At 41.7% G+C, this 127,598-nt stretch overlaps 3 protein-coding genes across 4 annotated transcripts in view; 1 reads left to right on the top strand and 2 right to left on the bottom strand.

Moving 5' to 3' along the window:
• The window catches only part of MTURN (maturin, neural progenitor differentiation regulator homolog), a 26,991-nt gene extending 10,452 nt beyond the window's left edge, over positions 1–16,539 (bottom strand). Inside the window, exons 1-2 of the mRNA XM_021689699.1 lie at positions 16,305–16,539; positions 6,990–7,112 (exon numbers count right to left, since the gene is read on the bottom strand). Coding sequence (XP_021545374.1) covers positions 6,990–7,112; positions 16,305–16,466 — 285 coding nt within the window. The 5' untranslated portion in view covers positions 16,467–16,539. The remainder of the gene's footprint in view (positions 1–6,989; positions 7,113–16,304) is intronic.
• Positions 16,540–53,835: 37,296 nt separating this feature from the next.
• Positions 53,836–104,917, bottom strand: PLEKHA8 (pleckstrin homology domain containing A8). 2 transcript variants are annotated; one of them, XM_044919997.1, is made up of 15 exons: positions 104,492–104,629; positions 87,029–87,145; positions 85,885–86,040; positions 84,377–84,501; positions 82,008–82,028; positions 80,750–80,908; positions 79,681–79,721; positions 78,027–78,184; positions 76,021–76,180; positions 75,556–75,641; positions 70,286–70,344; positions 69,775–69,905; positions 69,083–69,153; positions 59,248–59,309; positions 53,836–54,201 (listed from the first exon to the last, which is right to left on the bottom strand). In XM_044919997.1, exons 1-15 carry the CDS (start codon positions 104,529–104,531, stop codon positions 54,004–54,006), a joined length of 1,584 nt encoding a protein of 527 aa, XP_044775932.1. In that variant the 5' UTR covers positions 104,532–104,629; the 3' UTR covers positions 53,836–54,003. The 2 variants fall into 2 exon arrangements, with proteins under 2 accessions (XP_044775932.1, XP_021545320.1); XM_021689645.2 differs by lacking the exon at positions 82,008–82,028 and having other exon boundaries at positions 104,492–104,917.
• A 1,938-nt stretch (positions 104,918–106,855) lies between these two features.
• FKBP14 (FKBP prolyl isomerase 14) lies at positions 106,856–116,616 on the top strand. Its single transcript, XM_021689770.2, is given in 5 exon segments — positions 106,856–106,992; positions 106,994–107,064; positions 110,058–110,209; positions 113,553–113,680; positions 116,119–116,616. Coding segments are annotated over 5 exon segments (636 nt in total). The 5' UTR covers positions 106,856–106,866; the 3' UTR covers positions 116,278–116,616.
• Positions 116,617–127,598: the final 10,982 nt, after the last annotated feature.

Below are 127,598 nucleotides of genomic sequence, written 5' to 3'. Positions count from 1 at the left end.
AAATAAAATAAAATAAATAAAATAAAATAAAATAAAATAAAATAAAATAAAGCTTTGAGAGAAACTGAAAGGGCAACGATAAGGTTCGATTCTGCAGCTCAATTGGAAACAGTGAGCTCTCTCTTCTCTTGTGAACTGTTTTTTAACGAGGGGAAGCCTTTCAGTTGTCAGTAAATAAAAGATATGAAAACACTGAGGAAAAAAATAAATGGCACAATCACCATTATTTAGATCCATAACCGCTATTTTATTACCTAGCTCAATCATGTGATGACCAGCAATTGTCAACCAAGGGCCACTTAAACAAGAAAAATGTAAGACTCCAGTGATTCTCCAATTCGCATTTATCAAGGCTCTTGATGGGTGTCTCTGAGGCCTTTACTGGTTGCATGACAGGGAGAAACCTGCCCGCTCGCAGATGCCAGTGACAGCCTGCTCGGTGCTGTCATTTACATACAGGTACGTTTGGATAGGACGTTCCAGCAGGAACGAGGTCCAAGCTGGGAGGCCCCTGGAGGAGGAGCCAAAGGTGTGTCCCTCTGGGAGGGAAGCTGCCCGGCTGCATCCAGAGTCATGAATTCACTCAGGGAACCAGAAATTGAGACGAACCTCAGCAGTGTGAACGGGCTCTGACAGTCCTTTGCACTCTTAGTCTGCTTTTGAAGCTCCACAAGAATCCACAAGACAGCAAGACAGGCATGACCCCCGTTTTAAAGATGGGGACACTGAGGTCAAGTGACCTGCTGCAGGCCGCAAGGGCAGGGGAGCCCGACAGGCCAGGGCAGGGCTGAGCCACCTTCCCCCACCCAGGGGGCATCTCTGAGGACTCTGAGCTGCGGGGCCATGATGCGCCCTTCTGGACTTCCTTCTTGGCCAGTTCTCCTCCCCTCTGAGCCCGTCTGGATCCTGCCATGTCTCCAGGTCTCAGCTTCTCAGGAAGCCACTGCCCGGCACTTTGCTCCTCAGTGAGCCCACTCACATCGGATATTCCTAGCCCTTCTTTTTTTTTTTTTTTTAAAGATTTTATTTATTATTTATTTGACAGAGAGAGACAGGCAGAGAGGGAACACAAGCAGGGGGAGTGGGAGAGGGAGAAGCAGGCTTCCCGCGGAGCAGAGAGCCCGATGCGGGGCTCGATCCCAGGACCCCGGGACCATGACCTGAGCCGAAGGCAGACGCTTAATGACTGAGCCACCCAGGCGCCCCCCTAGCCCTTCTTACACACTGTAGACAATATAGGTTTGAAAAAAAACACAACATAGTTTCTGATACTGTTTTCTGTGACAGCACTGAACATTTAGGAAATACAGAAAAGAAAAAAAGTATCAGCCGTAAGCCCGTCGCCCAGAGGCTCTTTGCTCATATGCCCCTCTAGGGGATGGTTGCTTCTGTCCTCCCTGCAGCACCAGCCTCTAACCAGTGAGGTGCATGGATGAGGTACTGAATGTGGATGTTTATTATTTTGCCAAAACCAGTGTTGATAAACTTCTGCCTATAATACCCCAATAATACTTCCCTAAAAATCCCTTACCTTAGCTGGATGCTTCTGTTGAAATCATGTGTTGAAATCACATGTTGAAAGCGTGTGTGGAAATCACTTAGCAATTGTTTTCTCTCTCCAACAAAAATCTAAGAGTCCTGCAAAAGGTTTCACTAAGGCCTACTCACTTCCCAACAGTATTTTGCCTCGTGTGCTCATCCCGTCCAGATCACTGCCAGCATTCATTCAGTGCTGAGCCTGTGTAGTGTACTAAGTACTTGACAAGAACCACATCACCTGATCTTCATAGATCCCTGAGGGAACGATCATCATTTGTCTCCTAATTATACAAGTGAAGAAAATGAGAAACAGAGAGGTTAAGTAACTTGGCTAAGGTCACACAGCCAGCAAGTGCCAGAGCGGCCTGCCCACCAAGCTTGGGTTCCTCAACATGTAATATCCTGAGCCTCCACAACTAGGTAAAGAGACTACCAACAACACCCTGCGGTACAAGGTCACTAACGTCCTCTTAGGAAATATTTCCCCAAAGTGGAGTAAGCACAGCGGGGAATGGAACTCCTTTGCTAATTCTGCACAGTATCTAGGAGAGTGTCTGGACTCTGCCTTGTAACACGTACGTTTTCATGGCTGTCTCTCCTACCAGAAAGTCAGCTCCTCGAGGGCAAGAACTGGGCACTGCATCCTGCTCCTCACTCTCCAAAGTGGTGTTTGGCAAAGAGCAAATGATCAATATATTTTGTTGAAAATGGGATGAAGAAATAGTGAAAAAAGAGGAGGAGTGAGATGGAGAAAAAGGAAAAGAAAAACCTTTTTTGCTTTTCAAATCCAACAACAGATTTCTTTACGTGTCGGGGGAGGACTCTGACTGTGATACTGCTCGTTTCGGTGGGGGGAAGGCACACACGAGAGGAGAAGGGGGGAAGCACAGTGTGCAAAGTTGGGCAAGCCCTTGTGCTGGGTCTTCTTCTTTTTTTTTTTTTTTTAAGATTTTATTTATTTATTTGAGAGAGAGAGAGCACAAGCGGGGTGAGGGGTGAGGGAGAAGCAGGCTCCCCGCTGAGCAGGGAGCCGGATGCGGGGCTCGATCCCAGGACCCTGGGATCATGACATGAGCTGATGGCAGACGCTTAATGACTGAGCCACCCAGGTGCCCCTCTGGGTCTTATTTCTAAACACAAAGCTCCCTTACATGAAACCAACAGACAAATAGCAGCAGTGGGAGGAACCACACCCGTGAATGGAGGAGAGCGGGGAAAGTTTCCTGTGGACCTCCAGCAGAAGGTCCTTGTTGTGGGCTGTCATGCTCCTCGAATCATCCAACCTGGGGCACATCCTGGCTGAGGGAAACCCAAAGCCCTGCCTGCACTTCACCTTGCCCGGCCCTCCCACCCGCCTCTCCCTGAGGGGCAAAATAGCCCAGCCAGAGGGCGCCTGGCACATTATCAACTCCCCCACCAGAGGGGCGCTGTACCGGGGAGCCTCCTCTCCTGGGGAGCACAGCCTTGCCTAGAATGTCAGGCTCTGCTCTAGAAGGGGACCCTGGAAGTCCGACATCAGATCAAGTCTGTGTGTCTCCAGGGCACGCGGCAGCAGAATCTGAAAGAAAATGTTCAAACAACCCACTTGCGTTCAGCTATGCACCTGGATTTTCTTGGACTGCATTCATTTCTTTCCCTCTCCGTGTGGCTGCCTAGTTGCCGAAACGCGGCCAGGTCTTCTTGGTAAAGAAAAACAGCAAAACGAGTTCTGGCGGGAGCTCGCCTTCTCCAGTGAGGCCAATTCTGTAGGAATTTTGCTCGCCATCCAGGAGAAGGGGCGCAGGAAGAAAACCAGGTGGTGGGGCCATGAATGCAACCCCCATGAGGACACCAGCTGCAAAGTGGATCTCATTGGCGAATAGATTTTTTTTCTGGTTAAGACTTGAGGGGTTCAATTTTTCTTTTAAGATTTTATTTATTTATTTGAGAGAGAGAGAGTGAGCAGGAGAGAGAATCTGAAGCTGACTCCCCGCTGAGCACAGAGCCTTGCGGGGGGGGCGGGGGGGCTACATCCCAGGACCACAAGATCATGACCTGAGCCAAAATCAAGTGGGATGCTTAACCGACTGAGCCACGAGGTGCTCCTGGGGGGGTTCAATTTTTTAAAAATTTTGCCTACTTTGGGGGCTCCTGGGTGGCTCAGTCGTTAAGCATCTGCCTTCGGCTCAGGTCATGATCCCAGGGTCCTGGGATCGAGCCTGATGTTGGGCTCCCTGCTCGGCCGGAAGCCTGCTTCTCCCTCTCCCACGCCCCCTGCTTGTGTTCCCTCTCTCGCTGTGTCTCTCTCTGTGAAGGAACTAAATAAAATCTTTAAAAAAAAATTTGCCTACTTTGATATCTCTGCTTGGATGTCTAATAGGCATTTCTGACAGTGACGTGCCCCAAACCAAGCTCCTGGTAGTATGGGCGCCCAACTATTCCTTTTGCAGCCTCCCCCATCTTAGTAAAGGACAGCGCCATTCCCTTCTTTGCGCAGGCAAGGAACTCTGGATCATCCTTGCCTTCTTTTTCTCACTCCCCACTTGTGGCCCCGCCAGCAAGTCCAGAGTCTGACCCCTTCATTCCACCTTCACTGTGACCCTCATCCTCTCACCTGTGCGACCCAACGGCCTCCGCACTGGTCCCCTGCTCCCACCCGCCCCTTGCTGCCTATTCTCAACTGGTCACGGGGGAGCTTTTCAAAATGTGAAGTCAGATACCTCTGGCTTTTTTTTTTTTTTTTTTTAGATTTTATTTATTTGGGAGAGAGCAGGAGCGGAGGAAGGGGCAGAGGGAGAGAGAGAAGCAGACTCCCTGCCAAGCAGGGAGCCCACCACGGGGCTTGATCTCAGGACCATGAGATCATGACATGAGCCAAAGGCAGATGCTTAACCAACTGAGTTACCCAGGCACCCCAAGTCGGATCCCTCTTGCACTCAAACTCCTCCGATGGCTCCCGTCACACCAGAGTAAAACCTAAATCCTTCTGTGACCTGCAAACCTGTGAAATACCTCAGGCTCCTCTCTTGCTCTTCCCCACCACCCTTCCACTCGGGCCACATAAGCCCTTCCTTGTTCCCTGAACACTGATTTCTTCTCCCCACCCACCTCCGCCCCCCTCCCAGCCTTTGTATTTGCTGTTCTCTCTACCTGGAAAGCTCTCCCCTAGATTTCCTCATGATTCACACTTCAAGTCATACTCAAATGTGAACTTCATAGTGAAGCTTCCTCTGGTCTCCTAATAAAAAAATCCAGTACCTCTGACACTCCTTACTGCCTTACCCCGACTTACCCATTTTTTCTCCTTGGCACTTATCACTAATACTTTATGTGCTGGACTTATTTACCTTGTCCCCCCACCGCCACTAGAATATAAGGATAAGATTTTCATCTGTTTGAATTAAGTGCTGGAACAGAGTAGTTGGGTACACATATATATATATGGAATGCATTAAGGATAGATCAGTACTTTTCAGTCACGAGTCTGTTCTGAATGAGCCAAGCAGGCTTAGAAAATTAAGAAAGAAAAAACAAATTGGGTAGACAAATGATACAGATCACAGAGAGTGAGAAAAGCCACTGAAATTCTATTTCTTGTAATGGTGGATTGAGTGATTGGGACGAACTCTTGCTCAGAGAACTAAAAAAGCTGGATTAAATGTGAAAAATGCCTTCTTAAATATATTGAAGAATTAGAACCTAGAGAGGTAAACATAAAAAGCTGCTTTTGTCCTGAGGGCATCTGTTGACCTAGAAAGAAACAGCTCGAAACTTTACTGCATTCCTGGCCTACTCTAAGAGCTAGGGGGACCAAAGTCAAACCCAGGGTCTTCCAAAGGAGCACACCGTGATAAGCCATCCCCACTTTAAGCTGAGATCCCAAAGACCTCTTATTGTCTGAATGTTTGTGTCCCTGCAAAATTCACATGTTAAAATCCTAACCCTTGAGGGGACAGTATTAGGAGGTGGGATCTTTGGGAGGTGATTAGGTCATGAATGTGGAGCCCACATGAACGGGATTAGTGTTCTTATAAAACAGGCCCTAGAGACATCTCCCTCTCCTTCCACCATGTGAGGTTACAGCGAACAGACAGCTGTCTGTCTATGAAGTGGGCCCTTACTGGACACCAAATCTACTGGCACCTTGATCTTGGACTTCCCAGCCTCTGCACCTGTGAGAAATAAATGGCTGTTGTTTATAAGCCACTCAGTCTCTGATAGTTTGTTACAGCAGCCTAAATGGACTAATAAGACAGCTCTCAGGACAAGGATGGACTAGAAAGCAGACGTGCAGCCTGGTTTTTCATCACCTGGAGAGTTCTAAGAACCACATGTCTTAAATCGTTTTAAGGTGATCTCAGGCTGATAGGGCCTCCCAAGCCCCAGCAGAAACAGATCAAGATCCCCTCTGGAGGAAGGTACCATCATCTCAGACTTCGATTTACTCCTAAATACACATTTTCAAATACTATAACTAGTACACAGAGATAATCCAAGACGCAAAGAGACCAGATACCAAGAGTGAGAGCCAGTTGAAACAAAAGGCAACGAAACAGACTTACAAACCTTAAAATACTGGAACGTCAGACAGTCTCTCACACGACCATGCAATCATGCCCACTATGTTCAGAGCACTGAAAGGCAAGCTTGAAAATTGCAACAGAGAAGTAGATACTCTTTTAAAAGATCTGAAAAAAAATTCTAGAGCGAGTATCATTGAAGGTGTAGAGAATTTATGGTGGGCAGGGAACTGAACTTGGAGGGGGGGCGAGGAGGAGTATCATGACACCAGTAATGTGACTTTACCTCCCAGTAAAGATAAAGGGAAAGAGGTCATCTTCAAAATAGGGGTGAGAATTCACTTTACACGTTTTTCAGCTAGAATGAAAACAAACTGTCAGCTAGCCCCGGATATACAGATTCTTAAATCCTACACTGGGGGGGGGGGGGGGGGTGGTTGGGGGGTGGCGGGCAGAAAGCAAGCTCTCTACTAGAGAGTTTATAAAAAGAGAGAAGAACACAACCAGTATCCACTTTCATCCTTCTCCGTACCCACAGACATGGAAGCACATCCTGTATATAGCCTTCCGGCAGCTCCCCAAATATAGGCCTCACTATGGTAAGAGAACCTCCACGGCGCTTCCAAACATTCTGGCCTTAAGTCTACTGGACAAGAGCAGGAATACTCAGAAGTCTCATCAAGGCTGTCTGCTTCCCACCCTATCAGAGATTCTCAAGTGATGCTAGAAATAACCATCATTCCTGCAACAAACAGCTGTGTCACATCCCGTTCCCCCCTCCCTCCCCGCCCTCTCCCTCCTTCCCCTCGCTGCTATCTTTAAGCCACAAAGCAGACAAGAGAAAAACAATTAGTCATCCCAGGTTTTGCCCACTTTCCCCACCGTCCCTGTAATTCTGAGCACAATCACTGTAGAAAACAAGATGGCTTTGGAAGCCAAGCAGGCACCTACAGGTCTGAAAGACTTGAAGACTTTTTCCAAGACTTCGTGGAGCGTCTTCTTGCCGCAGGAGGAGATGTAATCCTGTGCTAGCTGCAAGAAAGGCAGGCAGTCCTCGCTCTCGCTCCACACGTGCTATGTGCCCACAGCCAGGGGCGGGGGGAGGGGAGGAAAAAAAAAAAGACACACAGTCATTACCCTTAGTGTGAAATTCGAAAAGCCCAAAAGATTTTTTTTTTTTGAATGACAGAAATTTGAAGGCCTCTGTTCCCAAGTAAAATTCTGATGCTCATTCTTGATTCGCTTGCATTGAAGGGGATGAGAAAATGCCTACCCCGTAGAAAATCCCTGTGCTTTCCGTCCATAATCTCACCTGCTCAATTCTCCAGCAGATCTGCTCAGCAGTAGCAAAAAAGGCGGGGGGTGATCAACAGTCCCCCACCCACAATTTCCACAGTCCTTCTTCTTGAGCTGGGTAAGGGGGGTTTTAAAGCAGCAGGGAGGAAGAACCAAGAGCCTGCAGGATCTCTAACCTCGCTTTCAACTATAGCTGAGGGGTTAATTAAGCATAGTTTGTAACCACTAACTTGCAATGAGACATTCTTTACTCAGATGAGCCTGTGAGTGCGGGTGATGGTATATTTACTTTAAGATGAAATGAATTAAAACAAAACAAAAATGAAATGAATTTACAAGAACACCCAGAAAAGCCATTGCCGGGGTCACAGAGAAGCAAAGGCTCTCTGAAAGCTCACGTTCTTTACAAATGCTCCAAGAGGGCTTGCTTCCCAATGGTAACATGCACCAAGAGGAGACCGGTTTTAGGGTTTATTTTTTCTTAAGGCTAGACAAGGTTTGGTTTTTTTGTTTGTTTGTTTTCCCGCATGAGGATATCTGTTTTAGCACCTCCTGAAGACCAGACAAGTCTCTCCCAGAATGTTCAAAGATCTGGAATAAGCCCAAGAAACAGGCTTGAGGGATCCCAAGTGCAGAACCCCCCGCTCGGCATCTCTGAGCTAGGGAGAGGCGCTGGGCTACCAGGGTAACGTCAGGGTATCTGACCAAGAGTCACTGTTTAGAGGGGACCAATCCATGACAGCTCCACCATTGGTGGAAAAGTGTAGTGGCGTGGGAGGGAGGAAGACAGCTGGCAAATTAAAGCAAGGAGCAGAAACGAGGCAGCAGGAGACGAGATCTATTTGGAGAAATAGTCTATGCCAAGCACGCCCTTGCTCCCTTCCATTAATACAATGATTAGGGCATCACCCCAGAAAGTTCTATGTCAGTCACTCGAGAAACACATTTCCCCTCCTTCCTTCTCCTTGGCAGCATTTCTAAGAACGGGACCTACAGACTTAAAATACTGCTCAGGTCCAAGAGACTACCTAGGTGCTAATGTGCCATTTCCCCCCCCAAATTATCTGTGTTTTGTAGAAGTAAAGTTCCATTTCTGACACACGCACTGCTCTAATTCCAGCAGACTTCTGGAGGAACTTCTGCCCCGACCTAACAAAGATAACTTCTAGATTCCCTAACTTTAGACAATAGCTCAAACACAATTCCCTATTAATTAGAGACCCTTACAGTTGTCGAGCCACCCAAATGCCACTTATGTAATAGTCTCTTACATTGTACAAAAGTGTAATAGCACAAAGTGCTTTTAGATCCATCACCACACTTCATTCTCAAGCGGCAGGGATTCAGCAAGAACAATAAAGTCCTGCTTTCATATAAGCTCTGCTCAGCACCCATTTTCATGCTCACATTTTTTAAAGGTCCAGCATGTTTCAAATTCTTAACCAAGTGAAAGATGGGATTAATATCCAGCACCGCACAACAGAAAACTATAATCCTACCTTTCCTAGGCTTGTAACAATTAGAGAAAAAGGAAAAAGTTCATTAAGTGCCTGGCACTGTGCCTGGCTGGCATGCAGTGGATGTTCAATAAATGGTGGGCGGTGGGCGTAAGCACCCTCTCACCTCTTTTGTGTGGGCAGGAGAAGGGAGAGGAAGGGCATGGGCTGGCTTTCCACCTGTCCCAAGCCGAAGGGCACGCAGTGAGCAAATGAGACACCTACTGTGATTTCACGGAGAACAGTACCCAAGGCAACCTGAGTTCTAGTTCATTCACCAGTCGGTGTAGCTATGAGAACCTTGGATATCTACTTTTGAAAGTATATTTGGGCTTTAAATTACAAAGTAAACTAAGGAAAGTATATCACTCAGGCAACAGACTTGCCTCATATCCACTACTGCTTGGAAATCAGACAGGTTCTCTAAGTGTCTCTAGGGCATTTCTAACCTCGTGAGGAGAGTGTTCAGGCCACAATTTTCATTGCTCCGCTTCTGGAGTTGCTGACTTATGAATATATTTTGGAGCAGGAAGACTTACCACCTGCTAAAGAACCTTCTGTCTAGTCTGCCTAAATCTCCTTGATTTGGCTGTCTAACTCTCAGTTGTGTTGGTTTTGTGGGTTTAACAAAGTTTTAAGCAAATCCCTGCCCCTATGATAACATGAGGGTGCATGGGGTTTGGAGTCAGACCAACTCAGGTGCTCGTGGCCGCTTAAAGGACATCCCTTAGTTAATGCTAATTGTTTCATACCCACAGGAGCTCATCACAGAAAGTATTCAGGTTTATTTATTGAAACTGTTTCCTTCCGAAATGAATCAAGGCAGTCATTAAAGACCCATAAAAGACAAGGTAGTTGGGAAAATAAGGACAGAGAGAAAACAATGGAAGGAGAAGAATATAAAACCAAGTGAGATTAGGACCAACAGTGCCAGGGAAACAGGCCTGGCCCTTTGCTGTGGATGGGACACAGACTGCCTCTACGGCTTTCTACAGGCCTATGCAGAGAAGGAGGTTCCATCAGTGGCCCGAGGCAGTGCCCCCAGAAAAAACAGATGATCTCTTCAGAACAGGTGATGGACTGAGGGTCATTTCTTAGGAAAAAGAGAGGGGCCCATTCTAAAACCCGGAGAGGGCAAACAGAATGTCTGGTGGCTGGGCTGATGCTCCTGAAAGCAGATCCTGGGGTCTAGTCTTAAACAAAGATAAATGGGTGATTGAAGACCCAGAACCCTGCACCACCGGGTGTGTCCACAATGACTCCGACTTGGAAATTCAACCAAACAGCCACTTTGGCCATGAAAAAACTATAGCAGAGGTCAGAGAACCTGTGGCTTTGAACAAATGTAACTCTGGCAAATATAAATCTAGGTACAGAATGTATTGACTTTCCAACCATGCAGTGAGAGCTAAGGCACCTTATAATAGGAGGAATACCAAGGGAAGGCTTCTGAAGGAGAGGACAGCAGTGGTCCTCCAGCTACAGCAAGCACCACAACACCCCCCCTTCCCCATCCCTCAACTTATTAAGACACAACTGCCAGGGGCAGGGCTAAGAATCTGCATTGCCAACCGGTTTCCGGGTGCTGCTCATGCTGCTGGTTTGGGGCCCACACTGTGAGAACCAGAACCAGAGCAGAACTTCGACGAATCATATTTGGGGGCGGGGATGAAAATCCCTGATGAGAACTTTGATTTTAAAACAGGCCATCTGTGGCCCTTCTGTCATTAAGTTGGACCAGAGTTTAGCATCAAAGTTTGTCCAGCTTAAGACATTAGAACCGTGGCATCTGCACACAGGAAAATGAACACCTTTCTGTTTTCTATAGTATAGATGAGAACACCCAGCTCATCCAAAAATGGTCTTAGACCACTATGGTAATTCAATCCTGCAAATATCTTTCTGAGCACAGTCTGTGTGCTCCTACTGTTCTAACACTTGCAGGCATGGCGCTTGGCTTCCTGGTGCTTAGGCAGAGTGGGGGGTGGCTGGGGGGCAAAGAACACACCTGTTTCTCCTCCCTGGACTCAGTCATCGGAGTGAAAATTCATTGCCAGGGGCCTCACTCTCACTGTAGGACTGCCATGTGGGGTTTCTGCCATCATTAGTACCGGGGAGTCGATTTTGAGTAATGTGGCTTAACCCAAAACTGACTGCTGTCCACTGAAGAGATGCTAAAAGAGAAAAGCTACACGCCATCTCATCCCCCCCAAAATACTTCTGCACAGGGTAAGAAGAGTGTGGCTGGCCATACCTATGACCTGCTCTTTGTGCCGGCCACTGGTATGTTTTACCAAGGAGGAAACTGAAGCTCAGAGAGGTTAAGCAACTTGTCTGTGGTCACACAGAGAGCAAGGGGCAAAGCCAAGATATCAACAGAGGTGAGCACACATTCAACCTGAGCCTCAGTTCCTTCATTTGTAAGTCACAGAAAATAATAATACAGTGTGGTTAGCAAGATGATAGGGGATAGCCTACAGACTGCCTCTCATTTAGCAGGAGCCCAGAGTGCTTCTTCCCATCTGTTGAAATTCATATTAGCATAACTTCACTCTCCTCAGGATGACCACTTTATGAATATACTAAAGACATATGCTTTCCCCTAAAGAATCTCTATATGAATAATGCACAGCCATTGTGGTAAGCTTTACAGTTACCACGACCTCTCATTCAATCCCCACAATAATACCGTAATATAGGTATGATTATCCCCATTTGACATAGGAGGAAACTGAGGGTGAGTTTAAATTGGACAAGAAGGTGCTTTTTCTCCACTGTCCCACCACATGAGGTGATGCAATCTCATTTAGACAAGTTCTGTTTTCTTCTCCAAAATGAAAACGTTGTTATTTGGTCACATAGTTAAGAATAGAGACATGCCTAGAACAAAAATGGGGGAATATATATACAAATATATGTATACATGCACTTAAAATTAAATCACATGGTCCTTCTATAAATAGAGCCTTTTTTCTTCAATAGAGTGACAACTGCTATCTTTGTTTTCACATTGAGGAGGGATAAACTGTACCAAATTTTAGATCCAAACATGTTTTTGATGGGTTGGCAGAAAAAATAGGACAATAAGGCAGCCCTCCCCTTCTCCAGTCATGAGCACCCAGGCGCCAGGGAGCCGCAGGGCAGCGTTCTTGGTTTAGAACTCCTTTCTCCTGGCCTACGACAAGGACGGAAAGCAGCTGGTGCTGCCATGCCCAGGAGAGCATGCACACGTGCCCGTCTGTCCGGCTGGTACCTTAGTGGATGCCAACACCCCACTCCTGCAGCCTGACGAAACCCTCCGGACCTTCTGTGTTGGCAGAAGGGAGCATGCCACCTGTCTGTGAGCTCTCGGCCCCTCCCTGTCGCACCTGTAGAGCAAGCCAGGGCTGGCTCTGTCCCCGACTGCCCAACATAGAGGGCAAAGGCAGCTTCGTTTTATCCCAGGAGCTGACCTTGTGCACTGTCCATAGAGACAGGCCTGAATCAGGGCAGCAGTGCGGAAAGGGATGGTGTGAACAGGGTGGCCTGCGAGATGAGAAGAGGAAACAGTGCACAAGGGACTGAGGAGCTGCCAAAGTGGAAGGAAAATAAAAGGAAGCCCTTGTTCCCCAGGCCCCCTGGAGCTCCTGGCTTGACACTCTGCATGGTGCAAATGACAGGCCTCTGGGCTTGAGCTCAAGTCCTGGCTGTCATTTCTTAGAGGCATAGTCCTGGATAGATTCCCTTCAATGGAGCCTGTTTCCTCACCTACAAAATGGGGTTCATACCTAACTCACAGACTTTTTGTGAGGCCCAATAAGAAGCTGCCCTTGCAGCTGTCATTCCTGGGACGCTATGTTTTCAGTATAGGACTATGGTTCAAGTTGCTCTACTATTTATTAGCTATGGAAAAGTTAGTACACCTTGTTATGTGTCAGTTTCCTCATCTGTAAAATGGAGAAAATCACAGAGAGGACCTTGTAGGATTACTAAGATTAAACAAGCACATATACACAAAGTACCTACTGTATACACAAAGAACAGTGTCTGATACATAGTCAATTGCACATAAGTGGTAGTTACTGTTCTTTGAAGCTGGCATTCTTGAAATTTAACATCTGCCTTCTTCACTATCGTGGTGAAGGCATGGTGGTATGATAGTGACTTACACACATGGGCTGAGCACCTATCACGGGTCTGATACTACTCCAAGTTCTGGGATCCAGTGATAAATCAGACAGATAAGGCCATAGCTCTTATGAAGCTTACAGCCTCATGGGGAAGGCAGAAAACAAACAAGAGAGTATAAAGTACTAATGAGTGCTGTGATTGGAATAAAAGAGGGTGAGATGAGGGAATATGTAGTCAGGAAGTTTTCTCCCAGGCCTGAATGGCATAAAGGAGCTAGCCATGCGAAGATGTGGGGGAAGAATGTTCTAGGCACAGGGGACAGCAAATGCAAAGGCCCTGAGGCAGGAATGAGCTTGGCATGTCTGAGGACGAGAAAAATCAGCATGGCACAAACACAGTAAGCAAGGAGGAAGACTGGTCTAATATGAGGTCAGAGAGGTGGCAGGAGACAGACTGTGTGGGGGTTTGAAGCCAGGGCAAGGGCTCAGGTTTTAGGGTCAAAAGTTATAGGAAGTCAGTTTAGGTGAGGTGGAGAATCATAGGTCATGACCTGGATTATATTTTAAATAGATCCAGAGTGATTGCTATATGGAGACTGCCAGAGAGTCACTAATAACACCACCCCTATTTTAGGCACTGTCCTAAACAAGCCTGCTGGAAAGGTACTAATGTTATCATTTCCCTGTTTACAGATGTGGAAATCATGGCACAGAGGGATTAAAGAATTTTCCCCAGTGCACACAGTTAGACATGGGGGCTGGGGTGCAAGCCCACGTAGTCTGACCACTGTGCCACACTGCCCCTTAGATGGGGAGAATGGCCCCAGGAAAGTGAGGGCAGAGATCCTATTTATATTCTAGGTGGCCCTGGCCTGGTGCAAAGCAAGCCCTCAATAAATGTTTGATGAATAAATGAATGAATGAATGAGTCACGTGAAAACATTTTGTAAATTGAGAAAAGCTATGTAAATATTCTTATTGTTAATAAATCCTTCGGATTACGGGAGTTCCATTCATCTCAGATTTCTTCTAATACTTAACAGGATTTTCCTGGGAAAAGGAAAAGGACGGAGGCAGGACACTTACTTCATGCCTGAGTCCCTTTAACTAGGGGCAAATGGCAGCTTGACAAACCTGGCCTGGGACAGATCTGAGGAGAGATTTGGGCTAAGAAATCTCTGGTGGTTGGCATGCTGTCCATTATGGCCTCCAGAAACTTTAAGAATGTTCCAATCTACCCAAGGAATTACTTTTTCCTTGCATCCACTTTCTTCCTTATCTATTTCATTTAATTGTTAGAGAGTGAATATGTTCAAGCATTTTACTCACACAGGTGGGAAAACATTTAAAATATATTTTGTATGGCCTTGAAAAAAGTTGTGATATACATAATGTTTCTCAACAATGGTTCTCCAAGGAGTAATTTTTTTGGGTATGTCTCCAGCAGTTCCAGCAAGAAGGCTGTGTGGAACTCTCCCCCATAAAATCCAGAACCTTGGGTGATTCTTGCTCTATCTCACACAGTAAGGAGTGGGAAAGGCCACTTGGCAGACTAGGGTTAGGAGGGACTCCTAATCAAACCCTAATGTGGCAGTTAGTTGGACACTGGTGCCCTTTCCAGTATAACCCTGGGGTTTTCTCACATGTTTGCAGTGGAGTAAATCCCTTTTTAACGATCTCCCATTTCCCCCCAATAACAAATAACACTTATTTTAACTACAGGTAACAGTGTTCTTACATATATTTATAGTTTACTTGCTCTTCACAAGTCCCTGTGATGGAGGTGTTCTGATTAACCTCACTTTACAGGCGAGAAAATTGAGGCTCTTAAGAAAGACAGACAAGCTCTAAACTCTGGGGAAGCCCAGGTCTCTGAGGAGCCTTTGCTGTTTTGCCCAGAGGTTAGGTGTTTTATCTATGGATCACCTGGGTGCTGGTATTATGCCCATTTTTTTGATGTGTAAACTGAGCTGCCGGAAGGCATCTGACCAGAGTCACACAGGCAGAACTCAAATCTGGCTGGCACCCAAGGCATCTCTCTTCTAGTGCCCCATTCTGGGGCCCAGGTGTGTTCTTCTCGTCCGCGGGGCTAGGGTGCCGGTGGTGGGACGGGCATGCCTTCCCGGCAAGTCACACACAAGCCTTCGTCTCTCGGGGGCCAAGGAAGGCGATCCTGCTGTCTCTCTAACTCCTCTGCGAACTTCCCGCGGCGGGCAGGGTTGCGCGGCGGCCGGGACCTGGGCCCGGCTTTGTCTCCCCCACCTGAGGGGCCAGCGCCAGGCCGCGCCTCGGCGCCGCCCCACCTCGGTCCGCAGGGGCGGCAGCAGCGCCAGATCCAGGCTCCAGCCGGCGACCACACAGTAACCCGAGCCCACAGCCGCCTCCATCTTACATTTGGGGACCATTATTTTTTCCCCCGGCCTTACAAACACTTCATGGAGCGCCATCCTCGCCCATTCTGCGCACCTCCCACCCCAACTCCCCTGCCCGCCGCATCCCCTTCCTAAACTGTCAGCGCCAAGATCCCAAGTGGGCGCAGGATACAAAGTGGAAGAGGTGGACCCCGCAGTTCCTGGTCCCGGTCCCTCCCAGCTCGGGCCGGGAGTGGGGTGGGGGAGGGGGGTTCCCCTCATCTGGAAAAACCCAGGGGCTTCGCCAGGGCCTCGGCCGCCGCCTCCGCCGGACGGAACGTGCTTGGGCCCCGCACACCTCGCTGGAAGCTCCCAGAGGAGCAATGGAAGCATAGGAAAGGGAGGATAGGCGTGCCTGTGTGTGTGTGTGTGTGTGCACGCGCGCGCACGCGCGTGTGCGTTTTTAAGATCCGGGGTGTAATTCCGCAAAGAAGGTCCAGGAGATGGGGCATCGCTAGTGTGGACCGAGGCTTTGTGTCCAAACCGGCAGCGCAGGGGATCACACGGGGGCGGGGGCGGGGGCTCTCCCGGGCGGGGCAACTCGAGGAGTTGTGTCTGCGCATGGGGAGGGGAACGGGATTCCTCACCCCGACGGGACGCCTGGGTGTAGGAAGCGCGAGACTCCGGGCCCTACGGGATGGTCCGTGCGCCCCGGCCCGGGCTGGTGAGCGGCGGGGACGCTCGGCAGAAGCTCCCTGCCGAGCACCAAGCACGGGCCGCAGGGTTGCGTCCCCGAAACAGCCCGCCCCAGTCCGGCTCCCGGGTTCTAAGGGCGCCCCTGCCCACCACCCCCCGCGCCCCCCCCCCCCCACGCAGCGCTGACACCGCCACGCCGGGCCGGTTACGCCTCCACCCCGCGCCCACAGCCTCCCCGGCGTGCGGCAGCTCGGGCGCAGGGAGGCGGCCGCGCGTCCACTCCCGCCCGCTGCAGCCGTCCCTCCCCCCGGCACTCACAAAATTGTCCCCGCAGCCGTTGTCCGGACACAGCACGTAGAAGGAGACGCCGGGGTCGGCGTAGAAATCCATCCTGCGCTCGGTCTCCTCGGTGGCGATGAGCTCGAAGGGCGTGTTGGAGCACCATTTCTCCGCAACGTCAGCCAGCTGCTGGAAATCCATCCTGGCCCGCCGCGCCCGCCGCTCGCTCAGCCTCCTCGCGCGCCGCCCGCCTCCCGCTCCCTCCGCCGCCCGCCCGCCCTCCTCTCTCCTCGGGCGCCCTCCTCCCGGGCGGGCAGCGCGCGGCTCTGCGGGCTCTCGGGCAGGCGGCGGGGCCGGACGGCGCGGCTCCCTCCGGTCCCGGGGCTCCTCCCGGCGGGGACTGTTTACATGCTGTGTGCACCGGGTGGGCGGTGGCCTGGACGGCGCGGCGCCGCGCCCGGCTCCGCCCCGTCCCGCCTCCCTGCCCGCCCCTCTCGGGCGGCGCGGTTTGCGGCGGGCGGGGCGGGGCAGACTCCTCGGTTCGCCCCCACCACCCTTTTTCTTTCTTTCTTTTTTTTCTTTCTTTCTCTCTTTTTTAAAATAAGCGAACCCGGAGCATCGGAGCATCCCGGAGTCCTCCCGAGCCCGGCACCGCCTCGTCCCGTGACGTCATGCGCCCCAGCCAATCACAGGAGGCTGAGACGGGCGCCGCGGTCCACCAGCCCGGTGACGTCACAGCTCGGACCCGAAATCCGCGGCTTTCCAGTTTACAGTGAAGCGGGGAATGCTCGTAGTCCTGGCTAGCGTTTATTTGTTGTTAGAAGGCCTTGTCGGCAAAAGTGTTTTCCCGAATGCGATTTAAGTGCCGGGGACGCCCACAGAATTGCTGATAACTTGTATCTTGTCTGAGGCTAGCAATGGAGGAGCTGAGAAAATCTAAGGGAAACGGAGCTTTTCTTTTTCAGAAATCAAAGCTCTGTCCTCTGATTGATGTAAAAAAAAATGTCTCTCCTAAATACATTTACTAGACACTGATATGAGTATCCATTTGAAAGGAAGATGAAAGATTTGGGGGGGGGGGTGACCATAAAGCTGAATATTTCTTAGAAATAAGCCTAGTAAGACTACTAGCTTGAATATTATTCACCTTCAATTCATATTGCATAACTTAAAATGACCAACTACTAGTTTGGAGAGGAGAAAGTACGTAAGTGTACAAGTGTACACAGCCCCATGATTGCACCTGTTGAATGCTCACTGGTTGCCAGGAATGGGACAGGCATTGCCGGATTGCAAAAAATGCATTGGAAGAGCCCTCACCCACAGGAATTGAATGACTACTAGCAGAGACACGTTAAATAGCACTCATTCTACAAGCGTTCAATCAGCTTTTGTCTTTAAAGTTGGTCTTTTGAACCGGGCACCGTGCTAGCCCTAGGGATATAAATATGAATAATGTGTAGTTCCACCCTGAAAATGCTGGCAGACTAGCCTAGGTAAGCTCATGACACCATCAACCCTCTGAACACACCCTTTACTCAATAGAATGGGTGTGATTCTGGAAAATTGTTCTATTGTACATTTCTGGGATAGGAATTCTTTTTCCCTTGATTTCCCTTACTAAATCGCAGCTGCATTCCCATACTGAAAGTAGAAACTCCATTTAATCTTTTGGTAGAGGCAGACTGGGTCAGGATAGTGATCAGCCCAAAGGCAGTCTGAGCACTGCCTATTATATTTTTCCTGATGGGAGTTGTCCTCACCTGGAAGTTAATGCTCCCATGTAACAATTTCCTGACTTCAGAATTTCCCAATTCCTTTAAAACAGTTTAGTTCAGTGAACATTTATGGAGCATCCATTGGGTACCAGACATACAAGGCCCAATTTTTGCCACCAAGGAATTTACAGACTATAAACTAGGCAGGATTCTAAGTTGATCCCCAAGCTCCACGCCTGCTTGATATAGACGCACCTTCTCCCAATTATTCAGACACTAATCAAGGTATTGCTGTGAGGGATTTTACAGATGTAATTAAGATTTCAAATCAATTGACCTTAAGATATGGAGATCGTCCTCGTGGGCCTGGCCTAATCAGGTGAGACGTTAAAAAGGACTGGGCTTTTCCTGGAGAGAGACTCAAAGCATGAGATAGATTCATCATCAGGGAGATTCTCCACTAATGATGCTGGAGATGGAAGGGGCCATCTGGCAAGGACCACGCAGCCGAGTCGAGGAGCTGAGAGCAACCCCTGGCCAACAGTCAGCAAAGAAATGAGACTTCCTTCAGTTTTACAACTTCAAGGAACTGAATTCTGCCAATAACCTCAATGGGTTTGAAAGTGGGTTTTCTGCAGTCTCCAGATGAGAAGTCAGCCTGAGTGACACCATGATGTAAGCCTTGAGAGACCCTGAGCAGAGAACACAGTTCCATAGTGGCTGTGCAGGAACTCCTGACTTACAGACCTGTGAACTAATAAATGGCTGCTTTTTAAGTTGCTAAGTTTGTTTTAATTTGTTATGTAGCATTCGAAAACCTGTACACAAGACAAGGGAGGAGACAGGCAGGTGAATAAAAAAAATTTCAATATGCTCTCGTAAATGTTACAAAATTTGCTTTTTTCCCTTTCTGTTTTTTTAATACAGGCATCTCAGGATAGAGCAAGCTTCTGGTTCTGCCATTGAAAGCATTATATGCATTAGTCTGAAAGTTCCAAAAATGAAAAGATTCCTTAAATTTGAGACTAAAATATACAAAATATAGGGCGCATGGGTTGCTCAATTGGTTAAGCGTCTGCCTTTGGCTCAGGTCATTATCCCAGGGTCCCGGGATCGAGCCCCGTCTGGAGTTGCCTGCTCAGCAGAGAGTCTGATTCTCCCTCTGCCTCTCCCCCTGCTCATGCTCTCGTGTGGTGTTTCTCTCTCGCTCGCTCGCAAAAATAAATAAATAAAATCTTTTTTTTTTAAGATTTTATTTATTTATTTGACAGAGAGAGACAGAGAGGGAACACAAGCAGGGGCAGAGGGGGAGGGAGAAGCAGGCTCCCCACAGTGCAAGGAGCCCGATGCGGAGCTCAATCCCAGGACCCTGGGATCATGACCTGAGCCGAAGGCAGATGCTTAACAAATGAGCCACCCAGGTGTCCCTAAATAAATAAAATCTTAAAAAATATATAAAATACATAAATTTTCTTGGAAAGGAGGGAGTTTAAAAAATACCTGTGCTTTTAAATCTATCTATGAAGTTTGTTCTAAATGATGGATGACCATAATTACGAAGTCATATTTATGTAACAAATACTTTTTGTCAGAAGAAGAAAAATTCTCATGATGAAAAATAGAATTCTGCATATAAAGCAATTGCTTAATGAATTGAATACTGCTGGTTTCCTTAGAAAGGCATTGAGTGAGGGGGCCTGGCTGGCTCAGTTGGTGGAGCATGTGACTCGATCATGCCATCATGAGTTCGAGCCCCACATTGGGCTTAGAGCTTATTAAAAAAAAAAAAAAAAGAAAAAGAAAAGAAAGAAAGAAAGAAAGGCATTGAGTTAAAGAGCAGAAACTTTGGAATTCTGGATTGATTTCCCCTGAGATTTTCAGTTTTATAGACATTTGCAACTTACTCAATTGCCTGGAGCCTCAATCTTCTCTTCTGAAAAATGGGGACAATAGTGACATAAAGTATGTAAACTCCTTGTTCCAGAACCTGGCACACAGTAAGAACTCAGTAAATGCCATTATCACTCTTTTTTTTTATTTTATTTTTTATTTTTATTTATTTATTTATTTGAGACAGAGAGAATGAGAGACAGAGAGCACGAGAGGGAGGAGGGTCAGAGGGAGAAGCAGACTCCCCGCCGAGCAGGGAGCCCGATGCGGGACTCGATCCAGGGACTCCAGGATCATGACCTGAGCCGAAGGCAGTCGCTTAACCAACTGAGCCACCCAGGTGCCCACCATTATCACTCTTAATCTGCTTCTGGAAGATGATTTGTAGGAAGACTGGTTGAAGAATTTTTTAAAGAATTTATTTATTTGAGAGAGATAGAGCATGAGCAGAGGGGGAGGGGTAGAAGGAGAGGAAGAAGCAGACTCCCTGCTGAACAGGGAGCCCGACACAGAACTTGAACTCACAACCCTGAGATCATGCTGAGCCAAAATAAAGAGTCTGACTTTTAACCGACTAAGCCACCCAGGTGCCCCTGGCTGATGAATTTTAAAAGTAAAATTCAGGAGTGACATGAGGGTGAGTAGCTAGTGAATAGTGGTCACAGATGAAGGGAAAACCTCGTTTTTTCCAAGCACTTAGAGCAGAGTTTCTCAACTCTGCACTTTGGATATTTGGAGCTGGGTAATTCTTTCTTGTGGGGAGTTGCCTGTGTGTCGTAGGGTATTCAGCAGCATCCCTGGCCTCTACCCAGAGAGGCCAGCAGCCTCTCCCCCAAGCCCCCCCCAGCTCATGACAACTGAAAATGTCTCCAAACATCACCAAACGTTTCCTAGAGGGCAAAACTGCCCCTTTTTGAGAACTACAGATTTAGAGAGAAAAGTCTTGCACAAGGCTGAAGCAAGCCTTATTATTATTAACGGAAGGGATGTGCACATAAAGCAGTGCAAATAGTCCTGGAAAGTGCATCCACACAAGTCGCTTGAACCTTAGTTTCCCTAATGCAACTTGGAAAATCAGTTGCTTGGACCACAAGATGAAAAATCACTCTGCCTCCCACCCATTTGGATAGCGTCCTGGGAGGCCTCCCATGTAGGGATGTATTCAGGCTCCAGGTACAGGACAGTGGTCGTTCCAGAACCTCAGCCAGGTCTTTCATGTAGCCTGAGGGTGAAGAAACATTAGCGTCTCCTGAAGCCCCCTTCTTGTTCTGCCTCTGGAAGCAGAGGGAAGGTGAAAACATATCCCCATCGGTGGGTGGAGAGCTGTGTAGCGCTCATTGCATGCAGAGAAATGTTTCTTTTCTTTATACGAAGCTCGAAGCCCAACTTCGATCTCTGAACCGCTGTTTGTCTTTGGGAGATGTGTGTTGGTAAGACGAGAAGGCATATGCAAACCCCATGCTGGCTGGGAGGTCTCAGGAGCCCAATTTGGAATTGCCAAGAACACCCTAGATTCTCCTGCTCAAGCCGACTCTTCCACTCACCCCTGTTCGAAGTCCTCTGTGGCTTTTATTCTAGTGTGCGTATGGCTGACTTTACCGTATAATTTTACCTTTTATTTACTCCCACAGTGTAAGTCCATTTAATGAGCCCTCCCCTCTAGCCAATCTGCTTCATCCACACAGCTTTGTGGTTCTATGCTATGTGGAATCAGGCAGAGAGGGGAGTGGGGCTGGTTCCACATTCATCCTCTGAGACCATGGCAGTCACACGGTATCAAGAGGGACAGTTGACTCCAAGGTTCAGGAGGTGGTGGACAGTAGAGAAGTGTGTGATTTGTCACCATGGTGATGGGGGAGGTCAGTGGAGCCCAGGATCTGGAGAGGGTAACCCAGGAGGGATGAGAGCTGTCCCCTCTCCTTCCTTAAACACTCAGGAGAAGGGACGCCCGGGCAGCGGGCTGGGGAGGATGGAGGGTAGACACACGTGTGCCAAAGTTTGTTTCATTGCAACTAGAGTTTGAAAAAAAAAAAGTTAAATTGGAAGATCAGCAAAAATTAAAAAATCTACATAAGTGTGTCACTGTGACCCAAATATCCCATCAGGCTCAGGAGAAAGATTTGCTCCAGCATTCCTGCCCTCTGGCCAGGAAAATTCATTCCAAATTTTGTTTCTGATTCTGTCAATCTTAAATTTTTCCAAAATCACTTCTTTTTTGTTACCCTCTAAAAAGTGTGCATCTAAAATTCGAGGAAGCTCTGGGCTACACAATTTGGCTACATTTGCCTTCAAAACATGTCTATCTGATCAAACTCACCTGGTAGATATTTTCCTTTTATATATGTCAAAGAAACAAACAGTTTGAGGTTATTTTTTAAGTTTTTTTCCCAAGACATTTCAATATTCTATGTTGTTCAATCATTCCCCCTCCCTGCCCTTACTTTCAACTAAAATGGTTTCTCACACTCCCTATTTCTTTTTTTTTTTTTAATGTTTTTTATTTATTTATTCATGAGAGTCAGAGAGAGAGAGAGAGGCAGAGGCAGAGGGAGAAGCAGGCTCCCCGCCTAGCAGGGAGCCCGATGCGGGACTCGATCCCGGGACTCCAGGATCATGACCTGAGCTGAAGGCAGTCGCTTAACCAACTGAGCCACCCAGGCGCCCTCACACTCCCTATTTCTAAGCAGTTGTGTTGCCTTCCTTCAGTAAAACACACAAAACTTCCTTTTCAGCAATATCTCACTGGTGCTGCTGAGAGAGAAACACAGACTCTAAGGTGGCAAAACAGTTGTTTTAACATTTTTCTCTTTTCCATTTCTGATCAAGATTATAGTTCTGCTTCTATTTAATTTGTCTGTTGAGGCTTGTTAGGACCCGATTAGATAGCTCATCTTCTAGAAAGGGGTCCCAACAGCATTACTCCAGAACTCCTATGAGGGTGTAGATTTCCGCTGGGAAAAGGCATGTATCCAGGTAATTTGCTAAACCAGAAGCTGCTGTCATCATATTACAGACTGATCTCTTATGAGATATGATGATCCAGATGACAGCACAGTGAGCTTTGCCTGAGCCTGGCCTGGGAGCATGTGTGTATCCTCAGCTATGATGCAGGGAAAGTAGCTGTTAAACAGAGTGCAGTTGAGATTCATGATGCAGTGGAAAGGTCTGGGTGATTTCACTTCCTCACACGCCACTATTTCATCTATAAAATAAATGGTTTGGGGTAGATGATTCCAGATCTGAATGTCTATAACTGCATTTCATTAATTCAGAAAGAGTCAAGGTCTATTCTTTTGTTTTGGGGCTCAAAACAATATAGAGAAGTAGATTCCAGCAGTCTTAGGCAATGGTCTTCTGTTCATCAATAACAGAAACTCATTCATGTTAGTTTAGGCAACAGAATAAAATGCCAAGAGAACTTTGATAAAAATCCAGAGAATTTCATAGAACCCAAGGGCAGGACACTCACTCACTCCCTCTCGCTCTTAAATAAATAAATAAATAAATAAATAAATAAATAAATAAATAAATAAAATCTTAAAAAAAAAAAAAAGAAGTACAAACTTCCAGTTATAAGATAAGTAAGTTCTGGGGATATAAGTACAACATGGTGACTATAGTTAATAATACTGTATTGTACATTTGAAAGTTGCTAAGACAGTAGATTTTAGAAGTTCTCATCACAAGAAAAAAATCTGTAACTGTGTGTGGCAACAGATATTAACTAGACATACTGTGGTGATCATTTTGCAATATATCCAGATACCAAATCATTATGTTGTGTACCTGAAACTAACATAAGATTATCTATCAATTATACCTTAATAATAAAAAAAGGAAAAAAAAGAACTTCCCAACTATAAGGCTTGAAGACAGATGAACATGATTAAACAATCTTCTTGGAAGTGGGTGGATTCATAGAGTATAGGAAACTGCATATGAGTCATAATAACAGTATTTAAAAAAACACAGTGGGAAGTGTAACCCAAAGTATAAAACATAAATAGTTTTAGGGTCTTGTAAGATTTATGTATATATTTGGCAATGAGGTTACTGATATATCAACATATGGATCTGGTGGTATTTCTTTTCTGAACCCAATTAGAATAAGCAGGTGCACCAATTTCTAACAGTAGCTCCCAGGCTCACGTGTTCTGATTCCACCTCCTAGAAGAAAGGCCACCTGATGGAATGCCCAGGCAGAACCACAGGGCGTTTGACATTGACATTCTCATGTCTGGTCATAGCTTTTACATTTCTCGGTACAGAAATATAAATGTATATATTGTGCATATAAAGAAATAAATCTGGACATTTCATGGAAACAGAATCATAGAACATGTGGTTTTTTGTAGATAGCTTTTCTCAATTAGCACAGCGTTTTTGTCTGTGTTGGAGCGTGTATCCGGACTACATGACTTTTTAGGCTGAATAATATTCTGTAGTATATATAAATAAAACCACGTTTTGTTTATCCATTCATCAGCCGATGGACATTTGGGTTGTTTCCAGCTCTTGGCTGTTGTGAATAGTGCTGCTCTGAGTATCTGTGTGTGAGCTCTTATTTGAACCCTGCTTTCATTTCTTTTGGGTGTATACCCGGGTGGGAGTAGAATTGCTGGGTCACATGGTAATGCTATGTTTAACTTACTAAGGAACTGTCAAATTGTTTTCCACCACGGCTGTACCATTTTACACTCTCACCAGCAATGTATGAGGGTTCCAATTTCTCTACATCCTTGCCAACACTTATTACCCATTTGGTTTTTTTTTTTTTTTTGGAGTATAGTTATCCTAGTGAGTATGAAGAGGTATCCATTGTGGTTTTGATTTGCAGTTCCCTACGACTTAGGTTCTTAGGTTTTTTTATTGCACAGAGAAAATTGTTTGTTCCCAGAGGCATGGACTGTTATCTTAGAGGTTTCACATTCTCAGGGCTGAGAATACAGTAGGTGATTAATCATTACCGGTTGACAAACCTTTCATTCAGCAAACATTTACAAAGAGAGCCTGAGCTCTGTGTATCTGCTCAGCACCAATCAAAAAGAGTTCTATTTAGCTTCAGGAGGTCAGCAGATCAGAGCACATTCTAAAGGCTGTGAAAACAGGCCCCGGAAGCTGGGACATTCACACCTCAACAAGGAGCAGCAATGGAAGCTTTAGAACCTCTCTGATCCATTGCACCAAATGGCGGCTGAACATCAATTATAGTTAAAACAGGTATCTGCTGCTGTTTGCATCTCTCTTTTCATTTTTAATCAAATGTGTCTTGGCAGAAGCCTCTTTTTTTTTTTTTTTTAAGATTTTATTTATTTATTTGACAGAGACACAGCGAGAGAGAGAACACAAGCAGGGGGAGCAGCAGAGGGAGAGGGAGAAGCAGGTTTCCCGCAGAGCAGGGAGTCCGAAACGGGGCTCGATCCCAGGACCCCGGGATCATGACCTGAGCCGAAGGCAGATGCTTAGACTGAGCCACCCAGGCGCCCCAATGGCAGAAGCCTCTTCAGGCAGATGGGTGCCCACTTCCCAGAAGTGTCTGGTAAATAAATGTGAGCCGAACACTCCATGATGATAAGACTTCTGCTGTAATTGGAGGGTCGGGTGCTCTCATTAATGAGACTTTTAATTCTGAGCAGTTACTACGTGTAAGATACTGTCCCATGCCATTTACTAATAGCTGGGAGTGTAATGCACAGCTTCCAGATGTCCTCTCAGTCTTACTAACAGCCCTTTCCCCTGCAGCTGCCCTGGTGGTGTCTCTGTTCACAGCTGAGCTCTGCAACTGACCAGCTAGGAGATTTAAACTCAGTGAGCATCAATTCCCTTATCTATTAAAAAGAAATAAAACTGCCCACCTCCTAGGGTTGTTTCCAGGAGCAGCTAAGATAACCCGGTTAACTTACTACAGTGGCTGGTACGTGAAGAGAAGTCAGTACATGAGTTCCCTTTGCCTTCACTAGAAGTAGGGATGTTATAGATATTCTTCCTCTTACTTTGTAGGTGGGGAACGTGAGGCATAAGCCTCACAGTGAATGAGAAGTCATCATCTTTTGGGGTGTCTTCCCAGCTCACAACCATCTCCGGCTCCCTGGGGACTGAGGTCTGAATCAGAGTGATGGACCCCCTGCAGTCATCCCTGTACCCCTCGCCACTGCCCCTTGAGTCACTGTGGATTGAACTGAGGGAGACAGACATGGGGCTAAAGTGGGCCATTTAGATTCTTGTGTAAGAATTTGGAATTGAGACCAAGAGACACAAAGTTAGAATCTGTATATGGCTAGAACTGCCACATAACTTAAGGTCTAGATGCCACTATATTCTGGCGTATGGATGGGGGTATTGGAGAAAGCTGATGCTCAAAGAGAGAAGAGGGAAGTAGATATGCAGAGAGAAGCAGAATGGGAGCTAAGGACCTCGATGACTTGCCAGTTCCCATTTCTAGTCCTTTCTGAGTCCAGCTCACACTTTTCCCCTTGTATTCCACGAGACACCCACCTGCATGCTTATAATCAGCTCCCTTATTTTGCTCCTCAGCGTTTGGTGGGCAAGACTTTCATAGGCCACGAATGCAAATGCACAAGCCGTTGAACTTTATTTTCCTGTAGCACAATTGAATTTTGAGCCCTCGTTCCACCTGCTGGCAGAAAAGCAGTCAGGTAGCTCCAGGTAAACTCAGGCATTTTGGCATTTTCCAGGCCTTTTAGGTTTCACTCAATTCAGGATATTCTCACACATTTCCAGCTCTCCATATTGTTACACCCTGGCTTCAGGGGAAGCATTTAGTCTGTGCCCATCCCCCTGAAGAGAGGTGTGACTGAGACGTGATGAATTCCAGCCATCCCAGCTCCCCAGCTCGCCAAGTCCTGGCAGGCCGCCCTCCACCCACCTTCTTCTGCATGGCTGCCCTCCACAGCTCTTTGGCCACTGACAGACATTTCTGTGCCCCTCTTAGGAACTCACCAGCATCTGAGTCTTTTGTATCTTTTTTTTTTTAATAAAAAGATATTTTTGACTAAAGTCTGGGCAATCTTTAATCTGCAGGAAATAGAGCTGTCCAATTATTATTATTTTTTAAAGATTTTATTTATTTGACAGAGATAGACACAGCAAGAGAGGGAACACAAGCAGGGGGAGTGGGAGAGGGAGAAGCAGGCTTCCCGCTGAGCAGGGAGCCCGATGTGGGGCTCGATCCCAGGACCCTGGGATCATGACCTGAGCCGAAGGCAGACGCTTAATGACTGAGCCACCCAGGCGCCCCAAGCTGTCCAATTATTATTCTAATTTATCTCTTTTTTAAAAAAATATTTTATTTATTTATTTGACAGAGAGAGAAAGAGATAGTGAGAGCAGAAACACAAGCAGAGGGAGTGGGAGAGGGAGGAGCAGGCCTCTGGCCAAGCAGGGAGCCCGATGTGGGACTCGATCCCAGGACCCTGGGATCATGACCTGAGCTAAAAGCAGACGCTTAACGACTGGGCCACCCAGGCGCCCCTCTAATTTATTTCTAATATCCTGTTTACCACAAAGACTTTGTGCACTGGTCTTTTTAGGGGACAGCCTTTTGAAACTTAAAATGCTGTTTTCCCTCATAAATCCTGGCTGATGGAAATCAAAAGTGTTGGGTTCTAAGACTATTGTTTCTACTGTAAATACAACGAATCTAACTTGGAACTAATTTGAGTTTCAAGAACCTAATTTGGAACTGAAATTCATTTGGCGGAGACATGTCATAGCAGTGACTTAACTGGGGAGGGCCCAGGAAATGTGTATTTCTTCTTGCTGCATGAGTGTGAGTTGATTTCTTGATTGCCGTGAGGTGAAAACCCTGGTCTCCCAAGAATGCTTTCCATCCTTTGACCCCGCTGCCCCTTACAGTTTCCAGGATTGTCTCCTCTGTAATGTGCAGCCTGCCTTCCACAATCATGTCAGCTGGGGCATGGATGCTGGGAGGGCAGTTGGAAAGGCTATGCCAAAGTTAGACCTACATTTGCAAGGCCAAGTGGAACACAATGCCCGTTCTCCCGAAGCCAGCCTACTTTTAGAAGGCGAGGAGGGGAATGGCATTCCATCAAGCATACTTGTCATTCCCCAACTTTGGTTTCGGATCATCGTTATACCCCGGCAGGGAGAGTCTTGCTAGTAATATATAGCAACTATGTTGGGGGGGCCGCTTCAGACATTCCAACCTTCACTGAGAGAGCAATTTCAATAAGAAACCTAGAAGGGGGAGCGTCTAAGATTGGATTGCAGCAAATATATTCAAATATAACTAGTTATTCAGAACAGTCAATGAAAATCAGTTCTGTAGGAAAGTTACATTACCTTGGTTTAAATGCAAATCATTTGTCAGTGGCAAAAAGTGAATTAGGATTATAGGGCTCTTAAAGTAGGTATTCTAGTTTTCATTTCTAGGTTGAAGGATATCAAAAAGTAAGTTTAATGAATTTAAATGATATAATGAAAATCTAATGCAATATCAGGTGAAAAAAGCAATAAACAGGTGGACACATACGAATACAGCTGTGTAATACGAACATACATACATACACATATATGTGTGTTTGTATCTAAGCACATATATTATACAGTGGTCACTTTTAGGTAGTGGTATCACAAGTAGCTTACATTTTCCTGCTAACACTTTTTTTTAAAGATTTTATTTATTTATTTGAGAGAGAGAGAAAAAACATGAGTGGGGTGGGTGAGGGGCAGAGGGAGAAGCAGACCCCCTGCTGAGCAGGAAGCCTGATGCAGGACTTGGTCCCAGGACCCTGAGATCATGACCTGAGCTCAAGGCAGACACTTAACTGACTCAGCCACCCAGGCGCCCCTCCTCCTAACACTTGTATACACGTCATCGATTTTTTATTATTCTTACAAAGAGAAAATGATTAACATCATATTTTTTAAAAGGGTGGAATGAGACTTCCAATTCTCGTAAGGTGAGAGGAAAAAAGAATCTAAAAACTCTCCTGCCACATTGCCTAGAAATGCTTGCTACAATACAGCAAACATTCTTTTAAATGTGTGAATGAACTGGCAAGAGAGAAAGGAAGGCCTAAGCATGTCAGCAACAAAGAGGGAAGTTAGGGGTAGGGTGTGAGATGCTGCTGCAAGTGATGTTAGGTCTGGGATCCCCAAATAAAGCAGTTTTCAAAGGGCTGTGCTTTCCCAGAAGAGTAGATTAGGAAAAACACCAATCCACCAGCATAGAGAGACAAAAAGGTATTTGTGTGCTTCTGCTTCGGTGGGAAAAATGTCCATCTGAGAAAGAAAATCTCCAGATCTGTTTTACCCCAAACTTGGAGGTTCAAATTTGCAGATGATCCAGGAACATGATGATCAATGACCAAAAAGGCAGTACAGGTATGCCCCCTCTCTGGGGGCAAATGCAAAACAGCTCTTGAGGGATACACCCAAAACTCGGGCCACAGGGGCTTCTCACGGAGAAAACAGACTCCTGTGAAGATGAGCTCACAAGCAACAATGGTGAGTGCAGAAGGAAATATTCTCCATGACAGTCAGCAGAAACAATAAATAACACACACCCACACACACGTATGTATGTATCTATGTTCTAAATCCATTAATTTAAAGATAGGCTCTCAAATATCAGACACAAAACCCCAACCACATGCTGTTCACAGTAGGCACACTTAAAATCTAATGACTCAGAAAGACTGAAAATAATGGAATGGCAAAAAAATTATACCATATAAATACACATTTTTATAAACTGGCAGCACATTATTCAGTAGCCACAGCAGAAGCCAGAAGACAGTGTAATTATGTTGATATTTGAGAAAAAAAGATGACAGTTTTAAAATTTTTTAGGGGTAAGAAGGTGCAAAATGAAAACGCAAGGAATTTCCCAGAAATACTCAACCGTTCCCCTGTTCTAGGCACCAAATCACATAGCATAATTGCAAGACTGAGGTAGTAAAACAGACGAAGTCACGCTCAGAATGTGGCAGACAAAAATAGAATAAGGAAGATTTGAACAACATAATTTACCTCACTCGGTGTGCACCAGAAAAGCCAAGGTGTTCTGATTACAATGTACTACCATTTGAAATTAGTTAATGAAAAGATTACCCCTCAAAAAACATAAAAATTCATTTCTAAAGAGTTCATGCATCAAAAAAGAACCCTTACCAGAAGTATGTATTTAGCACCAAAAGACAATGACAACAATACAGAGTCAAGCATATGGGATGGAGCCAAAGTAGGACTTGAGTCATTCATGGCTTTAACTGTATATGTTAGAACAGAAGAAAGCCTGAAAAATAGTAAATGTCCATTTTCCAATTATAAAACAAATATGACAAACACAGGAAAAGTAGAAGCTGGGAAATAATAAATAAATACATATAGAAATAAATACAGACATCAGTAAAATAGAAAACCAAGAAGTAAGAAGCAATAGAGAAAAACCACAAGACCAAAAAAAAAAAAAAAAGTGAAAATAAGATGACACAGAATAGCCAGAACCATCTTGAAAATGAGTGAAATTGGAGGACTTAGATTTTCCAACTTCAAAATTTACTACAAAGTGACAGAAATCAAGACAGTGTGGCATTAATAAACTGTGACATTAATGGTCAACTGAAGTTTGGCAAACATGCCAAGAAAACTCAATGGGGAATGAATAATCTTTTCTACAAATGGTGCCAGGGCAACTAGACATCCACAGGCAAAAGGATGAAATTGGACCCCTGTCTTACATCATATATAAAAATTAACTCAAAATGGATTATAAATCTAAAACGATAAGACTCTTAGAAGAAAACACAGGAGTAAATCTTCATGATCTTAGATACAATAACAAAAGCCCAAGCAATAAAATAAAAAATTTGATCAACTGGACTTCATCAAAATTAAAAAAAATTTTGTGCTTCAAATTATATCATCAAAAAAGTGAAAAGACAACCCACAGACTGTGAGAAAATATTTAAAAGTCATATATATACCTGAAAAGGGACTTGTATCCAGAATAAAGAACTCTTACAACTCAATAATATGAAAATAAATAACTAAAAAAACTGGGCAAAGGATTAGAATAGACATTTCTCTTTTGAAGATACACAAGTGGCCAATAAGCACTGGATTAGGTACTCAACATCATTAGTCATTACGGAAATGCACATCAAAACCACAAGATACCACTTCACACCCACGAAAATATCTATAATAATTAAAAATAAAACCACCCAGGTAATAACAATTGCTGGTGAGAATGTGGAGAAATTGGAACCCTCATACGTTGGTGGATTTAAAAAATGGTGTGACCACTTTAGAAAACAGTTTGACAGTTCCTCAAAATGTTAAACATGGAGTTACCAGGGGACCAAACAGCTCTGCTCCTAGGTATACATCCAAGAGAAATGAAAAAATATGTGCCACACTAAGACTGGTACATGAATACTCATAGCGGAATTATTCATAATAGCCAAAAAATGGAAACAACCCAAATGCCCAACCACTGATGAATGGGTAAACAAAATGTATATCCATACAACAGAGTACTTTTTAGCAATAAAGCAGAATGAAGTATTGATATACACTACAATATGGATGAACCTCAAAAACATGCTAAATGAAAGAAGCCAGTCATAAAAGACCACATAGCATATGATTCCATTTATATGAAAGGCCCAATATAGGAAAATTCATAAAGACAGAAAGCAGATCAGTGGTTGCCTAGGGTTGGAGGAGGGAGTAATGGGGAGTGACTGCTTAATGAGTACAGGGCTTCTTTTGGGGGTGATGCAAATGTTCTAAAGTTAGACTATGGTGGGGATTGTATAACTTTGTAAATATAAATAAAAACCATTGAACTGTACACTTCAAATGGGTAAATTTTATGGTGTATAAATTTTACCCAATACAATTGCATTTTGAAAAATAAAGTCAGATGACATTAAATGCAATGTGGTATTCCAGATTGGATCCTGGAACAGGAAAGAGGCATTAGTGAAAAAACTCATAAAAATCTGAATAATGTTTGTACTGTACTTAATAGTGCTGTACTAAGGTAACCGTACTAAAGTTAACTTCTTAACAAATGTTCATGGTTAGGTGAGTTGCTAACATTAGGGAAGATGAGTTGAAGGTTACACAGGAACTCTGGATTATCTTTGCAACTTTTCTGTAAATATGAAATTACTCTAAAAGATAAGTAAAAAACCACCATGGCAAACCTTTAGTGTACTTGATGCAGTGGATCAGAGAGAAAGAGGAAAGGAGTGAGGAGGCACAGATAAATAATTAGAACTGACACATGGAATATAAACTACAAAACAGTGGAGATGTAATCATAATACTAAGGATAATTATGTACTAGTGCTGTGCAAGGTAGGTTCCTTCACCGTCACCACCTGTCAGGTGTCTGGGCTCAGGATGAATTCCACAATGTGACACAGTTTGAGATAAGGACCAGGCTCTGCTGGGGGAAAAACGACAACACAAGGGCCAGCAAGACGAGACAAGATATGTGGGTCACTGTCCTCCTATCACGGTAAGGAGTCATGTCAGGACCTGGGTGACGAGCTTGTCAATGGGAGGCAAACAGACTGCTTGACAGAGTGACATTTATAGCAGTTGCTGAGAAAAGCAGGTGTCCAGCACCTGGAGACCTGGGGGCGGGTGCTGTGGGGAGCCAAAGGAAGGGGGCTCCTGGTCCTGTGGGAAGCTGAATTTGGGCACAGCCTCTCCCTCGAGGAGAAGGCAGGGCCAGGACTAGCCAGCTCGTTGTCCAGCCTACCCAGAGTAAGCTCTCAGGGTCACTTGTGCACAATTCTACTTGACATTCATAATCAGTAACTTGAAAACATACACACAATGCAGTTTTTAAGGAAAATATAACAATAAAACTATTCAAGAAGAAATAGAATTTTGGTTACATTTATAAATTGAATCAGAAGTTTTAAAATCCACCCTCCTCCCTCAAAAAAAAAAAAAAAAAAAGATAAAATAAAACAACCCATTAAGCTCAGAAGATTTTACCAGTCAGACCCAAACTTCAAAGAACATATCATCGTTATCTTAAACAAACTGTTCCAGTGAATATAAAATGAGGGAACACTGCCCACTTCATTCTATGAAGTAAAAATAATCCTGATGGCAAAATTAGATAAGGACAGGATGAGAAACTAATTATTAAAGGCTAATCTCACTTCTAAACAGAGATGCAAAAATCCTAAGTAAAGCATTAGTCAACTGAATTCAGAAATGCCTATTAAAAATACATCATTACCAAGTTGGATTCATCCTAGGAATGCACAGATGGTTCAAATTAAAAAGTCTATTAGTGAGATTTACCGTATTAACTGGTTAAAGGAGAAAACCATATGATTATCTCAATAAATGTAGAAAACCTTTTAATATATGCAACATTGTTTCATAATTAATATTCATAGCAAACTAGAAAAGAAAAGCAGCTTCCTTAGCCTGGTTAATGGTAGCTACCAAAATTATAGCAATTTTCAAAATTATATAGCAAAAATCATATATAATTGTGAAATGTTGAAAGCACTCCCTTGGAGATCAGGAACACAATGATTTATTCTACCACAACTTCTACTCAACACTGTACTGGAACATTTCACTAGTGTGATAAGACAAGAAAAAGGAAATAAAAGTTACAAAGATTGGAAAGGAAAAAAATTTAAAAATAAAAAGAATCTACAAACTACTAGAAATAAGAGTTTATCAAAGTTGTTGAGTGTAAAGCAGGTATGTAAAATCAGTTACATTGTTATTCACCAGCAACAAAAATTATAAAATGTGATTTTTAAAAGAGATATATTTTTCAATGGCAAAAAAAAAGTAAAACGTACCTAGGAATAAATATAACAAGAGATGTATACAAGACTTTTATAAATAAAAATACAAAACTTTATTGAAGAACATAGTAGAATAGCTAAATAGATGAAAATATAAACTATTGATGGGAAGATGTAATTTTATAATAACAGTAACAATTTGTAACCCTCCAAATCAGTCTAATAAATTTAGTATAATTATAATAAAAATTTTAACAGGGTATGTTTCAGAACTTGATAAGATGATCCATAAATTCATACAGAAAATTAAAGGGTGAAGAATAATCAAAACACTTTTTAAGAGAACAAACACACAAGAGGTATGTGAATAGAATGGAGGGAACAGATTCCAAACAGATACCAATTTCTTTAAATAATAGTGTGGTATTGGCCCAGACAGAGACAATTAGGCAAATGGAATGGAACAGAGCCTAGAATTAAACTCATTTACATATGGCAGCAGTGGCATTTAACTTATAGGAAAAGGAGAGCCCCAATGGTGCTGTGACAAGTGGTTGTCCATAAAGAGAAGATAAAATTAACCCAGGGGTGCCTGGGTGGCTCAGTCGTTAAGCGTCTGCCTTCAGCTCAGGTCATGATCCCAGGGTCCTGGGATCAAGCCCCGCATCGGGCTCCCTGCTCCGCGGGAGGCCTCCTTCTCCCTCTCCCCCTGCTTGAGTTCCCTCTCTCGCTGTGTCTCTCTCTGTCAAATAAATAAATAAAATCTTAAAAAAAAAATTAATCCAAACCACACTCCATATACAAATAATTTCCAGATGGTTTAAAGACCTAAAGGTGAAAATTTACAAAATTATTGGGAAGAATATCCCATGATGTTTTAGTGATATTTGCATACAGAATTATTTTCTAAGCCAAACCAAATGTCCAAACCAAACCAAACCAAATTAGAGCAACAAGCCCTAATCATAAAGGAAACACTGATACATTTGATTATATTAAAATTAAAAACTTGTTTTATAACAAAAGTCATGAGATACAAAGTGAAAAGACAAGCTACTATCCAAGAGAAGATATTTGCTACTCATATAAACAATATAATTAGAATTCAAGAGAAAAGCAACAATCCAAGAGAAAAATGATGAACAGTATCAATATCAGCAATACCCAGAGGGAGAACCCCAAATGGCCAGTGAACATAAGAAACCGTGCTCACCAGCCCCCCTTTTTACAGATTTATTTATTTATTTATTTATTCGAGAGCTGGGGGAGGGGCAAAAGGAGAAGGCGAGAATCCTCAAACCGACTTGGTGTGGAGGATGGAGCCCACTATGGGGCTCCATCCCAGGACCATGAGATCATGACCTGAGCTAAAATCAAGAGTCAGATGCTCAACTGACTGAGCCACCCAGGCGCCGAGCCACCTCCCTTTATTAATCCAATTTGTATTTTCTCAACTGTGAGTTAACTGGTCATATCCTTTGTAACTTTCCCTAAGGTGTTTGTGTAATTTCCTAACTGATGTGTGGGAATACCTTGTTTTGAACTCGCTGCTTGCAATATTGGCCCTGCTGTTTTTAACCTCGTTGTTCCTGAGAACATGATTGTTACTTAATTTTTTAAATCTGAATATGATTTACATACATTTATAATTAGTGCTTTTGTGTCCTAAGAAATCTTGTGTACCCCAAATTCACAAAGATATTGCCCTATGTTTCCTTGTAGAACCTTTAGACTTTTTACTTTTACACTTGGTTATATGATCTATTTTGAATTATTTTTTGTGTGATGTGGGATATGGGTCGAGGTTCATTTTTTCCCCATATAGACAGGCATTTGTTCCTTTCAACATTTTGTTGAAAAGATCTTCCTTTCACCACTGAATTACTTTGGTATTTTGACCAAAAATTATTTGACTGTATAAGTCTGGCTTTATTTCTGAACTCTCTCTTGTTCCACGGATCTTTATACCATACCATCTTGATTACCACGCCTTTATAGAAGATCCTGTAATTAAGCTAATGTAAGTCCTCCAACGTGTTAACTTCCAAGATTGTTCAGTTATTCTAGGTCCTCTACATTTCCACATAAACATTAGGATTAGTCCATCACTTTCTACAAAATCCTACTAGTGTTTTTTTCTCCCAAAACACAATTTACCCATTTAAAGTGTGCAAGTGTAAAATTCAAGTATATAATTCAAATTATACAATTCACAAGTGATTTTTGGCATATTACTTTATTAATTTTTAAAGATTGCGGTAAAATACATGTAACATAAATTTGCCGTTTTAATAGTTTTTAAGTAAACAATTCAGTGGCATTAAGTACATCCATAATGTAGTATGAACATCATCAATATCTAGTTCTGGAGCATTTTCATCATCCCGAACAGAAACTCTGTAGCCAGTATGCAGTAACTCTCCATTTTCCCTCCTCCCAGACCATGGATGGTAATTTCTAATCGACTGTCTCTATGAATTTGCTTAATCTAGATATTTCATATAACTGTAATCATACAGTATACATCCTTTGTATCTGGCTTCTTTCTTAAGATTTTATTTATTTATTTGACAGAGAGGGTGAGAAAGCACAAGCAGGGGGAGCAATAGAAGGAGAGGGAGAAGCAGGTTCCCTGCCGAGCAGGGAGCCCGATGCGGGGCTCGATCCCAGGACCCTGGGCTCATGATCTGAGCCAAAGGCAGACGCTTAACGACTGAGCCACCGAGGGGCCCTGTATCTGGCTTATTTCATCTGGTATAATGTTTTCAAGATTCATCCCTGTGATAGGCTGTATCAGAACATCATTCCTTTTTTATAGCTGAATAATCTATTCTTTTTATAGACACACATTTTGTTTATCAATGTATCTGTTGATAGGCACTTGGGTTATTTCTACTTTCGGCTATTGTGAATAACCTGCGATAAATATTGACATACAAGTGTCTCTACAAGCCCCTGCTTTCAACTCCTTTGGGTCTATGCCTGAGAGCAGAACTGCTGGGTCTATGGTAGTTCTATGTTTAATTTTGAGAAACTGCCAAACTGTTTCCATAGCAGTGGGGCCAGTTTACATTTCCACCAGCAATGTACAGGTTCCATTGTCTCCATATTCTCGCCAACACTTGTTATTTTCTGTTTTCTGTTTTGTTTTTCATGATAGTCATTCTAGTAGGTGTGAAGGGGGATCTCACTGTTGCTTTGATTTGCATTTCTCTAATGACTAATGATGTTGGGCATCTTTTCATGTGCTTAATGGCCATTGTGTATCTTCTTTGGAGAATTTCCTCTTTTGTCCATTTTTTAATTGGATTGTTAGTCTTGTGAGTTACATGTTCTTTGCATATCCTGGATATGAGTCCCTTGTCAGATATATGATTTATAAATATTTTCTCCCATTCTTAGGTTTATTTTTTCATTTTCTCGACAATGTCTTTGATGCACTAAAGTTTTAAATTTTGATGAAGTCCAATTTATCTCTTTGTTCTTTTGTTGTTCATGCCTTTGGGGTCATATCCACATGCTGGTATATTTACTGGGATTGCACTGAATCTTTAGATGAATTTTGGAATAAATGATATTGTGGTACTACAATTTAGAATAAATTTACATTTGGTCTTCTGTTTCTGGCACAGAGATAATAAAGCCCATGGAATTTCCTAAATTGTAAGAGTGATTAAGGCATTTTAATATTAATAACAAATCTCTTTCAACCACACCTGATTTTATGTTAATGAGATGACTTTTGGAAAGCACTTACAGCAGGGGCTGGTTGCTAGGGGGCCAACCATGTGATTAGAGGGTTGGAACTTTCAGTACCTGCCCCTGACCTCCAGAGAGGCAAGAGGGGCTGGAGATGGAGTCCAATCACCAATGGCCAATGATTTAATCAGTAACAAAGCCTCCATAAAAGACCCAAAAGGATGAGGTTCAGAGACCTTTTGCGCTGAACACAGGGAAATGCTGGGAGAGGATACACTTGGAGAGGACATGGATGATCCTTGCACCTTCTCGGGTACCTTGCCCTATGCATCACTTCCATCTGGCTCTTCCTGAGTTATATCCTTTTATAATAAGCTGTTCAGTGTCAGAAGATGTTTCTCAGAGTTCTGTGAATCACTCTAGCAAATTAATCAAACTCAAGAAGGAGGCTGTGGGAACCTCTGAGCTATAGCTGGACCTGTAACACAACCTGGACTTGTGAGTGGCATCTGAAGGGGGGTTGGCAATCCTGTAGGACTGAGCCCTTAACTGGTGGAATCTGATGCTTTCTGTGGGTAGATAGTAGCAGCACTGAATAGAGTTGAATTGTAGGACACCCCGCTGCTGTTGGAGAATTGCTTGGTGGAGTGAAAAAAACAACCAACCAACATATCAGAGACATCCTATTGTTATCAGATGTTCTAACCTAGGAACGTGGCATACCTTTAAAAATCTATTTGAGGTCTTAGATACGTTATATAGTTTTCAGTGTAGAGGTTTGGTACATATTTTATTAAATTTATTCCTGATTACTTTATAGATTTTATAATATTTTAAGTGGCATTATTTTTTACATTTCATTTTCTGTTTTTTGCTAGTATGTAGAAATACAATTTATTTTTATATACTGATCTTGTGTCCTTCAAGCATCCTAAGTTCGGCTATTAACTCTATTAGTCTTTGTAGAGTCCTTAGGGTTTTCTACATATATCACATGCAGATAAAAGGTATTATTTCTTTCTTTTCAATCTGTATATGTTTTCTTTTCTTTTCTTGCCCTACTGCATTGCTTCATGAATAGGAGTGGTGTGCTGAGAGCAAACATCCCTACCTTGTTCCTGATCTTGCAGGAAAGCCTTCCTTGCCATATTCTTAGGTATATTGCCACCTAGTGTTATAGGTTGAATTGTGTCCCTCCAAAAGATACAGTTAAATTCTAATTCCTGGTACCTGTGAATGTGATCTCATTTGGAAATAGAGTCTTTGCAGATATATAAGCAAGTTAAGATGAGGTCATACAGAGTAAGGATGGACCCTAAATCCAATGACTGGTATTCTTATACGGAGAGGGATTTGGAGACACAGGAAAAAGCCATGTGAAGACAGAGGCAGACATCGGAGTTTCGCTGCCACAAGCCAAGGCACACTAAGGGTTGCTGACAACCATCAGAAGCCGGCACGAGGTAAAGAACGATTCTTCCCTTAGAGCCTAGGGAACATGGCCCACCTAACACCTTGATTTTGAACATCTAGCCTCCAGAACGGAGAGAATAAGTGACTGTTGTTTTAAGCCACCATGTTTGTGGCGACTTGCTATTGCCCTAGGGAATGAATACACCTCATTTTGTAGCTGTACATGAACTCTTGGTTTTGCTGTCTAGTTGTTCTGTTCTCACGTGAGAGTTCAGAGACTGCACTATTACACTCTCATCTTCCCAGAATCTTTCTTCACATCAGGGATTTTAAATGGTTTATGGTCCACCATATGGCTTAACTTGGTGGATGTCCCACGTGTACTTGAAAAGAATGTGTATTTTGCAAACAGATGCCATGTTCTACCCATGTCAGTGAGGTGAGTTGGCTGATAGTGTTTGTCTGGTCTCCAGTCACTTGCAACCAAAAGAATGCTCACTGGCACACCATTCCTAGTCCTCAACTTCACTGCCACCCTCTCTAGGAAGCCTTTGTCCTATGCCCTCATCTAAAAAGACGTACTCCTTGCTCTGGGCTCTTAAGGCATTTTACTTATGCTTTTTTTTTCTTTCTTTTTAGTAGGCTCTATGCCCAACATGGGGCTTGAACTCACAACCCCTAGATCAAGAGTCACATGCTCTACCTACTGAGCCAGCCAGGCGCCCTGTTTATATTTCTTATAGAGCGTGTATTACATTCTGTTTTACGGCACAGTTATTCAAGAACATATCTTATCTCCATTCCTAGATTACAAATTCCTGGAGATCAGGAAGTGTATCTGAGTCATTTCTGCGTCGGCGAGGCACCTATCACAATGCCTGAATACCATGGGTATACAGCGTTTTGTTTCTTGCCCGGGCGTGGAAACACAGAGTCAGTCTTACAATGTGGGCACTGGCAAGAAGCTGTATTATTAGAGACCTCTGTTTTGATGTCTGATTAAATATCTTATTTTCTAAAATGTGAGATTTTTAAATAATATTCTTTTACTAGAAACTTCCTCTCCTGCCAATCCTGAGTAAGATTAAATCCAATCAACTAAAAGGAACTTAAAAAGCCTGAAGTATAATATAAGTGATGGCGTTTATCAACAGTCTAAAGATGTCCCTCCCGAGGATGTAAGTTCCTTGGTGTTGAGGTGCAGCTGGTGTGAGCTGAGAAGGAAATAGGGACCTTCTCTAACCACTCCACCATCATCTCTGATATGCCAGCACAGTGCCACGTGCTAGAAACACGTTCACCTCACTCAACGCTCATGACGACACCATCTCAGTCTTACAGATGGGGAAACAAAGACTCCAGAGGATAAATGGTTCACTCAAGGTGGCCCAGACTGCAAACTGCAAGGGCAGGACCAGAATCCAGATCTGTCCAGTCCAAGTCCCGTGCAGCTTCCACCCTCACATCCAGGAGGATGAGAAGGGTGCAGAAGGACCTGTACAAAGGGGAAGCACCCCCCCACGTGCAGAGGAGCTTTGAACGTGGGCCACAACGAAAACACCACCGAGCCTGTCCAGGTGGGTGAGACAACATGCCAAGTGATTTTCACACGCGGCCTCATTCAGTTCTTGCAAGGATCTTCTGAGCAGGGCGTGCAGTCTCCTCATTTATAGGGCAGAAAGTGAAGCTCAAGGAAGGTAAGGAGCACACTTAGAGCGCGGCAGGTGGGGTGTGCCACGACTGGGAAGTGACCCCAGCTCTGGCCGGTCCCAGAGTCTCGGTGGCCACATCACACATGCAGCGGTCAGAGGGGGGCCCCGGGGGCAGCCCGCGTGGCCTCATGTCTCCGTTGCACCTCGCACACACATGCTGCTGGGCCAGTCGGAGCCACATCGCCAAGTCTCAGTTCGTTATGTATTAATGGTGTTAGTGGCAGCCTCTCTAGTGTCCTGGTGCTGCAGCGGTACCAAATCCTTCGGACGGAATTGGACCCCCAGGCGGCTCCCGTTTCGGCATGATGCTCACTTTTCTTCTGTTAACCACAAAAGAACACGTCCATATATTCTGTGGAGGCGGAAAGCATCGAGAGAGAAATACGAAAATCCGGCCAAAGGCAAATGTCTCAGATTTATTTAAAAGTTTCTCAAGGCGGGGCACCTGGGTGGCTCAGTCGGTTAAGCGACTGTCTTCGGCTCAGGTCACAATCCCAGGGTCCCGGGATCGAGCCCCGCATCGGGCTCCCTGCTCCGCGGGAAGCCTGCTTCTCCCTCTCCCACTCCCCCTGCTCGCATTCCCTCTCTCACTGTGTCTCTCTCTGTCAAATAAATAAAATCTTAAAAAAAAAAAGTTTCTCAAGCTTCTCTCAGATACAAGTGACAGGTTAATTCCAATTAGATCTAAATAAAGGGGGAGGTATTACTTGTGGAGCTGGCCCCAGGCAGGGTCTGATCCAGCACCCCACATTCTCTCTTGCTCTTGCTCTCTGCCCCTCGGTGCTGCCATCTCTCAGCTCCTCTGTTGCCCTCATCACCTCCCAGTGCAGACGAGGGAGGGCAGGCTGCGGATGAGTCATTCTCGTGCCATCCCAGTTTGTAACCCGAGAGAAAAGAGACTGTCTTCATCAGCTCGGGCAGCTCTAACAAAATGCCACAGTCCGCGTGGCTTAAACAGCAGACGTTTATTTCTCCCAGGGCTGGAGGCCCGAGGTCAGGGTGCCACATGGCACCCCGACTGGCATGGCATAGCTCTACTGGCCAGCACTTCACTTGGGTGGGGGAGGGGTTGACATTTTATTTCCAAACTCACAGAGGCACAGAGATAGAAACCTCTCAGCTCCTCTGATGGACTGCAGCCAATGCATGTGCAAAATTCCTATGTTGCTGAGTCTTTCTGGCTTCCTCTCGTGAGATTTACTGTCAGCCGCTCCAAATGGCCTCTTTTTCCATCTTCTCATTTGTTTCAGATGTACTGGGCCAGTCACTAGGTATCATCCTGGTGGTTGATTTTTCTGGTTAGCCTCAAAAGAATACAACATTTATGAGTTGCATAAAATGGGAGTTTTAGATGAGTAATATCTTTGTGTGCCTAAAGGGAGAGTGGCTCATGAGTGAAAAATAACCAGTGCAAAAAAAAAAAAAAAACAGTGGTGAGATTAAGTTAAAAACTTAAAGTATCTTGCTATCTCCTATCAAAAGGTTTCCTTAAGAAGGGCTTGCGGGGGCGCCTGGGTGGCTCAGTTGGTTGCTTAACTTCGGCTCAGGTCACGATCCCAGGCCTGGGATCGAATCCCGCAAGACTCCATGCTCAGTGTGGAGCCTGCTTCTCTCTCTCCCTCTGCCTCTCCCCCTGCTCGTGCTTGCTTGTGTTCCCTCTCTCAAATAAGGAAAAAAAAAAAAAAGGGCTTGCGGATGTTGTATTCCCTGACCTCTTGCATGCCCGAGTACTTGACATTATATTTGACAACTTGGCTGGTGACCATATACTTAGTCACTCTTTCCTACTTAGAATTTTGGAGACATTTCTCTATTACCTCCTGGCACTGAATCTTGTGGTAAAGAAGCTTAAGACCTTTTGATGACTTGCTTTCTCTGCCTCAATTTTTTCATTCTTGAAGTTCATTAACTCCATCAGGTTATGTTTTGGTGTCAAGGGCTTTCTGTCAGATTTCTTAGAATATAGGACACTTTTTCAATTGGAAGACTCATTCCTTCATTTCAGGAGAACTTTCCTGAATTCTATCTTTTAATACTTTCTTCGTGTCTTTTCTTGGTCACCAATTATGCATATACATGTTAGATTAGCTTTGTCTTCCTACAATTATTCTCTCAAGAATTATTTTGGTCTCTGCAGCCCTCTCAAGCCTTTTCTCCCTTGTTATCCCGTTTTCAACCACGTTTCTTGCTATTTCTAACTCACTTATTTGTTCTAGAATAGTGTTATTTTGGCCAAGTTGTTTTCTGAGCTCTGCAATCTGCCTTTTTATTTCATTCTGTTGTTTAATCAGCTCATATATCAGGTCTCGTCTTATTGAATTCACGTTCTTTTGAGAACACAGTATACCTGTTTTTTAGGTTAGCTTTTCTTCCCAGTTGCTTTCATCTGTTCCCCCTGCCGCTCCTTTTGCTGGCTGTGCATTTGTGTAGTCACCGGGTCGTTTTATTTAAACTTGGCTCACATGTAAGGTGGAGGCTCTGTGCAGACCGTTCGTTTGCTTTGGTATACTGTTGGTGCATTTCCCTTGGCACACTTCCCATCTTATCTGACAATGATTCTTGTCTGTGGGCTTCTGTTCTGTGTACTTTCTGGCATGAATGATATCAGAGTCCTTAACAGCCGGCATGACACAGACAGTGAGCAAGCATAAGAGAGATCAGCCACAGCTCTGGGGCAGGGGCCCCCCGAAGGCTCCGTGGTGGGCCAACGTGTTACTTCATTAGTTGCCAGACTGCTGGGGAGGGGTCTGGAGTTGGGGGGTATCTTGTGAGAGGGGCTGGGGTGGCCAGAGCAGTGGAAGATACTTCAGCTAGTGGTCATTTACCTCCTGGTATGAAAGTATTTTGATATTTTAATGACCAGTACAGCCTACCAGGGCGGACCAGTCAAACCAACCTGCTTGTCTGTGTCTGCATACAGAAGAAAGGACGAGCTGTGGGTACACATTTTTGTTGGCGGGATTGGACTTCGCTCTGTCTTCTGATACTTGCATCAAGTCCTGTACCACAGTGAATTCCAAATGGTGAGGAGACACAGCTACTGTACCATGGGGAAGGAGACCTTTGGGATGCGTTTTTTTGTCTTAATTCAGGGATGGGCTGGTTGTTCCTGTCCCTTGTTTCACCCATCTCTCTCCAGCAACAACCCCCTCCTCCCGACACACACACACACACACACAAACACACACACACACACACGCCAGCCCCACTCAGAGGAAGGAAGAGATGTCTACTCATCTTGACCCAACTCTCCTATCAGTTTCTTTCTAAAACCTGAGATTTTAATGAGAATTCTGGATTTTGCAAATTCCACCAATGGGGTGGCAGGATTAGGATTTCTTTTCATTCTTGCCAGAAAATCTGGTCTTTTTCTTTGGTGATCATCTTCTGATGTTTAGGGCTTAATGACAAGGTCGGGTTCCTTCTCTTGCTTCATTGCAAGCACTTGTGAAATTTTTTTACTGATTTTCACCTTTAAAATTTTTACTTATTTTGGTAGTTCATTTTGTCAGGTTTTAGGGGATGGAGATTCTGTGATGTGGTCTTATTTATCCTTAAAAAAAAAAAACCCAAAGCACAATTTTATTAATTAAAAATTTTTTAAAAAAATTGGTCACCAATTATGGGTATAGCTCAGTTGGTTAAGCATCTGACTTGATTTTGGCTCAGGTCATGATCTTGGGGTCATGTGATTCAGCTCCGCGTCAGGCTCTCCGTTCAGCAGGGAGTCTGCTCCAGATTCTCTCTCTCCCTCTTACTCTGCCCATTCCGCCCACCCAACACTCTCTAAAATAAATAAATAAATCTTTAAATTTTCTTTATCTAGGCTCCATGCCCAATGTGGGGCTTAAACTCAGGATTCTGAGATTAAGAGTCACATGATCTACCGAGTGAGCCAGCCATGTGCTCCCCAAAGCATAATTTTAAACATCTAAACCAGAAGCTCTGGGTTCTCAATCTGGGCTGCATATCAGAATCACCGGGGAGATTTTACTAATACTAGTGACAGGCTGCATTTCAGAGCCTGATTTAAGTGATCAGGAGGGGCTTAGACATCAGTGTTTTTATTTGCTTGTTTGTTTAAGTCTTTCTAGTGATTTATTTAAACGTACAAGCAGAGCTGAAAACCATGAGCTGGACTTTGTCTTCTAATTGTTCATAATTTGATACACATAAGCACCATTTAGAAAACATTTTATACCTGTATTAACAAAGGCAAAATATAAAAAACAAATTATTTATACTCTGAGTGGTCAGGTACTCAGAGTATTTCTTGAGTAGCAAAGGAAAGAAGAGATGTGTATGGTTTTGCTTCAAGTATTTTTATCTAGCTGGATAATGGAACTAAGACATCTGGAGGAACCAGGTGAGCACTGTGTGAGGTAATGCCCAACTTCAAAGACAGTTCTAGAATCCTCCCATGGGCAAGGAAGGCACTGTCGGGTGCTGGCATTCTGACTTGGACAAGGTGAAGTTCAGGATTTAGTGAGGAAGGTGCTACAACCAATAAACAAAAACAGACACCAAAGAATTAGTCTAACTCCCCTGGAGTCACGCTTTCCATCCCTAAGTTCTAACTTATGCAGTATTATTTAAAAATGCAGGAGGTGTTGAGGTGAAATTGATGGCTGGGATTTATTGTTGGGGGCAGTTTTTGAGGAGAGGTTCAATCTGGGCTTTGAGGAAGGGGCCATCCGGGGAAAGGCATTCCAAGTTTGTGAAGGAACTTGAACCACGGCATGGAGTCATAGTAAAATGTTTTCAGATTTGGAAGGCAGTAGCAGACACGCTGAAAGATCACCGAACTCAGAGGTCGAGGCTATAGCCATTGGAGTTTGGAGGCTGAGGCAGGTCTTCATAACCAACTGGGTGGAGAGAGAGGACGTGAGGCAGGAGCTCAGGGCGTCTGAATTTCCTGCCCGAGAGACTGGCATCATGGTGATGCTACTGACTTAAATGGCAAAGCTTAAGTGGCAACCAAGTTTGACCTGGGCTTTCAGAGGAAGGTAGGACATCCAAGGGTGGAAGATCAGGTCTGGCTGGAGCTCAAGACCACAGCCCAGGTGAGCGACCTGCACCTGAAGTATAATTTAAGGAGGCTGCTATCTGGAGATGAACGCATTTAGCATGTTTGCAAGAAAGGGAGTAGAGAGCCAGGTCTCAATCAGGAAGAACCAGGCAGAAAGTCACCCCCTGTGCCCCTGTGATTCACAAACCCCAGGGGAAGGTTTGGTCAGTGACATGTAACAGTCAAGGGAAAGGTGAAGGGGACTGTCGAAAGTGATCTCGTGCAGAACCCTGAAGCAAGATTTTAAAACATCTAAAAACTTTTCGACAACTTAGACTGTCAAGCCAAAGCAAAAAGCCCTAAAATTGGCCACACACTCAGTGTTAGCAATGATGTGACAGTTCTGTTCTCTGAAAAAGGAGATGTGATTACCCAGCAAACCGCCCAAATGTGGTTTGTGTCCCCAGTGCTGATGTCAGACCATCCACACTCATCAATTCTCTATCAACTTGAACCACCCTGCTCCAAAGGCGGCATCTCCATTTCTCCATTTTGTGCCTCTGGATAGAAGGGTGGTGATGATGAGTGTCACTGTGTGTGTGTGTGTGTGTGTGTGTGTGAAAATGCAAATGCACATATGACGTGTGCTTGTATAAAAGGTCTCAGGCATCTGATTGACACATACGAATGTAAGAACAAATAAAAATATCAACTCTAGGATGGTACCAGTCCTAATTCCTCTTTTGGTTTCTTCATCATGGCCACTAAGCACAGATTTTCCAGGTGAACCCATGTTATTGTAGAATATTAGAACAGACAGAAAATGTACCGGTATTCAGATTCTGGAATAGCAAACAGCAGATGCAGCCTCTCTGTAGCTGGTTCCTCATGATCGAGGCTGCTCTACTCTCCTACCCATTGGAACTCAGGACAGATACTCAAACATGGTCTCTTTTTGAACACACCTTTGTTCATCCTCCAGGAAGCTTAACTTTTCATGGCTCCCAAGTACTCCAGAGGGTGGAGCTGAGTGCACTGCTCCTGGTAGGTATGGTGGAGACAGAAGAGAGATAGCTGGTCCTCACACAGCCATCTCTGGCAGTACGGACATTTAAGATTTCTAAGAACAGAGCCATTACAAGAAAGCTCCTAGGGTTCTGTGGGGGATGTGCCTATAACTATAAGCAGAGCTCGTACAGACTGACTTCAGGTATGGACAGGTACTCCCATTTTATACAGCAAGGAGGACAGTGGTGGTGGTTCTTCAACGAATGTCACTTTGTTTTTTCTTTAAGATTTGCCCATATTCGGTGTGGAACAAAGACACACATGCTCATCATAGTGATTGTTTCAAGGGACAGAAGCCCACCAGAGGTGGTGTAAGCAAAAGGGTTGGGGCTGTGTGGTAAAGGTCCAGGTTTCTCCAGGGGAGGAATCCCAGGGCAGGAAAGTAGGCCTCCAGAAAGGGAAAGGCGGCCTTCAGAGAAAGTTTGTGGGTGCCCTGGCGACTACACAGTTCCTCAGTGGGACTTGCTTCTCTTGCGTGTGGCTCAACATGGCCACTCCAGCTGACTCCTTGCACTCAAGTACCCACCACACTTCACTTCTTCACTTTCTTCTCTTCCTTCCGTCCTGCTTCCTCCACTTCTAATTGGCTTGGCTCATGTATTTAAAGAGGTGGCTGGAGAGGAGGCCTCATGTGGGCAATACATGGGAAGCTTCTCTCCGTGGACAAGGCAGCACCCCATCACCAGCCATGCAGATCTATCTATATCTGCAGGTATCTTAACATCCACCAACAAGTGTATGAGACAGAAAACCCAACAGGTTCAACCCTACTTTGGCATCGAATGACTTAGGCCAAGAAGTATTGACTATGGAATGTAAACTTATTAATCACAAAGCCACTCAAATATTATGCATAGCAAACTCATCTTTCTCTTCTGCATTTGTGGTTTCTCTGAAAACAGAATTAAACCAGGCCAAAGAACACAGCCACCGTGAAAGGAGCTAGTCTTTCTAGAATGCTAGGAACACCCAGGGCAATGCCATTACAGAGGTCTTTTGGTGCTTCAAAAATTAATTTTTGTTTAGGTTTTAACCAGTTTTTTTTTTTTAATATTTATTTATTTGCATTAGAGAGAAAGAGAGAGAGCACGAGTGTGGGGAGGAGGGGCAGAGGGAGAGAATATCCAAGCAAACTCCTGCTGCACGGAACCTGACACGGGGCTTGATCCACAATCCTGAGATCAAGACCTGAGCCGAAGCCAAGAGTTGGGACGCTTAACCGACTGAGCCAGCCAGGCGCCCGGTTTTAACCAGTTTTATATAGATTTTGGAGCTAGGCTGCTTGAGTTTGTAGCCTGGCTCTCCTCCCTAACAGCTGTGGGATCTTAGGTCAGGGGCTTCCCTCAGTCTGCACCTCAGTGTTCTCATCTGTGATTTGAAGATAAAACAGTACTGGCCTTAGAGAGAGAGTAGGATGATTAAATGTGTTAATATATTGTAAAGGGCTTAAAATGATGCCTGGCAAACAGTATGTGTTCCACAAATGATACTTATAATTGGCTTATTCAATTAAGCAGAAATGCACACAAACATCTTTAAGAGAAGCACTTAATAAAATACTTTAAAAATAAGTTTATTATAACTAACGAATATAAAATCTGACAGATGTTTTCAAACATTTTTGCAAAAAAAGTAAAACCCTCCCCACAAGATATAGAGTAAGAACTTGGACAGAGTTTTACATGAACACTAAACATGAAATTCTCATTCACTGGTTGGTCCCCAGTGGCTCCAACACATTATATTCTAAGTAAAGGCCCATTAAAGTTAACAAACCAACAAACTACTTGACACTTGCTTTCTACTGTCATTATGCTGCTCATTCAAAATGTTTCAGGACAAGGACAGTTAACACAAGACTGCATGTGACAGGTATTCAAAGTGCACGGATCTATGAGACCACAAACACTCGAGATAAGAATACTGGGGCTGGAATTCAACACTGACTTACAAAATTAATCCGAGGAAATCTATGTACATTGTAGCCTTTGGCATCTGGTCTAATGTTTTTCTTCTTTATAGAGACATCATTTTGTTCAATCTACTAACCAGACTAAGTCAACCTTAAATGCATGTCTCATCTGACACAGATTGTCCACAGCCAATTTCACGTGAGGTAGTTGGGCTGTTTACTGACATTCTAGTGGAACTGTCATGACACTGGGGACTCAGACATCAAACATGCCATGACACTGGCTCATTAGCCTTCTGGGAAGCAACAGAATACTTCTATCACCCTTCCTGTCATCCCTGACTCCACACACACCTATGGAGAGACACGTACACAGGAGTCTGTGACGTCATCCATTTCCCAAGGAGTGCCAGCCATCCCAGGGTGGTTGCTGTTTATAAAGTACAGGGAGGAAATACTGACCACACTTCAAAATCCATGTAATAGAAAGAATGGTGCTCAAAACAAGCAGGATTTCTTTCTTGTGTTCTCACATAGCTTAGCTGAAAACATCTGTTCACTCTGGAGGAGAAGTGATTAAAAAGGGAAACCAAAAAATCTCGCAAACTTCTGCATTACAGAGTAGTGGTAGGTTTTTTTCCTTTTAATGAAAGGCTATATCAAGACAGTGGAGGAGAAAGACCCATGCATGCGTCAACTGTACCACCACTGACCACTGAATCATGCCCTGGAGTCCCTCAGTGCAGCAGGGCAGCGAGAAATCACGCGAATGGCTTCGGCACACACGACTACTGGCTGCGACAGGGCGGGGACCGGAGCGTTTACAGAGAGGGTCTAGTGAACAGTATGTTCGTGGAGTTATTGAATGGATCCCTAACAACCTTATAATTGATAAGCAGTCTTAAAATACCATGAGACAGCTACTGAGTATCTTTTTCTGTCATTACTATGAAAGCCCTGAGTAAGCAACCGCAGGTTACAAAGGGACATCCAGAAGTAGAACGTAGTTCTAAATAAAGCCCTCGATAGACGCTTCCCAGGGACACACATTTACCGTACACACCGACGCTGCCGTACAGCCTGTACCAGATCCCAGAGAGCATCTGAAGTCAGGCCCTCTAAGACCAAACACTTCAGCTCAGCTAACAGAACGATGGCTTAAAAAATACTTCACTTACAAATTCTAAATCTAAAAATGTAAAAAAGGTTGGTAGGTTACCTTAAAAAAAAAAAAAAAAAAAAAAAAAACACCACAAAGCATCAGAAGAGGGAAGCTGAAGAGTTGTAAAACTTAGGACTAAAACCAGAACAACTGATTTTAATCAATGATTCAGAAATGCACCATTAAGTAAACAACTTCTCGTGGGATGTAGTCATTTAAATAGGAAAAAAACCCATAAAAATCGTTTTCTTTCAGAAAGTTGCCTCACATCATCTTATATTGCTCATGACCTTCCGACTCTTTCTACTGCCTTAGATGTTTCTTCACATGTATGACTTTCTTTTTTTTTTTTTTTTTTTTTTTTTTTTTTTTTAAAAATTTTTTTTTTTTTTTTATTAGAGAAAGAGAGAGGCAGAGGGAGAAGCAGGCTCCCAAGGAGCAGGGAGCCCGATGCGGGACTCGATCCCAGGACCCTGAGATCATGACCTGAGCCGAAGGCAGACGCTTAACCATCTGAGCCACCCAGGCGCCCCACATGTATGACTTTCATCATCAGATTAAATCTCCTTAATATGATGCCTCTTACTTCAGCGCCCTTATCTCAAATTTAATAAAGAAAGGTGTAGTCTATTTACTGGCTCCTACCATGTATTTTTCTTAATTAAAAACACTGTTCCGAAAATATAAAGTTGAAAGCATTAACTTTTGGGAAATACACATATATCCAATTAAGAATCAAAAAGAGAAGCCTGCACACTTTTCCAGCAGCGCTCATCAGAGAGGTCACTTTCCGCACACGGCGGCCACCTGCTTTACAGCTACAAATGGGAACGGAGGGTCTTTAAAGAAGCTCCGGAAGTCCAAGAGGGGAACAGAATCCGCACTGACTGGACACCTCACCCGGGGCTAGGTCTGTACCAGGTGCTCCCCAAACGCATTAGGGGATGCTGCCGAGGAATGGGGCAGAACAGCTAAGATGGGCGATGGATTTGGTGCTCAGAGGGGGCTCTGCTGGCAATCTTTCGTAAAAGAAAACAGGAGAGGGAAGCGGTGAGGCTCAGCTATCCCTTTTCGTGCAAACCGACATTTGAGGAAGCTTTATGTTCGGAATGACATGCATATAGTGATGACAAGGTGCCTCAAGCCACTACTTATACATCCTAATGAACACCACCTTTCAAAGTCCATTCCCCAGGGACTGAGATGTTCCACATCCTGAGAGCCCTGCTTCTAGAACTCCCTGCAGGGCCGGATCAAGAGGGGACAAGAAAATCATCTCCATCTCACAGTCATAAGTTGGTTTTGCCCCCAAAGGGTATCCCTCCAACTTAACATTTTTCACTAGGATTAGCTATAATGAATCAAATTTACTTTCAAAGGACAAAAAAATTGCCATCACAGAAAGGATTTTGTTCCGTTGGACAAATATACATTGATCCCTCCTATGTGTCAAGTCTGGCCTCTCCTGTGGGGAGAGGTGCACACATGATGAGATGCTGTGTTTGCAAGCACTTTGTAAGGGATTATCCAAATGTTACTTCTTAGCTTCTACTGATACCTAGAAGACAAATTACCTTTTTCTTCAGGATCTCTCTAAAGGTTACTCTAAAAAATGACTCCTAAAAATGTTTTGAGCAATGAGAGCAAGGTGATTCCTCTGTCCACAAGCATACTAGTATTTTCATCTCCTCTCACTGTCTGGGGGGAAAGAAAGCTGAGATGTCCCAGAAATCTTGGAGGAGCACAGAGAAAAGGTCTTACCTATCTTTTCTCTTTGTTCCCATCTTAGGCAGTACCTGCATAGTAGTACTTGAACTAGAAGCTACCGCCGTAGATCCAGGAGGAAGGTCAGACTGTGCCAAACTTCCGGCCAAGTTGCATTTATCACCTAGTATATCACCTAATCTAAGCTTTTATTTAGGACCCTCCGAGCTTTATACATCTCAGGCAAACTGAACATGCTCCAGTGAGGAGAATACCTGTCAAAAACCTTACTCCCTTTCTACAGGAGTGCGAAAAGGTGGAGTACAAAATACAAGCTACTCAAGTTATTCAAGCTATCCTGATCTGGGTTCCCAAGGATCCTAGAGAATATTAAACCCTTCTTCCCCAGAAAACGGAGTTCTATAAACCAAGGCAGTACCTAATAAATGTGAAAGGGCCATGCCGAGCAGCTTTCTGTGTGTATCGGGAGCCTCGGTGGCCAATCTGTGGTGTTTTCAGTGTGGCAGCCCCTTCTCCAGGAGCCCACGCGAGGTCACCTGAGGTGACAGGGGGCAGCAGCAGTTGCTCAGGACAGATACTTACAGTCTCCCAGGGGCATCCCCTCCCAACCGCACAATGCCTAAAGTGTCCCCATCCAAGGATCAAGCAAGAACTGGCTGTTTTTTTCTTTTTCCCTTTTAGAAGGCTAAGTCAGGGGCAGGAAGTCGGAATTATCCTCTAGTTCTGCCATCATACTCACGCTAACCAGAGGAGATCCATGCTAACTACTCATGGGGGCGAGGGGGAATGACACCAACAGCAGTGCTAAAATACAAAAGAATCAATATTATTTTAGCACCTTTTTCCCCAGCCTTAAAACATTTGTTTTTCTAAGTTTAAGCATTTTCCGGAAGTCCTTAGTGACTGGAGTACCTGTTTCATTAACCTAAGCTAAATAAATACTAATTTGTTTAAAGACAAACAAAAGACAAAATCAAAACCCCTCTCTACATCAACCTCTGCCTAAAGAGAGGGTTCTCTTTGACCTACGAAAAGTATCACCTGAAGCTGTTCAGGTAGCATTCACCTGTGCCCTTCGAAGGAGCTCCCCTTCTACTCTGGGGCACTACCTCCTGCTGGAACTTCTCTTCTAGAAGGAAGCAGCCCCAGGTGGGACAGCCACCATGACTTCCCGCCCACACCCACTCACGGCAGCTTGGCCTACTAGAGTCTCCTGGCATCACACACTCTTCAGGAGAATGCCTACCCAGCACTGCTGGATGCAAGTTTAAATCCCACCTTTCAATTCAGACACAGTCCCAAAGCTTTTGAGCTTGATAAGCAGCTGTAGCTGGCTTGCCCTGCACGACTGGCAATCATCCCGAGATTGGTCAGACGGCACATTCAAAACCATGGTCCCTGAGTGCAACGTCCAAGCCTGCTGGTTGGGTGCTGCGGCCCATGCAATCAAGAAAACTGTGAGTAAACTTGCTCCACTTCTCGCTCTCCCTTTAACTATTTCAATGAAAGCCTCTTCCTCTCTGGGAAAAGAAGAACCTATCATTTAGTTCATGCAGAAGATGGGGAGTCCTGTAAATTAGAATTTAAACTAGAATTCAATCTTGTGGTTCTTCAACCCTGGGTGCAGGAGAATCACCCGTAAAGTTTATTCAAATGCAGATTCCTAAGTCCCACCCCCACTATTCTGGTTCTCCAGGTCGAGGTAAGGCCAGGGAATTTGCTTTTTGAAGAAGCACTCCGTGTGATTTTGATGCAGAAGTGGTCCAGATCACACTCTGCAATGACCTGCATCCTCTAATTAGAAGCTGTGTGACTGTGAGCAAATCCCTCAACCTCTCAACCTTACTTTTGAAATGGGTAACAAGCCTGGATGTCACAGTTTCACTGTAATGTCCAATTCAGATGACACATGGGAAAGCATGCTGGCAAAGTGTGGGCACTAGATAGGGGTCATCACAGATGACATGTCGCTTCGCTGCCTTGGGGTTAGGGCACCACTCATCCCTTAGGAGCCAGAGTCTCCCCTCACATAAACAGGGATGGCACTCCTTGTGTCTTCCTCCTCCCACACTGACAGGCCCACACCAGTGCCCCGAACACCTGCACGACACAGGCTCTTCTTGCCTACAAAGCCATGGAGAAGAGTATTCTCTGAATGCCTAGGAATACCAGACTCTACATTTCAATAGCTTCAACAAGGGGACTTAGCTTCCCCCCAGTTTTTAGTCTAAGTTGACTGAAACACTGGCTATGTGTTATATTCCTTGGTACAGAATTTGCTCATCTTCAGCTTGGGTTTGGGAGGCTCATTAAAAGTAAAAGGTAAAAACAAAACACAATACCGATAAATTCATTTGTTAAATCTGCTCTTACAACTTGCTGTTCAATTCTAATAGAACAGCTATGATTTGGTTTCCAGGAGGCCCTTTGAACTGAAATATATAGCACCTTGATTTTTAAACACACAAAAGACATACGCATTTAAAAAAATTATATATAAAAGCACTAGGCTTTGCCTCCTTCTCTCCATCCCCCCAGGGAAGGGGTTGGAGAGGGCTGAAGCTGCTGCTGGAAATTAAGCAGGGCAACAAAACACTTTAGCAGACTTTATTCCCTGAAGTTAGGAGGCGGCGCGGTCCTGCAGGCATCATACCACCTCGTCAGACTCCAGTCCGTGGACCTCGTATAAAGTGTCCAGGATCGCCAGCTGCTTTTCCATGGCAGGGAGGTAAAGGCTGAGGTCCCTCTGCATCCCAACACTGAAAGCTGCTTTCTGGTGGTCGCCTTCCTTTATGGTTAATGCGGCGACAAAATCTTCATAGGATGGAGCTGCCCTCAGAGCTAACTGCAAAAGAACTGCCCGTGAGAATCCGCAGCACATCTCCTGCTGTTGCCCGCCGTCCTCTTATGCACAAGTGCACATGTGCACACACACTCACACACATACACAGCGATGAGGAGAGCAAGGAATATACCCTTCCAATCCATGCACGCTAAAATTATATTTCAAACACCAACACAACAAATGCTAAGGCTGGAAGAAGCAAGTGTGTATTGGGCCATCCTGGGGATGAACGATGCCAACAAATCAGGGAGTGCTGAGAGAAACGAGTTTGAGGAAATCTCCCTCCTCATGCCCAGTGTGATCCAGACTATTCCCTCTGCATCCTCAGAATCCACCACATGCATGTTGCTCCCACAGTCATGTTCCCACGTGGCCAGCCTTCCAGGACCCCTCACTCATTTGTGTCCCATCTCCATAGAGGTTTCTTTGCCTATCTCTCTTTTTCCCCACATGGATATTTCCTCTGCACCCTTGAGTATTTTCTAAAAGGGAAGGGAGCTCACACTTGTTGTTTGTTTGTGCACTGATGCTGTAACATATTTTATCCCAGTTAATGTGTATAAGGACGGTGTGCAGTAGATATCCCTATTTTACAGATGAACATTATATAGCTAGTGAGTGTCAGGGCCAGGGTCTGAACTTAGGAGCGACTCTGTGTGTTTTTCAACCATGTTGCCACACCGTACCACTTTCCTGGTGGAATAGTTCCTAGGCTCTGGATAGCTCTCTTCCCTTTGTAGGCCAGCTCTTCCCTAAGCTTGCCAAAATCTGCTGTCTGGGATCCACTGGCTTGGCTCTGCTGACAGCTCTGGAGACTTTGGAATCTTGAATTACTTACTCTACATTCTTCTTGAGCTTCCTTATTCTTTAAAAGTCTTTGAGAATCAAGCCACTGCCCTTTTGCAATTGGAGAGTGACTGGCATGATCATGCAGTGGTTAAAGCACAGGCTTGGGTGAAGGAGACCTAGACATGAATCCCAAATCTTTCACATGTTAGCTTGAGGAATTTAAGCAAGCTGCTTAACCTCTTAGAACCTCCATTTCCTCATCTGTAGAAGAGGACTGGTGCCACTTTCCTTATTTGAAAGATTAATGGAATACATATGACATATTTAGCCCACTTTCTAACATGTACCAAATACTCAAATAATGGTAGAAGTATATGGGAGAGTGCAGAGAATGAAGGGAAGGTGATTATTTAAAAAATGTGAGAAAATCTCCTAGAACTGAAGGATATGACTCTTCAGATTTAAAGACCTACCCAGTACTCAGCATAATGAATGATAAAGACTAAAAGGAGAATATCATGAAATTTTAGATTGTGGGGATAAAGATCCTGGAAGCATCAAGGGGGTGAGGGGCAGTTTATATACAATGGAACAGGAACTAGAATGTCATTAGATTCTACAGCAGTAACAGTGGAAGCTAAAGAATAACAGAGGACTGCCTTCAAAATTCTAAGAGAAAATTGTTATTAACCTAGAATTCTATATAAACCAACGCATCGCTCTAGAAAAGAAGGGCAGAATAAAGACATTTTCAGGCATGCAGGAACTCAGTTTAGCTCCCTTGTACCATTTTTAGGAAGCTACTAGAAGACACCACTAAAACAAGGGATTAGATCAACAAATAGGAAGTAAAAAAACCTGGGAAGTTAGTGTGAGATGGGGATTCAGCACAGGAAAACTTGTAAAGAAGAGTCCTAGGTCATAGCAATACAACAGGCCTGAATAGCTAATTAAGATTGGCATTGAGTTTAGAAAGTTCTGGAAGGGAAGTCTCCAAGAAAACAAAACAAAAACCAATAGAGATAACATGATACATCTATGGGTTCACAATGATGGTGAATTTTGGCTCATCTTCATCATGTTAACTTGTGATATAATTATATTGGGAAGGTAGAGGCAGGGGAAGGGAGGTAGTGACAGTGAGGTCTAAAGAAAGCTAAATTCTAATCATAACAGAAAGTCAACATTATTGACTAAAATTGATGAGGCCAAAAAGAACAGCAAACATTGTTAGGATTATGGAGGTACTGGAAGAAGTAGTCACAGTAGTTGAAAGTGGCAGCTTCTTTGAAGTGAGTCTGGGAAGGTGTGGCCAGAAGGCAGGGACTATTTTTTGTTATAACCTTTTTGGACTTTTTGATAGAACAACAAAATCAAGCCCTCTGCACGTGTATTTAGGTACAATATAATTTGTGAAAAGTTTTCTCGAGAATGTATTTCTCAAAGGTTCCCAGAGGACTGTGATGCCAGTCAAGTCTACCTGGGAACCAGTGATTGAACTCAACTGAAGAGGAAACCAAAAGGTCGAATAACAAATGGCTAGGATGCATGCTGGAGGTACAGCCTGGACTGGGCTTCTGTCCTGTGAATTACAACCGCCTGAAGATAAAAGTTCACTATTTGGCTGGTAAATGACTCAAATTCCTGGAGTGTAGAAGATGATTCCTGGAGCAACTGAGAGCAGCTAAAGACTCTGCCCCCTGCTGATCACTTAGCACACTGGGCAACAGTCTACTTTCTACAGTAGGGATGACTCGCAGAGTAACAGAAGAGAGGCTGGAAGGGCCAAGCTAGCTCTTCTATGCATATGGCTGTTGGCAAATGATCAACATAATCTATTTTCTTAAAAACCAACAACTATTAAAAACTATTGGCAATAATATCAAGAGCCTTCAGAATGTTCTTCCTCTCTAACTTTGAGTGTATTACTTCACCTCCTGTATCTCAGGTTTCTTTGTCTATGACAGGGTAGGTAAGAGAACATACTTTGCAATTATGAGATTACTAACTGTATATAAAGCACTTAACAGCTGGTGCATGGCAAGTGCTCAAGATTCTAAGTTCTAATAGTTCTTGGTATTAGACATAATAATTCCACTTCTAGGAACCTATTTTTAGGAAATAAAAGAGTTTTAGTAAAAAATGTATGTAAATGAATGCTGCTGTATTTGTAACAACAGACTCGGAAACAGCTTAAATTTCTAACACAGAAGACTGGCAAATAAATCATGGCACCTCCATACTAGGGAAATATTATGCAGTCACTAAAAATAATTATTTTCAAAGACCCTTATGGCATTTAAAAATGGTCATGATAGAATCTGTGGTGGGAGGAAAATAATACAAAATTATACTACAAGCTAATATCAAAAAATTTACATACATATACAGAGTATACAAAATAATTTTACAAATGTAACATGTAGATATAAAACTATAAACACCTATAGAGATATATACTTAGATAAATATAAAATTAAATAGAACAATATTAAAAGAATACATAAATATACATAAAAATAAAAGCTAAGAAGGTAAAACACAAAAATGTTAAAAATGGTTATTATGGAGTGGTGAGAATATGGACATTTTAATTTTTTCCCTTTCTATTCTTCCATGATTTCTATATTTTTTTGAGTCTAGATTACTATATACTGGGGAAAACGCTATGAATTAAGAAGTCCTCTTAAAGACTCTTGCTTAGGTTAAATTTTCTGCTACACTTGCATTCTTGTCGGCAACATCTCTTGGATCATTACTATTTCAGGATTAAACTCTGACTTCTAGACCACAGCAACTACAACAAGACATTTATGTTTCTTGCAAATAGGGCAATTCAGTGTTTTTATGCTTTGTCATCTCACCAGGGAAGCTGGGTTTCAGGCACCTACCAGCAATCGGTTTACTCGGGGAGATCACTGAATGTACCCCCTGCACTGCCTAACTCCTCGGCAGCAGCCTCTCCATCACGGCCTGCAGTGCAGAGCGTGGCGATGCAGGTGATGCGGGCGACGCGCACTAGCCCTGCCCACAGCGGAGCTGGGTGTAGACCCTGGCTCTGCCACAGCTTCACTCTAGGACTTGAGTGAACAGTTCTGAACTTGCAGAACAGTGAGAGTACATCCTGAGGATTACCTAAGATAATGAATGTGGAAGTACCTCGCACTGTGCCTGGTCCACGAAGCTGTCCACCAGCCACGTGGCAGCTCTCGTGACGATCATGCCACACGTACTGAAGGTAAGCGTGGGCACTCTGCAGCTGCAACGGCGCTGGCTCCTACTGCAATGAGCGCCAGGGTATGGAGCTGGTCATCTCCACATGTTCAAAACGCATTTCATTTCCCTGAACTTTACTTCTTCCACTGTCAATTCTTCCCACTTTCTTTACCTACCCCCTAATAAATCATGACCTAAACAGTTCTTACCTCAGGCAAATAATGTCTCCTATCCTTTAAATTAGTGAAAGACATGTGCCAGGCTATTTCTACCCTAAGACCTTCCACGGAACACTCACTCTGTGGCGTTTGCTAGTGTGCCTACACAAGACTCTACCTTTTCACAGTTGGACCTCAGGCTGACCTCTCCTCAGATGACGGGAGAATCACCGAGGACTGCTGACATAAAGAGGCCTCTACTCCTGCTATTTTACAAAGCAGGCTACTTGATTTGTGCGGGGGACTAGGATTCCCAGGTATGTGTTCTTCTTAGGCCAACAAGCTGGGAAGGAAGGAGTAGCGGGGTAACAGGAGCCAAAACACATGAAGACAAACACCTCCAACAATGAAAAAAACTGACTAACGAGGTTTCTCAGGAGCCCTAGCTGCTGGCGCAGCCAACTGAGTTAATATTCAAAGATAAAATCTGACTAAGCGGAAGAAAAAATCAACTAAAACCTGAGAATTAACAGGACCGAATACAATGGGCAGTAGAGGAAGCTATGAGCTTGAAGGCACCACTGGTCTCTCATCACTGCTGAATTTTAGGCAGCTTCCTGCCTATCTCTGCACTGATCAGAAAGGCAACCAAAACCTCCACACGGTCACTGGAGCTGGACAGGGAAAAGCATGCTAACAGACTTTTCTAGTCTAGACATTTTTTATTGCCAACATTTCCATACAACAAAGACCTACAGACTTAAATAGACAACACTGTGTTCTTATTCTTGAGAACAAAGCAAACAGAAATGCCATGCACACGAAACAAACAAAACATACTGCTGTGACCATCAGAACATTAGAAAGCAGGAGGATTACTTACCGCAAAAACCCCTCGAACCACCCAGCCGTGGTGCTGCCGTAATGTTTTACCATATGCGTTATCTTGAAAAGAAGAAGAACTCCATGAACCACGATTTCACCAGAATCTGATGTGCTATTTGTAGCATCTCCTTTCTCAAGTACATGGTAGCATGATCCTATTGGTATTACGAGCTGACAAGAAAAGTCTAATTACAAGATTATGTGCCCCTAAAAGTCCTGAGTAGGGAAAAAGCCTACACAGATTTTTTTTTTTTAAGAAAAACAGATAATTCCATTCTTACCTTTTGTAAATGTATCTGAAATTCAGTTTATTACCATGGTGGGAAAAGTCCCATCCATATCAGGAAATAAGGGCGGGGGGGAGAATATTGGAAAAAAATACACTATAAGAATATAAAAATGCAGTTCTCTGAATGCTGTGTGACCCTAAGTCAGTCCCTTAGATGTCCTCTCGGTTTCCCTCTTTGTAACCTGATCTCTGAGTGTCTTTTCAATTCTAACATTCTATTCTGGGATGTCAAATGTTTGTCCTAGGTGTCCCTATGACCCTGGATATACAGTATTAAACCAAGAAACCTTTAAAACTACTATGGAAAGAATGCCTTGAAGTTACTAAGCTACTTATAAAGGACTTTGTGAGACCTATTAATGAAAATCATTCATATTCTAGACTTTATTTTTATTTTTATTTTTAAATTTTATTATGTTATGTTAGTCACCATACAATACATCATTAGTTTTTGATGTAGTGATCCACGATCCATTGTTTTCGTGTAACACCCAGTGCTCCATGCAAAACGTGCCCTCCTTAAGACCCATCACCGGGCTAACCAGTCCCCCCTCCCCTCTAAAACCCTGTTTGTTTCTCAGAGTCCATAGTCTCTCATGGTTCATCTCTCCCTCCAATTCCCCCCCCATTTTTCCCTTCCTTCTCCTAATGTCCTCCATGCTATTCCTTATGTTCCACAAATAAGTGAAACCATATGATAATTGACTTTCTCTGTTTGACCATATTCTGGACTTTAAAGATAAAAACCTATGATTTTTGTTCCAATGTGTTTTAAAATGAGATTCAAACACTGGCATATGATAATTTTAATTACAAAAAAATCTCAAGAACAAAATAATTGCATTTTATGCAAGGGATGTGTTCCTGAAGGATCTGAATAACACAATTCAAAATTCAAAACTGTTTTTTCCACAGGAAGAAATGCATTCTCCGGAGGCACAGATCTATATCACCACAGTGCATGTGTATCAATGCTCCATTTCATTTCTAAGCGGCATCTTCAGTGTTTACAGAGTGCTCATTCCTAAATAATAGCACAGGGAATCACAGGGATTGTCTGACCTTCTTCATCATGCTTTATCACATCTAAACTTTATTCCAGGGGCGCCTGGGTGGCTCAGTAGGTTAAGCATCTGCCTTTGGCTCAGGTCATGATCTCAGGGTCCTGGGATCAAGCCCCGCATCGGGCTCCCTGCTCAGCGGACAGCCTGCTTCTTCCTCTCCGTCTGCCTGCTCCCCCTGCTTATGCTTCCCCCCCCCGGCAAATAAATAAAATCTTTAAAAAAAAAAAAACCCGAAAACTTTATTCCAAACTTAAGTATTTTCATGTGCTCGTTTCAGCACCAGTATAAGTGCCACCATTTAATCAATGCTTAAGTGACATTATAATAGGATATAGAAGTATTTTAAATTATAAGAGCAGATGTTAAGATAACAGAAAAGCAGACACCAGAACCACAGCCACAAGTTTATGCAGTTAGCAACAATGTGGCTCACAGAATACTGCCAAAGGATGTCAGATATCTGCATTTTACTGGCCACGTGGCTGTAGCTTAAACACATTTTACAATTTACTCAAGCCCTCTAGCTTTGAAATCATGTACTTCTTGTCAACTTTTCTTTTTAAAATTTGGATGAGGCTTTATTAATACTTTTAGCACACCCCACTATCAATTGTACATAACTCAACTTTGCACAAAATACAATTTGTATTTTATATAAAAGAAGACTATACATTTGAAATGCAACATTTCTCTGGTTATCTAAGGTTTTAGGAACAGGTGGAAATGGCAGCACCCACGAAGTATGAAGAAGACTCTTACAAACAGCCTAAAGGAGAACTCAAGATTCAATTTAATTTTTTTCTTAGAACAGTCTGAATAGACTTAGGGCGTGCTCATAGATATAAGTCTTCCATGTGAGCCACACTTACAGTCTATCTGATTCTCCAAGGGGATAGATGGTATCAGGGGCACTGCAGGCGGTATAAGACCTTAGCAAAGAAAGGGTTGCTGGCCCACTAAGTGGATAGTGCAGATGGGCAGAAAATAGTAGGCACCGCCTCTGAGGTAAATCTGGAAGACAATCAAGTTTCCACCCATCCTTCCCAAGAAGCCATTTGGGCTGGCAAGATATTGTACAGGTCCATGGGTGCGCACTCCTGAAGTGAGTCACAGAGATAAGACAGTGGGAATACTTTATTTCTTGTGATCTTAATCTAGGCGAAGTATTAAATGACATTATAAATAAATAGATGGAATTCAATGACATTAAAATCTGGCAGACATCCACGATGGAAGGAGGCTCTACCATGCACCCCATACTGTGCAAGGTGGGGGAGATCCTTGGGTGACTTTAAAATCAGTCAGTCCATTGCCCTCAGGAAGTCCTGGGCTTATGAGAGCCAGCCATTTAACAAAGTGATATTATGTAAACTGACAACTGCTAAAGATGCGTATACAGTGCTTTCTGTAGGAATAAAAAGAAGACAGAAAGGAACCCAGCCTGAAGACATGTGGACAAAGAAGTCTCAAAGGCTGGGTAGGGCAGAGAGAAGGGTGGTGGCTGGGGCTGCAGCCTGCAAGCACCAAGGAGCTGTGAGAGATGGGGGCATGCTGTGCCATGGGGAGTAGTTCACTGAGGCTGAAGATCACTGGGGCTGGGGCCAAATGGTGAGGACCTTTATATGCCATGCCAAGGATTCTGAAATTCCCACTGGAGGCCCAGTGGCACTTCTAAAAAATATAACACTTAACTGTTTTTTTCTAATTTCACAAGTAATGCATTCTCATTGTTCAAAGTAAGGAAAACACAAAAAGGAGGGAACTAAAGAAACCTATAATCATGCCTCCTAGAGATAACCACAGTGGGCATTCTGGGGGTGTATTCTCTTAGTCTTTTTTCCTACATAGTCTGTACTATGATCTAACAATCATGATCATTTGGTTGGGAACTGTTATAGAGAAGTAACAAGGTGAGATTTACATTTCTTGATGGTATGCAGCAAATGCAGCTGTCTTGGTCCTTCAGTCTTCAGCTCCAAAGCGCTCCTGCTGAACAATCTACCTGTTTACAGAGGTTCTGGATCCAATGCTACTCCAACCTCAGGGGCTCTGTACTTTTCCTACATGTTGCTATTTAAGTTAACCTTTCAAAAAAGCCCAGAAACCTTTCTCCATGCCATCTTCTTTAGGAGAGCAGGAAAAGAAGGGTGCTGTGAGTCCCAACAATGTGGGCAGTCTGGTCTAAGGAAGGGCGAGTGTTTGTACAGCAGCATGATCTGTGTACTCCTGCCTGGCCCTCCTAGACGAGGCAGCCATTCCTTGCTGGGCCTGCACGTTGCCAAGTTTGCCACAGTGCAAAATGTGCTCCAGCAAGTCTAACAGAAGAAGGAATCAATCAGAAAATTTGGGCTAGGTCCTGACTCAGGTCCAGGAAGACCACTCTTACAATTTAAAACCAACAAATGAGAGAAAACTCGTTAACACACACACACACACACGCACGCGCAACTTGCCAAAAGTCCTTAGCTGACTTCTAGGGCTGCAAATATCCCTGCCACATGAGGCTACATTAAAATAAAATGAAGTCTAAGCATGACCTATTTTGGTTACCTAGAGAAGATTAGATAATGAAATACATTAATCTTCACTGTAATATCCATTCATTATCATAATGGGTGTTCTATAATTTCTAGGTATTTTTGGCCTCTGAAAGACATAAATTATCCCATCCCCTTCTCCCAGATCTTTGAGATGTGTCAGTTCCTCAGAGACTGAATCCAAATTTCTGAGTAGGAAGCCTTGACAATCACCTTGCCCAATTCTTTTCCTTTTACAAAACAAGAAACCGAAGACCCAGAGAGATGGTGACTTGGCCAAGGTCACAAAGCTAAAAACAATGAGAACTTGGGGTATTCTTGTCACATTAAACCATTCTAAAAAACTAATGTGCACTCTTTGTGAGACAAAATAATGAAAATGAAAAATGTCCATTTTCCAGCAAGAATTAGAACCTTATTCTATTTATGGGAACAAAATAAATGTGATTTCTTTACTGGTAACTCAGAAATGTGCTGAGGTATGTAGGTATGTATACATGTATTAAAAGATTTTATTTTTAAGTAATCTTTACACCCAATGTGGGGCTTGAACCTATAACCCTGAGATCAAGAGTCACCTGCTCCACGGACTGAGCCAGCCAGGCACCCCAGAAATTTGCTGAGGTATTTAGAGATTGATTATGCCTAAACCTGTTGTAGCACGTGAGAGAGAACAACTTTTCAACTACTGTTGGTAGATAACTGTTCCTTCCAGGAACTGCATATATGACAGTGTTTCTCTATTGCCAATCTGTAATTGCTAAGAATTTGTCAAGTTACTTCGGGCTGTAGAGAAGACAAAGGAGAAATGCCAATCTAAGTTTTAAGAGTGAGCTTAGCAGATAAGCAAAGCGGGGAAAGGTGGAGTCAATCATTCACGGAGTTTAGGAGATGACAATCACCCCAGCTCTGTAATGAACTATGCAGCCAGTCCTTGGCAAGAATTAGGAACCAGGAGAGGTTGGAAAGTGAATAAATCTGAAAAATAATAACTGAGTGAAAAATAATGTATACAATGGGACACCATGTATATGAGTTTAAAATATGCAGTACAATTCTAGATGCTATTTACAGATACATAAATATATAGTAAAAGTATAAAATCATGTATTATACAATAATAAATACCAAATTCAGGATGAAGATCTTCTCTGGAGAACAGAAGGAATAACAGGATTAAGGGGTGGTACATGGGTACAGTATTGAACTGTTTTATATATTTGGTCAAGTGGTAGATATTTGCTAAATATCTGAAATATTTATAATAAAACAAAAAAATAAACAACAACAAAAAAAACTGAGCTAGCTAGGAAAGTACTGAATTCTTTAATAGGGACTAAGCTTCAAGCAAAATGAATTGTATGAAGAAAAGCCAAATCAATAACCGAGGGACAGAAGTGAAACAAGTATCCAGAGACACCCTTTGTTAACTTTAGGCGTCATCAAGACAAAAACATTTGTTATAAGCCGAGTCTGCCATTCGAGAAAGGTGCATGTGGTGAGTAGTTTGGGAGAGGGCCTGACTTGATTCCTCTTCCACAGTATTTTCAGAATAACTAGTCAAGTTACGATTTGATTGTCAGTATCAGGTCATGAGTTCTGACTTTAGCTCTTTCACACAGCCCTCCTTGTCTGGGAAAGCTTTTTATATTAAATACATAACTGAGCATCTTATTACCAATTTTCCCATTCTGTGGTAGAGATCTTGGTTGGATGAGTGTTTACCTGACGTTTATGGGATCATTCTGAGGTGAGGGATGCGGCAATATGCTGTCCCGCTGAGGGGACCGTGCAGAGCACGTAACACTTAGTACTATGGTGCATGAAATGCCAGAACAACCTTTCTGCCTTCTACTTACAAGGAGGCTTTCCAAAAGCTCTTTTTGATGTGGCGTCTGCGAGTGGAGGGGCTCAGCTAGAGGGTAGGCCATTCAACATATCTGCCTTGTGGACCTAACTCTTCCCTTAGAATGAACTCTAGAGAATGCCATAGGACATTTAAGGGTTCAGAGCAGCTCTTGACACAAGACCACCCAAACAGTCCACTCTGACCATCATGACAGGAAATCCAAGTGGTGGTTCAAATGCAAGAGGGGGCAGTATAAAGCCTAAGCCCTCTTTCCAGATGCTGGGAACTCATTCTAGGTCACAGAACTTCAGCAATACAATGACTATACATATATTCTCCAGAGATTTAATAGATGTCAAGGTTTCCATTGTGTCATTTCGGATTTTTTACATTATCACCTCTCATTTTCAAGGCCACTAAGATTACACAAGTTTTATCAACATTTATGAACATTTACCTTTTAAGCAGTGTTTTCAAATTTGGGAATGCCAGTCAAGGTTTATCCTTAATTTATCCCTACTACCTTGCTGTTTCTAAGTTAGGAAAAATGTTGTCACTGGAGAACTAGCTAATTATCCTGAAAAGGAGGCAAAATTAACTGATGCTGTGGCACTAATCTCAGTGCTTTTATTCCAGTTTATTCATTAATCACTCAGAAGCAATCAAAATTCCCAAATAATCAAAATGTAGCCTAGTACAGGTTAGCCTCAACGTCCTAGCTCTACTGAGTGCATCCCAGACTTTGACCTGGATTAGAATCACCCAAAGGATTTGCTAACATGGATTGCTGTGCCCCATCCCTGGTGAGCTTTTATCAGCAGGTGCTGGGTGGGGCCTGGCAGCCTCCATTTCTAATAAGTTTGCAGGTAATGAAGATGCTCTCCTTGGACCATTCTGAGAACCACTGTTCTAGATTTGAGACCCCTGGGAAGGTATTTATCCTCTCTAGACCTCAGTTTACTCACTGTCAAAAAGGAGTATTTGTAAGATTAAATGAAATGTTCCTCAAGAACCTAGTGTCATTTCTACACTGGGTGCTCTATAAACAGTAGTTGCTATTACAATAACTCAAATTCAATTTTAGAATCTAAAACATGCAAGCTAATTTGCCTATATAAATACAGGCATAAACCCTTTCTTTTACCTACATTCCTAAACTCCCTCATTTCAGACGAGGTATCGGTTCTACTTATAAAGGCTATGATTTCAAAACGAGAAGAGAAGCTGTTGACCCAGAGAAATCCACATCAAGGAGCCTATGGGCTCTACGTAGTTAATGTGCAAACACTTCTTTAAAGCTGTATTTGTTTGCACAGAGTTTGTTGTGTCTACAACTGGAAGGGAGGGTGGGTGGTTAGGAGAACTTTTCTTTACACTGAACAATGGCAGGAACCTAGGGACCCCTAGAAGTAAAACTATGATTTAAATCATGAAAATTTCTGAAATAATCCTGAACATCAGGATGAAAATCTCAAGTTTATAGCCCTCGTTCCCTTCCCACTGAAAATAGTGCTGAAAGGGGAAGAGAGGAAAAGAAAAGCTGAGACTGACTGTGCTTATTTTGATTTCGAAGCAGCATTTCCCCTTCTAGTCTCCTCTCTCTTCAGAAGGGTCCAGACTCCAAATCAAGTAAAAAGAAGGTGAGAAAAAGGACAGAATTAGGGGCAGAGGTACAGCAGAAAGGGGATATCCTCAATTTCCTCCGTACCTCCAGGGGCTAAGCTTTTCTTTTTCACTTGTGTGTCCAGTAAGCAGCTGGGTTCTACTCTGCCTCCACTCCAGCAGAGGGGTGAATGAGGTCAGCACTCACAGACAGCCTGGTCCCTCACACAGACAGCCATAACAAAGCAACAGCATCATGTGACCCGTGGAGCCCACCAGGCACACTGCTGAATCCCGCAGCTTCTGTATTTCCTGCAGTAGAGGAGTCTTCATCCCCGTGTAAAATTTCCACGCTAAGAAGTTTATGGAGAGAAATTTCTGACTTGGCATCAGAGCTTTGTAAACTTCTCATTTCTGATTTGGAACAAATAAGCTCCATTTTCTGACAGGTTATCAACTTCTTATGTCATAATGATGAAATATAAACAAGAGAAACTAGTCTCTATTAAGTATTTATTATGTACCACTTTACTAATCTTTTTATGTGCATGAACTATTTAATCTTTACAAAAACCGTTTTTTAGGGAAATGGTATCATCATTCCCATTTTATAGATGAGGAAACCGGGAAACAGAAAGGGTAAGTAGATTGCCTAAGGACACAATGCTATATCAAGTGGTGGAATCCAGAGCGCCCAAGATCTTCATCAGTCCACATGTCATAAAGTTCCATGATACTGATTAGGGGGCATGAATAGTTACAGTGAAAATACTTTTAGTACTGAAATCAGGACACATGGGGAGAATACAACAGACTGTCCTAGAAATTCAGGGATGTATGAGAAGCCCAAAAAATACAGGTAGCCCAGGAATGGTGGAGAAGACCTTTTGTGGGAGAAATGAGGACTTTTTTTTTTTTTTTAAGATTCTGTTTATTTGACAGAGAGAGACAGCGCATGCGTGTGAGAGCGTAAGCAGGCAGGCAGGGGGAGCAGCAGAGAGAGAGGGAGAAGCAGGCTCCCCGCCGAGCAGAGAGCCTGCCGCGGGGCTCCATCCCAGGATCCTGGGATCATGACCTGAGCTGAAGGCAGACACTTAACCGACTGAGCCACCCAGGTGCCCTGAAATGAGGAGTTTTGAGACAGAGGGCTCAAAGTGACTCTGCTTCAGATCTTTTGTGGCCTTAGCGTGTATTTTAATCTCTCTAAATTTTGGATACCTAACCTGCAAAAATGGATTGATGTAAGGGTTAAGTTGTCTAAATTCTTCATAAAGTGTTACAGAAAAACCAGTTTTTATTGTTTCACGGCACATCAGCAAGTTTCTAGAGAGGAAGGCCTGAGAAAGTCACACTGGGGTAGAATCCCTCAGGACTCATGGCCCAGAGGGAAGAGCTCGGTCCTGACACCAACAAAACACTGCAGTGAATACTGGCTCCCCTTCCACAGCAGAAGCATCTAATTCATTCATTTCATTATTTTTAACTATGGCTACTTAGAGCTTGACCATGTGCTTCTCTACATCACAATAATAGAGGGCTTCAAAGTAATATGGAATTTCAATACCCACTCCCTACCCCTCATGCCTCAAGGCCCATGCTGGGAGAATTTCTTTTAGGTGAAGAGTGAGAGTTCAGGCACTCTGTCAAGAGCACTATGAGGATGCTCCCAAGTTAATGTTTTCCAAAACTCATCTATCTACCCACCCACCCAGTGTTTACTAAAAACCTTACGAGGTTCCAGTCCCTGCTAAAAGATGCTGGAGATACAGGATGACCTTTGACCAAGGCCTTCATCCTGGTCTCAGCTCTACCACTACAAACACGAGGCATTTAAGGAGTACAAGATGATGACGATGATGACCCACCCTTTCTCTCACTCCAGAGCAAATTCCTAGGGTTCCCCAAACCCTCCCTGTTATGGTCTCTAAAACTAGCTTCTCTTGGGATATTGATTTTGGAGAACTGCACTGTATTTGAAGATTAATTTAGGAAGAATTCACTTCTTAAAAATATTAGGCTTTCCTATTAAGAGATGGCTCTCCATTAATTTAGCTCTTCTTTTTTTTTTAAAGATTTTATTTATTTATTTGAGAGAGAGAGAATGAGAGACAGAGAGCATGAGAGGGAGGAGGGTCAGAGGGAGAAGCAGACTCCCCGCTGAGCAGGGAGCCCGATATGGGACTCGATCCCAGGACTCCAGGATCATGACCTGAGCCGAAGGCAGTCGCTTAACCAACTGAGCCACCCAGGCGCCCCAATTTAGCTCTTCTTTAAGATATACTGATTTTTAATAAGTTAGATCTACATTACGAGGTCGTTATCTCATGGGTTCTTTTTTTTAACAGAGCATATAAGAAACAAACAATAATAATGAAATAGAAAAGAAACAAAATCAACTTCAGAAAAGCAGAAATTTTCCCCATATGCTGCCTCTAGGGGTCTCCATTCCATATCCTATTCAATGGAATGATCAAAATGTAAAGGATACTTACTCAAGGCTGTCTGGATATCCTTTTCTCCATTTTTCACTTCTGTCAAAAATCCCTTCAAAAATTTGAGACCTCTAAAACAAAAAAGAGGAAGAAATATTATTTTCAAAGTTCACTTATGTTGAATGGGTATAAAGAAATGGCAGATATCAGCGTCTTTTTCAATAATATCTTGAATATTGCAGCAAACAGGTCAAGTCACATGGCAGTCCCTTCTGACTTTCTTCCCTGTCATTTCCTTTTAGTTTACTCTAGACTCTTCTCATCTGATCTACCTAAACAGTGGTTTCCAAAAAGTGGTCCTGGGACCAGTGGGAACTTGGAAATGCTAGTTCTGGGCTCCCACTCCAGACTTAATGAGTCAGAAAGTCTGAGTCTGGAGTGGAGTAATCTGTGTTCTTAAGAAAGCCCTTCAGGTGATTTGGACGCTACCAAAGTTTGTGATCTACCGACTTACAGAAAACCAGTCAACTCTATTATCCTTTACGATTCCTATCTTACATATACTGTTAATATTAACAATGTTCATCAGAAGGGAGAAAAAAAAAGAGTTGGTGTTCTATTCATCAGGCCTTCTAGAAAAGGCTATTGTGTTAGATCCTCCACTCAGAAGTAGTCTTTGCATAATACTTTTTTTGCTGGTAGCATTTCAACTGAGCTGGATTTCAACTGCTGCCCCATCCCAGCTGCCTCACCTCTTCAGCCACAAGAGGGCTTCTGTAGCTGAGTTCCTAACCTGGGCTACGTCGGCCTCCACTTCATGCAGCACTATCTTCTGGAGGGTGGTGAACTCTTCCTTGTTGGTTATATACTTCTGATTTACTTTCTGCAGGAAAGGCAGGGAAACTAAGTTAAAAATGCTAAAGCTATCAAGTAAATCAGTATAGTATTGAGACTGATAAGCTTGTCAAGCAGGCTTTTAAGAAATCAAAATAAATTAAGCCTCTATTATCTTTTTTCTTTTGTTTTCAAGGTAATGTGTTCTTGTTTGAGAATTTTTATGAGGCTTAAGCTAGAATTAAATAGTCTCAAGGCTTTAAAATACTGTTTTTAAAGTATTTTTTTCTGCCTCAGAACCTTTCTCACAGCTGGCCTATACTTTTCATCTTGAGTATAAAACTCAACAATTACGTGTTTCTGAATGAGATTTCATGCACTACTCCCTCCAAATGTATGGTCTCCAGAGAGATATGCTAGTATATTCACCTTAATATTTCCAACAAGATCCATTTTAACAGGAGCAAACACCGTAGGGCCAAGTTTGTCTAGAGGAAAAGATTGAAAACATCTTTGAAAAAGCAATTTTCTTAAATGGCAAATATTTTTATAGTAACAAAAAATTTAGCATGTTTTTCTCCCCAAAACTTTTATTTTCTGTTTTTAAATCATTTTCCAAACATAAGTTTTTCAAAGGCTTCTAGGATACAGTCATCACAAAATACATACTAGATTTCAAAGACTCAATATCAAAAAAATAATGCAAAATATCTTATTGATGATTTCTTTATATTGATTACATATTGAAATAATATTTTGGATATACTAGGTTATGTAAAATATATTATTGAAATTAGTTTAAAAAATAGTTTTATCTGTTTTGTTTTACTATTTATTGTGCCTGCTAGAAAATTTAAAATCATATATATGGTTCAAATATTTCTGTTGGACAAGAACAACTAAAAAAATAACAAAGGGGTACAGCTAAAAAGCCAGAAGAGAAAAAATAATGGAATTCTAAAAAATACTTGATTGATTGGGAAAAAAAAGGGGGGGGGGGAACCGAGGCAGGAACAAATATAAAGGAACAAATAAAAGGCTAAGACAGGAAATAAAACAGAATAAAAAATAATTGAGTATTGGCTAGAATTTAAGAAAGAAATAAAAAAGGAGGGCGCCTGGGTGGCTCAGTCGGTTAAGCGACTGCCTTCGGTTCAGGTCATGATCCTGGAGTCCCAGGATCGAGTCCCACATCGGGCTCCCTGCTCTGCGGGGAGCCTGCTTCTCCCTCTCCCCCTCCCCCTGCTTGTGTTCCCTCTCTCGCTGTGTCTCTCTCTGTCAAATAAATAAATAAAATCTTTAAAAGAAAAAAAAAAAAGAAATAAAAAAGGAACAAAGAACAGATAGGACAAATAGAAAATAAATAGTAAGATGGTAGAAACAAATAGTAAGATAATACATGTAAATTCAGTCAAACAATGTAATTCACTATATACAAAAATACAGGAAAAAAACCCACAATTTCAATAAATGCTGAAAATGTATTTTATAAAATTAACTCACTCATGATTATAAAAAACTACTCAAACACAAAAGTCAGTTGTATCTGTATGCTACCAACAAACAACTGGAAAAATAAAGAGTATTTATTTATTTATTACAATAGCATCAAGAATCAAAATTCTGGGGGGCGCCTGGGTGGCTCAGTCATTAAGCGACTGCCTTCAGCTCAGGTCATGGTCCCAGGTCCTGATATCAAGCCCCGCATCAGGCTCCCTGCTCGGCGGAAGCCTGCTTCTCCCTCTCCCACTTTCCCTACTTGTGTTCCCTCTCTTGCTTTGTCTCTGTCAAATAAATAAAATCTTAAAAAAAAAAAAAAAAAGAATCAAAATCCTGTGGTGCCTGGCTGGCTCAGTAATTAAGCGTCTGTCTTCGGCTCAGGTCATGATCCTGGAGTCCCAGGATCAGAGTCCTGCATAGGGCTCCCTGCTCAGTGGGAAGCTTGCTTCTCCCTCTCGCACTTCCCCTGCTTGTGTTCCCTCTCTCACTGTCTCTCTGTCAAATAAATAAATAAAATCTTAAAAAAAAAAAAAGAATCATAAAATTCTAAAATGTATCCCTAACAAAACTGTGTAAGACCTCTGGTGTGGGAAACAAAGGCAGAAGAAAAATTATTAAATTTCCTTACTAACCTAGAGCCCACTGACAAGTCCTTGAAACAGGCAGAGGGACATACTTCTAGGGACTCAACTGCCTTGATGTTAATACCTTGCTAAGGGCAAAAGGCAATCCTAGCCTGAACCCACCCCCCAAGATCCTGTAAGTCTACTTTAACATATAAAAATTCCTTTGGAAACTTCCTTTATCTCTAACCCCCCAAGATATGTGTTGGCAATCATCCCCAAGCATATGGCCCACCGATATACATGATTAATAAAACCTTAGTCATGAGACCCTTCAGATGTAAATGACCTTTTCCCAACAATAGCTAGCCCCCTCAAGGTCCTGGAAACCTTGCTTCCAAAATTCCTTAGAGACTTACGCTATCCCTACCCCCTCCCAACTTGAAAGTATATAATGGGCCACTCCTCATGACCCCAGTGCCGCTCTTTCTGCCCACGGGTCCTGTCCCCGTGCTTTATAAAACCACCTTTTTGTGCCAAAGATGTCTCAAGAATTCTTAGCCATCGGCTTCGAACCCTAACATCTTTCTTACATCAACCTCTACACTAAGAACTATACAAAACATTGTGAAAATAAAGAAGACCTAAGTAAATGGAGAGATATAGCAAGCTCTGGGATTAGAAGACTCAACATGGTTTAAGATGTAAACTTCCTCCTAATTGGTTTTCCAATTCAATATAATCTTAATCAAAATCCCAATAGGTTTTTAAACAGAAACTGGAAAGCTAAAATTTATATGGACATGCAAAAGACCTACAATTGCCAAAATCTTGAAAAAGAACAAAATTGGAAGACTTACATTATCTGATTTCAAGCTTTATTATAAAGGCACAGTAATTAAGACAATATTAAGTATTAGCATAAAAAAAAATAAACAGACCACTGGGACAGAAGACAGAGTCCAGAAACAGACCCACACCTAAAAGTTCCACTGATTTTCAACACAGCTGCCAAAACAGTATAAAAAGGAAAATAATGTTTTTTTCAAGAAATGGTCTTTGAACAGCCAGATATCATAAGGAAAAAAAAAAAACTCAACCCTTACCTCACACCATATACAAAAATTAATTCCAAGATGTATAAATGTAAACATAAAATCAAGACTAAAGGGGCGTCTTGGTGGCTCAGTCGTTAAGCGTCTGCCTTCCGCTCAGGTCATGATCCCCCTGGGATCGAGCCCGCGTTGAGCCCCGCATCAGGCTCCCCGCTCGGCGGGAAGCCTGCTTCTCCCCCTCCCACTCCCCCTGCTTGTATTCCCTCTCTCGCTGTGTCTCTGTCAAATAAGTAAATAAATAAAATCTTTTAAAATAAAATCAAGACTAAAGGGAATAGAAAACACATGAGAATATCTTCATGACTGGGGGTGTAAACAAAGATTTCTTAGGGCATTAGATGTGCTAACTTTATAGTCAGTATATAAAAGAAAGAAAATAGATACACTGGATTTCATGAAAATGAAAAACTGCTCTTCAAAGACATCAAGAAAAGAAAGCCATAGTTGGGGGAAAATATTCATAATGATGTCTACAATGGAATGCTTTTGAGAATATATAGTGAATGCTTACAACTCAATACAAAGAACATTAACCAACTTTTAAAAATGGATTAAAGACTTGAAAAGACCTCACAATGAAGGAGACAGCAATGGCCAATAATTATATAAAAAAGTGCTCAACATCATTAGTCATCGGGGAAGTGTAAAGGGCAAGGGCACCCCAAGGTGGGCCACTTGAATGTGAAGATTATTTTGAGTTAAAAGCAACCAAAACCCAGCAGATTCAGGAAAAATTCTTTACCTTCCCCTTGACTGCTTAAATTTACATTGGAAAGGAAAGCCTGTCCCAGGAAGAATGCAATTAACAGATTCCTCTTTACTTAAGAGACTTATGTGCATTAACAGGGCAGCCTTGGTTTTCCAACCATCTCATCTTCCTACTAATGGTTTTCCTCCCCTTTGTATCCCCACCTCCAGGCCCCTAACCCCTTTCCTTAGGTCAGGATGTCATATAAGCCTCGTGTTCCCTGTCTTTGGAATTTCACATCTGTGTGGATTCTCTGTATGTACAGAATTACATTTGATTTTCTCCTGTTATTCTATCTCATGTCAATTTGATTCTTGGTCCAGCCAGAAGGACCTTGGGGGCAGAGTAAATTTCTTCCTCCCCAACACAAGTTAAAGCCACAATGATACCATTAAACATTTAGAGGAATAGCCAGACAAAAAAACCTCAATACCAACCAAGTGTTAGTGAAGATGTGAAGCAACCAGAATACTCATACATTGTTGTTGGAACTGTATGACTGTGTAATCACTTTTTATAAAGTTAAACAGATGAACCCAGTGAATTGGCAATTCTATTCCTAGGTATTTTTTCAAGATATGAAAAAATATGCCTACAGACACAAAAATATTCAGAGCAATTTCATTTATAATAGCCCCAAATAAGAAACTACCCAAATGTCCATCCATCAATAGAAGAATGAATAAACAAATTGTATATTCATTTAATAGAATACTATCTGCAATAAAAAGGAATGAACTACTGCTACATTTAACAATAAGGATGAAAACATTATACTGAGAGAAAAAAACAGATGTGAAAGAGTAGATAGTATGATTCTCTTATATGAGACTTTAGAAGAGGCAAAACTAATCTATGGTGACAGAAATCAGTAAAATAGTTGCCTTGGGCTGGGTGATAGTTGTGGGTTGACTGGCACAGGGAACATTTTGGGGTGATGAAAACATTTCACATCTTAATAGGGATATATATGGATTACAGAGGGGTACATGTGTTTGTCAAAACTTACTGAATCAGAATACTTAAGTTCTATGTAAGTTATATCTCAATTTCAAAAAAGATATGTAAAATTTTTAAAACATGAATTAAAAAAAGATGCATAGCTAAATAGGTCATAAAACAAATCTCAACACATTAGTGATGTCTGGTTCTACTGACTCTATATAAAAAGTAAATGTAATTTGAACTTAAATTTATACATATAATTTTTAAATCTTTGCAAAAAAAAATTTTTTTTTTTAAAGATTTTTATTTATTTATTTGACAGAGAGAGACACAGCGAGAGAAGGAAAATAGGCAGGCGGAGTGGGAGAGAGAAAAGCAGGCTCCCCGCCAAGCAGGGAGCCCGATGCGGGGCTCGATCCCAAGACCCTGGGATCATGACCCGAGCCAAAGGCAGATGCCCAATGACTGAGGCCCCCAGGTGCCCCTGCAAAAAATGTTTTAACTGGTATCATTATACCAATGGATTTGAAGGTCTGTTCCTCAACTACTTTTACTCTTGCTTTTAAGTATGATTTCTTGAAAATAAAATTCCCTTTGTTCCTTATACTACTCTGTGGTCAATACTTAATTCTAGGTAGGAATAAAAAGCAAATATGCAATAATGCTCAAGGCCATACAGTTTTAACTGCATGTGGCTGGTGATATGGAGAGGTAGCCAAGAAGGGTCATTTCACTGTACATATAGTTCAGGATATTTCTACTACAAAGTGACAGCAGTGAGACAGATTCTAGAGACTAATGAATTTAAGACAAATGCAGTAATCTTACCTAATACCGGAACCACAGCATAACATGATGCCAAGAATGCTTCTGTGGGAATGCCACTGTCTTCCAGAAGTTCAATGTCACTAAAGCTAAACAATTTGGTGATACAGAAGGGGAAAGATTGAAAATACAACATTAACACTCTCTGCAGTTCAGAGGTAGTCATGAAAACAGTTGCCCCTCTATAGAGCAAGTCACTTGGCCTGATTTCAGTGATTGTTCTTCTATTATAATATGGTCCAATAAAATCATTTTCCGAAGATAATCTACCAAAGCAAGCTAAAATGTGTTCAGGGTATAGTCTCACAATCCAATTCCTCACTGCTTCAGAAAGGTAAAGCAGATACTTAGTATACCATATCTTCTGTTCTGTTAAAATATGCCATCACCTGAAAGGAACACCATGATTGATTTTCCAGAAGGGAAGCTGGTATCCAACTGTCACTGATTTTAGAAAGTACAGAATACCTGGTATTCATGGTACTAAAGAAAGTTGGGATGATTTCCTGGCCTTCTTCCCAGTGGGATTCCGGAGAGCTATTTGAGGAGTTTGATGCAGGCTGTGCTAAGCTGCTGTCATGATTTCCCAGGTTGTCCTCTCCTTCTTCCTTCATGATCTCACCTTGGACTACACATAGAAAATACCTATTACTAAACTATTATTTACATACTACAAAAATTAATATATATTCATTTCCAAAACAGAGAAGTTTACAGAAATAAAAATCAGTGAAATACTATATACACAAACAAAATCAGGTTTAAATATATGCAGGTTTGTATCCTGCTTGTTTTCACTCAACAGTTTATCAGGAATATTCTCATTATCATTCAATACTCTTTAAAATGTGATTTTAATGACCATATATATTGCATCAAGCTCATGTGGAGGGAATTTAGGTGGTTTCTAAAATTTTAGTGTTATAAATACAGTCGATCCTCATTATCAGCATATTCTGTATTTGTGAATTTGCCTTCTCATGATAGTTTATTTGCAATCCTAAAAATCAATGCTTGTGGCACGTCTGCAGTCATTTCTAGACACATGTAGATGTGAAAAATTTGAGTCGCCTGACATACATGTTCCCAGCTAAGGTCAAACAAGGTAACAATTTGCCTTCTTGCTTCGGTTCTTATACCATACACAAGTGTGTTTATGTAGGGTCATGCTTTGTGCATTTTGTTATTGATTTTGCTGTTTACAGATGCCTCCAAGTGTAGTGCTGTCTACTGGTCCTAAGTGTAAGAAGGCTGTGATGTGCCTTATGGAGAAAATACATGTGTCAGGTAAGCTTCATTCAGGCACGAGTGATAGTACTTTTGGCCGTGGGATCAATGTTAATGAATCAACAATACATATTAAATAAGGTGTCTTTAAACAGAAACACACATAAAACAAGTCTATATACTGATCAGCTGACCAAAATGTGAACAGAGGTTTGTAGGAACCAAACTCTGTATTTCCCCTAGAAGCAATGGTTCAGTATTTGCTAGTTCAGTGTCTGCAGTAACTTCATAGAACACAACCATGAATAATGAGAATCAACTGTAATGTCATAAAGAATATCCCTGTCCACATGTATTTGTCCTTAAACTTGACTATTCCCTGGAGACAAATTCCTAGAAGTAAAACAACAGTCTGTTTCCACAGAAATTCTCCTATCTTTATTATTTACTCAAGGGATAAAACTTCAGTGATTCAGTGAATTGCTTGCCTCAGATTAACAGCTATGAAATGCATCTTCTTTCTCCCCAACTCATCTGGAAAAAACAGGGTCTTATTTCAGGGGAGAGGAGCAAGAAACTTGTTTAAAATTTTATTTTCAAAAATATTTATTAAACAGTTGCAACACAAATAAAAGCTCTAATACGGTTGTCTTAGACTGATCTGAAGCTGGTTTTAGTGGTTAGAGCCAATGGAATTAGCAAATTTGAAAGGGTGGCATTTTCAACTACAAGCTACTACCTGAAATGTGGGACTCTGGCTTGATGGACACAGGGAAGGCTGGGTGAAAACCTGATGGGTGGGTTGGTGAATTCTGCCATTCTCTGGCCTTGCCAGAAACGAGGAGGAGAGCAACCTGAACTGCCACACCTTTATGCTCTGTTAAGTCTGACATCACAGTTTAAGTTCAAAGGATTTTGAGACTTAGAGTAGAAGGCCAATGAAACACTCATATTTTCTACAAAGTCAGCACAGACAGCTGCTGCTCACCACAGCCCACAGACATTACAGATAAAACAGTGAGTGGGAAAAATCCTCTCCATTCTGCCTTTTCAACACTGGGTCGGATGGGATGGCACAATGTGGTCAAGTGACCTGTGTTACCAAGCTAATGTCTGCCTTACTAGCTACTAGTATACCATCTTGAGGCCAACTCCTGTCAAGTATCACTTCATGGATATACAATCAAACTCCCAAGATCAATGGTTTGGGCTCAATGGTTTGCTTCATACTTTACTTTTGTTTTCACCTGTTACATTATCAGCTGTATTTTCTTCACTTGATACGCTGCAATCTATCTCTGCAGGTTTCAAATACAAGGAGCTCTTATTTTTCATTAGGATTTCTTCATCAGCATTTACTTCCATATGTAAAGATCCATTTTCACAACTGTTCAACTCCATTTGCCTGAAAATTTTTTATAAAGAGAAAAGCCAAAAGGTCCAGTTATTTGGTCTTAAATAGATTGCTCAGGTAGATCTTATTCTGAGAAAGGAGGGAGGGGTTCACAAGCACCAACTCCTTTTAACAGTGATTAAAAACCAGTATTGTTGAATCAGCCAAACCTCTCAGCCTCCTGCCTCCTAGACAGGTATCCGCCTGTGATGGGAGCAGGCCTGTCTCCCAACTGAGGTTCTGAAATCAAAGAGCCATTCCTGGCTTCTCAAGGACCCTCAGGTGACTTAAACTTCCTGCTCCCCACCAGCAACAGGAAATACTCATTGACAGCTCTTTGGTTTTCAATCGGCTTTCTACCAGTACACATTTAACACTTTTCTCACTTTCCTCAGCTCCTCCCTGGGAAGTTTTTCTCTCTCTTCAGCAATCAAAATCACTGGTCACTCCTATGTGTTTGCCTATCAGTTAACTGTCTAGAAGCTACATGCTGTGGTCAGGGGAGAATACTCCCTGCAAAGTATGTCTGACAGAAAAAACCCAGGAGGACACAGGATACCTCCTGAGGATCTGTTGCTCTTCAGGGCTTTTAACATGCAAGTGGAACAGCTAATTCTGTTGAAGGGACAATCATAATATCTTGTAAGTGATTAGATCCAACCGAGTTAGAACAAAAATATTTTCTCCTAATAAAAACAAAGGGAAAGGGTCCAAGCTATATGGTGACTCCAGGAAAAGCATTTTTTTTTTTTTTCTAAAGAAATGCCATATTTCAACTTAGCAATTAAAAATGTAGGTGTTTATTAAGGAAATGTCATGAGAAAAAAGTCTATTTTTTTTGTAGAAATATTCAGAACAAGATAAAAATGTTAACCAAACTGGAACAATCCTTGTACTAAAGCAAACAATAGTATACAAAGAGATGAAATGTTAAATAACAATTTGAAAGGACAAATATATGGAGTATGTCAAAATACGGGAATGCTTATAAAAAATAATAACTGAATAAAGACCCCAAATAATAGGAACACAACTATGTAAATGTGTACTTTTTCTAAAACTGAAGGAGCAATTAGAGGAAGAAATAGTTTAGATTTTGATATTAAGTTGTTGTTTTTTTATAACCTGTAAGGCTACCTAACATTTTTATTTTTAAATAAAACAAAATAGTACTGTCTTTTCTGGATAAAAGCACATTTAGGTTAATGCCAGGCTCCTCCACAAGAGAGGAGGTTCCAACCTCTCAGTACACTAGAGCAATTAAAAGTTACCACATGTGGTGGGCAGGCCCATCCATACCTGAGGGAAAATGCAAACATCTTCCCAGGTAGTCAGTCTAAGTGAAAGGTCTGCATTGCTTCAAGCTCACCCCAAAGAGGAAAATCAGATACTGTTTCCTTCTGGTATTATCTCAAATTATGATCAAAATATTCTCTTTTTTTTTTTAAACAAACAATAAAAACGTATTTATTTTTAGAAAGAAGAAAAAACCAAAAGAGTTACTGTACCTTTCCAATGAATTATGAATCGGTATAATAGGATGTTTCATCTTTAAAAGAAGCAAAAAAAAAAATGAAAGCTTCATGTTAAACTTCCAACAGAGCATATTTAGAGTTTCATCACATATAAAAGTGGTAAATATGACCATAACATAACTGCCCCACTCAACAGGAACAATTTTAGATCCTCCCAAAAGAAGGGAGTCATTGATCTTAACCGGTCCTTTGTATGTTTTCAAATAAGTGTACCCATATTTCTAGGGAAAAGGAAGATGGCTCTTTTGAAGGATCTAATTACCATAGCCAAACCCTTGGTGGTTGGCTTTCTCATAATTTTAGTTATGTTCATTAAAGATTATGATGCAGCATTGTTTCAAACACTAAAACTATAAAGATAAACAGTGTGAGGTTCCTACCCTTAAGGTAATTTCAATAAAGAGTAACCCTAAAAAATAGGGGTATGCATAGAGGAGGAGCTCCTAGCCCAACTTAGGGATTCAGGGAAGGAGAGATTATATACTGAAGGATGGAGAAGTGCTAACTAGGGGAAGATAAGTGAGAACAGCATTCTTGGCATTGGGAAATGGTGTGAAGATGTCAGGGGAGCTCTATGCAGTTAGTATGTTCAGCCAGGTAATGACAGAGCATGAGGCTGGGGGCGTGGGAATGGGTTAAGAAGTTTTGACATTAACCTTTGGCAATGAGGGAGGCACTGAGAAGTTTAGGTAAAGTGGTCCAGTTTATACTTCACGAATAGAAATACCGTCAGCTGCCTGGAAGGGTTAGGCTGAAAGTAACTAGTTAGAAGGTCACCACAAATCTTGGCAAGATTTGCTGGATAAGGAGGCTGAAAAGAGCCTAGTTACATCAGACACAGGTTTAGGTGGTAAAATTGCTAAAAATAAATGGATACAGAGGACTGACGGCAGAAATATGTAAGTGGACATAAAGGGAGGGCCACTAAAAAAATGTCTTTCTCAGTCACCAAAGGGTGATGGATAACATGGTTCACTACATCACTTTTTAACTTTTCATCTTTTCATATGCCCTGCTGCTGCCAAGCCGAGCTGGCTTTTACCTTGTTGGACTTGAGCATGGCCAGCTGTGGTGAACCTGGGGGAGTGCGATAGAGTAGCTCAGAGGTGAAGGCTGTGTTTGCGATCTGCATGCATTCTTCCAAAGTCTTCAGAAAAGTATTGCAGGTGGATTTCAGCAGAGTTCCCACATCAATTCCTTCCTACAAAACAACAAGAGTGGAAGATTCCTTTACCTTGCCAAAAAAGAAAGAGCCCAATGGTGGAATGTCCTTAGAGGTTTTTATCCACAATGTAGTAATAATGTACCCACCTATTTTGAAGGACAAATATGTACATCATTTACAAAAGGAAAATACTGAGTCCACTTTATCTACTAGCCCTATAAAGCCTCCATCTGACCCTTCACACTCTCCCCCCACCGTTCCAGCTGAAGGCAACAACTTCTTTCAATTCAAAAGTATTGTATACTAGCACTGTGCCAGGTGCTGGGCACAGAGCCCTCAGGGAGTTTCCGGTCTATAAGGGGTGGCAGGCATGAATCAGGGAATCACACAGATTGAAGATCAGTGGAATCAATAGAAAAATGTCTCCCATTGCCTGAGTAAAAATGAGGTTCTAGAATAGAGAATTAGAAACCATAAATCATTATTTACTTTCAGAATGGGGTTTTTGGCTTTCGGTACAGATGAGTTTAAGAGCTTTTAGCAACTGGAATTCTTTTGAATAGCTAATCACCTGTTCTCCCAGTTATTTTACCTGTTCAGGATGTTTTCCCCCTGAATACTGATATTAATAAGTTGTTCAGGAAACTGAGGCCACACCCTGAATAGAGAGTACAGTAAACACATCTTAATGGTATAAAAGAAACCAGACCGGGCCCAAGATGGAGTCGCTCATGCTAAGCCTCACATCAGCAAACCAAAAACTTCAGTTCCTATGCCTGGTTGTCCCAAAAAAGGCAGGCCTAGGTCAACCAATCAGCACAAGTTACCTGACCCAGCTCCAAGATTTCCTTTTGCTCCACATGAAGGAAGTAACCCTGCTTTAACCCTTTAATTAATCAGTAAAGGCCCAGCAGAACTTCCTTGTTCCTGCTCACTTTGTCTGTAACAATCCCTAGCCTCATAAGGCTTTTCAGAGTTCCTTTTTATCTGTTAGATGAGATGTTGCTTGATTCATGAGTTGTTGAATAAAGCCAGTAAGATTTTAAAAATTTACCCAGTTGAATTTTTCTCCTTAAGAGTGGCCTCTATATTTTCTTCAATTTTGTATTTCTAACAAGCTAGTCGATGATGTTACTGGTTGTGGACCACTATGATTCTGACATCAATTATGTGTGGGTTTTCCCATACCACGAAACAATTCTCTGACACCAGCTGGGTGTTCTATAACTCAACTCAATTCTGACACTATCTCCCTGAAGACAGTGTCAGCTCTCACAGGGCTGCTCCCCACCCCTCACTTCAGATACCAATGGCAAGTCCAGGTGGTCACTTGTGCTTCTGACTGATCTGCTACTACAGATTGGAGGTTCTAACCCCCTCCTCCTTTCAGTTGATTAATCTGCTAGAGCTGCTCACAGATCTGAGAAACATTTTACTAGTTACCAGATGGCCAGTTTACTACAGTTTATTATAAAAGGATACAACCCAGAAACAGATGCAAAGGGCAAGGCAGCTGGGAACGGCTCAGAACTTCTATGCTCTCTGACCACCACTTTGCCTGAATCTCCATGTGTTCGCCAACTCAGGAACTCTCCGAACCCCGTTCTTTGGGTTATGGAAGCTACAATGCACAGACATGACTGATGAAATCATTAGCCACTGAGATTAAACTCAATCTTCAGCCTCTCTTCTTTCCCAGGAGATGAGAGTGGGGTGGATCTGAGAGTTCTAACCCTCTAATCACTTGGTTGGGTTCTGGGTCAACCAGCCCCCATCCTTAGGCACTTTCCAAAAGTCGTCTCCCTACCATAACAAAAGACAATTTTATCATTCTCATCACAGGAAATTCTAAGAGTTTTAGGAGCTCTGCCAAATATATCTCTCTTATAAAGACCAAATATACATATTTCTTATTATAAATCAGAGTATCACAGCCACAGTTTCATTAGCAAGTTCCCAGGGCACTCTAAACATCTCCTTGGATTAAAAATTGCTCTGTTCACATTTTCCCTTCCCTGTTAGGCCAGGGTTTCCCTACCTGTGGCAAGACTGACATGGGGGGCTGACGAATTTTTGGAGTGGGGGAAGTCAGTGAGGGCGCTCTCCTACCCACTGCAGGATGTGAAGCAGCATCCTAGCCTCCATACAGTAGAGGCCAATAGCACTCCTTCGACCCTGACGACCAAAAATGTCTCCAAACACTGCAAATGTCTTCTAAGGGGCAAAACTGCTCTGGGCTGAGAATCACGGCTATGAACGGTAAGCATCCCAAGAGCAGGACTGAGATGTTTTTTCGGTATCCCTCCCTCCCGCCCTGTCCCAGCACAGTGTCTTGTACACAACAGGCAGTTGCTGAATGAATAAGAGAGGCCAAAAGGAAGTGAATGAAATCACCCTTATAAGAAAAACTGAAAGCACCACTAGTAGCATAATCTTCTTTTACTAAAACCATTAATTAGAATCTATAGATTCTTCATTTTGTAGGCATTGTTGTTCAGATTATAACTACTCTGAGAGGAGAGACCCTCCCTGGGTGGTATGAGCCATTCAACACACAGCCTAACACCAGACAGATCTTTTAATACATGTTTTAGGATGAGTAAATGACAATTTCATTAATAAACATTAAAAATTTCAATCCTGGTGGCGCCTGGGTGGCTCAGTCATTAAGCGTCTGCCTTCGGCTCAGGTCATGGTCCCAGGGTCCTGGGATCGAGCCCCGCATCGGGCTCCCTGCTCTGCGGGGAGCCTGCTTCTCCCTCTCCCAATCCCCCTGCTTGTGTTCCCTCTCTCGCTGTGTCTCTCCCTGTCAAATAAATAAATAAAATCTTCAAAAAATAAAAAAAAGATAAAAAAATAAATAAAAATTGCAATCCTTACTGACAATGGGCAGAAAAAAAAAGCTGTGTCTCCATCTTTGAAAGCATTAGTCTGTAGTAAAGCACAATTATTATGTCACCAATAAAATCCTGTTACAGGGGTGCCTGGCTGGCTTAGTCCATAGAGCATGCAACTCTTGATCTCTGGGTGGTGAGTTCAAGCCCCATGCCGGGTGTAGAGCTTACTTAAAAAATAAATAGATAGATAAATAAAATAAAATCTTGTTATAGTCTCATCAAAGATGACAGGTACACATTATTAATAGACATGATGCTGGCATGTTAGTAGTCATACCTATAGAAGCAGCTAGACAGGTAAGGCTGTATTTATAAAGTGATGCAAAGTGGGGAAAAACGTATTTTAGTACATCAGCTAGGCTAATGGCGCCAATGTTAAAGGTTCCAAATGTTATCAACTAATTAATCCTGAATTCATTCCATGAAGGAAAACAAATGCTTCCATATGCTGAAACGCACACATTTCTTCTCTTTGTTGAATTTTGTTACTTTTTTCCTCCGAAAAATAGTAAATTCCAAAATAGTCAAGGACTGTGTGAGAGTAATCATTACCTGCAAGCAATATCTGGTGCTACTTTTCCTGTCACTAAGACAAATAATATTTTACCTCAGAATTGGACACACCAGTTGTGGTCACTTCTTTTGTTTTATTTACTTGCTGAACAAGGAGGTCACAGTAGAGTCTTAGTTCCGACATTTTGGTTTTCAAGTTTTCAGTGTTTTCAGCAAACTCTAAATAACAAAATGATGATAATGTAATTACCAGGATGAATAAGGAATTTACTAGTTAGCATACCACAGAGTGGAATATATAACCTATACCTAAAGTCAAATGTTTATGGTATGGGTTATAGATAAGATATATATGAAGATAATGGGAGCAAGAAAAACAGAAAAAGGAGATTTCTAGTTTTTTGTAATCTATATTATTTCTTGGGCCAACATACTGAATGATCACCAGTATAGGAAGAAGGATACAGCATACTTTTCAAACCCAGAGTCAAGGGTTCAGAGTTTTGGTTTCATCTGCTGCACAGTTTTCCCTATCTGTAAAATGGGGTCATTAGCTATCTACCTGCCAACAGTACCCCAAACTGGGAAACTGTTCCATAACGTGCAATTATCACTAATAAGATGGCTCGTTAATTCACAGAACTGGTCCAGCATGCCACCCATCAAGGCTAACAGCACCCTCAGTGCACATGCTGCTCCCTCATTAGCACAGTGCTCCAGCTACTCTGGCGCTGAGGGCTCAGCTAGTCATTATCACTTCTGGATTTGTTCCCACAAAAGAGCTGCACGTTACAACCTGACCTGAGTCAAAGCTGACAGTGTCTGGAATATGCTCCCGATTTAGCATTAAAAAAAAAAAACCAAGGCAGAGGCCATTTTCCGGTGTCTATTTGAAGAGTCAAGCACATCTACAACACCTGTCATGAGAAAGAGGCCCCCGTCTCCCACCAATCTCTTCAGGTGTACATCCTGGGGACGGGGGCTGGGAAGGTGGTACTAGGGCTCAGGCAGGAAGCCCTGGCACTCTCCCCTGGCCCACACAGGAAGTTGTGCCAGGGTTCTCAGAAGACCTAATGAGGTTGAGTTAATGAGCAGTAAGCAGTAGCAACCTGACAATTAAGTATCCATCCCACCCCAGGGAAAGGGAGGGGAAAGTGGGGTGTTACTACAGAAAGTACCCTGCTCCAAGGCTTCTTTACCGAAGATCAACTTTGTGCCAGACTGGGTACTAAACAGTTTCATATCATTACTAATCCTCATAGCAACCCTTCTAATGCAGGTTATTACCTCTTTTTAAAATATGAGGAAGCTGAGGATTAGAGAGATTAAGTGACCTATGCCAAGGTCAAAAAGCCAGTAACCTACAAAGCCATGATTTGAATCCAGTTGTATCTGGCTCCAAAGCCTGTGCTCTTTCTATTATGATATGCTAAGAGAGAAGAGTTAGATATAGACTGTGGTTTAAATTCCAGAGGTATATGGCATTTGCACGATACAAAAAGCTGGCTGGGTGGTCAGAGGCAAGATAACAAATATGATCACCCAGAGATGCCAGTGGGTGATTCCCAAGGCTCCCAGACCAGAGGACAATCAATACTTAACCTTTTTCCTTCTGGGTCCTACTGTCGGTCAGGCAAGCCTTGGCTGACCCCAGGGCTACCAGCCACCGCTGTCTCTCAGCCACACTTCTGGCCTTCAGGTAGAAATACTGCTCCCCAGGGATTATCAGGTCCATGCGTGTATTATCTACAGAATGAACTGGGAGCAAGGCAGAGGGAGGTCAGAAAGCTAGAAGAGCCCTATCTGGGTAGCCTCCACCCCACCCAAATTCTTAAGCTCAACTGGTGCAAGTCACTAAAGGCTTCTTCCAAGGGAGGATGATAGCTAGCCCTTACCACCTCCCCTAGTTTATTTATCTCTTCCTCGATGCTTCTGCTGATGAAGAGGAAAACCTTGGCTGGCTCCAACATATCACCAAGACTAAAAAGAAGCACTCAATTCTCCTTATTGGAAGAGAGACAGAATCTCTTTTGGCTTGTGTGTATAAAGTAATACTGCTCTGAGGCCAAAAAGGCTTGCATGCCAACAGTAAGAGTGTGCCTCTCTATCTTCTTGGGTTTATTGGAAAGCAATCAAGAACACAATTATTTCTCCTTTTCTACTGTCCTTCACAAGTTAGAGCAAAAGTGTGAGACCTTTGGGAGAAGAAATAAGAAAACCACACTCTGATCTTCACCTCCCATCTGGCTGCAAAATACCTTCTAATCTGTTTCTCTTCTAATCTGTTTCAAAGCCACATCTTCTCAGCATGTCTCAAGATGTCCCCAAACCAAGAAGTAAAGGCTATTTGCAGGTCTTTATGTGTTTGCTTGTTTTACGTATGTGGTGGTGGTGAGAAGGTGTGTGTGTGTCCTGATCTAAACATAGAAGTGTTAGACGCTGCAGTAAAAAACTTAACTAAGCTTTGCACATAGTCGCTGGCTTTAGGTGAGCAAGTGACTAAAAAATGAGCACTAGATGTATGGTGAAGCACACTGCTCTCATTTATTTTGACTACTTCTTCAACAACCTCCTTGTAAAAACTGGCTGGTTTTAGGTCTTATTTGCAAGGCTTTCTTTGGGACATAACACTGTGTATCTTTGTACCATAAGAACATCAGAGAAAGACACGCAGAGGCCAGTGCTTTTTTATTTTATGGGAGAGACAGAAAGAAAAAGAAAACCTGCAAATCTCTTGGTCTCTCACCTTGAATTTCACAGACTGCCATTTGGATGCTCCCTTTGCAACCTTTCCAGGCATCTTCAGGAGAATCATAATAGGATAATATCCCCCCACAGAGAAGGAACCATCTAGGCTGCCAACCTGTAAACAGAAGCAAGAGCATGGTCTCAATTACTGCCTGCATGGGAGGTGCCTCCCAGGACACAGGAATGGGACCTGACAAAAGAGGCTGGGTCCCAGCTCCAAGCAGCTTAAATTCCAGGGGAAATTCTAAGGGAGAGAAGTAGGTTAGTAAATACCTGTATGCATGATCCCATTTTTTAAATTAAAAACAAACACCCACATAGTGGGTGGCATAGATTTTTAGTCACATAGAAAAAGTCTGCAAGGATCAGGAACATAGGGATGATTCTCTAGTTAACAGGATTACTGATGATTTTTATTTCCTTTTCCTTTAATATGGTACTAGTAATCTCTGGTTTTTAATTTTTTTAAGATAAAAGATTATTATCTCCTGGACACTGTTATCACACACTTGATCTCCTCTCCTCTGGTTAAGAAAGATTATCCCAAACTTAGAAATGAGGCAGAACATTATACTGCTCTGAAAGAGGACTTCAACCACCTCCATTTTGACCTCAGTCTATACTTTCTTAACTGATTAAGTTCTTCTTTCCCGCTTATCTCTGAACTCAGGCAAAAGACCCCACAAGCAAAGCATTCCCTGATAGGAACTGAAACTACTCCCTCAAGCATTAACCACTGCCGTGACTTCAGCAAGACCCTGCACAACTGACCCTAAGACAGTGATCGATCGACCTGACCTTTACTGCCCACATTTTCCTTATCTAAACCCAGGAGTATTTTCAGCACTTTGGAGGCCATCTTTGAGACGTTAGTCCGCTGACTTTTTGGTGTTGGTCTTCACTGAAATACATTTTTTTTTTGAGATTTTATTTATTTATTTGAGAGACAGAGAATGAGAGAGAGAGAGCACATGAGAGGGGGAAGGGTCAGAGGGCAAAGGAGACTCCCCGCCAAGCAGGGAGCCCGACATGGGACTCAATCCAGGAACTCCAGGATCATGACCCGAGCCGAAGGCAGTCGCCCAACCAACTGAGCCACCCAGGCGCCCTGAAATACATTATTTTCTTGTTTCACCACCACCAGTCAGCCAAACTCCCCACTTGGAAAAACTCTGTCTTTAGATTCTGTCAGCAGCAAGTGGCTGAACCTGGTCTGTGTGGACCCCCCACTGAGCCAGGTGCTCTTGTGCCCCTGTGGCCTGGCTACAGCCCTTTCGACGTCATACAGAGTTACAGAGTGCTAATAAGCCTGTGTAGGGGCATATGAGCCATAGGAGAAAAGAACTTTGACTCACTACTTAGTATTGACCCATTGAAATGAAATAATCTTAAAACATTCAAGGGCTTAACTACTTTTACTTTGGAGAATTTCAGGGGACACACCATATTCAGTTGAAATATATATCTTATCTAGTGCTCTTACCCAATCTATATTTTAGACAAACCAAACTTATTTTCTGCTTCTGGGCTGTTGCCTGAGCTGGATCTTCTTTCTAAAATGTCATCTCTGGGCGCCTGGGTGGCTCAGTTGGTTAAGCGACTGCCTTCGGCTCAGGTCATGATCCCGGGGTCCTGGGATCGAGTCCCACATCGGGCTCCCGGCTCAGCGGGGAGCCTGCTTCTCCCTCTGACCCTCTCCTCTCTCATGCTGTTTCTCTCTCGCTCGGTCTCTAATAAATAAATAAATAAAATCTTAAAAAAATAATAATAAAATGTCATCTCTGACTATTTCTGCATAGCCTTGTCAGAGTCCTCAGTCGGATATATATTTTTCTTTCTCTGAAATGCTACAGCCCTTTAGGGATACATTTTTCTAATGAGACTCTTCTGTGGCTGAGGCAGACAGAGAGAGGGCCAGTAGGAGCTTTGAGCACAGCTCTGTGCGCTGCTTAGGTACAGATGTCTGGTGCCTGATTCACACAAATCAAGAGGCTTGAGACCCAAGAAGAGCTGTGCTTCAGTCCGGGTCAGAAAGCAGGGAAAGACCAATGTCCCAGCTCAGGCAGGCAGGAGGAGTTCCCTCTTTCTTAGCCTTTTTATTCTGTTTAGGTCTTTGACTGATTGGATGAGACCCACTCACATTAGGGAAGGCAATCTACTTTACCAGTTCAGATGTCAATCCCATCCAGAAATACCCTCTCACAGACACCCAGAAAGATGTCTGGCCAAATGTCCAGGCACCCCATGGCCCAGGCAAACTGACACATAAAATTAATCATCACACACCATCAATTTTAAGACATACCATTATTTTATGTAACACAAGGAAAAAAAAAATAACACCTGCCCATTAAGCAATATGACATGGTGCTGATTCTAAGATGCTTCCCGATTTCAGTTGTTGAAATGTGAAAAAATATCTACAAATTGAAAAAAATGTGGCCCTAGACTAGGTTTATCTTACAGTAATCTGAAAAAAGTTAAACAGCTCCCCACCCCCCCCACCCCCGCCCCACGAAGCACAGCTGCAGTTGTTTTTTTTTTATTCTTATGTTAATCCCCATACATTACATCATTAGTTTTAGATGAAGTGTTCCATGATTCATTGTTTGTGCATAACCCCCAGTGCTCCATGCAGAATGTGCCCGCCTCAATACCCACCACCAGGCTAACCCATCCTCCCACCCCCCTCCCCTCTAGAACCCTGTTTGTTTTTCAGAGTCCATCGTCTCTCATGGTTCATCTACCCCTCCGATTTCCCCCGCTTCATTCTTCCCCTCCCGCTACCTTCTTCTTCTTTTTTTTTTTTCTTAACATATATTGCATTATTTGTTTCAGAGGTACAGACCTGAGATTCAACAGTCTTGCACAATTCACAGTTAAGTTTTGAAAGTAGCTGGTAAACTGTAATAACAACTGAAACAACCACCTTCCCTATAATGGGTTCTACATTTACCTAAAAGTTATATATATCGTTATTTTATCCTATAGTTTTTAACTATAAAAACCATGACCAAGAATAACTTTTCTTTAAAGCATAAAGTTACTGGATTTTCAGAAGGCACATTAAGAGACCACAGAGGTCTCATTCCCATTATATGACATTTACAGGCAGAGCAATGCAGAGTCTAGAGTGGGACTGGGACACACTCCTCTTTCATGATGTCCTGTCCTAGGAAGCTCAGATACAGCTCAGAAATAACTGTATGAGAAAAGAGGCAAGAATGAAGAGGCCATTAATACATTTCCTGTTTTAAATTAATCTGCAGTTACCTTGACTGATGTGATAGTTAATTTTATGTATCAATTTTATATATCATGATGGGCTGAGGGATGCCCAGACAGCTGATAAAACGCTATTTTAAGGTATGTCTGTGAGGGTATCTCTGGCAGAGATTAGCATTTGACTCAGTAGACTGTGTGAAGATTGCCCTCACCATTGCTGGTGGGCATCATCCAATCCACAGAGGGCCTAAGTAGAACAAAAGGCAGAGGAATGGAGAATTTGTTCTCTCTTTGACCTGAGACATCCATCTTCTCCTGCCTTAGGACACTGATGCACCTGGTTCTCCGGATTGTCGACCCAGGTCAGGATTTATACCATCCACCTCTCCCAATTCTCAGGCCCTTGAACTCACACCGAATTGCATCACCAGCTTTCCTGGTTCTCTAGCTTGCCAAGAGCAGATCATGGGACTTTTCAGTCTCCATAACTGCAAGACACAATTCTTACAATAAAACCCTTCATGTATTTATATATATACATACACACATATATATGTATACACATAATACGTATACAATTCTGTATACTATTGGATCTGCTTTTCTAGAGAACCCTTACTAACACACTTGGAAATGATAAAATAATTCAAGGTAACAAAAGAGCAGATGAAAACTGTGGGTGTAACCAGTCCCTGCCCTCTTAGATTACCATTAGATTAATCTTCCTGTCCAACCCCCACTCCTTTTTTTGGCCATTCTCTATTGGAGATGGAATGTGGTGTCAGCCAAACTCCCCACTTGGAAGGATTAGACAAGAAACTTCGATGAGCAGAGAAAAGTTTTAGCTTATATAAGCTATCCCTGCCAGAGATGGGGTAGGGGAATAAAAGTATTTAAATGCTAATTTCACACACTGCATTATCCTGGATTATTTCACTACAGAAGGTAGAGCGGACATTTATTTTTGGCAACCTGGCATCCACCCTTCACATTTCTGTTACTAAAAACCTCCTTCTCCACACTCTATCCATGTAGTTGGGTGGGGCTGACCAGCTCCAGGGGGGACATGTGATTCAGGCTTAAATGGAGCTTCACATCCCCTGTCCTCAATGATACACAACAGGCAAGTGACCCAACCAAAGATAAACTTGGGACTATTGCTGGGTCTGGACAAAGGCGGAAAGAAATGGAGACTCTCTCTTTTCTTTGGTCTTGCAGATGTTTGCCTGGAGCTGCCAGCAGTCATTCTGCCATCACACGGGACCTAAACATGATTCACACATAAAGGGACTGCGTGTGGGAGAACTTGAGGGAGGCAGGGAAAGGATGCAAATCCAGATGACAGTTCTGAACACCATTCACAATAAGACCATGTTATAACCATAGATCAGATACCCACTGAACTTTTCAGGTAAGTGAGCTTAAAAAAAAAAGTGAGCCAATAAATTATCTTTTTTTTTTTTTTTACTTCAAGCCTGAGTTGGTTTTTTTCCTAAATAAAAGAATATTAAATATCACATGATCAACCTCACTAAATGTAGAAAAAGTGAAAGCACTTGACAGAATCTAACACCTTTCATAATAAAAACTCTCAACCAACTAGGAATAGAAGGGAACCTTTTCACCCTGATAAAGGCACCTAAAAAAAAAAGCAAAAACAAAACCCACAACTAACATCATACTTAATGACAAAAGCATGGATGCTTTTCCCCAAGACAACATATAGATGCTTCCTCTCGCCACTTCTATTCAACCTTTTATTGGAAGTTCTAGCCAGGGCAATTAGGGTACAAAATGAAATAAAAGGTATCCAGATTGGAAGGGAAGAAGCAAATCTACCTCTATTTGCAGACACACTCTTGTATATTTCAAAACAAAATGAAGCAAAACCTAAGGAGTCCAATAAAAAAGACTATTGGAATAAATAAGTTTAGCAAGGTTGCAAGATAGAAGACCACTATACAGATATCAATTATATTTCTATTACAGTTGCAATGAACTGAAAATGAAATTAAGTAGACAGTTCCTTTTATAACAACAAAGAGAATAAGATACTTAGGAATAAACTCAACAAAAGAAGTATAAAACTTATACTATGAAAACTGTAAAACATTATTCAAAGAAATTAAAGATTTGAACATCATTATTCCAAAACTGTTACCAGCTTGTTCTTTTCTCACATAGTGCAATATCTTTCTATACTTAATTGACAGCAACTGTTCGCAAAATTCCCTTTTTTCAGCTCAACTAATTGTTGAACAATGTGTATTTTTTCAATGAGGATAATTTTCTTGGTAAAAATGTACATATATTTGGATCTAAAATAGCATAGCTCATGCTAATTCATACATATTTTCTTCCTTTTTTATTTCACAACTACCATTTTTAAATCAGAATTTCTAGAGATGTTCTTATTCCTTTAAAGATCCAAACCAAAAAGTGATTACTTATGAGTCATACCTATGTCTAAAAAATACTGTAGCTTCTTTTACTCAGCACCCTTGTGACAAGTAACTCATCCAAACATTTCACTAAAGAAAAAAAAAAAAAGAGTACTCCATTAAAAAGACACTTTCTTTCTTTTCCCCCAAGATTTTATTTTTAAGTAATCTCTACCCCCATCATGGGGCTCAAACTCAGGACCCCAAGATCAAGAGTCACACACTCTACTGACTGAGCCAGCCAGGCACCCTGACACTTAAATTCTTAAAAATATTTTAAAATTTACGGGGCGCCTGGGTGGCTCAGTTGGTTAAGCCACCGCCTTCGGCTCAGGTCATGATCCTGGAGTCCAGGGATCGAGCCCCGCATCGGGCTCCCTGCTCGGCGGGGAGTCTGCTTCTCCCTCTGACCCTCGCCCCTCTCATGTGCTTTCTCTCTCTCATTCTCTCTCTCTCAAATAAATAAATAAAATCTTTAAAAAAAAATATTTTAAAATTTACATGTAGTCAAATTTCTTCTTTGGTTAACAATTCTGAGTTTTGATAAATGCATAATCTTCTAACAACCACCATAATAAAGATACAGAAAGATTCCATTATCCTCCCCTCAAAATTCCTTTGTGCTGCTCCTTTGTAGTCAAGCCCTCTTTCTCACACTTTATCCCTGGCCAACCACTGTTGTGTTTTCATTTTAAGTTGAAAATATTTCCCAATTTTCTTGGAGACTTCCTCATTGACCCACGGGTTACTCAGAAGTATATTGTTTAATTTCCTAATATTTGGGGATTTCCCACATCTTTCTGTCATTGATTTCTAGTTTATTTCTGTTAAAGACAAGGGCATTCTTTTCAACTGGGCACGGTTTCTACTACAGCCCAGAACATGGTTAATTTTAGTGAATGTCCCATGTGCATTTGAACAAAAAAAAATGCAGTAGGGGTGCCTGGGTGGCTCAGTCGGTTGAGCATCTGCCTTCCGCTGGGGTCATGGTCCCGGGGCCCTGGGATCCAGCCCCATGTCCGGCTCCCTGCTCAGGGGTAGTCTGCTTCTCCCTCTGCCCCTCCCCCTGCTCATGCCCACTTTCTCTCTCAAATAAATCTTTTAAAAAAAGAAAAAGAAAAAAATGCAGTATTCAGCTGTTGTTTGAGGGATTACTTTATAAATGTCAGTTAGGTCAAGTTGGTTGATAGTGTTCGGATCTTCTGTATCTTTGGATGATTTACTGTCTATTTGTTCTATGGATTACTGAGAGAAGAATGCTGAAGTTTCCAAAGATAATTGTGGATTTACTTCTCCTTTCAGTTCTACCAACTTTTTTTCTCTGTTTTTAAGACTGGATAATTTCTATTGACTTATCCTCAAGCTCACTGTTTCTTTTCTGTGTCATCTATATTCTACTGAGCCCATGTACTGAGTGATTAAAAAAAAAATTATATTATACTTTTTAGTTCTAAAATGTCCATTTAGTCCTTTTCAGTATTTTATATTTCTCTGCTAAGAATCTATACCTTTCCATTTGTTTCAAGAGTGTTCATCTTTACCATGGTGGTTGTTTTGTCTTCCCTCCCCAGTCTGCTTGGTATTATTTACTTTTCAGAGTTCTCAGGTAGTTGCTTGAGTACTTCATTCAGTTTTTAGTGTAATCAGTGGGAAAGAGGCTACAGTGAACTTACTCCATCTTATCCCAATAACAACACTCTTAAATAGAACTAGTAGGATACCCACTAAGTGAAATGTCAACCTCATGCTAAGGTACATCACTCTGCTTATAAACCCATCATAGTTTCTTCAGAGCTTCTGCCAATTAGGGGTTATGGGAAACCAGAAGTTTACAATCTTATTGTTTAACAGGAAAAAAAAAAAAAAAAGATAAAAAAATTAACATGTTGCAAATTTTTAGAAGTCCATAATGAAATACTGCTGAGTAGAAAAGCAGAACAACACGAGAAGGGGCTACTTATCTCTTATAGAAAATTAAGCTAAGGGGCACCTGGGTGGCTCAGTCAGTTAAGCATCTATCTTCCGCTCAGGTCATGATCTCAGGGTCCTGGGATCAAGCCCCATGTCAGGCTCCCCACTCAGCGGGGAGGCTACTTCCTCTCCCTCTGCCCCTGCTCTGCTCTCTCACTCACTCTCTCAAATAAATAAAATCTTTTAAAAAAAAAAAAAGAAAATTAAGCTAAACGTAAAGAAAAAAGAAGAAGGAAAGGTGCTTTTTCATCAATCATAAGAGGTAAAAACTAGTGAGCATAATCAAACAGGAACAGAACAGAAGAAGCAAAAAAGCTGAATGAGCCTCTAACTTCTTTCAACTTTAATTTCCTTTTTCTACAGAATTACAGCATGAGTCTAATAGTCTCTTTCAGCTTTCAAATTCTGTAAACCTCTATCTTAATTCAAAGTAACAGGAAAGTCAATTCTTTTGCAGAATCTATTTCAAGAGAAAGTAATGTCAAGAAAATAAAGGGAGACTAAATTTCTTCATAGGAATAACAATCTTTCTGAAGTGGTGAGTCAAGACTTAATTTAATCACCATAAATTATGGTTGCTGTATTCATAATCCATATATATTATATGATGGTTCAATACAGTATATTATGGATGTTTTATAGATATGTTAAAGGTGAGAAAACCTACCATTTTTACACTGAAGGAAAGCACAGTTACTGACCCCTGACCTCTACAGTCTTGGTGTTTTCCATGTCCAGCTGTGGGTACGCAGCCATATTCCACCTCATCAGAGTCCTCCCCCATAACTCAGCTTCCCTCTGGGAGCTGCAGACAGGACAGGGGATAACAAGGCTGTGGGCTCCTCTGCCAGGTCAGTCATAAGAGTTTTGTTGCAGTTGGGAAGGAGGGAAGAAGAGATATCCCTAATAGTAAGAGATAATAACCAAGCATTAACTAAATTATAGGTTCCTCAATTTACCATTAATTAATTCACAAAGCATTTTTTGAGCACTTATAATTTGCCAGGCTTAGAGATTTAGAGAAGAAGATCCCAGCCTTCAAAGAGTAATAGTCTACTGGGGAGTCAGGCATGCAGATGGTGAGACTATAATTATAATATATCATATCAAATTCTCTTATTGAGCCTGCTGTAAGTCACCTCTGCTGTGTGCTTTGGGCTATCAAACTGGATATTTGTTATATTTACTTGTTCTGGGCAAGGCTTCTCATATATGTCCCACCAGCACCTTACTCAAGAAAACAGTCAGGTAACTGGTTCAAGTTCAGACTTACAACATCTAGATGTGTCATCTTGAGCATGTTACTTAATTTCTCTGGGCATTATTTTCCAATTTATAAATGAGAGAGATGGACTAAACTGAATATCTAAGGTTTAACATGTCATCTTCCTTCTGACTATAATGTCACTTTTTACAAACCCAGCATCCCTTACTATCCTAGCTCCAAACCTGAGGGCCCCATCCCTCCAGGTCAGTCCCTACGTCTTTCCCAATTGCCCTCATTTTCACTCCTGGCTTCAACACTATACCATGCCCACAGAGGTATATGGTGTAAAATCATGGGAAGGACATGAAGTCAGGCAGGCCTGGCTCAAGACTTATTTGCTGTGCAATTCTTTCTTTTTTTTTCTTTAAGATTTCTTTATTTGAGAGAGAGAGAGAGAAACCCAAGCGGACTTCTCGCTGAGCGCAGAGCCTGACACAGAACACAGTCTCATGACCCTGCGATCAGCCTGAGCCGAAACCAAGAGCTGGACTCTCAACCAACTATGCCACCCAGGCGCCCATTCTGTGTGATTCTAAGTTAATTATTTATCTTAAAAGCCTTGGTTTATTCATCTGTGAAATGGAGGATACTGCCTCCCTTTTCCCCTTCCATCATCATCTTGTCATGTATTTCAGCTTTCCCTCCTCCCTTATCATGTTTTAGCCAGCTATATCTTCCTTATGTGCTGTTTTTACCTGTTCTTCCCTCCTATTCAGAAACCCTAAGTGACTCCCTACTAATTAAAAACTCTCAGGCTTGACCTGGCTTAACCCAACAACACCTCCTGCTCTCAGGACAGAACTCTCCTTTTTAGTACTGCTGGTTTCCTCACTGAGGGTCACTTCTGTTCCCTTACCTTCCCCTTCTGTCCAGGTCAATTTCACCCACCCGTTGGTCCCACCTCTTGAAGAAAGTTTTCCCTGACCACTCCTGAAAAAGGATTCCTACATTTTCCTTTCCTTTCCTATCCTTTCCCTTCCCTTCCCTTCCCATCCCTCCCTCCCTTCCTTCCTCCCTCTCTTAGTTTCACCTTTCCTTCCTTCCTTCCCTCTTTTTAGGATTCCTACATTTTTCTTAACAAAGGTATGCCTGTCTCCTTGGACCAGTTTTACACCTTACTCATATTCTTTCTTCTCTATATCATTTCTCGCTGCTTACAAGGGCCTCAGAAGACTAAGGGCTGGTCTCCACCCAAGTTGCATATATTGGCCAGTAGAGGCAGAAAAACAAAAGGACATGTGTGATGTCAACCTGGACAACCAAAGACTTCAACACTCCAGCCTGTCAGGGTTGCCCCAAATTTGCCTTTAAAATTCCAAGAAAGACACTGGAGGGTGATAGGTAATAGCTAACTACACCTAGGGACCAGCTATATGCACAATGTGCTTCTTCTAAGCCTTGTCAAGCCACAGCCTTGAAACAACCATGTAAAAGCTTAAGGGTCAACATCATGAATTTAGAAGGGCATTTTTCGTAGTTAAGAAGGATATCCCCTAGACTATGATCTCCTTGAGAACAGGATCATGTTTTATTCAAAACAGTATCCCTAATACCCACACAGGGTCTAGTAAGAAGCTGATACTTAGTGTTTCATTCATTCTCAGTGAATGAATGATTGACTGGCTATTAGACTGTGTTAAAAAGTAGATTGTTGAGACCATTCCTCAGGTATTTAAAAATCAAGACAGAGCCATCCTTGTCTTGGATTATACAGGAACAATTCTATCCAAAGTACGTGGAATAGATTCTCAAGCAAATGATATTTTGCCTTCTTTGATGTAATAGGAATACTGAGAAAGGTCAGCCCTCTCTGGCTAACTTGTTAAGTTATCCATTTTTCCATCTCTCCTGGTACTGTCATACCCTCCACGAACTTGAAAATAGATCTAGGGAGAGAAATGCCCAAGCATCATGGTATTTTTTTGGACTCACCCTCCCTGTTGTCTCATTCATCTCTCTTGTGTCCAACAGAGCTCCACTGCCTGTTTTCTTATCTGTCTCAAATCTTTTCCTAATGGAATTTAACTGGCTTTTGCTCAATTCTAAACAAGACGAAAGTAATGGTAACAGGATTTGGCAAAGATTAAACACTGAGAGTATAGTCTGAGAAAAAAGGTCCCCAACCCTCTTCAATCTACAGACCACTTCAATGACATAAGATTCCACGGTCACCCCTAACATTGCCAACCACATCACACATCAGAATCAATGGAAAGACTGTGCTGCTTTTGATGGAGTGCCAATGAGGCAATGGTCAACATCTCTTATGTTCCTTACCAGATTATTAATTTTTGCTAGAAGCAAAAGTACAGTATTACACAAAATTACATGATCTGTAATCAGCATTCATTCAAAAGAATGACTGTCATAGGACTACACAGTCAATTCCAAGATTCTGATGGTTCATTTGAATATTTTCCTTTATAAATTATACCACTCCAACTTCCAAAAGGAGGACTGAAAGAATTCAGGATACATATACTCTCAGAAGCCATGAGGAGCCACAGTTTGCACAAAGACAAAATAAACAACTGAATTTTTCTGGCATCGTTAATGAAAACAGCTGTCCAATTAACCTAACAGTAAGTGAACTATGTACCAGGCAGGTTCATATATGTTATCCATCTCACCTTCATAATAAACCTAGTATGCTATTATTCTTGCTGTCATCTTAAAACCGAGGCTCAGGGAGAGTAAGTAACTTGCTCAAGGCGTCAGCACTAGTAAGTAGCAGAGCAGAACTTTGAACTCAGGGCTTTCTGACTTCAAACCTTCGCATTTAAAACATTCAAATATACTGGCCCATGATCCCGTCACTGAAATCATGAATAAGGAGTTGAACACTGGATACCACAGAGAATGTGAAAAATAAAAGTGACCCTTAACTCTCACATCACACAAAAAAATTAACTCAAAATGGACCACAGACCTAAATGCAGGAGCTCAAACTATAAAAACTTAGAAAAAACCAGGAGTAAATCTTCATGACTTTGGGTTAAGTTAGGCAATAGTTTCTTAAGCTATGACAGTAAAAACACAAGCAATAAAAGAAAAAAAATTGATAAAAATTAATTTTAATTTTAATCAAAATTAAAAACTTTTGTGCAGCAAATGATACCATCGAGAAAGTGAAAGGTAATCTACAGAACAGGAAAAAATATTTGCAAATCATATATTTGATAAGGAAACTATATCCAGAATAAAGAACTCTTACAATTCCATAACGACAAAATAATTCAGTCAACAAGTGGGCAAAGGCTGTAAATAGACATTTCTCCAAAGAAGATATACAAATGGCTCATAAGTGCATGAAAAGATGATCAACACAGTCATCAGAGAAAGAGAAATCAAAACCACAATGAGATACTACTTCACACTCACAGGAATGGATATAATAAAAAACACAGATAATAATGAGGTTGGTGAGAATGTGGAGAAATAGGAACATTCTTTCATTACTGTTAAGAATGTAAAATGGTGCAGCCAGTTTGGAAAACAGCTTGGTAGCTCCCCCAAACTATTCAACAGAGTTACCATATGACCCAGCAACTCGACTCCTAGGTTTACATTCAAGAGAAACAAAAACATGTACACACAAAAACTTGACACAAATATTCACAGAACCTTTACTCATAATAACCCAAACAAATAGAGCAACTCAAATTTCCAATTGATGAATGGATAAACAAAATATGGTATATCCGTACACTGGAGTATTATTTGTAATAAAAAGAAATGAAGTACTGATGCATATTATACATTCATGAACCCAAAAAACATTATACTAGGTAAAAGAAGTCAGTCACAAAAGACCACATTACGTATGATTTCCTTTATATGAAATGTCTAGAACAGACAAGTTTACACAGACATAAGATTAGTGGTTGTCAAAGGCAAGAGGGGGTGGGGTGGGAATGATTGCTAACTGGGTTTCTTTTGGGGATAATGCAAATGTTTTAAAATTGTGGTGATGGTTACACTCTGTAAATACACCAAAAACTATTAACTAGTATACTTTAAGTGGTGAAATTTATGATAAGTGAATCATTATCTCAATAAAAATGTTAAAACAACAACAACAAAAAGGTTGGCCAGTGGTTATGAGACCATGAGAATCTTGCTCTGGATCACTCACATTCTAGATGTCCTCTTGGCACGGTTTATACAGCACAAACATATATGGGCAAGAGTCACCCTCCTCCACCTGGGTTGGGGGGGGGTAGTAAGCAAAATTATAGCACCTCCTCAGACAACCATCTGGTCAGTATTATGCAAGCTTTTGTTATTTCTGGAATGCATACTGCAAAGTGCTTGTGCCCTAACCTGCTGGTTGGGCCCATGAAGCCTGCAGCTGGATAGAGCTCAGGGCAGCAGTCCTCCTGTTTGCTGAGTGAGCAGGAAAGGGACCTAAAACTGCAAAGCAGAAAGCTCATAGCACAGCTCAGAAAATTTCCTTGTGACAAAACATATGCACAAAGCTGAGCAAACTCTTCCTCACTCCTGAACTCCTCCCTTCCTCCTACCCCCAAATAGAGTCTGCTATTCTAGGTCAACATACTTTAAATATAGGTGCATTATGAATCAGCTAGAATTATATAATGATCAAGCAGGAAGGACCTTTCAAAGTATTATGTAATGGAGCAATGACTCTGAAGCCACTTACTAACTGTGTGACCTTGGGCCAGTTCCTTCACCTTTCTGTGTCTCAGTATCTTCATCTGGAAAATGGGAATAATAAAGGCAACTGCTTCTTAAAATTGCCGTGAAGATTAAATGAGATAATCCATGTAAAATGTTTAGAATAGTGCCTGGAACATTATTGAGTTACTACTTTTATAATTACTAACTGGTAAATCTCATCATTTTTATGGAGGAAGATGCTAAGCTCAGAATGATAAAGTGACTCTGAAGCTGGCAGTGACAGAGCTGCTATCAACTGATTCCTCAACTAGGGTTCTACTGTAGAGCATTAATTTACAACCGAGCATGTATAATATTCCCTGACCAACTTTTAGGGCTTGAAAGATACAAATAACAAACACAATGCCTAGCTCTGGGTCTCACACAATATAGGTATTTGTGAAGTGTCTGATCCTTTCCCTTTCATTCCAGGTGTAATCTAATATTTGAAGAGAGGGCTTGACACTAAATCCCAGAATGTCCAATGTTCTGATGCTTAAAAAGTGGGATGGCTCAGGGCTGTTGAAGAAAATACACATAAGCTCTTGCTTTCTCTCTCGCTTCCTTTTTTTTTTTTTCATTTTCCTTTTAAGGAGCACAGGGTACCTGAGTATAATACCTAGTGTATTAGGGAAAGGGACTGCTTGTATTTCTGTATTTTAGCACTACACTCATGTAAGCAATTAAGATGCTACTCTCGGGCTTTGATGATGCTTCCAACTTTCAGTAATTGATACCTACCAGTTTAATTCAAGAGGCAAGAGAAACTCACAAAATAAATACAGTATTTAGCAAAATACAATAAATGCAATCAAAGTAAGCTTTTAAACAATCTCATCATTTCTCTCTCCTTCACACACTCCAACCACTCCATGGTGTTTCTAACAGCGTAAGAGACCCTGCAGGGGCCTATCAAGCTTCCTACCCACCCCTGCAAGCCTTGTTGGAGGCTTAGCCTCACTCTAAACTCTGCAGCCATGTGGGTCTTTCCTTTCCTCACTCACCTGTCTCTATCCCGCCTTGGGGCCTTCATAGTGACATTCCCTGTAGCTAAAAATTCTTCGTTGCAACCTCCAGTTGCAGCTTTGCCTTGGCCTCACTCACTTCTATTTATCCTTTAGGCTCTGCTTAAATCTTTTCTTCAGAGAAGCAGTCCCCAATGACCCAAACTAGCTTCTCCCCTTCACCTTCCCCCAAATCACACACACTTGGAACATGTTTCTAAGTACTTACTCAACGAATGTCTTTCTCCCCCACTAGACTATAAGCTCAAGGAAAGCTGGGACTGTGTCTGTCTCACTCAATGTTGCTTGCCCTGTGGCTAACATAGTGCCCAGGACACAGTAGGTGGTAAGTGAAATTAACAATATCCTCCAAATAGTCAAAGGATCAGCTAATAAACTGATTTCCTAACTTCTCCACTCAAATTTGACAAAAGGCTTCCCATATCAAGCTGTGGGCATGACAAAATTATACAAACAGGTATGTTTTAGAGAAAAATTCAGATGAACACAAACTGGGGCTGGGATTATATATATTTTAAAATTATGACATATAAAACCCTAAGAAAAAATATTACTTTTAAAAACAAGCTTCATGGGGCACCTGGGTGGCTCAGGTCATGATCCCAGGGTCCTGGGATCGAGCCCCATGTTGCCCCCTGTTGTGTTGGGCTCCCTGCTCAGTGGGGAGACTGCTTCTCTCTCTCCTGCTCCCCCTGCTTGTGCTCTATCAAATGAATGAATAAAATCTTTAAAAAACCAAACAAACAAAAAAAACAAGCTTCAGAAAAGAAGAAGTAACAATGTTTTCATCAAAGCTTGTCATTAACAGTCACACTATGCTCTTTTGGGAGACTAACTCACATAGGAGGGTGAAAGAAACAAGAATGCATTTGTTCCTCCTAGGCTATACTGCTCCTTTCTGAAGTAAATTTATCTCCTAACGAAAGACAATGTGCTGAAACATAACTGTAAGTATATCCAGGAAAAGTACCCAGCGGTGGAATGGGCTTCTATGAACAGTGTGCCCACAATGAGGAGGCACCTGGGTCAAGGGAACAAGCAGCATGATATAAGGACAGCTGCCTCTGGCAATGGCTCCAGCCGCCTTTTTTTAGGGCTTCCACCCTGGCACACTCACAGAATTGACTTCTCTTACTTGGGGCAGAAAAAAAAAAAAAAAAGAGAGACTTTTCCAACAGGACAGATGGTACAGACATCACATGATAAAGATTCCAAAAGATCCTTCTAGAGAAATTTTACTTTATTGAAGGATACATAAAAACAGTCAGGGGGAAAAAAGGCATTTCACAACAGGAAGCAGGTACTGTACCCAGAGACTAACCTTTCTACATAAAGGAGGAGAGTAAGAAAGGTGAAGCAAAAAAAAAAAAAGGGGGGGGGGGTGGGTAGAAGAAAAGAACAATGAGTGTTCAGGTTGAAAGAAAAAAGTTAAATAGCATGTGTGATGGAAAGGGGTGAAAGACCAGGAACTAAATTTTACTCTAGGGCATAAGATCCATACATCTCAGGGCTTAGAGATACCTCAAAGGAAAAATTACCTGATCAAGCATGTTCCCTTTAGCTTAGTAGAGTGTTAACCAGCATCAGACATTCACCAAAGCCCAGCCACAAGTTATCCACACCCAATTTAATCCTCAACAGCAAAGGCCAGATCTTCTAAAACACTTCTCAGTCTCTACTAATGATTATAAGAAAAATAAATAGAACTCACTTCTATCCACAGTTTGCCTAAGGAAGAGATTCTGGGTACACCCAACAGGTGCACTTTTGGCTGTGCTATGTCATCTCATCAAAGTCATTATGCCAACTGATCCTCCCAGATGCATCAGTCCTTAAACCACCCCAGAGCATCACCACAACTACAACATTTAAAAAACTGTTCTATCAAAGAAAGGATGAGACAATATATCTCTCCCACTATAAGAGATAATGGGAATATTTCTGGTCTCAAATACACTGCTATTAAAATTAAAAGTGTCCAGCTCATTTTCCATAATAAAGTTTAGTTCCCAAAAGGTGCCTAACACAAGTTTCTAGCAAGCAGGCGGCTTTTACTAAACACTGGTTGCACAAAGGAAAAAAAAATGCTCGTTCTGAATCATATTCACAGCTGGAGAACAGTTATGACCTTCCAAGATACGAAATAAAGTACTTCCACACATTGGAAAGGGGGCGGGGTACTATTTTTAAGCCATTCTGCTCAGAAGTGCAACGAAACAGTTGCCACGGTTTCATCTCATGGTAATTTCTGAGTCTGTAAAACAAAAAGAATGCTCAGTGAGAAAAGCAAAAACTGTGTACATACTTTGGCGCTTTGAAACTGTTGAGATGGAACTCTGATACCTTGGTCCGCACAGGTGACTCCGAAGGTGACAAAAGGGAAGTGTTTGCACCGGGGACTTTGTTTGAAAAAGGACCTTTCACCTCTGGAATTCCAGCTCACCTTTGGCATTCATTTGAAACCCTCCAACCTATCTGCTGGCCAGGCGAGACCGGTTCCTTCGCCAGAATTCGACAGACTCCCAGAAGACCCCACTGTGAGAGTCAGCGCCCCCCTCCCTCGGACACCGAGGGCATCCTGCCTTTCAAGTCACCGCAAAGCTCAGTATTTCATAGCTTCCCTTGAAGTGAAAGGCCAGCTACGGCCCTCACCCAGCACCAACAAGGGGCTGTGTCCGTACAGCATGGGTGACACGGTCCTGTGAGAACAGCTTTGGGGAAATATCCCCGGCCCGTGCAGGCCTCTCTGGCTTCAGGAGGGACCATGACCCCGACCCGAAGGACTCGCGTCCCGACGCCGCCCTCCGGCCGCTCAAACAAAGGACCCGGCGTCTGGCGCGCCCCCCACTCACCGCTCAGATAGTTGGTCCACTTGTACAGAACCCCCTCCATGGCGCCCGAGGTCCTTTGGTCCCCGCCGCGCCGGGGCCGTTTCCCCTCGCCCGCCGGCCCCCTCACTGCCCCAAGCCCCAGGAGGCGAGGAGCACCGGCAGCAGGGCCATCGCCCAGCGCTGCCGAGCCGCCGACTCCCGGCGCCCGGGCCCGGTGCGGGGACGCCCGGCCAGTCTCACATCCTCGGCCCGGGGGCGGGGTCACTGCGGCTGCCTCCGCAGGTGAGGACGCGGCCGGCCGGGGTCCCGCGCTGTGGAGCCGGCGCACTGTTCACAAGGAGGCCAAGGCACCCGGTGGGCCCGAGTGGTGCCTGCAGCCTCCAAGTTGCCGCTGGCGAGGCAGCCGCTGGCCGGCGGCGCTAGAGCGAGCAACCTGAGTCCTCAGCCCGCCCGGCCCGGGGCCCCCTTGCGCATGCCCAATGCGCCGTCCGCGCGCACGTTCCCGAAATCCACGCCGGGGTTTGGCAGCAACCGCGGCCTTGGCGGCGACGGGGCCGACGCAGCGGGAGGGGCTGGCAGGGAAATTGAGTCCTGGGAGGCGGACTTGGGAGTAGGCGTTGGGTCTGAGGGAAGGAGGGCGATCCGTGGGAACCAGTGTGGGATACAGTCCTGACTGTTAATGGTACCGTAGATTGGGAAGAACCCACCTCTCAATGTTTGGGGGTGCCTCCTGCGTTCTAGTTCCCAGGGTCCAACTCTTATTTCAAGGCTAATTGATCCCACAAAATCGAGGTAGCCAGCAATAGAGCCTACGGAGTTGATAGGAATTTCACGATAGGATACTGTGCGGCTAGTAAACATGTTGTCTAAACCCTAAGGCCTCGCTACTGCAAGTATGATCCATGGACAGCAGCATTGGCATCACCTAGGAGCTTGTTGAAATTGCAGGATCTCACCCCAAGCCCAGGCTTCCTGAGTCGAAATCTGTATTTTAACAAGATTCTCCGGGGGATTCCTAAGCATATTAAAGTGGGAGAAAGTACTGTGCTAAGGATATTTGGCCAGGGAAAATGTTAACAACAGATTAAGTGGAAAGAGCAGGTTACGAAACCAAGTGTACAATCTGGTCCAAATTATTTTAGTCATATGTCACAAAAGCATGCACCGAAAATGTTAAGGTGATTATTTGTAGATGGTGGCGCTATAGACGATCTTTTTTTTCCCCTCTTTTTCTTTAGCATAAGACGGCCAGATTTAGCAAATAAAATACAGAACGATGAATTCGTTGTCTGAAATTCGTATTTAGTTCGACTCCTGTATTTTAACCGGAAAACCTACTTTCGTGCTTTCCAATTTCTTCCAAATCGACTATAATGAATATGTTTTGCTTTTGAAATTAGGCAAAAAAGGTAAAGCTAGTAATTTTAACCTAAGATGAACCAATGTACCTTATAAGCGTGATTACTGTTTCTTTTTTAAAGTGGAGGTCTGTACGTCCTTATTCACGATAGAAGCTATCACTACGGTCACCAGCTAAGTGATAAATTATTAGCAGCCATAACATTATGCGGTGTTGTAGAATGAATCAGAAGACCTGGTTTGAAGGCGGAGCTCAACTGCTTTGAGGATGAACAACTTTAAGCGGGACACTTAACCTCTCCTAGCCCAGATACACTTATCACTTAACTGGGGTTAAAGACCCTGCTTTACTGGCAGTGTTGTGGGGTTTACGCACGGGAACGGAACGCGCTTTGCGAACCCTACAGAACTATTGAAGTCTTTATCGTTTATACCGTAAATTAAATAATCGCAGTAGCAGGATTGTGGAATCCTGGGGGCGGCCTCTCAGCATCGGCCAGAGTAAACGAGTGTTTCCGGAAACCGCTACCCTTTCACCTGGCCCAGGACTCTTCCGCGCAAGCTAAGCCTGCATATTTTACAGATGTAAATCTGCCGGAGGCGTTTCCGGTTAGGTCCTCGCGTCACTCTGTCCCCCGAAGTCTGAGGTTGTAGAATACTTTAATCCGCCGAACTCTAGGACCACTTCCCGCGGTTCGCAGCGGGACTGGTGCCCGGCTCCGCCCAGCTGTAATTGTTGCAGCATCATTGGTTTGAGCGTCTCCAGCGGACAGCACCGCAAGCCAATGGGAAGCCGTCCTTCTCCGGCGGCCGAGCTGTGAGAGCCAGTGAGACCCGGGTTTGGAGTTTAACTCTTTATGGGTGGGTTCGCAGTGCGTGGGAAAGTTGTCGTGGTAAATATGCCACGTCTGCTAGGAACAGAGAATCATGAACGTGCCAGAGGCGGTTGTCCTTAAGGCTTCAACTACATTCTTAGCTCTATGAGGTCGGGGGCCCTTTCTCTGTTTTTGTAGGAACTTCTTTCCTGCTCCAGCAACATGAGGCTTTTCTTGTGCAACGCGGTACTGACGCTGTTGGTCACTTCTTTGAGTGGGGCTCTGATCCCTGAACCAGAAGTGAAGATTGAGGTGCTTCAGAAGCCTTTCATCTGCCATCGCAAGACCAAAGGGGGGGGATTTGATGTTGGTCCATTATGAAGGCTACTTAGAAAAGGATGGCTCCTTATTTCACTCTACGTAAGTAATTATACCTTGAAGGTAAAATAGTGAAGAACCCACCCACCTATGCCCGCTCTCGGGCAGGAAAGGTAGCCTGTACCAGGTTTTACCTCTCTTTTTAAAAACTGCAATATATTATTTCCTTCTTTGGGAAAGGAAATCGTTTAAAGACAATCTTATATAACGGGGCCTTTGAAGTTCTTTTTGGAAACATGTGGTAAGGTTAAAGGGTTAATTTTTATTATAAAAAATAGCGCTAGAATCTTTGAAATACTCCAGAAATATCTAGATGCATAGTTAGGCAATACGTAGGAAAAAAAAACTTAAAAGAATTCTCATTTTTCAAACTCCATTCCCAAGGGAAAATGACTCAATTCCATTTTTTATTTGGTGTAGGTGAAATTTACTTAAAACTTTTCACAGCGACTTCATGAGAAGAATACGCAATCATTTATTTGCTTGTTGTAGGGTATGCTAATGCTAGTCCATTGATCTATTTAATCATTGTTCTTACAGATGACATTTTGGGCAAGGCACAGTACCATGATTTGTTTCATTATTTGTTTCTTTCTAGAAATTCAAAGACTTCATTGATGGGTGTGGGTGTGGTTATGGAAGATTAATCCAATACCTACAGTGAAGGATTTTCAGGTGGTTACACTATCATTTTTTTCTGTTCTATAAACAAAGAAATTGCAACATGGAAAAGTTCTACAAGTGTACTGATTTCTAATTAGGCATTGATTCTCTTCATTCCATTCCAAAAGTATTTATTGACCATTTCTTTTATGTTAGGCCCTGTTCTTGATACTAGGGAGATTGAAAAATTGTGGCTTCTCCATCCTTGTCCATTCATTTGTCTGTCCATCTAACAAACCCTTGTTGAGTGGCCACAAGTCAGGCCTTGAGGATGCAAAAGTGATTAAGAGTGCATCCTTGTCCTCCAGCAGTCCATCATCTACAGAGGAGAAAGACAAGTCCATAACTCATGCTGTATAGTACAGAATGTTCAAATGTTCACAAAGCATAATGGAGTCTAGAATTATTTATGCTCTGAGAGGTGGAGAAAGAGAAGACTTCCCAGAGATCATAATTGATATGGGCCTTGAAAGATGGGTGGAGGGTTCCTTCCGGTCAAGAATGGGGGCAGAGAGGACATTCCAGGTAGAGAGAATGGCATGAACCAAAGTAGTGAAACTTTGTGGACCCTCCTAGATCTGGTTTTTGATGACCTGTCTTCATTGAGCATTCAGTCCTGGTATGTCTTTGGAGAAGTGAATGGCACCCTTCTCTGAACTCTGTTAGCCCTTCCAATTTCCAAAACAGTGGCTTGCCATAGAATTCTCAACAGCTCTATCTCCTTATCGACAAGGCCAGTGCCACAGTGAATGTTAAACAGTATTAAGATTTGCGTTTTAAATTTTCAACCACATCTTTATTTTTTTTTTAAAGATTTTATTTATTTATTTGACAGAGAGAGAGACAGAGAGAGAGGGAACACAAGCAGGGAGAGTGAGAGAGGGAGAAGCAGGCTTCCTGCTGGGCTCTATCCCAGAACCCTGAGATCATGACCTGAGCAGAAGGCAAACACTTAACGACTGAGCCACCCAGGCGCCCCTCACATCTTTATTTTTAGTCCGATGTTGACACAGCCTAATTTCTTTAAGGCCTCAGAATCTATGTGGACTTTGGTGGTAGCCATAAGACATTATTTGGCAGTTGGCTACTAAAGTTCTAGTACTTGATGAGGGGACTGTTGTCATGCGGCCTCAGTGTAAATGGTTAGAAACTGCTAACCCTGAGTATTGTGAAGAATTACCATCAAATGGTCCACTGTAAAGCATGTTTGCCATTTCTAGAACGCTAGCCTGTGTGATAAAGAGCTTAAATCCTTTAGCTGTGACAAGAAAGAAATGTGTCAAAACTGTAGTCAGCGCTGGGTGTCAGATTGTTTTCTTCCTTCTTTATTCTTTTCTAGCCTTCCCAAGTCTTTTACAGTTGGTATTTTGTTTCTTTAGTCATGGGGGGAAATTAAGGAAAAGAAGAAGTAATGGCCTTTACCTGGATTTAGTAACTAACCATGGTGCCCATGAAACCTAACAGAGTGATTTCTCTTTCTCACCTATAAGATATCTTTGAGAACACTTTCCTTATTGCACTGAAAGGGAGCTCTTTGGGGCTCAGGCACTACTCAGCCTGTAAACTCCCTAGTAGCTCACCAGCTAGGTTTCTTAGGCTGGCCTCTCTCCAGCTCATGAGCCAGGATACTTTGACTATTTCCTTCTCCCTCAGTCCAGGGGCCACTCCTCCAGGCTTCCCTGCAGAGCCCCACAGAAGATGCCTGTGGCCAGTATCTAGGGGTTCAGGGTTGAAGAACAGCCTTTCCACCTGTCAGAGCCATCCCCAGGCTGTACATCAGGACAGTTCATGGGTAGGCTAGAAGGTGCTGTGTCCCTGACTGTCCAGTGTCCATATGGATATGGACCCACATGTCTTGGCAGTAAATTCTCCTTAGCTTCTCATCTTCCTTCCCAAACTCTCACATTTTCCATTATTTTTCTCTCTTCTCCCCCCTTAAGATTTTCCTGGGACAGCATCACTGTGGTTAAGACCTTGAAGTTTGGAGTTGGATCAAATACTGGCACACTTAACCTCAGTTTCCTCCTCTGTACGATAGGGAAATAACGGTACTTACCTCAGATGATTATTGTCAAGAGTTAAAAGAAGCAAAGCATTGAGGGGAATACCTGATACACAATAAATCGCAAATAGTTATTAACTTTTTATTATTACTCCCTCTGCTCTTCTCTACCTGAGTTAATTGTGTGAAGTTTGTATCAAGAAATATGGGCAATGAATTACAAAATTGACTTGGTTTTGTGTGTATGTATATAGCTGTTTTTGTTAATTTCCAAATTGAATCACTTATGGGTGGAAAAAAAATACACCACAGCAATAAAAAAAAAAATAGAGTTTCTAAACAGTTCTAATGTGTTTTCTTTCTCTTGTAGTCACAAACATAACAACGGTCAGCCCATTTGGTTTACCTTGGGCATCCTGGAGGCTCTCAAAGGTTGGGACCAGGGCTTGAAGGGAATGTGTGTAGGAGAGAAGAGAAAGCTCACCATTCCTCCTGCCCTGGGCTATGGAAAAGAAGGAAAAGGTAATAACAACTCTACATTTTTACTATAGCGTTGGAGTTCTTCTCTGGATTAGGAGACCAAAATCAGAGTAACTACTATGTGTTTTTTTTTTCCCTAAAAGTAAGTAGAGGATGTGTATTTTTTTTGGAAGTATGATTGTGTCTTGATTATCATTTGAAATGGTCAAATTAAAGCCATCATATCTTAATAGTCAAATGAGCTAATGATAAGAAGTTCTGGAACCTTCAACTCTATCATTAACAATTAACCACCATATTAACCCAAATAATGGGTTTTTTTAAAAAAAATTGTGGCACAATACCCATAACATAAAGTTTACTACTTTAACCATTTTTTTAAGTGTACAGTTCAGTGACACTATGAACATTCACATTGTTGTACAAGGATCACCACTATCCACTTCCAGAAATTTTTCATCCTCCCCAGCTGAAACTCATCAATTTATTTTAACAATGCAAAAAGAATTATTCAACAGATGTGTTTTGATAAGTTGAACATGTAAAATATAGATGATTAAGGCATTGAATGAGGGTTAGATGTGGGCTGCCGGTGACTCAAAACTGAAGTTTTCTACAACAAAGCTTTTTTTTTGGAGGTTGTTTTCACTCTTGTTTTAAAGTTGTTTTATAACTTCTTTTATCATTCATTTATAAAAACGAATGGAGTGACATGAAATGAGTTTAATAAAACAGTAGCAAATGGGCTAGCTGATTCCAGGAGACTTTGTGCTAGTTTGTTGCAGGATGGGCATGCACACCTGCTGTTTGGGTGGAAAGGCTTGCAGCTTTCCATAGGGCTGTTTACAAGAGGCCAGATGATGTTTCCTGTATAGGATATGTATGTGTCCTATAATTCCTCTCTAATTTAACCTAAGGGAATAATCAGGTGTCAGGAGAAAGATTTATGAACAGGGATGTCCATTACTACATTGTTCCTAATAGCAAAAATAATTGGAACCAACTTCAGTGGGTAATGAGAAGGCTTTAGCTAAATAAAATAGGCCCCAGTTTTTAAAAATGGCATTTCAAAGATTAAAAAATTATATCCAACTGTGTATGATATAATGTTATATATAAAATTGGAAAATAAAGCTATAGAATATGTAAGAGTAAGTATTAGAAAAAATTATATGCACATACAGAGTGAATCACAAGGATGTAATTAAGAATGATAACAATGGACGGTGGGAATTATTTTTAAATATGTTTTTTCTTTTAGAGGTTTTATTTATTTATTTGACAGAGAGAGAATGAGCACAGGCAGGGGAGAAGCAGAGGGAGAGGGAGAAGCAGAGTCCCCGCCGCTGAGCAGGGAGCCTGATGTGGGGCTTGATCCCAGAACCCTGGGATCATGACCTGAGCTGAAGGCAGATGCTCAACCAACTAAGCCACTCAGGCGCCCCTACTGGGAATTTACTTTTATTTCTGGTTCTATCTCTTCCAAATTCTCTATAATGGGCATGTATTACATAATGAAGAAAAAAATTATTATTTTTTAAAGAGTTATTTATTTTAGAGAGAGAGAGAGTACACATGGTGAGTGAGTGGGGGGGGGCGGGGCAGAGGGAGAGAATCTCAAGCAGACTCCCCGCTGAGCGCAGAGCCCTCCCCAGGAGTCGATCTCATGACCCAGAGGATCATGACCTGAGCCAAAACCGAGTGGGACAGTTAGTTGACTGAGCCACTCAGGTGCCCCGAAAAAATTATTAAGTAGTCATCAGAACCAGACAGGGAACCACTCATTCTGTAGAAGTATAGACTTCACAGTATCCCTAGGTCTAAGCTTAACCATTTACAAAGTGAGAATCCCAGCCCCAGTTTTCTGAGAAAAAAGTAAGTGCCATCTGTGAAGCATTGTATATTCTAAAATGGAACTTGCTATATAAATCTTATGCACAGAATGGAATTTACTAACCAAATTCAATTCTTATTTTAATAATCTCTTTAGAGAAGAAAATCAAGTATCTAGAAAATGTTTCTCTGATGTTCAAATGTATTCTTTTATCTTCCTGCTGTATCTTTATTGTCTCACCTATAATGTATATGTAGTATTAGTCCATTACTCTTTCTCCCTACTGTGTTTAACTCAATTTTACTTTATAACAAGTAGAGATCTAAATTTGAGTCATTTCCTCCAAAGTGAGAGCCATGAAATTAACTCTGCTAATGTGTATTAAACACTAATTTTGTAGTCTTTTGGTATCATGTTTGCATGTCTCCTTTGGAAAGACAACCAGTTTTGTCAACGACCTAGTGCATGCCCCTTCTCTGTCTAGATCTGGAGCGGTAAGCTTGGGCACACAGTGTAAGTTTTGTTCTCTTTAATACTTAACAAACGCTCTTTCATGGAAATATGTGGGATTTGGGTGTGGGGTGGTGGTGGTGGGACTAAGAAATATTTGTAATGTTTACCTAGACCTGTATGTTAAATATAGTATAAGGAAACAAGTTGAAAAAAATTGTTCATACTTCCCAGAAAGTTTTCTTTTTTTAAGGTCCCTGGGACTTTAACTAAGCTCTTTTCATTTTTACAGATTTTTATCTCCCTTCTGAGAAATTTGTTTTAATTTCTTCTCTAATGAAATTTCTTCAAAATGGGTATAATGTTCTATATCAGAGGGGGTGTTGCCTACCTTTCTGAAATTGTTGAACCTTTCTGTATTGTTTTTAAAGCCTGTAAGAGAATTATATCTTATTAACATATATTGAGAGCTCACTATTTATCAAGTATAATGCTAAGTATTTTGCATGGATTTATCTTCCTTCATCCTCCCAACAGATTCTGCATTTTACAGATGAGGAAATAGGCTTAACGAAGGGCCGGGGTAAGCTCTCACACTAGCTAGTAAGCTGGTGTGACCCCAGATCTCACTCAGCTAGACACTGCCTCCTGGTGGTAGGGATGGCAGTACTGTATTTCTAGGTCAGGACTTTGGGTGACCCCAGAGTTAGTAAATCACTTGTACTATAATTAACTCTGAATTATCTAAAGCCCTTTAAGTCATTCTTGGCATGTAATATGTACTATCTTAATTATATTTGAAATTTAATACCCGGCGATTAGGTATATCTGTATGTATGTGTGTGTGTTTGTGTGCACAATGCAATTTGTAATTGCAAAGCCAGAAACAGACTGCTTTTGATCTACTAGTTTGGATTATTCCTTCTCTGTTCTATTTGTTCTAGTAAAATATGATTATAAGTAATTTACGTGTGATAATGTTAGGAAGGTTCTTCATTTAATTCAATCAAAAGAATATTTTATTCAGTATCACAAGTTTTGTGTCATAAAAACTCCGGGATTGTTTAAATAAAATTTAACCTCCCTCTCTCCTCATGTCAGGTAAAATTCCCCCAGAGAGTACACTGATATTCAACATTGATCTCCTGGAGATTCGAAATGGACCAAGATCTCATGAATCATTCCAAGAAATGGATCTTAATGATGACTGGAAACTTTCTAAAGCTGAGGTGATCTTTCCTTCCTCATATTCCTTTCTTTCTTTGTTTCTTTCTTCTCACTTTTTAAAAAATATATTTTTAAGGAAAATTTATTTTTACTTGGGTAAAACATTATTTATAAATTTTCTTAAAATACTGATGCTTTGAATGTTGGCTTTTTTTTTTTTAATAGGAAATCCTTGTTTTGGTGAGAAATATATTGAGACTTAAGAAACATCATTCATTCCTTTGCCCCTGCCCCCCTCACCCCCACCACGCTTAAGGTTCACTGTATCTTGTCCTCACCCTGAGTTTTTGAAAGATCCATTTTGCTAAGACAATTCCCATTTTGGAGTTGCTATATAAGAAACATAGTTGTCCTAGGGCGCCTGGGTGGCTCAGTTGGTTAAGCAACTGCCTTCAGCTCAGGTCATGATTCTGGAGTCCCAGGATCAAGTCCGCGTCGGGCTCCCTGCTCAGCAGGGAGTCTGCTTCTCCCTCTGACCCTCCCCCCTCTCATGCTCTCTCTCTCTCTATCTTATTCTCTCTCTCAAATAAATAAATAAACTCTTAAAAAAAAAAAAAGAAAGAAACATAGATGTCCTGAGAAATATCTCAGGTTTCTGTTTAAAACTGTAAACTGTAAACTGTCTGTTAAATGCACTTGTAATTTCCTAGCAATTAGCAGCAAACAACTCACATGCTGTTTTGTTCTGGTTCACACCTGGAGAAAGGAGACTCCAGGCTGGGTTTTCCAGAGCAGGAGAACTTTCCCAGCCCCCTCTTAGTCCTGGTGTCTGAGTGAGGAGAAAGCAAGAAGTCTTTTCTCTATAATTTATTTAGGCTTTTGCAGCCATTTTTACCCATACCTGTCTTCATCTGGTTGCTGTGGGGAAAGAAGTGGAGGTAGACATCTACTGTGTGTTTTTCTGTTTGTCCATGTTCTCTGTCCTCCCTTGGCTGGTCAGAAATCAAGTCCCTTTTTATGTTTTGATCAATTTCATTATAATGGCCAGTAAATGATTAAGTCTTAAATAAGTACAGTTGTTATGAACTCATAGGGTCATTATCTACAGTTACTCAATTTATAACACCTCATAGTATTACCAGTCATAGGACTTTATTCTGTCCAAGATAAATTTTAATTACCTTTCATGAAACAAAAATCTTAAATATACAACACATTCACATGGTTCAAAAAAAAAATCAATCCAGTTAAAAAAGGTGTTTAATAAGAAGTCTTTTTCCCACCCACATCCTCTTCTACTGTGTGATCTACCGCCTTCTGCATGCTGTTTTATTGGGTTCTAACGTATCCTTCCAGTGTTTCTTTATGCAAATACAAACAAATGTGAATACATTTTCCTATTTCCCCTTTTCTTAACAAAAAGTAGCATGATATACATAATATTTGGCATTTTGCTTTATTCACACAGTATATCCTAGAGATACATTCTATATTAATCCATTTAGCTTTAATCATCCTTTTTTTTTTTAACAACTTCATTAAATCTCCTGAATCTTAAAAGTAAATGTATGTCATATGTTTGCATATTGATCATAAGGGGGGGAAGGATTTGAAATTACTGATCTAACAGAAGGAGTACTAGAGATATGATTAAAAATGAAAATACAGGTTGAACTGCATTATGGTGAATCTAGTGGGTAATTAAGAGCAGCATTTTGTTTATATCTTTCAATGTCTGAACGAGAATGGAAAATTTCAGTCTAAGCACTCATTAGGCTGGATTTTGCTTTAATTTCTGAGATTGGAAGGTCATGAGGTATGATCATAGTCAGGTCCACGGCATGTACTATTACCAGACACTTACTTAAATTAAAAAATGCCGTTAGGGGAGGGGGGAGGTGGGTGGGGGATGGGTGAAATAAGTGAAGGGGATTAAGAGTACATTTACCATGATGAGCCGTGAGTAATATATAGAATTATTGAATCACTCACTGTATTGTACATCTGAAACTAATATAACGCTGTATGTTATGCTGGATTTTTTTTTAAATAATAAAATTTAAAAAATTCTAAAATATAAGTTTAAAAAATGCCATCCTTTAATCTTATTTTAAGAGAAATATCTGGAATGCTGACCCTAGTTAGAAAATGAGATCTGGATAATTCAATGGAGTGGAAGACTACAGTCTTTCAAATGCTTGGCTTTATTTAGACTCAAATTAAGAATAGATAATATGCTTTCATTGGGTGTTTTTCAGATAATATAAGCCTTATCTTTACCTCTGAGCAATATTCTGTGTCTCTACTATAGCAGTATAGCAACTGTTTTTAAGGGGAAAAAATTTCTTATAATTCTTTTACTGTCATTAGAAATATATTATAGTTGTTTAGTCATTGTGCTATATAATCAAATGAACTACCAGTCCACTCTGTGATATTAACTGGCTTGATGTGGGTATCTTATGAATTAGAATCATTAATGAGACCCATTATTTTGTAGGTTAAAGTGTATTTAAAGAAGGAGTTTGAAAAGCATGGTGCAGTGGTGAATGAAAGTCATCATGATGTTTTGGTGGAGGATATTTTTGATAAAGAAGATGAAGACAAAGATGGATTTATATCTGCCAGAGAATTTACATATAAACATGATGAGTTATAGAGATACATGTTCCCATTTTATATGGCATGCATCCTTAAAGACAGGGCAACCATTTTTTTAAAAAGTCTTACTTTTAAATAATGTGCTGTTCTTGTTCTGTTTTTTATTTTTATATATTTTTCTGAATATTATTCAAAGAAGCCCTTAGGATTCCTAAATGCCCATTTCTTTCTGGTGAGTTATTGGGAAGAAAAAATTAATTTGTCTTTGAATAGAAGACTTCTGGACTATTTTCTGCTTTCACATATGAAGCCATCTGTTTTACTTGTTTTACTTGTAATTTTAAAATATCGCAGCTGGGAGCATGTCCAACATAAGACCAGGTTATAGCACACATCAGCTCCCTCTATTTCTACTTCCCTCTATTTTCTCCAAGTTAGATACTGACATTTGTGCAATAGCCCAAGGCTCAAACAGTGTGTCTGTAACTGCTTTTGAGTCTGTTTAAGCAAAGAGGAAATGGTTGTTGAACTGGCCTTGTGAACAGACACTGCTCTACTGAGGAGATGTGCAATGCTGAAGTGAGTAACAGAGTTAATGACTTATAAATATGTATACATTGAAACCTTCTGCCCAGGACTTAAGGTGTATAAGGTTCCATTCCTAGGGACTAATAACCTATAATGATTAATAGGACAAATTATTTATGTGTCTGGTTCTTTGTAATAAGGTGTCAAAATTTTGTAACTGAGGAACAGAGTGTATTTAGTCAGTGCTTACTTTTTAAGTCTAGCCAGTGACCCTTCCTGGTTTATTAATGAATAATATCTATAACTAGCGTATTATACTACAATAACATTGTATCATGAGCGAAACTTATAAGCCAATCAAAAATTTCCCATTTCTGCTTATCAAAATATGACACAGACCCACAGCAGCTACTGTTGCATAGAAATCTGTCCTGGGTTAAAAAAAAATGGGTGATTTTATAATTTTACCTGAAATTGGCTTTTATCCTTATTACTTTGAAAAAGCCCCCAAATCTCCATTTATTAAGAATAGTTCTTTGTCATTTACAGAGTGATCTCAAGTACATCGTTGCCTTTGATTTTCATTGTTCTGAAGCCTATGAACAAAGCTGGTGGATCTTTAGTGTACCTATTTTATAGATGAGGAAATTATTCTTCAAAGAGATTGTTTTGCCCGAGGTCAACAGCTAATGTGTGCAACAAGATTGCAGTCCCCAAGTTCAGTATCTTATATTGCCCTCCTTTGACTTCATTGGGCCTAATTCTGTCTTCAGTTTGTTCTAACAGTCAATGCTGTTTTTTGTCTTTGGGTCCTTATCCTTTGAAGATGGTTTACTGGCTGTTTTGGGTGCTTTTGAATTCTCCCCCAAAGTAGAAATGGCTCTGGTTTCATTGTTGGGGTTAGCACTGAATTGCCTCAAAAACCCTGTACTGTGAGAGGGTCCAGGGGTGTGTCTTAGTTCTTTCATTCTTGTTTACCTCTAGATTTTTTTGGTTTTTGGTTTTCTTTTTAGAGAATTACAAATAATTATTATATCATATACAGGCCATTTTCACTAGTTGTATATTGCATTTCCCTCACTAAAACATAAAGGTCTTGGGAAGAACGTATATAACACCTTTTTCTGATGAAGTCAGCTATATGTAGAAAACTCTTAAATTGTCACTGCTATTTTCCTCAACCTGGAGGACTTATGAACCACAATGCTGAAAGCCTTATGCTGTGTTCATTGGGAAAGAATGACCTCGTCATGTGGTGCTACTTTGTATAGACATTACTGTGATGCTTTCTCTGATTAAGCAGGAAAAGTCAAAAGAATTTTGATTATTTGAGCAGCATATTTCTTTTTTTTTAAAGATTTTATTTATTTATATGACAGAGAGAGACAGCGAGAACAGGAACACAAGCAGGGGGAGTGGGAGAGGGAGAAGCAGGCTTCCCATGGAGCAGGGAGCCCGATGTGAGGCTCGATCCCAGGACCCTGGGATCATGACCTGAGCCGAAGGCAGACGCTTAACGACTGAGCCACTCAGGCGCCCATATTTCTTTATCTCATGTGAATTTACGTCAATGCCCATCTAAATACTTAGACACAAGTATGAAATGAAAGTAAATAAATAAGTTATGATTGTTTTTAAGTATCTGCCTTTGGTTTAGCTGCAACTTTATGTCTTTCCATTCATGGGAATAATCAGACATGAATGGCGACCTCACTTGTAATATAATTTGACTCATTAATATTGCTAGATGTGTCCTATTTAAATTTATATGACTATGTTGTATTTTCAAAATAAACTTTATTTGGGGAATAATTGGTTTTGTGAAAAATTCTTCAAGTGCCTGTTGCCTCAGCAGCTTTATTGATGTTCCTATTATTCTAGGTTTTATGTTGAAACTAGATGGGGAAGATGGACAAGTTGTCGTAGGAGAGGGGTATAGTGACGCTTTGAATGTCCTTCTGATTATCTATCCTGTTTAGATGTATTTGGAAGGAAAGCTGTGGTTCTTTTTAAATTATTTTGAAATAAGCATTAAATATTGAGCATTATGGGCAGTAGTTAATAGTGAATGTTTGGTACTGGAGAAAGTGTATGTGTTGGGTTTTGTTTGGTTTGGTTTTGGTGGTAGTTATCACTATTGTTTTGGTTTGGGATTTTATTTTGTAAGAGGTGGACATTATCATGATTAATGCCCAGTGAGTAAATAAGCACTATAAAACACCTTATCTAATTAAATGAAATGCTGGGTTGCCATTAAAATAACAAGAAACAATGATTTCTGATTCAGATGGGGAATTAGCCATTTGAATCTTTACTTGTGGAAATGAATGTGTACTCATTCATGATTTATAGGATATTCTGTACATCTACAATGCTATTAGATATCAGCATGCTATCTATCTGTCCGCACTGAATTGAGTGTACGGATGATTTCTCAGTGTTGTTTGGAAATTGCAAGAGGAGAAAAAGGGACTTGGTGGAGTATTATGGGAAAAACTACGTCTCTCACCTTTTTATTAAAAGAATGAATTATTGGGGCGCCTGGGTGGCTCAGTCGGTTAAGCGTCTGCCTTCAGCTCAGGTCGTGATCCCAGGGTTCTGGGATCGAGCCCCACATCAGGCTCCCTGCTCAGAGGAGTCTGCTTCTCCTGCTCCCCCTGCCCCTCCCCCTGCTTGTGCTTGCTCTCTCTCGCCCACGCTCTCAAATAAAATCTTTAAAAAAAAAAAAAGTAAAATAAATTAAAAAAAAATGAATTATCATTGTAATAGTCACCCTGGGAAAAATAACAAGGAACTTATTTTCAAGAGATGGAGAGCACTTGGTCATAAGGGTGTTTTGTTTAGTTTTTGTTTCTTACCCACTTTTGTTTGAATTGAAATCTAAAATGTCAGACATGGGGCGCCTGGGTGGCTCAGTTGGTTAAGCGACAGCCTTCGGCTCAGGTCATGATCCTGGAGTCCCGGGATCGAGTCCCGCATCGGGCTCCCTGCTCGGCGGGGAGTCTGCTTCTCCCTCTGACCCTCCCCCCTCTCATGCTCTCTGTCTCTCATTCTCTCTCTCTCAAATAAATAAATAAAATCTTTAAAAAAAAAAAATGTCAGACATGATTATACATTCATATGCCCATTTGAAAACCTGAAAATTATAGTACTTCTGTCTCTTAATATCTGTAGCTTTCTTTTTAGTAAGATTTGCATATTCCCTTCAGTACAATGAAATCCATACATTCTTACATCTGGTTTAGAGTCTTTATTGGAAGGTAAATTCTTTTATCTCTTTAAAATACTGTTTTGGGGATGCCTGGGTGACTCAGTTGGTTAAGCAGCTGCCTTTGGCTCGGGTCATGATCCCAGGATCCTGGGATCGAGTCCCACATCGGGCTCCTTGCTCGGCAGGGAGCCTACCTCTACTTCCCCTGCTCCGCCTGCTGCTCCCCCTGCTTGTGCTCTCTCTCTCTCTCTCTCTGACAAATAAAATCTTAAAAAAAAAATTATTTTGCCTTGGGGCTCAGGGTGGCTTAAGTCAGACTTGATTTCCGCTCAGATCAAGATCTCTGGGTCGTGGGATCAAGCCGTGGGTCTTAGGGCTCCGTGCTCAGTGGGGAGTCTGCTTGAGATTCTCTCTCTCCCTCTTCCTCCCCACCCCCACCCTGTGCTCTCACTCTCTTGCTCTAAAATAAAAAAATCTTGAAAAAAAAATAGTGTTTTGCCTTTGCTTTCAGCCCTGCCTCTTCTACCTCCAGCTCCAGGCTGACAGCAGAGAAGGACCCTTACAAATCTTGGTTTCATAGTTCCACCCTCAAATACAAGGAGAGGTATGCTTTGGTTCCTAAATGTTGCAGAAATGTAGCAGTCACTCAAATTTAGTGTACACCAGAATTGCATGGGATATGTGTTAAAAATGCAGATTCCTGAACCCTTTCCCCAGAGATTCTGGTTAATTCTTGGATTGGGCCCAAGAATCTGAATTTTAACCCCCTTCCTGGATGATACTGATGCAGGTGGTCTAAGAATCTTAATTTGAGAGAAATTTAACTATTTCCCTGCCCTTGAATATACAGTCTCCTATATTTTTCTCTTACTAGTCTTTTTTTATCTTCTGTAAAGTGTTGGTCATTGGGGCAACTAATTGTGCCTAAAACTGAATATACAGTCAAAAGGATAAGTTGTGTGGAGATAGTATTTTCCCCAGAGTTAGAAATTTTTTTATGACTCTGAATTCTTACAGCAAAAAGATCATCAGTAAATATGTTTTTGTGAACATCTTTCCTACTAGAAGAGAGAAGAGAGTCCCAGACTTTCTCAAAATTATTGTTCTATATTATTTTTTCAGAATTATCTATAGCCTATCCCTTGAGAAGAATATATGGTCAAGAGATTTAGGAAAAAATAGGGGCGACTGGGTGGCTCAGTCATTAAGCGTCTGCCTTCGGCTCAGGTCATGATCCCGGGGTCCCACATCGGGCTCCCTGCTCAATGGGAAGCCTGCTTCTCCTTCTCCCACTCCCCCTGCTTGTGTTCCCTCTCTCACTGTCGCTCTCTCTGTCAAATAAATAAATAAAATCTTTAAAAAAAGAAGAGATTTAGGAAAAAATAAAACTATTCTCCTAAAAACATAAATATATGTATATGTATGTATGTGTGTATAGTGTATAAACTATGTGCTGTGTATATACATACATAATGAATGAATTATATATGTATACATACATATGTGTGTATGTATGTATGCAGTTTTGTATCGAAGATCGTCATTGACATGCTCTCTGTAGTACATCATTTCCCCTCTCTGAAGACTTATCTTTACCATGCAGTTAAACTTCCATTTGGTCAATTTAGAATCTTTCTGTACTTTGCCTACATTTCTATGTTTCACTTACAATTTAGGGAAAATTTCCTAGTAGCTCTCCATGTAAAACCAACAATAATTTTTTTAATCCCTTCAACTTTGGTTTACCAAGGAGATTAAGTGACTCATTTTGATATACATAGGTTATTGTTAAGGAAAAGAAACAGATACAAACATTTGGAAGATTCGGGAGATCTGCAACACCTAGCACAGTCTCCATGGATTCTTTTGTTTACCAGTGCTCTGTGGTCCTGTACTGCTAATAGAACCTCTGGCATAAAATAGATGACTTCAGTGAGTGTGAGTCAGCCCATAATTTACAAAGCCAATCTAAGTGCCTAGGAGCTAGACTAACATTGATTTTATTTTATGATCTAAACACAAATTGCATGAGATGTTTGCTGAGGTTTTACTCTAAAAATCTAGAGTAAAGTGAATGCTGTCCCCTTGGTCTGTAGTAACAGCTAAATTATATTCCACTTGGGGATTTCTGGGAATTTACAAGTCATTTCTTTAATTTAAATTTCCACACGGCCATAGGATAAGAGTAATTTCCTTCCCAGTAAACAGTTGCAGTAGAGACAATGCCACACACGATGTGAACTGAGGCATTGAGGGACAGTTCTCATTACTATAAAGAATGAAGTAAGGGTAGGGAGACCCTTTAGACCTTAATTCCAATTTCGTAGAGCACTTTCTCATTCATTTGTTAGGCTTACTCTGCCAGAGTGTATCTTATGTTAATATAACTGATTATAATTTTACCTCCAGGCAGGAGACTAGGATATTATAACATTCAACCACATACTAGTGGTTTTTTTCCTATTATGATCATATCTCCTTGAATTGTTGAGCAGCTATTTTGTGCAGAACACATTTTGCTTGAGACATTCTAGATTTTTTTTTTTAAAGATTTTATTTATTTATTTGACAGAGAGAGACACAGTGAGAGAGGGAACACAAGCAGGGGGAGTGGGAGAGGGAGAAGCAGGCTTCCCGCGGAGCAGGGAGCCCGATGCGGGGCTCGATCCCAGGACCCTGGGATCATGACCTGAGCTGAAGGCAGACGCTTAACGACTGAGCCACCCAGGCGCCCCGAGACATTCTAGATTTTTTTTAAGTAGCTCTTAAGTTAGGAGCTAAATTAAATTAAATGGGTAATATACTTGCGTAGAATAAGAAGAGGACTACTATAAATACAGGAAATTTTCTATAAAATAAGAAACATTTTACTTGCAGGAAAATAGGGAAGAAGAAAAAGGATCTTTCTATGAAATCCCCACTTGAATTGTCAAATTTCCCTGCAACATAATTGTTCTCTCCTGTTTTTCCATGCATTGTTTTGGCTAAATTTTATAAGGTATATAATCTTTTACAAAATGTCACGTGCCTTTTTTTTCTTGCCACATGCATTAGTATTCAAGGTTTTCTGTTTTGTATCATAATTTTTAAGAAAATTAAGCAGTCTACTAAAGTTAATTGATTCTTACTGACATTATGACTGAACAGTAAATCAACTCTGCTCCTTGGATTCCTTTTCCCTAACATTTTATTACTACGGCAATAATTCTTCAAAAGTATTCACTCTTTATCATTGACCTATTTCTTCTAAGCTGGGCAATGTCCAGTGGTTGTTTTTTTTTTTTTTTTTTTTAGGTAGGGTACTTTTTAAAAATTAAATTAGTATGTAATACAATAATTGTACAGTTCAATAAATTTTATTTTTATTTTTTATTTTTAAAGATTTTATTTATTTATTTGAGAGAGAGAATGAGAGAGAGAGAGAGCACATGAAAGGGGGGAGGGTCAGAGGGAGAAGCAGACTCCCTGCTGAGCAGGGAGCCCGTTGCAGGACTCGATCCTGGGACTCCAGGATCATGACCTGAGCCGAAGGCAGTCGCTTAAACAACTGAGCCACCCAGGCGCCCAGTTCAATAAATTTTAGTATACTCACAGAGTTACACAACCATCACAATTAATTTTACATATTTTTTTTTTAAGTAGGCTGCATGCCCAGTGTGGAGCCCAACTCAGGGCTTGAACTCAACAACCCTGAGATAAAGACCTGAGTTGAGATCAAGAGTTGGACACTTACCGACTGAGCCACCCAGGCGCCCCCATTACAATTTTAGAATATTTTTCTTATTGGGGTGCCTGGGTGGCTCAGTCGTTAAGCATCTGCCTTCTGCTCAGGTCATGATCCCAGGGTCCTGGGATCAAGCCCCACATCGGGCTCCCTGCTCTGCGGGAAGGCTGCTTCTCCCTCTCCCACTCCCCCTGCTTGTGTTCCCTCTCTTGCTGTGTCTCTCTCTGTCAAATAATAAATAAAATCTTAAAAAAAAAAACAAAAAACAAAAAACATTTTTCTTATCAAAAAGAAATCCCCATACCTATTAGTGGTCAATCCGCCCTTTTCCCCAACTCCCTAAACAACTACCAAACTACTTTATCTATTTGCCTACTCTAGAAATTTCCTAATAATTCCTAAAGCTCAATTCTTTCTTTATATTCATAGTAAAAAAAATATTGATTATCTGAGAAATTCATACAGTAAAACATTTCTGCTTTTAATTTTTGTTTCAAAAATATGATAGGTGTTTTTTGAAAATCAAAATGAACCAGACACAGATTCCAACTCCACGGAATAAATCACTCTGTGTACACAAAAAGTCAAATCTTTTGCACATGTAAGAGCTGGAATCAATGGTATAAGGGATGTAATAATAGTAAACACCTAGAGCTTGGTTTATGACTGAATAGTAGAAAATCAATGGAAAGGAGAGTGAAGAATAATTAGGAATTTAACAACTAAAACATCTCCATATACCTAGATTATTCCCAATTCTCTGAAAGCCAGGTAATTAATCCAACAGGAAACAAAGTGATACCAATTTTCTGCTCTTTCATGGAAAATAGAAGCATGTCCAAAACAAAATACTCTTCCTCTGGAATCAGAAATTTTATACATTCTCTCAATCTCTCAAATCATTGTTTAATCACTGAAAGCATGAAGGAAGTCTTCCTTTAATTGAACCCCAAATTTCTACAGCAATTTAGCCAGACTTTGTTTAGTTCTTGGAAGGTTGGAAAATAATAACTTCTGTTTAAAGTCCTATATTATCTCAAGTGATCAGCGGTATTAAAATTGCAGATATAGGAGGCTCAACTTCTATAATTCTGGATCAGCTTTCACCTATTAAAAGGTGGCCTCAGGTGTCACTAGAATATGAAAAACAAGCTCGGACCTTTTCCACACACATAAACTAGGAAAACATCAGCAAGACAGAATTAGGTTGAAACTCCCAGTCTGATCATAGAATCCTCTAGTCTGTTCTTTGATGATCACAAGACAAGGTCTCAGCAATTCTCCTTTAAATTACCTGTACCGTTGACTAAACCCATGAATGACTCCTAGAGGTACAGCAATGAGTGTGAAACATACATAATCATTTGTTCTTAAAACCAGGTCCAGAACATTTACGAACTGTTATTTCAAATTAAATAGGAGCCATTCATTGAAATGACACATTTGAATAATTGAACTTAAAAACCCATCACCTGATTATAATAAATAGGATTTTGTACCTTTTGCCAAAATACAATTTATGGCTATCTAAATTACATATTAAAAAGGCTTGATGGATTATTTAAATTCTAAAAATAATTTAAAAATAGATTTTAATACTTAAAATCTCTTTGGTGTTGCCTATACTCAATATGGGCAATAATTCTGTAAATTGATTTAACGGCATTCTAAAGGTTTGTTTCTATGGCAACCAAATTCAGAAAACTAACCTCTTAAAGATGGTTGTCATAGGATTAAAGCAGGTGGCCGACTAATCTTAACTACTGCTTTTCTTTCTCATTTTCCCATGGCTTTTCTCTCAGCTTCTTTCTGTGGGTCTCATAAGATTACATACAAAGCAATTACACAGGCTTTCTTACCCATTTGTGAGTGTCTTGTTCACATAATACTGTCTGTTGTTCATCCCCATGAGATCTGCCCAGTGACAGATCTGTTTCTTCCTGCTACAATTATACACTAAAAGAAGCACTAAGTGGAAAATACCTCCATGAGTAATGTGTTAAAGATTTCTCAATTACACATGTATTTCGGCTCCTCAAAATCATTGCCCAAGGTAGGGTTCTTTAGACAATAACTCCAGTTAGAAGAAAAGGCAACATTGTCATCAATAATTTCTTTAAATGGTCTCTTTGGATAACCCTCATTTATGACCATCTTTCACACTTGTTCACATTTCCCAGTATGCTAGATCAACATATTTATCTGTGCATAGCTCTTAGGTTACCCTGACAGGAACATGGAATATATGCATATATTACCTTTATACTTAATTAATTTCCTTGCTTGCCCCTGACTTCTGAGAGAAGAGGCTATGATGTGCTTTTTACATCTTTGTAGCAAAAATGCAATTTCTGGTACAGGTGTTCCATAAATGTCTCTTGCTAAATTAGGCATGTTGAAGAACTTCTGTAAGTAAACTATGCATTTGTAGTTCATAAAATAATGGGCCTAGTTGGTTCTATATCAGTACATTTGGTTCCTTACAGGCACTAAGATCAGTGTTCCTAGCCTTCCACGTCTGCCCATGAAGGAAAATTGCTATGAGACTTGCCGTCCTATTGTAAGCAACTGGAAAACTGGGCAAAATACACAAGACAACTTGGGTCAGACATTGGAGAGCAGGCAGAACAGGACTGTTTCTCAAGAGAAAGGAGACAAATGAGATGAGACCTACAATTACCTCAGCTTTGGCTTGGAGGCAATTCCTGAACCATAAACGGCAAAGAGAAGGGAAACAAAACAGAGCCCAGTTGTCTTGTGGGGTTGAAGAAACAGATCAGAGTTCAGGAAGGTCCAAGCAGTTGGAGTTTGTGGGTCAGAGTTCTGCAGAAAACTAAATGGAAAAGAAATTCAGACATTTGCATTTTAGTCATCGATTGAATACCAGTCTATGCATGCAGATGATGAATCTCCACAAGGTTGAGGAAAGAATAACTGTTGGGAGCTGGGCACCCAAAACTTTCCAGAGCTCAAGCAAAACTGGGACTTGTTCACATTTCTACCAGCCAGGATCAACTTATGGATTTCATGGAACATTTATTAGAGCCCCTATGGGAGTCATACCTTAGTAGAAGCGCTAAAGTAGCCGTAGAATTAAAGCTACACTAGACCTGTCCTAAAGTTTATAAACAAGCCTTAAATGGGCCAACCTGATCCTTAAATAACTGATTGCCCGAACAAAGTCCAACAACCTTTAAAGGAATACAAAAAAAAACCCATTACTCAACAACATAAAATTCACAAAGTCTGGCATCCAATGAATAATTGCAAGAGACACAAAGAGGCAGGAGATAAATCAATACATACAAATAGATTAAAAACTGACAGGTGATGGAATTAGCATAAGGTAATTTAAAACAGCTATTAAAATATAAGTATGATCAGAGACTTAAAGGAAAATATATATGAGATAAATGAATGATATAAATAAAAAGAACCAAAAAGAACTCCAAGGGATGAAAAATAAAATATCCAATATAAAAATTTTACTGATGGTTGGGGCGCCTGGGTGACTCAGTCAGTTAAGCATCTGCCTTTGGCAAAGGTCATGATCCCAGGGTCTTGGGATCGAGCCCCACATCGGGCTCCCTGCTCAGTGGGGAGTCTGCTTCTCCCTCTCCTTCTGTCTGCCGCTCTGCCTACTTGTGCTCTCTCTCTGTCTCTCAAATAAATAAAATCTTTAAAAAAAAAATCACTGATGGTATTAATAGTAGATTAGAGCCTGCAGAAGAAAAGATAAGTGAACTCGAAGAAATACTAATTATTTAAAATAAAATACTCAAAATAAAGCACAGAGAGAAAAAAGACTGATGGAGGTTGGGGGCATAGAACAGAAACTTAGTGACCTGTAGGAAAATATCAAGTGGTCTTATATATATATATATATATATATATATATATATATATATATATATAT

This window comes from Neomonachus schauinslandi, chromosome 12, assembly GCF_002201575.2.
Source record: "Neomonachus schauinslandi chromosome 12, ASM220157v2, whole genome shotgun sequence".
Lineage (NCBI taxonomy): Eukaryota > Metazoa > Chordata > Mammalia > Carnivora > Phocidae > Neomonachus > Neomonachus schauinslandi.
Note: the sequence above shows the minus strand (reverse complement) of the source record. Positions and strands in the feature narration are given on the sequence as shown.

What these genes read in the sequence shown, in the direction of transcription:
- PLEKHA8 (XM_044919997.1), bottom strand. Translation starts at nt 104,531, where the DNA reads ATGGAGGGGGTTCTGTACAAGTGGACCAACTATCTGAGCG. An exon ending in GGCAGTCTGTGAAATTCAAG is followed by an intron (nt 86,041 to 87,028) that starts GTGAGAGACCAA and finishes CCTTGCTCCCAG; the next exon opens with TTCATTCTGTAGATAATACA. An exon ending in ATCTTGTTGGAAATATTAAG is followed by an intron (nt 69,906 to 70,285) that starts GTGAATATACTA and finishes CCTTTCCTGCAG; the next exon opens with AAAGTAAATCAGAAGTATAT.